Raw genomic sequence first — 125,164 nt, forward strand, 5'->3', positions numbered from 1 at the left:
GATTAAGTGTGCTAGATACCGAGCTCTCCACTTTGCCCACATTATCTGATTTAATCCTCATAACCCTACAAAAAGGTATCATTGTTCCCATTTTATAGTTGAGAAAATGTAGTCTGATTAGAAACTTTGTGTAATGCCAGCAAACAAGTGGTGAAGTAAGGGTTGAAACTCAGACCTGCCAGCCTCCTACAGGGCCTCAGAGGTGCCCTTCAGTTCTTAGGTGGTGTCAAAGGAATTGGTTGAAAGGCCTGCATTCAGCTCAGGTGTGAGACCCAGAGATTGGGAAAAGCTTTTGACCACCCACACTACTACCCATCTCCCCCTTTACATTCCGTCCCAGAAGTTTTCAGAGTAGAATTCCTGGTGTTACAGTCACTTAAGACCAATTAAAAAGTCTCAGGTGCTCAACCTCAAACATCGCCAGAGAAAGACTAATTAAAACAGACCGGGTGGGCAATGGTGGTGCAGTGGCAGAGTTCTCGCCTGCCATGCCAGAGACCCGGGTTTGATTCCCAGTGCCTGCCCATGCAAAAATAAATAAATAATTTTTTTTAAAATTTATTTTTAATGTTCTTCCACAAGGAAGAACATTTCACACCCATTGGAATAGCAGCAGTTATAAAGATTCGATGTCAGAGAGAATATAGAGCATCTAGAACCCTCATACTTTGCTGTTGGGAGTGTAAAAAGATGCAACCATTTTGGAAAATAGTTTGGATGTTTCTTTTATATGAAACAACCCCCTGCCCAATGAGCACACATTGCTATAACTACTTGCTACCCATAGTCCGATAAGTTCCAAATCTACCTGTCCAGCCCACTCCTCTCCCCTGGTCTTTGTAATCATTGACCCAGTTGCCTGCTGGACATCTGCCCCTGAAATGTCCCCCAAATCCCTCAGACTTGCCATACCGAGAAACAGATGCATCTCCATCCCTCCCCAAAGAGAGCTCTGCTGCCTGCCTGTGCTTGGGGCGGGGTGCTGGTGCTCAGACCCAGTCCTTGCCTTTCTTAAATCTTTTCTGTGTCACAGGAAGGTGACTCCAGATCCCTGCATTTCCCAGACTTCACTGAGTGCTGGCTCCAGCTGGGTTCGGCCACTGGGGGGCACTGGCAAGACAGGAGGACAGAGGAAAGGAGAAGAAGGACCCTTCTCTCCCTCTTTCTGTTTTGAATGGTGTCTCCGACAGTGGCTGCAACCTCCAGGCATGTCCCCTCCCTGGGCTCTGGTGACACAATCTCTTCCCTGCAGTCCCCCTGCCTGGAGATAGGGACAGCGTCCTGCTGCTTCTCTTCTCCCTGGTCGGCTTCTCAGAGAGTTTGTACCAATAGGGTATAGCCAATCCCTGCATCCACTTCCTATCTCACAAACTGTATGTGGGGTGGTTTCCATGTTCCTAACTGGGGCCCAGACTGAAACAGACAGAAACCCCGACATCCACCAGCCAGGCTAGACTTCCAGACTGCTCTCTCCCTCACCCCACGGAAGTCATCAATCAACAAATTTTGCCAATTTTATCTCTCACATATTTCCCGATGACCTCGTCCTCTCCATCCAATTGCTCAAGTAAGGCCGCTCACCACGCTTGCCTGCACTATGGGAATGCTCCGATCCATTGCTCAAACGGTCAAACAGAAGAGTACACTTTGTTAGACACCTGAGTGCAGTGCTCTCCTGTCTGAAACACTTACCTGGACCCGGACGCTGCTGCAGAGAGCCAGCCTCCTTAGTTTGGGGTCTAATGGCCCCCTTGTGCCATATGTTCAGCTACTCCCTGCCCTGGGCCTTTCAGCAGAGCCGAAAAAGAGAGCTCCTCCCCCACTTCCTGTGTAGGTTGTCTGCTCCAAGCTCAAGCTGGTTCTGTGACCTAGGATTCCATTCCTTCAATTCTTGGCTTGGGCACTACCTCCTCCTAGAAGCCCTCCGAGATTCTCAGCGTCCCTGCCATTAGGTTAGACTAGGTGCCGCCGCCGGTAGACTTGCACATTCCACTTACATGTTGGAAGCTTAGGTGGCCTTTTCCTCCCTGCCTCACTATGACTCCTTTTTTTCACATGAGCAGGCACCAGGAATCTGAACCTGGGTCTCTGGCATGGCAGGCGAGAACTCTGCTTTCTGAGTGACTGTGGCCCACCCCTCACTATGACTCTTAATTCATTCTCAAGTCTTACTCATCTGCGTATCTCTGGGTTGGGCATGTTGCAGCAAAGATAAAAATTTGAGGGACCAAACCAAATGGAAAAGCAAATGCTCAAGAAGAGACAAGTGGATGCTCTCTAAATCTTGAAAGAGAAAACTAGAGAAATACCAAAGATGAAAGATTAAAATATTCTTGATAAAAAAAACAAAACAAAGCAAATCATAACCAAAATTGAATGCATTGTTGTGCTAACTCCAAGAAAAAGCTCATTCACAGAATAATAGCCTCGTTTTCCAGAAGCGACCCGGGGACTTCCTGCCTTGGATGTCAAGGTAAAGTGGACTTCAGCTTTCACTTTTACTTTTCCTGCCTGGTGTGTCCATAGACCTCCTCAAGAGCTGTGCTCATCTTTGGAGAAACCTGTGTCACATTTCAGTTGTAAATTGAATGTCCTGCTGGATAATTGTGATGCCTGTCCCCCTTCTTGACAAATGCACGCTCACTCCTCAAAACTCACCCTCCATGGCCTCTTGCTTTATGCATTTGGCATGGCTGGTACTGCGGGGTTTGGTGGGTTTCTTTGGGCACAGGCCCCTCGGTTTACCCCTGTGGATACAGTGTTACTCTGCAGGGTTGTTCCTCTGGAAGCATTTCATCTTTCTGTGTTTGGCCTCCAGGATGAGAGTCTGCATTTTCAATTCTTTTAAGTCTCATGCCACCTTGCTTTTGGACCCCTGTTTTCCCCATCTCTGCCCTGGGTGGTGTACATAGTTGGCCCAATCATCTTCTCCTTGCCGTGCCTGAGGCTACCTGGGAAAGGAGGAGGTAGAAGGGGACCATGGCAGGAGGCTCCCTACAGTGGGTTTGACTGAGCTCCCTAAAAGGATAAGTCCAGGTCTTAAGCCTCCATATCAGCAATTGTGACCTTATATGGGATTAGGGTCTCAGTAGATGTCATCAAGTTAAAGGTCATACTGAATTAGAGTGTCCTTAGAAGTTGAAGTGAAGAGACTCAGAGAGACACAGGGAGAAGGCTATGTGAAGATGGAGGCAGATATTGGAGGGATGTGGCCACAGGCCAAGGAATACCAGCCACAGGCAGAAACTAAGGCCTCTGCACCCCTGCCCAGGGATCAAAATGCTAGAAAGCCTGCTCATATTCACTTGTTCCACAAATATTCCAGAAACACCGACTGTGGGTTCTCAGTGCCAGAAAAAAGAGTGTTCCTGGGCATGGCCTCTGGCCCAGAGGATGGTTGCATTCTTTGGATGCTGTTGGAATTGCAAGCCCCCACCACCCCACCCTACCCCCAGCAGACACACCACCTCTGAATTGCAAAAGCAACTCTGTGGCCTAACTGGACAAGTGAGTAGAGTCATAGGTTTGGCCCAGGGCACATTTCAGTTGAAACACCTAGAGATACCTAAATACCTCCTTCTCCAAAGCCCCTGACTCTGGTCAGGCTGGACTGATAGAGGTGCTGCTGACACAGGCTAGAGTAGGTCACCCTGGACTACGGGCATTGGTCAGTCCAGATGCAGAGTATGACCGCTTAAAACTGTCATGTACCCCAGAAAAACCATGTTCTTTAATCCTGATTCAATATTGTAAGGTGGAATCTTTTTGATTAAGTTGTTTCCATGGAGATGTGACCCATTCAACTGCAGGTGGGATCTTTTGATTAGGGGGTTTCCATTGAGGTATTTCTCCACCCATTCGAGGTGGATCTTAATCTGCTTCCTGGGGTCCTGTATTCATACACACAGAATTAAGAAAATGTCCCCAGGCAGCCAAAGGACCAGCAGACCCCAGCCACATGCCTTTGTAGCTGACAGACATGTTCCGGATGCCATCGGCCATTCTTTTTTTTTTTTTTTTTTTATTAATTAAAAAAAGAATTAACAAAACAATTAGAAATCATTCCAATCTACATGTACAATCAGTAATTCTTAATAACATCACATAGTTGCATATTCATCATTTCTTAGTACCTTTGCATCGATTTAGAAAAAGAAATAAAAAGACAACAGAATAAGAATTAAAACAATAATAGAAAGAAAAAAAAACAAAAAAAACAAAAACAAAAAACCTATACCTCACATGCAGCTTCATTCAGTGTTTTAACATAATTGCATTACAATTGGGTAGTATTGTGCTGTCCATTTCTGAGTTTTTGTATCCAGTCCCGTTGTACAGTCTGTATCCCTTCATCTCCAATTATCCCTTCTCTTTTTTTTTTTTTTTTTAATTAACGGAAAAAAAGAAATTAACCCAACATTTAGAGATCATACCATTCTACACATGCAATCATTAATTCTTAACATCATCACATAGATGCATGATCATCATTTCTTAGTACATTTGCATTGGTTTAGAAGAACTAGCAACATAACCGAAAAAGATATAGAATGTTAATATAGAGAAAAAAATAAAAGTAATAATAGTAAAATCAAAACAAAACAAAACAAAACAAAACAAAAACCTATAGCTCAGATGCAGCTTCATTCAGTGTTTTAACATGATTACTTTACACCATCGGCCATTCTTAAGTCAAGGTATCTTCCTTTGGACACCTTAGTCTGGGCATTTTTATGGCCTTAGAACTGTAAACCAGACCACTTGTCTCCTGAGTCACAGGTTTTTCCCCCTGGGAACCCCTAGGGGTGAGAACTGTTAATCCCTCAGCTGATGGACACATGGGACACAGGACCTCAGTGAGTGAGTATCCCTATGTCCCTTTTCTTCCCAAATGTGGGCAGTGCATCCAACATCCTGGTTGACAGCCCTCTGGATGCCTCTTAAAGAATTGGAATGACCTACTGACCCTGACTTAAAAGGAAAAAGCTAATTTTTTGTTGCAGTGTTGCTTGGCCTTAGTAGAGATTAGAGTGCAGAGAGCAATAGCTTCAAAATGGCGCTCTCAACTCTAACACCGTTCTCCCACCAGATTTCTTTTGCCTGAGGTGAGGGAAGTGGTCTGAAATTCCATATGTCCAGGTTTTCATGGCTCTATATCAGGCCAAGGCCCCGCAGGGAACCTGTAAGGTTTGTTATCTGAGAGAGGAATTAAAAGATAAGTCTTTCTGGAGTAAGGACAGGAGAGAAGTGGACATATTAGATGATCCACTGCTAACTAGTTCCCCAAGGAGAGAGCCACCTCTGGACCCAGACCCTGAATCGACAGGCCAGAAGCTCCCTTCAACACTCCTCCTTTGAAAATATATGGGGAACCCCCTGTGCCCACCGTGCCACTCGCTTATTCAGGCCCAGCAGGGCTTACTCAGTGACGCGCCACAGCACCCTCCAGAGAAGGAGGGAAGCTCAGGGGGCATCAGAATATGTCCTCTCTGGGAAGCGGCTAATGGGGACATTGGAACGCTAAGGGTTCATGTCCCATTTTCTATGACAGAACTGGTACAGTGTAAGAGGCAATTAGAGAAGTTCTCTGAGGATCCCTCCAAATGTATGGAAGAATTAAAATATCTGGTCCTAAACCTATGAGCTTACCTGGGGAAATATATAAGTCCTTCTCTCCTGCTGCGCTCCTGAGGAGACGCGGAGGACCTGGGCTTCCACCCCGGGACATACAGACAGCCTTCAAGGGTAACAGCTAGCACAGTGTAGGGAGGGGGCTGAAGCCATCCCTAGCACAGACCCCGATTGGAACTACAGAAGGGATGAGATTTTGAGGCAAGGAGCCATATGATTGCTTGTCTAATTGAAGGAATGAGAAAGTGCATTGTCATGCCTGTAAATTACAATGTGCTGCAAAGCATAACACAGGAAGACAAGGAAAATCCAGCTCTGTTCCAGGGGAGACTGGTGGAGGCTCTGAAAAAAATATACCAATATAGACCCAGTCTCTGAAAAAGGACAAATTATATTAAAAACCTACTTTATAAAACAGTAAGCCCCAGACATAAGGAGGAAGTTATAGAAAATGTCCTTAGGACCTCAGATACCCACGAATGAACTCATGAATACTGCTTTTAATAATCGGGACTGGATACAAGAGAAGGAAAGAGTAAGGAGAGTTGGGAACAAAGCAAGGTTTGTTGCTCTAGCTGTGAATTGTAAGCAGCCATCTGAGGTTCGCCCTAGGCAGAAGCCACCTGGAACCTACTATCGATGTGGAAGTTCAGGACATTGGAGGCACGAGTGTCCCTGAGGACAGAGGGAGCTCTCCCCGCCCCCTGCAGTGCCTGAAGTGCGGGAAGGCTGGACACTGGATCCAAGAATGTATCAAGTCCCAGAGGGAAGTGTGGCCTCTCCGAGAGCCATGGTGTCCACCCCCAACCTGAGCTTATGGGATCCAGGGTCAGTGTCTCCCTGGACCTCACTGAAGAACATCAGCCTCACGAATCCCAGATGACCTTTGATGTGGCTGGTAAGACTGTTAATTTTTTGATTGAGCCAGGAGCCCTGTCTTCTGTCTTAACCTCTCACTTTGGCTCTCTATCCCCTGAAACCCATTCCAGAGTAATGGTAGATGGGAAACCTCATGCTCAGGGCTTCACCCCACCTCTCCTCCGCCAAATTCTCAGTATTTTTCTCATCCATCAATTTCTCATCCACCAGTGTCCCACCCCATTTCCGGGAAGAGATTTACTCAAAACACTGGGAGCTCAAATCCAACTAATAAGTTGTATGTTAAGATAGGATCCTGGGAAGTCTGATGACAATATTATGGCATTAAGTCTGGTTTTAACTGGGACTGAAAACATGCTGGTGTCCCTCCCTCAGAGTTGAAAAGTCAAATAGACCCCAAAGTGTGGGAAACAGAACTGCCTGGGGAGACAATTCACGTCCTTTCTATGATAATCCAGCACAGAAGGGACCTACCATTCCCCAGGAAAAGACAACATCCCCTCAGGCAGGAGAACATTGAGGGTGTCCAACCTCTCATCCTGGAATTCTTAAGAGCAGAGCTTCTTCTTCTTTTTTCTTTTTAAATATTTTTATTGTAAAACCACAAACATACATTCTTGATATATAAACATTCTTGACATGGTTACCATCAGTGACTCACAGTCTCATCACATAGTTATGTATTCATCACCATGATCATTTTTTTCAACATTTGCATCTCCCCACAAAAGAAATAAAAATGAAAAAAAGAAAAAAACTCATACATGTTATACCCCTTGCCCCTTCCTCTCATTGACCACTAGTATTTCAGTCTACTCAATTTATTTTTAACCTTTGTTCCCCCTATTATTTGCTTATTTCTTATCCACATTTTTTACTCATCTGTCCATACCATAGCTAAAAGGAAGAGCAAAGCTCCTCATTCTCTACCGGTCCCCTTATAATAACACCCGTTTTGGCCATCAAAATGTCAAATGGAACCTACTAGCTGGTGCAAGATCTCAGGGCAGTAAAGCAATTTGTCATTCCCCTCCACCCTATGGTACCTAACCCTCAATACTCCTCAATAAAATCCTGAGCTCCACCATACTCAGTTCTTAATTTCAAGGATGCTTTCTTCTGCATACCCATACACCCGGACTCTCAGCTTCTATTTGCCATTGAGTGGCAGGAGCCAGGAGATACCACTCCAATCCAGATCACCTGGACAGTTCTACCCCAAGGGTTCAGGTACAGCCCTCATCTTTTTGGAAATGCACTATCCCTTCTGCGTTTAGAATCCAGTTCTCTTCTTAAGCATGTTGATGATTTGTTCATTTGTAGCCCTATGAGGGAAGCCTCATGGACACATTGCCAAACTTACTTTGTGAGCCAACTGTGCTGGTTTGAAAGGCTGCATATACCCTAGAAAAGCCGTGTTTTAATTAAAATCCCATTTCATAAAGGTAGAATAATCCCTATTCAATACTGTATGTTTGAAACTGTAATCAGATCATCTCCCTGGAGATCTGATGTAATCAAGAGTGGTTGTTAAACTGGATTAGGTGACGACAAGTCTTCACCCATTTGGGTGGGTCTTGATAAGTTTCTGGAGTCCTATGAAAGAGAAAACATTCTGGAGAATGATAGAGGTTCAGAGAGAGCAGAGCAGAACGACGTAGCCATGAGAAGCAGAGTCCACGAGCCAGTGACCTTTGGAGATGAAGAAGGAAAATGCCTCCAGGGGAGCTTCATGAAACAAGAAGCCAGGAGAAGAAGCTAGCAGATGATGCCGTGTTCACCATGTGCCCTTCCAGATGAGAGAAGAACCCTGACTGTGTTCACCATGTGCCTTTCCAGATGAGAGAGAAACTCTGACTGTGTTCACCATGTGCTCTTCTACTTGAGGGAGAAACCCTGAACTTCATCAGCATTCTTGACCCAAGGTATCTTTCCCTGGATGCCTTAGATTGGACATTTCTATAGACTTGTTTTGATTGGGACATTTTCTTGGCCTTAGAACTGCAAACTAGCAACTTATTAAATTCCTTTTTAAAAGCCATTCTGTTTCTGGTATATTGCATTCCGGCAGCCAGCAAACTGGAACACCAACTGAGGTACTGACTTTCAGCTTCTGAGGCTCAAATTGCCTTCCCAAAAGTTGGGTTTTGTCTTCACCCCAGGGAAGTGCTTTTTGTTGCTCAAAAGAGTCCGGGTCATACCCTTGGTGCCTCTCCCTAAGACCAAGAGGCAATCAAGGGCCTTCCTGGGATGGCAGGTGTGCCAGTCTGGAACTGTTGCATACCCCAGAAAACCCATGTTCTTTAATCCCTACTCAGTATTGTTCGGTGGGATCTTTTTTTTTTTTCATTTTTAAGCAGTTTATTCTTACGTTATACAGCCCAGCCTAATTGTATAGACATGCGTGAAGATATTTCCTTTTCTTCCACCCAGAATCCATACCCCTTTCTCAATCCTCCCACCTGCTGAAATTTAGTTTTGACATAATGCCATTGTAATATTCAGAGTAAGAATATTACAATGTTACTGTTGACTATAGACCCTGAATTACATTGATTGTACTTTTTCCCCTATCAATGGGATCTTTTTGATTAAGTTGTTTCCATTGAGATGAGGCTCACCCAGTTGTAAATGGGACCTTTTGATTAGGTGGTTTCCACCAAGACACATCTGAATGTGGGTCACTTACTAGAGTCCTTTAAGAGGGAACCATTTTGGAAAAAGCTTCAGAGCCCACACAGCCAGAGACCTTTGGAGAGGCAGAAGGAAAACACCTCTGGGGAAGTTGTTTTGAAAGGAGACACCAGGGGAGAAAGCTAGCAGACATTGCCATGTGCCTTCCCAGCTGACAGAGAAACCCCAAATGTGTTGGCCCTTTCTTGAGTTGAGGTATCTTTTTCTGGATGCCTTAGTTTGGACATTTTTATGGCCTTACTGCTGTAAACTTGCAACTAAATTGATTCCCTTTATAAAAGCCTACCCATTTCTGGTATATTGCATTCCAGTAGCATTAACAAACCAAAACAGCAGGGTATTGCAGAATCTGGACACCCTGATTTGGAGAGACTGCCCAGCCTCTGTATGAAGCCGTTGAGTGACTAGATAGTGTCTTTGGAATGGGGTCAGAGAAGGCTACTGCTCTCACTGTCCTCTGGGACGCTTTTACCAGCCTGCCTGCCCTGGGCCTGCCAAACTTAGCTCTTTTACCTGTATGTGACAGAGGAAAAAGGAATAGCATTAGGAGGCTTAGTATAAAACTTAGAAACATTCCCCAACCTGTGGCACATTTTCCAAAACCATTAGACCCACAGCCCAGGGACGGCTGCCCTCCCTACAGCTAAAGGGCCACTGCCTTACTTACAGCCACCAAGCTGACGTGAGGACGACTCTAACAGTGTATAACTGCCCCCCCCCCCCCCAAGTCACAGACATCTTGGAGGCAAGAGGACATCAGTGGCTTTCAAACAAATATCAGGCCAAGCTCTTAGACACACGGGATGTTCAAATTCAAGTCTGTACCACCCTGAACCCAGCTACCCTGTTGACTATACACCCAGGCCAGGAAAGTGCAACCCTCAGGCATTCAGGTATTGAAACACTAGCTCAGAATTATTCTAAGAGGCCAGACTTACAGGATCAGTCCCTAGATAACCCAGAATTGGAATGGGAGCAGCTTTGTAGAAGAAGGAGTTTAAAAAGCGGGATATGCTATTGTCTCCTTGCAAGAAATTATAGAAGCAAAGCCTCCACACCCTGGAATATCAGCCCCAAGACCTGATAGCCTTCACTCAGGGTTTAACATTAGCAGCTGGGAAGGAAGTGAATCTCTATATTGAATGCCTTTCTTGTGTTGCATGCTCAGTGATGATAAATGCTCTGTCAAACACAGATAGGAGCCTCTCAGCCTGCTAGAAGCTGGGCTGTTCCCACGGGAGGTGGCAGTAATCTGTTGCCAAGGGTACCAGAAGTCTGACTGATGGCCAAAGAACTGAGAGGCGGGCCAAGCTGCGAAGGTGGCCACCCATGCCGCCAATCTCTGTGCTAGCTTTAGCTGACCACTATCTCCTACCTACTACTCTTATTTATGCTTGAGAAGAGGAAAAACTAGCAAAGGAATCAGGATACACGCATAAAGCAAATGGATGGTTTACTGAAGAAGGGAACATTTTCCTGCCCAGGGAGCTTCGGGGCAGGTCCTACAGGCCTCCACCAAGCTACCCATCTAGGCAGAGATGCTCTCACTGTCTAAGCACGAGGAGTCCTTAAAGGGAAAAACTCGGCCAAAACCATTGAGAAAATCACTTGAAACTGTCCTTGGGCACCATTAATAACCCTAATTCCAGAACCTTGTCCAGCCCTAACACCCCCAATTCAGTGGCAAGGGGCACACACCCAGGCAGAGACTGGCAGGTGGGCTTCGCCCATACGTCACCTTGCCAAGGATTCAAATTCCTGCTAGTCTTTGTAGACACTTTTAACCAGGTGGATAGAAGTCTCTCCTACTCAGACAGAAGCAGCTCATACAATCTCTAAACTTCTTCTTAAGGAAATTATCCCGAGATTTGGGTTGCATGTTTCTATCCAAAGTGACAATGGGCGCCCTTTGTTAGCCACACAACTCAAGAGATAGCAATGGCATAAAATATCACCTCCATGGTGCCTGGAGATCACAGTCCTCTGGGAAAGTAACAAGAGCCAATGGAACCTCCAACAAACATCTGCAAAACTATGTTAAGAGACCCACAGGCCGTGGGTGCCACATCTTCTCTTGGCATGCCTCAGCACATGCTTAGCACCAAAGGAGGCTCTTTGAAAACATGCATGGGAGACCTTTTTTAACCCAGGATTTGGTGTTAGACCCAGAACTCCATAACCTAACCAAGTACATCACGTCCCTAGGAGTCACACAAAAAATACAGGACGTAGGGACCCAATTTCTTCCTGTTCCAGGGCCAGATTTACCCCTTCCCAAAGTGAAACCTGGGAACTCAGTCTTAATCAAAACCCGGCAAGAAAGAAGGACTGGATCCCAGCTGGAGCTGAAATGGAAGGGACCTTACTCTGTAATTCTTGTCACTCCTACAGCAGTCAAGGTCAGCAGGGTTTCCAGCTGGAGTCACTTGTCCAGAGTCAAGCTCCAGGAATCAGCTGAGCCTTCTGTCTTGAGTGCTGGTCAAGAACTAGACCTACAAATGCCAGCCTCTGGAAGGACTAAAACCCTCGTTTAAAAACAAAGCCAAATAAGCCACCAATTCCCCCCCTTGCAGACCTCCTAATGTTGTTACTGCCCCCAGCCCCAGCCAAATACCCCTTAAAAGAATTTCTCAGCTACACTGCTCATCTACTTAACCACCCACCTTAATCTAACCTAGTTCCAGCACTGAACTGGATGTCCCCTTGTACAGTTTCCTCACATTCTGCCCTCTCTACTTTAACTCAGCTGAAGGGATCTCCTGCCCCGCCCCGCTGGCCACCCCCCACCCCCACCCCAAGTTTCTCTCTTCTCCCTTGTCACCTGAGCTCTAAATGCACACTTTTTCATTTGCATTGAAAGCACAAAAGGAACCTTAGAAATGGGGTAACTTCCCCCTTGATATGCAACAGAATTTATGATTTCTTTGAAAACCCAGACGGAACCATTAAACTTAAGGAGCCTATTCTCAAAAGCCAAACTTCCTTGGCCATAGAGTTTCCAAGTGAGAGAAAATACTAAATATCCTGGGAACAGCGGGAACTGAAGTAGGCCCTTGCATTGTGAAAATTACTATCTAGAAGCCAAATAATCTTGAACATCTATCGCACTATCTCCTAGCTCACTTAGTCACTGTTGGGATGACACATAATTCTATGATAAGAATCCTGATTGTCCTTGGCTCCTACTATTTCCAGCTTTAAGTAATCAATATTGCAAATTAAATAGGACCCTCACCCACCCCTTAGATATTTTATGGTGTCCAAATGGGCTTGTGTTTTGCTAGAACCCCAAGTACTAGCCCCTTGCGACTCTATACTCTCAGGAGCCCAGCTCACCCAATCCCTACTACCCCTAATAGCAGTTGCACCCCCTGAATTGTTACTAGTCTCTATAGGCCCCAGTTGGTTCCTTCCTCATTCTACGCCCATAGAATCATGGAAAAATGGGCCCCTGAGCCACCCAGCCTTTCGTGTCAGCCTGACCTCTGAAGATGGCATTTTCTTTCTCTGTGGGAATAAAACTTACCTATCTCTGTCCCACTTCTGGAAGGGACAGTGTTCCTTAGCCTATGCTGGCCCTGAATTGTTTTCCTTGCCTGACTCTAGGTCTATTACCATCCCTTCATTCACTGTATTCTCTTGATTGAAACGAGCTCTTCCCCTCCTGTTGACCCTCCTCCTGAGACCCATGCTCACAGCCACTGGGCTGGGCCTTGGGGAATAGTGGCCTCCCATCAATTCCAGCACAATCTCCCCTTGGAATTTCCCTGAAGTGTTGAATCCACTGCTCAGAACTTAGGCCTACTCAGAACTGAAATTGAGTCTCCAGTGGCAGTATTAGTTCTCCAAAATAGATGGGGCCTCGTGTGTTCACTGCAGCGCAGGGAGGAGTGTGCCTATTTCTGCAGGCGCAATGCTGTTTTTATGGAAACCACTCAGGAGAAATCCAAGAAAATATACAGGAGTTGGGGGAGCAGGCCGAGAGAGTGAAAAATAATGCAGGAAGAAGTTTTTTCCCAATCTTACCTCGTGGATCTTTCCCTTTTATTATCTTTTTTTTTTTAGTTGCATGGTCCAGGAATTGAACCTGGGTCTCCCACATGGAAGGTGAGCATTCTACCACTGAACCACCCGTGCACCCAGGATCTTTTACCCATTTTAAGTCCCTTTGTCCCCCTTATTCTTGTCTTCACTATTTGTTGTTGTATTTTTAACCTTCTTGTCCAATTTGTCTCCAATAAGCTGCAAGCATTTTAAGCTAAACTCATGCTGATTCGCAAATATATTGCTCTCCTCGACCAAGACCAACCCTTTTCTGCCTTGACTAGAACAGAGAGTTTTACACCCTGGCAGGCAGGGACTACTGCACATAAACAGCAGGAAGAAGTTCTAGAAGTCTGACCTTTCCCCCTCAGCTTCCATTTACAATTAAGGGTGTACAACTCTTTCAGGGGGGAGTTGAGGCAGGCTACGGTAGGTCACCTCAGGCCAGGGGTGTTGGTCAGTGCAGATGCAAGTAAAAGGGTGAAGTCAATGGTGAAGCTGCAGCAGAACCCAGGGCAAAATAGGAAACGGCTTTACTGCAAAGCCAAAACATCAGGTGTTGGGGACTTTAGCCCTACTTCTCAGAAATTGATGAAACAAACAAAAAGAAGATGAAAGGAGGTGTTGAGCAGAAAGGGGGATTTGGGGACCTTCCACACTTACCTTTAACCTAAAGCACAGCAACAAGCTAACGTGTAAAAACTTGAGCATAGCTTAATGGGTGGCATGCCCACAGTAATTTCTTTAGCGTGTACTATCTCCTCAATAAACTTCATCATTTGCTTCCACTTGCTTTTCTTGTCCTTGAATTCTTTCTCACCGTGAGACTCTGAGCCTGGAGTGGAGCTTGGCTTTGGTGTCAGCAGAGCTTTGATAACACTGCCAGTGGCCTCATATGTAAGCCTTCCTCTCTGGTGTCTGCAGGGCCTATGGACACCCAGTGTCCAAAGTCAAGGAGGGACACCATCTTAGGAGGAACGGTGCATACCATCCTACCCATTCCTGCTAAACATGCACGTGCAGGCAGGATTCAAAGGAAGAGCCACCCAGTAGCATTGTTCCAAAAGTCTGCCTGAAAGGAGAAAGCATCCACCCCCACCCCCACCCCCAAAGGCACCTGGGGGAAGGTAGAGGCCATTGTGCCACGGTCAGATTATTGGTACCAAGAAGGAAGTCTCTCTTGTGGTTATTCAGCAGCACTCTTGCACCCTTCTATTTTGTTTTTACTCAAAGGAAATGGAGCAAGTCACCTTTACTAAATTCCACCGCAGGGCTGCAGCCCAGAGCCCAGGAAAGACTGTGGTCAGCAGGTCATCAGAGTGTCCACCCAGCAAGAGCAGGGACTGCCCAGATGCTTCACTGTAAGAAAAGGTGCTTTCCTTTATTTTGTGCACTTTGTTTTATTAATATTAGTTTAAGGCCTTTCCTCCCCAAGGGTGGGAAAGTCCAACCCCAATCATTTTGGGGGTTCCTTCCTTCTCTCTGGAATGGGACAATAACCCCCAAGGCTCAGCCAGTCCTCCAAAGAGGCCATCCAAACTATTCAGAGTGTGCCCTGGCTCACAGCTGTGGTTGCTGCCACTGCACTCTGCAGCTACCATAGACCCCTGGGGCTCTGTAGGTCCCCTACTTCAGCCCTTGGTCCTGTTTTCCATTCCTTGGAGGTGTCTCATCTGGCCCATGGCCCAGGCTGGCCAGGATCCTTCCAGAGAATGAGGCTCAGCAGGACCCACACTGATCTCAGCCCCAGGGATCCCACTTACCCCCCGCCCCAGGCTTTGGCCTCCGCTCTAAGTGGCCAGCCCTCCCTGCCATTCCCACACTGCCCTTCCATGTCCAAGCCCCACAGAGCCTCCCGCAACCCTGTCCCTTCTAGTGTCCAGCTACCTTTGTGCTCTTTTGCTTTCATTCTCAAAAGTGTTCTAGTTTCATATGACCCAGCAATTCTACTCCTAGATATGTACCTAAAAGAATTGAAAGCAGGGACACAGACCGCTATTTGTTGCAGTATTGTTCATTGCAATGTTATTCAATGTCCAAAAGGTGGAAGAAGCCACGTGTCCATCAACTGATGAATGGGTAAATAGAATGTCCTCTAGCCATACAATGGAGTATTACTCAGCCATAAAAAGAAGGGATGGGCCAGTATATGCTACGACACGGGTAAACCTTGAAGACACCCTGTTGAGTGAAATAAGCTAGACCCAAAAGGACAATTATTGTGCGATCTCCCTTATACGAAATGCTTAGAATAAGCAAATTCATAGTGACAGAAAGCAGAATAGTGGTTACTGGGGTTGGGAAGGGGGAGGGTGGAATGGTGAGTTAGTGCTAAATGTTTTGGTTTGGGATGATGCAAATAGTCTGGAAATAGAGGTGAAAGCTACAGTGTTGTATCAATGTACTTGATGTCAAAGAATTGTCCACTTAAAATGGTTAAAATGAGTTTTATGTTATGTATATTTTAACACCATTAAAAATAAATTAAACACAAAACAAAGCAAAACAAGTGTCCCGGTCTGGAAGATAAATGCTACATAGATGAGTTTTCCAGATGCTTGAATTTACCTTCTTTTCCGAAAAGGATTAACCTGGTAGGCCTGAGCTGCCCTGGGCTGAGAACTTGGAATTTGGGAAGGTTCTCACCATTCCCTGATAAGAATGGCCCACTGTGCCTAAATTGTTTGTGCAAACAAGACGGTTTATGCTGAGCATGTGCTTTCCTTCTGGAGTCTGGAATTTGATTACCCGCCAGACGGAGGGTACCCATGTGACCTGTTCCCAATAAAACACTGGACACTGGGCCTCTAATGAGTTTCCCTGGTAGACGGATTTTCACATGTGTTGTGCCAACTCACTGATGGAGGAATTAAGCAGTCTTGTGCGACTGCACTGGGAAAGGACTCTGGGAGCTTGCTCCTGGTTTCCCCTGTACTTTTCCCTTTGCCGAATTTTCCCTGTATCTTTTCACTGTTACAAATCCCAGCCTTGTGTTTGACCATCTGCTGAGTCCTGAGAGCCTTCCTAGTGAATCATCAAATTAGGGGGGTGGTTTGGACACCTCAGACACAACTGCCTGGACCATTAGCATCCCTCCAAATAACATTCTGGCATTCAAGCTGGGGTTGCCGAGAGCCGGGAGGATGGGGTTCTCATGCCAGGCCCTGGCATCCTGGTGGCTCCTGAGGGCTCTGCTCAGAGCCATACTCCGAGGTGGAGGGTCACCGGCTTCTCCTGGAAGGAGCAGCTCAGCTGGAAGGGAGGCCGGGAAATGGACCTTAGACCTGGGAGTAGAGGTCCACCCACCCATCCTCCAGTTGGCCCAGCTCCTGCTGGGCAGGGTTGTGGGGTGATGGTGACAAACAGAAGGTGGCATGGCTCAGGGGCAGCAGTGAGGCTGGGCCTCAGCAGTGGGGGCTGGTTATTTTCTGGGCCAGAGGGTGAGCAACTATTCCGACACACTACTAAAATTCCTCATACGGCCCTCTGAATAAAAGGAGATATTTGGTTAAAACTTAAATTATGATGAACTCATCTTTTTCAGCATCAGAGAGAGACAAATTCTGTTGGAAACAAAAGGCATAAGACTCATTCAAACTGCTTGGAGTGAATGGCCCTTATCTGAATCCCGATTCAAACAACAAACCAGTAAAAGCATGTATGAGATAATCAAAGACATATGAATACTGACTGGATATCTGATGACATGAATGAATTCTAATTCAAGTTTGAAGGTTTACAGCATGGTAACGATCTTTTAAAAATGTTTCAAAATAGCTCTTCATAGACATGTGTATGGAAATATCTGCAGATGAAATACTGTTTCTGAATATTCCTGGGCAGGGGGTGGGGGAATGGTGGTGCAGGATATAGGAGATGGCTAGCCGTGGGTTGGCCACTGTTGAAGGTTTGCAAAGGGTGCCTGGTTGTGTGGATATGTACGAAACACTCCAAAATACAGAGTTAGATGCCTTTTGCTGAACGAAGGGGCCCCCTTGGAACTCCTGTCTCTTCTTCCACTTAAGAAAACCACGCCCGTTTTTGTCTGCCTTGCTCCCTACTGCATCCATGTTAGTGAGCCTCAAAGCCCACAGACCTCTGCTTCTCTCAGGGACAAAGCAAGGCCACCCACCCCAGTCCCCAAGAGTGGCTCCTTTGCAGCCAGAAAGCCGGGAATCTCACGCACAGCCATACCGCTAGAGCCAACATTCTCTTTGATAATATTGTTTATTGTCCAATGACTGAACGATCACTCAAGAATGATACAAAGCTTCGGAGACATGCGCAGTCTGCTGTCGTTTTTCAACAACTTTCATGTGTTCCCAGCACAAGAAGGCCTCAGACTTCATATTCCAGCAAAAACACATTGCCAAAAAAAAAAAAAAAAAAAAAAAAATCCGAACAAAAACAAACAGAATCAAGGAAGCTTTAAATTATGGCAGCAAGTCCGATATTCCTTAATACTTATGAAGCAAAGATTTGAAAATAACTATAATGTAAACTTTATTTTAAATATTTTGAGTCGCTTGCATGAAGAAAAGAACAAAGTGAGGAAAGAGCAGTGCTTAGGATATAACATATAAATTAAACGATGCCAAATGGAGGTCCTCCATCAACTATATATATATTGCAATTATTTACCGTGAAGGTCCTGGCGTGGCATCCCCTCCCGACGGCCACCAGACACTTCCTTCCTCTTGGTTTTGGTGTTTGTATGTTTCTGCTCGCACCATCAGACGACCAGTGAACACGGGTCCTACATCAAGGTCGGCTTTTAGAACCAACACACTCGAAGTCTCTTTATTTTGTAATAATTTGAGCCAGAGACCAAAAGATGGGAGAAGGAAAAAGCAACGAGAATCAAAGAAGTCAAGGAAAGGTCTAGAGAAATCCACCCTCACCTGACCTGCTTCCCACTCCAAGTCAAACGCTTCCACAACGCAGAAACCTTTTCTTTAAAAAGTGCAAATCTAACAGCTACCACGGGGATAAAGAACACAGCACAGGAATGGTTACAGCTGATGTCGAAAACAAACCAAAACATTGAGAAAGAATCAGCAGAAACAGGAGTAAATGTTACATATGATATCACCATACGGTAAGTAAACAGGGGGCGGGTGTTATATTGGATTGATCAGAGGGTCTGGTTTTCTTGTATACGCTGAAATCACACGGGACTGGTCCGTTATGACATCGAACAAGCTTTCTATCAATGTACAGCATGAAAATGTCCTTGCAGCAGGGGTTGATTCCTGGACATTCTCCCCATCTGCCCTAGAAAGGGGAGTCAGCAAGCTCTGGGCTGACCAGGTCCCAAGTGGGCATGGCAGCCTCATACTACTTGGGGGTCAGGAGTCTTACAGGTATTTTGGGGTCACTGCAGAATAGAGCAGGCTTCAAAAGTGGTGGTGTTGAAAGCATTTTGCAGGAGGACACTCACGGGCTATTAGATTTGTTTCATATTGTGTGTGTGTGCGTGTGCGTGTGTGTGCGTGCATGTGTGCGTTTCTGCAGAAGGTACATGTATGGCCTCAGAATGGTTTATCCTTACAACACAAATAGGAAGGAAGGGGAGATTTTCATGGTCATTAGAGTTAGAGAAAGTTTTGCCTCTTTTAAGCCCCATTACGGGCACCAGAGGACCATTTTTAGGGAACAAATAGGGTCCCCTTGTTCTCTCTGGTGTTTCTTAACCGAGTTATCTTTGTCATAGAAGAAATATGAGCAGAGGATGGTATGTCTGCACCTTGGGTTCACATATCATGAGAATTAATCTTTAGAAAAATGAAATGTCTCTTAAAACAGGCCCCAGTGTCCTAGAGGCCCAGAAAGCAATGTGAATTCCCAGCGAAGCTACTGACCTCCCAAATCCCCTCCTTCCTCGGCAGGGGCACCTAATCCACGCAGCTAACGTCACCTGCCGAAATGCGCGTGCAGGTCAGCGATTGTCAGTCTCTGGGGCAGATAAAGACACGAAACCTGTGGTGTCTGCTCAGAAGGGGCTCTGAGGGGTGTCAGGGCCCCGGCAGGACCCCATGGTCCCCATCCTCAGGATGTGCAAATGGGGGGCATGGCCAGCCCCTGCCACTGGAGAGACCACAGAAGCTTGGGGAGAAACTACAAGGGCCAGCCAAGCAAACCCCAAATGCCCGCCCTCGGGGCAGAATCACACAGGCTACCACTAGGCTGTGTGTGTGCATGTGTGAGAATGTGTGTGTGTGTGTCTGGGTGGGAGAATGGGGCCAAAATGGCTTGGCTGAAGCCGAGAGTGTGGCCCAGGGTGCACCTCTCACTCCCACCCTCTCCAAGGCCCAGAGCGAGGCTCCTACTGGAATTCTGCAGGCTGCCAAGGCCGGGACTCTTTCAAGAACAAGCCAACTGGTTCCAGAGTCCCCTGTGGAACTGCGGGAGTCACAGGTGCCGGGAGGCTGTGGTGGGCAGGGGGAGAGGGGCAGGGGGTTGCCCCTCTTGGGACAGAGGTATGGAAGCTGCACGAAATGAGGGACATGTCCCCCTCAGGGTGAAAGGGACCTGGTAGGCCTGCTACACAGTCTTGCAAGGACCCTCAAACGTTTCTGCAAAAGGTGCGCTTCCAGGTTCTGCCCTAACTGGCCGGGGAGACCCCTAAGTGCTGCCCATTGGGTGTCTGATATGGCGCCAGGGCAGTGCCCCTGAGGCTGTCCGCATGTCCCAGCCCACCCTCAGGGATTGAAGCAGTGCCATGGCAGGTAGATGCACTGAAGACGAGAACCCCGACCCCACCTCTCCCTCCGGACACACACCAGTTTAGAAGGAAAATAGGGGCGATGGTGGGGGCACAAATCACAGTAATTTAGACCCACTTGGATGACGGTGGTTTTTTTTGATTTTTTTTTTTTCATGCTGTTTCCAGGAAGCGATGTCAGAGCTGGACCAGTCTAAACCCTTGGAGGCTGCTCAGTTGGCCACAGGGGCGTGCCGGCTGGCTTACGGGTCCTCGATGTCGAGGAACTCCTGCTTGGGCGGTGCCACCCCCCGGTACCAGGCACAGGAGCCGTCGCTCCTCTTGATGCAGGCGAAGAACTTGGCCTGATGCCCGTTGATGTTCTTCTCAGTGACCCAGTCCATCCAAAGGCACTCGTCCGGCGAGGAGATGTAGCATGGGATCACGGGGCAACGGGTGATCTAGGCAGGAGGGGAAACCGAGGCATACTTTAGGTACTGGCATGGGGCATCCCCAGAGCCTGGCAACGGGCCTGGTCAAGGCATTCAACAACAGCTTGCTGACAGAACGACTAAATAAAGAAGGCAGGAGGGAGGAGTGGGGACTGGAATCGGAGGCTGCTCTCGTAGCAGCCTCACCTGATTTCCAGACTGCGCAGGGAGCAGCCGGTGGCCTGCCTGGGGGAGGAGGCAGGCCCGGGGGCGGGCAGGAGTCTGCACATCCCACCTCTGGAGCTCCCCCCTCGCCTGTTGCACATATCCTCTGGCAGATGCTCCTCCACTTTGGGCCACCCTGTCTGCTTCTCTGAGTAGGACAAACTAGCTTCAGCTCACCCCTGTGCTCTTGCGGAAATAATCATAATGATGTGTCTTACATTTCCTGCAGCCATGTATGGGCCAAATAAGGCCTTAGCTCACACTCAAGCACAGGCTGCCGGTAAGTGGCTTTGAGGTGATGGGCAACCAGCAGTTTTGCAAAGGAATCTGCCTCCTCGGTTTAACCAAAAAGAACTTGCTTTTGGTTCATTTTGGGCACAGAGGAGTTTTACTTCACATACATGCACCTGGAGACCAGGAGGTCGGAATCCACATTTTGAATCTGACAACTCTCCAAATTAAAGCGGAAGGAAATGAGTTAAGGGGTAGCCGAGTAAAGGGAGAGGGAAGGCTGAGGCTGATCCCCCCAGCCCTGCCAAAGGGTAGCGTTGGGCCCAGCCATCTTGCAAGGTTCGGGGCTCACATTAATGCCTCGGTGTTGTGTGTGGTGGTAGGGGGGGTCGGGGGCGTGTGGAAGGATATAGGGCAGGGGGCAGGATCCCTGCCTGCGGCATTGGAGATGCACATTCCCCGATACAGTTCCCAGGTGCCTGGTACAGCCTTCCGGCTGCTCATGGGAAAGGCGCAGGCGTTGAAGCAGCCCTCGACACTGACTCGTTTTCAGGGACTCGTGTAGAAATGGCTCAATCACACGGCACAGAGGTGTCTGCCATTTGCACATCTGCAGCGAAATACCTGGGGAAAACCCTTACAGGCTCCTGGAGGCTAAAGGCCACGTGACTAGATTACGGTGCTCACTGCCAACTCCCTTATTTCCTGCAGACCCCTCGGGACTGATGCAACTCAGGGCTCTCCCGGACCTGGGGCAATGCCTGACCAGACAGCCTCAATTGTGGGTGGCTGCGCTTTCCCTAGAGCCCAGTCCTAGTTAGGATCTCAGGCCGGGGAAGCAGAGACCAAGCCCAGCACCTACGACTGGGGGGTGGGACCAGGCTGCCGGGGGCGGGGCCCGGGAGGGGCGGCCCTGGTTGGGGGCGGGGCCAGGCCGAGGGGACGGCTCACCTTGCACTCACAGCCCATCTGGTATCTGTGGCTCAGACTCTTCTTCTGGGTGGTGCTCAGGGTGTCCCAGGGCACAATGAAGTCACAGAGGGTGACGTGCATCTTGCCATTCCCTTCTGCCTTTCCTGGGGAGAGACGGAATCACCAAACTCAGGGCAAGTTACACCTCCCTCCCCACTTTCGCCCCACCTCCCGCATTGGGACGCAATTCAGGGGTGGTGAGTTCACACCTAACAATACCGTGGACTGAGCGTTCCAATATAAACATAACGCATGCTCACTGTAGAAAATTTGGAAAATGCAGGAAAGAATAAAGGAGCAGCTCCTCTGTTTTGTTTTGTTTTTTTTTTTACACGGGTAGGCACGGGAATCGAACCCGGGTCTCTGGCATGGTAGGCAAAGCTCCTCTGTTTTTATTACCTACAGTTCACATTTTGATGTATTTTGTCCCCATATTCTTTCCATCCTTTAAAAAAATTTATTGTGGTTCTATACATGAAAAAATTTCCATTCGAACCATTCTAAAGTACACATTTTTGTAGAATTAATTACATTCACAAGGTTATGGCACCATCCTCACCACCCATTATCAAAATATTTCCACCATCCCAAACAGAAACTCTGCACCCAGTAAGCAATGACTCCCCCTTCCCCTAGCCTCTGGTAACCTCTAATCTACATTTTCTATTAAGTGGCTTATTCTAGATAGTTCATATAAGTGGATTCATGCAATAGTTATCCATTTGTGCATGTCTTATTTCATGCAACATAACGTTTCACAGTTCATCCATGTTATAGCATGTATCACTGCTTCATCCTTTTTTTCTGGCTGAATCATATTCCATCATGTATGTACCGTATTTATCATTCATGTCAGGGGACACTTGGGTTGTTTCCACCTTTTGGTTGCTGTGAATGACGCTGCTCTAATACCATCTATATACAAGTACCTGTTTGAGTCCCTGCTTTCAGTTCTTTTGAGTACTTCCTAGGACTGGAATTGTGGGGTCATATGGTAAGTCCGTGTTTAACTCTCTGGGGAACCACCGTGGCAGCACGATTTTACATTCCCTCTGGAAAGGGAATTTCTCCACATCTCCACACAATGTAGGTTATGTTGTTTTTCTAATAATCGCCATACCAGTAGGCATGCCAATATTCTTTTATGCACACGTGGTTGTACTGTACATAGGTTAAACTGTATTCTGTTTTTTTTTTTTCACAAACTCTTTGTTCACAGGCATTTCTCCCATTTGGTGTTGAACTTGTAATTCTGGAATTTTCCAGTATGAGGAACAAAAATATGGAATTTTTTTTACAAACTGGACATCTGCACTAAATCCCCAGACTTGGCAAAGCTGAAGTGCTGTTCCTGTCTCGTAGCTCAGGCTCCCCTTGCCCCCCACCTTTGCTGGAGATGGGGAGTTTGTGGCCACGTTAGCATTGACCAAGCAGGAGAGAGAGAGCAAAATGAGTGAATTCTGGAGGATGACAGAACTTAACCAGGGCTAGTGAAGTCACTGGAAAACTCAATACCTTGTCAAGAAACTCGAATGCCCAGTGATGCACGCTTAGCCTGTTAGAGACTTTTAGTGGGTCCCTAAAAGGCAGGCAAGGAGCCTCCACAGCTCCTGAGCACCTGGGCTTAACAAAGTTTCAGGGCATCCAATGTCAACTATCTCAGGCACAGTGCCACCCATGCAGAATCCACTAAAAGGAACATAGCTCTGGAAAGTAATAAGTGCAGCCTGTTGCCTGCACTCCCATCATGAAAAAAAAAATGAAGCTGTGACTCAGCACCGTGGGAAATAGGATGGACTGGGCTGAGGCTGCAGGAAGTCCCAGGGGTACCTGTTGTGCTGGGCAGGTAGCTGGAAGAACCATCCAGGTACAGAAAAGGACCACTGATCAGGATTCCTATTATAGCATTTATTTTGAATAAGTGCTAAAAAAGATACATGTCAGGCAGCCTTAAATCCTTCAAAAATAGATATCTGACTTTTTCTCTTAGACCCAAGGCCATTTTCTGTGAGTACAGAGTAAATTAGGAAGGAGTGAAACTGACAGGTGGCATGTAACCCATTCCTACATCCTGGTTTCTTCTGGCATTTACTACCTGTACAGGTATACTGCAACTCCTCCCCTGCCCAGCTGATCATTCACCAAAACAGATAGGCTGATCCTCCATCCGGGTTCCACCCTCCCAACTTCTACAGTGGTTTTGATTGCACCAATTGAGTGACATAGTGTATCTGGGATATAGGAAAACAGGAATTAATTGACTTTGTAACTGAGGGTGGTATGTTACTTTTCCTTTATGCTGTTATCTGCTTTTTTAGACAGCTAGCCCCCTAAGCAGATCATAAACATGAAGCTGTGTCTTCACATTTGAATCAGTGCCTTGCATATAGTAATTGCTCAATAAAAGTTTACTGATGATGACATGGGTGTTTGTTCTAGCAATTTGCTTCATATTCTGTCTCTTTTGACTGCCTGCTCTTTTTAGCCTTTTCCCAATCCATTTAAGCTACTTCAGAGGGTAGGCAAAGGCAGGAAGTGGAGATGAAATGCAAATGATATCTTTTCAATGGCCCCTGCTGTTGGGCTGACCTGAATTTTGATCCCATGTATCAATGGTGCAACATCTGAAAATATTAAAAGGATACCCTTTTTCATAAAGAGAATTAAAACTTGGATGGGCATATGTGATGTGAGCATCTGCTGTAACATTCTCTACTTCTTTCTGCAAAGCATGAGACTTTGATACAGGAAAACAGAAATAAACTAAATTTGTAACTGAGGGCCATATGTTTATTTTTCCTTTCCAAGGAGAGGACCGTAGAAGAAAATCACAGGGCCAATTCTATAAGAATTCCTGAACACAAGCGTCTCACAGTGCCCAACTAGACATGTGAAGCTGAGTCATCAGCCCAAGAGGAGATGGGCTGCCTTGAGCCATGCAATCACTCACAAGGCTGCAGCCAGCCCTGGCTGAGTGGTTTACTGCGCCCAGTGATTTATGGTTAATCGGTGGCTACAAGGCCCATCCTGACTCTAGGAGAGCTGGATCTAACTTCTATGCCTCAGGAAGTAAACAACAGATTCACTCTGGAGTCATCTGACTGAGCCTGGGGAAGAAGTCTCGGATTAGGGGTTCTGCTGGCAATGAATGAGTCAGCCAGCCTTGCCACCATGCCCACATCGCTGCTCCCAAACCCAAGTATTGCATGAAGTAATGCACCCCTCTTGACAGAGGCCGTGGAGAGAGATGGTGGTGGATGGACAGAGTCATCAGCAGGAAAGGGTTCTCAAAGGCACAGACCGCAAGAAGAGAACAGAAGAGATCAAGAGCGACCGCCTCAAAGACGGTCACTTGCACCAAGTCTTTCAATGGCAGTTTTCTACAGATGATGTTTTGGCAAGTCACTACTGCAGCCAAATCTTTTACTGTTAACTTAGGCTTTCCTAGACCCTCGGGTACAATTCCATACACACTTAGTAGCTTCTCATTCGGTGCCATGCTACCCAAGACTGCATATGGAGGTCACCTCTAAGTAACAAAATCATTAGGTGCTTGCTCCTGAGTGGGCCTGATCCTGGTGTCCGGCTTGCAGCCCTGTGGCCTTCCACTGTCATCCTTCCTGACTCTGTTACAACAGTCCCCAGCTCACTGAAAAGGAACTGGAGCATATGCAGGTAGTATCACCTGCACAAGGACACAGGTTGTCAAGTGCCAGATCACAGCTTCACACTCAAGCAGGTCTGATTTTGAAGCCTCTACTCTTGGGTATCTCAAGATGTCGCCTTCCATTCTTTTATTACACTTAGTAGTGTCTTTAGGCAAGAATTGGTTACCATTCAGCACTAGTCATGGGATGAATTGCATCCCCTAAAAAGATATGTTGGAGTCCTAGCCCCCTGAACCTCATCGTATGAACTTATTTGGAAATGGGTCATTGCAGATGTGATTGTTCAGTTAAAATGAGGTTATACAGGAGTAGGATGGGTCCTAATCCAACGTGACTGGTGTCATTAGAAGATGGGGAGAAGAGACACAGAGAGAGACACCCACAGGGCAGAAGGCACTGTGAAGATGGTGGCAGAGAACGGCAAGGATGCCGGAAACACCAGGAACTGGAGGAGGCAGGAAGGAGCCCCCCGCTACAGGTTTCAGGGAGCACTGCCCTGCCCACACCTTGATTTCAGCTCCAGAGCCGTGAGCCCATTCATTGCTACTGTTTTGAGCCCACCCAGCTGGTGGTACTTTCTAACTACCCAGGAAACGAAGTTGGCCCCCTTTCATTTGTTATTATCATCAAAACCTCCCAAGGCCTCCTTGAGATGCTAAATAGTGTCTGACTTGCAAAGTCACCAGAAATGTTAACAATATGAAAAAACGAACAGGATGCAATTGGGAAGATGATCAATCTTTTTTGAAAATTCAAAAATGTGTATAATACATTTTACCTCATCTCCATGGCCAGTTAGGAAACTAAAATGTGCCACATATTATTTGTTTGCTTCCGATATTAAAGTAAAGTGGTAAAGATGATAGGTGCATGGTTACTAACTGATGACATTTGCATGTGTTTTTTTTTTTTGCTGTTGTTGTTTTGCATGGGCAGGCAGCAGGAAATGAACCCGGGTCTCTGGCATGGCAGGCGAGAACTCTGCCACTGAGCCACCTTTGCCCATCCTACAGATGTTTTTAATTCTTATTGTATGTGCAGCTACAGTTTGGATGGCACTCCAGAGAATCTTGCAACCTGGTTTCAGGTAGTAGCCAGCTGATAAAATATGTGTGGCAGGGATGTGGATAATTGTCTTCTGTCTCATATTGGAGTCTGGATTTTTGGCGGCGACAGTGTAATGCATCCTTGTAGGAATAGCACAGGGCACGTACATAACACTGTTAAATACCTTTGCTGGCAAATGTGAATGATGGAGCTTCTGTAGGAGAGAAAATATCAACACTCACATAGAGTAATTGAAATTATTAGGCTTTCTCAGATTATTGTCTCACAAAGTTTCATTTGGACACAGAATCTCTCTGCCTTAGGTTCCCAGCTGCTAAAACAACTACCATATGTTGGGTTGGCTTAAACAATGCAAAATAATTGGCTCATGGTTTTGAGGCTAGGAAAAGTCCGAAATCATGGGGTCAGCAAGGTCATGCCTTCCTCTAAAGATGGTGGCATTTTGGGGCTGGTCACCAGCGATCCTTGGTCCTTGGCTTTTCTGCCCCCTGGCAATGCACAGGGTGGTGTCTTCTCCTTTCTCTTCTGTGTTCCAGGTTTCACTGCCTCCCAGCTTTTGTTCTGCTGCATGGCTTCCTCTTCATAAATTCTTTGGTAATAAGATTAAGGCCCAATCTCATTCAGCTGGGCCACACCTTAACTAAAAATCACATCTTCTCCACGAGGGACATGACATCCAGGGGAAAAGGTCTGCCTGGTGGCGTGGGAGATGGCTCCTAGAGATAAGCCTGACCCCGAGATCAACAATTCCATCCTGACCAAAAGCGGGGGGGGGGTAGGGGGTTGGGGGGGAAGAAGTATAACAAATAAGGTACCAGTGGCTGAGAGAGTTCAAAGAGAATCAAGAGGCTACTCAGGAGGTCACTCTTACACAAGCTTCAGTTAGACATTGCTACCATCATAACTTGCCAACCCCCAACCAAAACCATTCCTGCTGATCCTAAAGAACACTAGGGCATTATATAAGGTTCATGCACTAGGGTAACTTTCCAGAAACCTACAACAGCCAGATGGGTCCCTGGACCAGATAAGTCCTAAAATGCAGATGGGCCAGCCTCTCCAGAACATCAGATAGTTCCATTTCCACTCCACATTATCGACAGCCCCTTCCAACATGAAAAAGTTAGAATGGGCATAGCCCAAATACCCCTAAAGAGTGGGAGAAAGATCAAAGGTGATGGTGGAGTTATACAGAGAAGGTCAGGTTTAACAAATGAGTATGAGTGCCGATTCATTATACTGAAATTTCTTTTAGTCTCCAGTATCTTAGAGACCCAAGAAGTAAAAACCCGAAATTGTGGAATTGTAACCTATATCAAACTCTGAAATCTGTTCTACAACTAATTGTTGTGCTGTGCTTTGAAATTTATTGTTTTGTATATATATTATTTTTCACAAAAAAGGAAAAAAGTCGATTGTGATGATAAACGCACAGCTACAGGATGATATTGTGGGAAAAAATAACATCTTCAAAAGGTCCTATTTACAATGGCTCACACCCACAGGAATGGATTACAATTAAAATCATGTCTTTTCTTTGGGGTATTTAATTCAACCGACCACACTTGCTCTTTCAAAAACGAGGCTAAGAAAAACAGAGTCTTCTACTACTTCTCCCCCAAATAAATAAAACAGGACAACTTTTGGTAAAACAATCACTAACAAAGCCTCCATTCACAACGTCTGTTCCTTGATACCTTTCCTGGACCTATGGCTTCCTAAGTGACCCTGAGGTCCCCTCGTTCTTCAGGTTAAGTGGAATGGGGACGGGGGGACAATGGGGCTCCTGCCTGCTGACCATGACCCACCACTGGGAACCGTCACACCCCAGGACCCACCCAGAGGGCCCTGCAGGCTAGACCTGTCACCTCATGGAATAAAGGGCAGTGCAAAGGGCATCAGGATCTCCAGACAAGATGCAGGTCCAGAGGAGAGACTGACCACACTGGTCCCCAAGGGACAAAAGTTATGTCCAGAGAGTCCCTTTGCAAGTGAGGGGACTGTCCTCGGCCACTGGAGCCCGGGCCTCCGGAGCGGGTGCTGACCGGCCCTTTGCCACTCGTGAAATGAAAGGTTCTGCTTCTGACCCAGAGCAGAACAGGTTCCAGTTAGATGCTGGCTCTCAACCCTGGCTGAACTGGGCTCCACCGGGAAGCTTTGAAAATGCTGAGGCCCAACCCCCAGAGATTCTGCCTGGATTGGTCTGGGATACAGCCTGGGCATCAGGAGTTTTCAAAGATCCCGGGGACATTCCGATATGCAGCCCAGATAGATAACCAGGGGGTAGGATGGTGGGGCGGTGAGAATTCTAAAACCCGGACTTAATGAATGAAGCAGACAATCCTGGTTAAGTGCAAGGAGCCAGGAGGAAGAAAGACACGGGTTTAACTATCGGTGCCCCACTTACTGGCAGTGGGGCATACACAGGGGTACAACCTCACATCTGGGAGAAGCCCCAGAGTGTAGCATTTGCCAATTTCCGTGGGCTAAACACTCCCACCTGTGTGAAATTTAAGCTGCCAATATGACCTCAAGCAGTTCACGAGATTCCTGAAAATGTAACCACTGGCTCTCAGGAGCCGGTGCATGGGGGTGCTAGCTCACGCCGCTGATCCTGGGGTGGGCCACTTCATCTCCTTAGCCTCAGTTTTCCCCATCTGCAAAATGGGGACCATAATAGCAGCTCCATCACAGCATGGTTGCCAGGAGGAGCTGAAATGAAATCAGCTTTTGGAAAACGCCTGCCTCAGGGCCAGCAGCCAGGGAGAGGGAGGCGGCGAAGGCTGCCCCAGAAGCCTTTACACTGAGAGAGCCTCTGAGCCCGGGAGGATCAGCTTGGGCGCTTCCTGGCCCGGGCTCCACCCTCTTTCGGATAATAAACCTCCTGCAGCCCTGCAGTTTGGCCAGAAGGCCCCTAGAGGGCACTGCGAGGAGACCAGGACCACACACGGCTCTCATTTTAAAGGGCTGGTCCTCACGAACTAGCACAAAAAGAGTATAAGGAAAACTGAAGAGGTTAACTTGTTCGGGTGCTAAAATTCCTGCACCATGGTGGGTTCTGTCCCGTTTTTCCTCTCTCCAGATTTTAATGTTCTGATTGCAAAAGGTATAGATGCTTGTCAATTAAGAAAATTAGAAAATATAGGAGAGCATACAAAAAGAAGACACGGCCGATGCCAAGTGGCTGGCAGATTTCCTTTCACGCTCTGCTGTGCCCATGCACTGGACCCCGTGTGCACATATACACGTGTATGCGCCACATGTATGCACGCATCCATACAGCCGCTCTGCTCCCTCCCCCCCTGCACAGTCTGTGTGTTGTTACAATGGTATCAGTGGGGGTGCGAGATCTCTGCGTCGTGGTGATTTGTCCCCACAACTACTACAGTCAATTCGATTTTATTTTTCTTATTGTAAAAATAATTGATGCTGGGCAGGTAATGTGGTGCAACCACTTTGGAAAACAGTTTGGTGGTTCCTCAAATGAGTAAACACAGACATACTAGAAGACCCACTAACTCCACTCTTAGGTATATATATATATAAATATATATATGCCCAAGAGAAATGAAAAGATACGTCTGCACAGAAACTTGTACACAAATGGTTACAGCAGCATTATTTACAATAGCCAAAAATGTGGAAACAATCCAAATGCCCATCAGTGGATAAACACGATATGGTTTGTCCGGATATAGTGGAATTGTATTTGGTCATTAAAGGGAATGAAGTACATGATACAACATGGATGATCTTTGAAAATATTATATCAAGTGAAAGAAGCCAGGTGCAAAAGGACAAATATTGTATTGTTTCATTCTATATAAAATGTCCCAAATCGGTAACTCCATTGAGACAGAAGGCAGACTGATGGTTGCCAGGGACTGTGGGCTGGAGGGAAGAATTGGGAGTGACTGCTAAAGGGTACAGGGTTTTTTGGGGGGTGATGAAGATGACTTAAAATAGAGCGAGGTGATGGCTGCAAATATTTGTGAATATACTAAGTACCATTGGGTTGAACACTTTAAATGGGTGAACTATACGATATGTGAATTCTATTTAAAGTTCTTAAAAATAAAAAATGAAAATTAAAAAAAAGGGGGGAACCTCTGTCACTCCCAAGGAGAGGAATTAGAAATCTTTTTAAAATTTCTTTTCATTTTTAATAATATTTTATTAATTAAAAAAATTACAAGAAAGAAATGCAAACATCCTTTATAAATGCTCATTCCGTTCTACATATATAATTAGGAATTCTACATATATACGTAGGAATTAGAAATCTTGATGCAGCAACAAAGAAACCCAGGGAAGCAGAGCTGAATGTGACCATGGAAAGAAAGAGAGGGAGGAGGACATCACCCCATGCATTCCCTGCTGCACATTCTTCCCTCCAGCAGCCTCTCTCCTTTGCCATGGCCAAGGTCAATGCCTAGGGCCAAGGTCAATGCTGGATCCTTGGCCTGCTGGGGCCCCTTCCTCTTTGCACCTCCTGATGCATCTCTCGCAGTTCACATTTCTCCAAAAACAAACCTCGTCTTATATTTTCTCTAATTTCCTTCCTGTCTCCCTGGGGGAGCATGTTGCGGGGGTGTGGAGGGGGGCTTCCTGACAGCAGAAGCCCCAGAGAGCTCGGAGTGCAGGGGAGGCCTGGCCCACTAGTTCCATGTTGGCTTTTTTTTTCCACACGTGTACACCAGTGTCCATAGCAGCACTGCTCAAAGAGCCAAAAGGTGGACACGACGCAACTGCCCATCGATGGCTGAACGGATACCAACAAGGCGTGCATATCCAACAGGCATGAAAAGGAAGACATTCCGGACATACCGCAACATGGACAGACCCTGAGAACACTATGCCAAGTGAAAGAAGCCAGACACAAAAGGACAAACATACGATTCCACTCAGATGAAACATCTAGAACAAGCTACTTTGCCTTGAACATCATGTTTTAAAATGCAGTTTTGTTTTCTGTTTAGGAAATATGGAAAATGCCTATTTATAATGTCATCGGAAGGATACTCCATTTTACAATGTGTGGTCTTGAAGATTCTTTTGGGCTACAGATATTGACAGGTTCTTCAGGCATTCCCTATGAATCAATGTTGACTGGCCAGGCTTCCGATTCTCAGTTTTCTGATAGCTCATCAAAGATTACTAGAGGAGCAAGAATTCTTGTCCCCTTAGTTTCCACAATGCAGCATTTAACACCACCACATCGAAAATGATGTGTACTTTATCCAAATTAAACATTCTATCTAATTCACTTGCTTGGCTGAAGGACTCACTCAGAACTTCCACAAAGTCATGGGTGGATTCATAAATAGCCATCTCGTTCTCAGTCATTAACTCCAACCACAAAGAAGACAGCTGCATGCTGACGAGAAATCAGCCTAAAACCCTTCTAGTCAATGACAGGGCCCTGATCACTGGATCGAGATGACAGCTCTTTATGACCTCTGTTTCCAAAAGTGCCCGCTTACTAATCTCCATGTGTACTTAGAAAGTCGGGGCTGTCCTTGGTTATTCACCGTGACAAAACTTTTTTTCATTTTCCCCTCCTAGCTGGTATTTTTCAAATATAGCTAAAAATTTACGGCAAGGGTGGTAGAAGCTATGCAGCTCCCCAGGCCATGGTTCTGGACCCCTTCATGGGGTCCCTCAACCCCTTTTGTGCAGTGTGGACTTCCTTCTGTGTTGACTTTCGCATGTTCTAAATCAGGGGCAAGAGGTACTGAGAAGTTAAAGCAGAGGAAAACCCCCAAGTCATGGCTAGTTGGATTCGGAATTTATTTTTATAATTAAATTTGAAATTTGGAATAAAAAATACCCCTCCAGCAGAGTTGTCCTGACTCTCCTTTTATCTTCAGTTTTGGATCTGATTACCACTTTCCCCAGGAAGAGGGGAATAATTACCCTTAACTGACTTAGCACCCTCCATCTGGCCAGCAGCCACCTGCGGCTCTTTTACCTTTAAATTTAAATTAATCGAAACAAAATGGTAAACATTCCATGCCTCAGCTGCACTGGCTGCCTCTCAAGTGCTCGCTGGCCAGGGGTGGCCAGAGGCTGGCAGGCTGGATGGCGCAGACCCAAACCATTCCACTGTCACCAGAACTTCTCTGGGCAGGGCTGCTCTACCAGGGTAATTCTGCTCCTAGGGGACATCCAGCAGTGTCTGGAGACAGTTCTGGTTGTTACTAAGGGACAGGGGTGTGACTGGCATCAGGTGGGATAGAGGTCAGGGATGCTACTAAAATCCTACAATGCATACTGCAGCCCCCGCCACAAAGGACGATCCGGCCCCAAATGGGTCGAATTTGAGTGGTCCTGAGTTTGAGAAACCCTGCTCTAGACCTCTGGGGTTCAGTCTAGGTGGGAGGGCAGAGGAGGTGGGAGAAAGGAGTAGAGGGAAATCCTTTTAAGTAGGAATAAAAGTTACACAAAGAAAGAAATACGGTTAGCAAACGAGCCTAGGAAGGCACGTATATTCTAGTCTAAAATGGGGGGACTCTCCTAGTGGAGTTAAAGAATGGAATGTTCTGGTCCAGAGTTGTGAGCCTTGCCGGTATCTTGAGCATGGCCCCCTGAGGCTCCCTTGTATCTTCTAGGAACAGACGCCACTTGCAATCATATATTTCCTAAGAATGCTAGCTGTCTTTGCTTCTTCCTGTCAACTTGCATTGGTTCCACTGATCCTACAGGAAGGCCAGAAGGTTCCCGGAGCAGGTGGAAATCCACCAGAAATTCCCTAGCAGGGAAGGGGCTGAGAAGGTTCTGTTTGGAGCCAGGAGCTGCAGACCCAGATGTCCTCCCAGGATGTTCCCTGCCCGGCCCGCCCGGGCGTCCCGGCCCCAGCTCTGTCATGCACACACCTGCTATGAGGTACTCCTTCTTCCCTCCAACGTCCAGTGAGACCCCGCACACCGCCGAGGAGGGCGCCGTGTAGATGAGCTCTATATCCTTGTCGGGACCTTTGAACATCTGGGAAGACAGCAGGTGGGAAATGAGAGCAGTGACCGAGGATTCCCTTCCCACCCGGCACCCCACGGGCAGCGGCGTCCACTGAGGGTGGACACTGTCAAGGAGGACGGAAGCATACGAGTAGGATGCACCACAGGTGGCCATTCCTGCCCCCCAAAAGGCTGTCTGGGGTCACTTCGGCGCTAAGCGCGGTAGTTCTGTTTGGGGGGGGTGGTTAAAAGCATCACCTCTGACTGCCCCTCTGCAACCCCCACTGCCAAGGACGAGCCCCGGGGAGGGGGCTTGTTCATCTCAGGTGATTCTGCCCAGCCCGGGGAGCCATGACCTTTGTTTATTTCCAGGAATCTGAACAGGCCACGGGCTACCTGTCAGGAGTCGGGCAGAGACTACCTGGGGGCAAGGGGACTTGATTTCCCAACATGCGGCTTCAGGAACAGTCCTTCAGGACGCTTTCGCCAAGGCGGAGGGAGGCAGCACTGCCGGAGCAGTCACAGGTGGGGACCGTCACAGGGTGGCCTGAGAATGCCCCCCACCTCGGCTTTGTGGCGTGTAACCCAATGGAGAGACTGCGTGAGTGTGTACGTGTGTGAGTATGCACGTGTGCGTGGAGGAGGGGGAGGAGAGAGCTTCCAAACACTCCAGGACACACCAACAAAGGGGGCCAAACTCGGGGAACCCGCGTGGGAGCTCACAGCTTTACCATTTCACGTGAACCTCCTAAGAGCTAAGCCAAGGTCAAACCCAGGGGAACAGCTTTATTTGGGGGGTGGGGGGAGGGGAGTTGAGTTTCACTTAGCAACCCCAAATAGAAAAGGGACCTCCCGGATGTCGTGGCCAACAGGCTCTGCCATCACTGGACTATGACACATACAGGTCTCCAAGGGCTGAAGGACGCCCTGGGTGCAGACACCGGCTCTCTCACCACTCTTCACGGGGTCCTAAGGGCAGAGAGGCTCTTTCTCCTTCGTAAATAAAACAGCTCTGCCGCGGCGAGACTGGGCAGTCTCCTTAGAGTGACATGCACATAATTATCAAGCATTTCACTGACCTTCTGATGACCGCTTTGGCTTCTTTCCACACATTTATTTTCTACTACTTTTTATTCTTGTAGCAACATTAAATATTGACAGTTACGAACTACCACCGTGTAACAAAGCTGCAGCTGGAGCCCAGAAATTTCTTCTCTCCTCTGGACCCACGATCTTTACTGTCCGCGAGAATAATGTAGTCCCTTCCGCCCCCTTCAGCCCCAGCGCTGGCTCCTGTCCTGCCAACCCCCTCCCCCACCGTCTCCCTTTTCTCTATGTCCCGGTCTTTCTCTCTTGAACTCATGTTCCTCTTACATGCCCTGCATCACGGGCACCCCTCCCCTCCACCTGCAGCCCCTCCAGCTCTCGCCCAGCTCTCTCCTAGTTGGTGTGACTCCTCTTCCCTCGTAACTGGCCAGACCAACGTCTTCACTTACTCCCCAGCGTCCCTCTTGACTATACCAATCCCCAAGCATCCTCCTTTCTCCAAATTCCTTTTCTTGAAACTTAGAGCCAACAAGGCAACCCAGACCCCGCACTGCTGTTTTGGGGACTGAGGTCGTATTTTCTCGCATCAATTCTGGGCTCCCAGGGGCCATGGTCGAGTGCTCGTCACCCCGAACCCCCAACACAACAGCCACCGTGGATGCAATGACTGACAACCAAGGGTAGGCGGCTGACATCAAAATAAAGATCCGGCACCCCTGAATAACATGAGTCGCTGGGCACACACCATTTCCACCCGTGTGATGATTCAGCTAGGTGCTGATTCAGGAAAACCGCCTCTGCGTGTTGGGGGGGGGTCTCCTCCCAGCTCCACGGGGCGCCCAGCAGCGCCGAGGCGAGAAGGCGGATGTGTGCATCCAGGCCCCCGAAGGAGGGGTGCCTCCCTCCCCACCCTTCACCTGCCCTAGCTCCGCCCATCGGAGCACCTGGGGCCACCCTTACCTTTATCTGCTTGATCTCATACTGAATCCTTTTGATGGGATTGCCGTAGATGTCATTCCCAGAATCCACCTCCTTCTCACTGACCGCCTTGGCCCTGATCACTGCAAGACATAGAGACACCAGGGTGAGGGGCGTGCCCCCGCCATGGCCCCCGGCTCCGAGGGGTGGGCCGAGGCCTCCGGGCTGGAGAGGTAGGGGGAGGGGATGGGCCAGCAGCAGCGAGGTGGAGAGCAAGCCCCCCACTCATCTCTGGGCTGTAAAGTGAGGGGCAAGGTGACCCCGGCCCCCACATGGCACCTGCATGGCTCCATGAACAGCGAACAGCGCAGGTGGGGGAGCCACAAGGCCGAGTGCCGCGGCCCCTTCCAGCACCGTGATGCCTCAGCAAAAGCCCCTCCTTAGAGACAGGGCCAGAAGCAAAGGCCCGCTACCGGAACGTCACGTTTCTGTAAAAGCGGGCGCCACCGCTGAATGGCTGGCAGGTCATCTGCTGCAGCCATGCTTGCCTGCTTTTGGGATTCTTTTCATCCCCCCACCCAAAGAGGGGATCAACAGCTGAGAGAAGCAGATGACGAATGCCCCGGCCACAATACCGACCATTCAATTTAGGATGGACACCCCCACCCCCCCAGCCTACTAGCAAACAGGCTCTTCCAGGCTGAGGGCAGAGAAAGTAGTTGCCTACCTTGAAGGTTTGGGGTCTTCCATCTAAAAAAAGGTCTCTCCTGCTGTCCTGCTAATTTATCCCAAAAGTTTCCCCAGAAAATGTCCCAGGGATGATCCTATCATGAGAAGGTCACAATGTTCTTTGCAGTTCTTGTTTCGTTTTGTTTCATTTTTAAGGTCATTGAGTTTCTAACCCAAAGTGCATGGACTGAGGTTAGGAAGCGTCCACGGGCAGAGCCCGCCGCAGCCCGCCGACCTACAGGGCAGAGGCCGAGGAAGAAGGACAAACATAAAAGACAGACAATTTGTCTGGACCGTGACAAAACAAAGGAGAGGGCAAAGAGGTCCCCCTAGGAAGGTTCCAGAATGTCTGCTGGGGCCGGCGGCTGCTGACATGGTGCAGCACAGGGCTCTCTATGGCAATCAAAGGTCAGGACTCGGCTCTGCTCCCCATGCCCCGACACCGCGCAGTCAGCGGTTCATGTCACTCAGGCAAAGGCCTCCCGCTTTCATCTCAGGGCATATCAGCCTCGGAGCATGGCCTGCTTTAATGGCTTTAAAAGCTTCGCCGTTCCCAATTCAGCAGTGCAAGGTCACTCTGGGACAGTGTAATGCTAGTGAGGATGAGAGCAAAGAAGAGAAAGAAGGAGCAGAGAGTGCCAAGCTGCAAGGAGCTCCAAGACGCTCCTGGGTGGTCAGCTCCAATCTCTTGGAACCCCCTGACCAGCGAGTGGGTCCTCCATCCACGCCCATTCCCTGTGACCCCAGACTGGCCCACTGGTCCCTCCAGGCCAGGTCCCCATTCTTATCTGTTCTTCTGTTGAGGACGAGGGGGTTGAATTGTGACTTCACAAGACCACAGGCTAAGGCAAAAGGGCAAAACCAAGGGCAAAACCACTGCTGATAAACTTGGGTGGGAATCCCTGGATCCGGTGTCCTTGTCTCCAGAGCCTCCCTCCCCCACCCCACCTCACTTCCCCCTCCACCAGCTTGTGCCACCTTGGCCAATCGTTGTCAAGAGCTGAAGGCTTTGGCCTGAAATATATGACCCTCTGCAATCTGGTGTCAACAGCTGCCTTTTTGGTTCCCTCAGCTGGCAATGCTCGACAAGCCCACTCCTGCTCACGACCAGGTGCTCATGTTGAAAATGGGATGGACAACAGAACTGGACCGTAACACTACTCTGCCCTGAACATGGCAGGTGAGTCCACACCTCTGAACAGACAAATGCCTTCTGTTCTGAATGCCACTTCCCCTTCCTTGCCTGGAGAACTTCTATGCATCCTTCAAGACCCAGCTAAAATAACCCTCCCCTACTTTCCTCTGATAAATTCTGTCCTCCCCCAGCACTTGGCATATTGCACAGCTCTCATCCATTCTGCTGTAAACACCTGTACACCTGTCTGCTCAGGGTCCTGGGAGTGGACAGAAGCTACACTCTATCCTCAGAACAGTCGATGTTCACTAAATGCCCGCCAGAACCTGAGAAGCTTGAGACGGCAGCATGGGTGAGTTTTGTCTTAGGACCCTGTGTTTGCCTCATCTCTTCCTTTTTACAATGCTGTAGAAACATTTATGCAAATCAGATAATGAGCCAGATTAGCTTTGCACTAAGCTTGCTCGTCTTGCAACACAGTCATCAGCTTATATTAAAACAGCAAAACCCAAGGTGATATGGGTTGCAGAAGAAGCAATGCTGTTAGACTTTACCTGACTTTATAGTCCACCCGGACCTGCAGACTGGGCATCTCCAACTTTTGAGTGCCGCCCTCCTTTGCAGAATGCTTAATATATAGAGGCAAACACCCAACTGGAATCAAATAAGCAAACACTGCCCCAGGCAGGCAAAAGGATATGTTCCACTCCATGCTTTAAGATTTCTGCAGCTGGCTCTTTCGAAAGCCCTTAAGGCTCCCGAGGGGTCTATGAGCCCTTATTTGGAAAAGGCAGTGTGCAGGGGTTCAGTTCGGCTGTGGCCACATATCAGCTGTGTGACCTTGGGGAATGTCCTTGACTTCCCAGGTGCTCATGTCAGAAATGGGACGAAAAGCAGAACCTGCACCTCCAAGGGCTGCAGGTCGGCTCAGGAGAGGCAGGGTATGTGACACACAGCCCCTAGTTAGGAAGGAATGTCAAGTTCAGGAAAACAGCCCTGTAGAGAAGCACGGCGCCGATTCTCCAGCTGCTTGGGTGCACAGAGCGCCCAGCCCAGTCAGCCTGCCAGCTGGGACTCCAGCTTCCAGATTCCTCAGGTGCTTGCTTTGGGGCCGCAGATAACTATTTTCCTTTTTAAAAATGGTCAGAAAACAAGAGACTCTAGTTGAATCAAAGGGTCAGGGTAGACTTATGGGGATAGGCCCTGAGGCTGCCACGTGCCTGCCAGAAGTGAGGGGAGGGGAGGAGACTGAGCGCAAGCTCCATTTCCAGCTGGGCTGGCTCCTTCTGTTCACGCAAAACAAGAATTTGGATTCTTCAGGGTCTGACTTCTAGCTGGGAACCGCCTCGGTCACTTTGCAGAATGAGAGTTTATGCGAGGGAAGGAAAGTGAGGATTGAGAGGTAAAGAAGGGGCAGGAAGGTTGACACAGAACCTTCTCCAAAGCACCGAGGCCACCAGACGCGAAGTAGCGTCGCTACAGGTCACAGCTCTCGGGGGCACACTTGTCCTCAGAGATGAGGGAGCTGCGCCATCAACCTGCTCAGGGCTGGGGGGCCATCTGTGGTTGGCTCTTGGGGCTGTGGGAGGCATGTGCCTTAGAAAGGAAGTCATTCCAGCCAGTGAAGCAAAGGGGAAACGGGCGTATGGGCTGGAGAGGGAGGGTGGGGACACGCCGGGATGGACCCTAGCCAGCTCTGGCCGTGGACATGCTGACCTTCAGTCTTAGGCCCCGGGCATGAGGCCAGAGTGGGAGGGGCGGCTTCCACGCCCAACTCAGAGTTGGAGGTGAGGCTGCGTTTCCAGGGTGGACCCTGAAAACCCAATGGGAGGGGTGCAGAAAGGGGCTCGGGGTGGAAGGTCGCTGTGCTGGACCTTGCACAGAAAAAACTTCAGTAACAGAACGTGCCTTCAAGGGGTGTCTGCTCTGAGAGAGAAGACAGCTGAAGGACAGGCAAACAAGAAACCCGAGGGGCAGATCATTTTCAAGTGCCAATGACGGGCAGAAAACACATCTCCTGCCCCCGCATGGCGACGATCATTCAAACCAGCTCCACAATAGACCCCTGGGAGCGTAGAGGAAAGGGGCCCCCTGCAAATGAGGGGGTTCAGGCCCCCCCAAATAACCGGCCCAGGAAAACGCAGAAACAAAAGGAATCCAGAAAAAATCTTAAACATTTCAAAAATCAAGGTACCGACAAGTTTACTGAATGCCCATAATGTGCCAGGGCTGGTGGTGGGTGCTGGGACAGGGGCCAGTCCAAGGCCGAGCCCTCACCCCGGGAGTGGACTGCCCCACCTCGAGCCACCCTTCACCCCAGGTACCAGCCACCGCTGCAAGGAGGGAAAGCCTTAGAGAGATTCTTGGGCTAACAGCTTTGCTCCCCAAACCATGGCCTCTCCCAGAGCGGCTCGGATTTTGCTTTTTCTTCTTTCCTGTCTGCTGTTAACACACCATCTGTGTTTGAGATCAAGGGTGAGACGCTGGCTGATGAATTCACTGCCAGATGTTGGCTACTGGAATGCACAACCGTCAACTTAATTCAAAGCACACGCAACCGCAGGGCCCCGCCCCCACCCCGCCGGCCTGGCGAGCACATGATGTCACTTCCTCCCGCAAGGAGCCTGGACAAACAATTCCTGTGAACGCCACCAGAGCTGGGACGGAAAAGAACCAGGCGGGTGGAAAGTCAAAGTCATGGGAAGGTGATCCCGAGAGTAAGGGCTCGATGCAGGCAGTGAGCGACGACACCCGACTGGGGGAAACCAAACAGAGGTCCGGCTGTCCAGCTGTTGTCCTAGAGCGGGGAGCAGCCCCCAGGCCCCGGGCCTCCACGTTCCCTTCTCCTTGTCCTCCTCCCTGTGTCCCCTCCGCTAGCCACCAAAGCGGGGACCTGCTGTGTCCCCCACATCAGTCACTCCACCAGCATCTTTTCAATCTTAAGCCTTGACTCTGGACATTCAGCCCCAATCCTGATCTCCTGCCCCAGCCTGCCCCTGCTGAGACCAAGCCTCCAGCTGCAGGGGAGAGCCCAGGCATCAGGCTAAGGACGGTGCCTGGAGGAGGGGCGGGAAGCTTCAGGAATTGGAATAACATTTGTCCAAGTGCAAAGAAGTCACAGTCAGCCACCCTGTCACCTGAGGCTGGCTCAGAGAACGTCCTCGCTCGGTCAGGCCACCGTCCACGGCAGAGCCCGGCGGCTGCCCAGGGAAACAGGCATCGATCGGCAGGGACACTGCTGCTCCGTTTTCCTGCCTTGCTCCCGACCCTAGGGAGAATGCCAAGCGGACCCTCTGGTTAGGAGCCTGCTCCCAGCGCCTCTGACTCCGTGGGGGAGAGGGAGGCCTCTGACTTCAGGGCACTGGCCAAAGGCCCTGTTGGCCCAGGACCGAGTGGTGGGTGGTTTTTTTGCACTGGGGGTATTTGTGCAAGTCCAGCAGCAGCGGGGGGCCACAAGTGGGCGTGCTGCGGGGAAGGAATCCGCACCTCTTGGGTGCAGCTGGGGTCACTCCGGACCTGAGCTGGCAGCATCCCCTCCAGGCCATCCAGTCCATTTCCTGATCTCTGTCTCCGGATGGAGTGATGTGCCAACCACTTCAGAAGAATTCAAAAAGAAACTATGTTCTCTCCCAGACCAACCCCTCCCTCGGCTTGCTCAAGGCCGGGTGTGGACCCGACGCCTTGCCCAGGTGTGGTTTGCTTCGCTGGCTTATTTGGGGAGGACTCTAACGTTCTGTGCCTTTAGCCTCAACTTTCTGGAGAAGGGGGCACGCCAAGTTTTTGCATTTCACAATCTCAGGTCACGCAGAGCTGTTAGCAAAGTGCTTGCTGCAATTTATGCTGAGAACCTTACATCCCTTCTGGGTGGACAGAGGGACACCACGTGGCCAGATAACCTAACTGAGGCCACCTGAGATCTGATGAACTTGTCCAAAGCCCCAGAACTGGGATGATCCATCACAGTGACCAGCCAAGCCTCAAGGTTGGAGAAGAGCTCCAGAACCTCCCCACGCCACCAGGAAACAGCTGTCCAGCAGCAGAGTTGGGGCTTTCCCCACAGATGCTGCAGGCACGTGATGAAACCTTTCAGGGCCTTTCCGCCCAAAATGAAGCACTGAGGTTTGGGGATTGTCATGGAGTCCCTAACTGGTGCACGTTAACTAAGTGCTGTCCTTTAGGGCAGCTGTTTTCAATGGGGCATGACTTTACCTCCCAGGACACTGGACAAAGTTTGGAGATACTTTGGTCGTGACCACTCTAGCGGGGAAGAGGGTGCTACTGGCATCTAGTGAACAGAGGCCAGGGATGCTATAAACACCCTACCATGCACAGGCAGCCCCACTGAGGCTCCAGGCCCAAAGGTCAAAGTGCCAAGGCTGAGAACCCTCGTCCTAGGAGACACATGTAACCAGCCACGTGTGGGTGGAGGGATGCAAACACAGCACCCAGAAGCCCATCTTGGGAAGAGCCTGGTGGAAATAAGAGGCAACGTGGGTCCCCGTGCAGGGAAGAGGAAAGTAAATGTGAGGGGGAAGTGGGGAAGGGGCCGGCAGGCGGGGCAGGTGCGGGTGTGTTTGGAGCCTTTAATCCAATGCAAACAGATCAGCAAGGAGGCTAAGCCGGGCTCTCTCTTTTTTCATGATTCCCAACGCCTTTCTCGTGGAATTGTCGGAGGACAGCCCTTTAGGCTTTTTGGGGGGCACAGGAAAGGCCATTTCCAAGCCCTCCGAGGGGGATGCTGACGCGCCAGCTCTCATGGCCATGCTCCCCCAGCAATGGGGTGCAGCTCAGGCAGCGCATGAGGAACCCGTGGCGTCAGCACCTAGAACTCTGTGGCATGTCCAGCCGTCTGTCCCTCCGGCCTCCTGTCTGCCCGGTCATCACCTCCCACAGTGCCACCTTGGGGGAGACAGCGCAGGCCTGTCCCAAGCGCTCAGCCACCCCCGCCACCCCACCCCTCCACTGCTGTGCTCAGCGCCGGGTCCTTCTGGTCAGCAGTGGAGCCGACCTCCTCCAAGTTGACTCCTTTTAGGGAAATCTGAAAAAAAGGGTGTGTGTGTGCATAAGCTCGTAATTAAAAGCAGTCCTGTGGTGCTGGGGGTGGGGGGGGACCAAGGGCTTCTTTGCTCTGTGCAGCAGCTGTGAGGGCCCCAAGCCCAGTCTGAGTCTCCCCAACCCATATCCCCGAGGGTCTGTGGCTGGGACTTTTGGGGAGCAGGAGCCCCAACAGGTGGAGCCCCTTGGGAAGACCCATACAGGGGCTCCCGGCTCCTGGCAGAGCTGAGAGAGCCCATGCTGGGGTAGCTCTGTGTTAGCAATACCTGGAATGACAACTGCTCAGAGCAGCTGATCTGGGGAGGGGCAGGGCTTGGGGGAGGGGGTGAAGACAGGGATAATGGAGAACAGGAGAAGGTGGAAGCCTGGCACCTGGGGTTTGCGGGGGTCTGCCCGGGAGGCTCTGGCTCCCACAGACGAGATTCTGCCTGCATGGGAAGGAGCTATTGTCCACCGCATGCCCGTCTCCATGGAGACCAGCTCTCCAGCTCCAGCGCCTCCCCATTTGGTTGGCTCCCTTTGGGGAGCATATGGAAACAACATCTCTCTGAGCCTGCCGGCCATGCCGGCCCCAGACTGCAGAGAAAAGCCACAGCGCTCACTGCCTGGCTTCCAGGCCCTCCCCAACCCCAGCGGACCCAGCCCCTTCCCTCTGCAGCCCTGGTAGGACCCCTTCAGCCCCACCCATCCACCCAAGCCTGGCCTTTGAGGCCATCCCGCCCTCCTCCCTGGGGGCCCGGCAGAATCTCATGCCAGAGGCCTTGGCCACAGTCCCTGAAGCCTGGGGCTCCGGCCCTCCCCGCTCACGTGCTGCTGAATCATTTGAAAAAAATGCACGGCGGTCCTCGGAGGATTTGCTGAGAACAGTGCGGCTTTGTGGAGGGAACTGCTGCTCGGCACTTTCACCGCCAAGAGCCTGGCAGAGATGCCGAGCTCAGCCCCGAGCTCAGCCCCGCAAGCCTGAGGCCGGGATGGGGGCAGGAGCGGGACGGGGTAGAGGAGGAGGCATGGGGGCCAGGCAACCAGGCTCCTGCAATCCCCACCCCATCCCACGGGCTGAGGAAGGGGCATGGAGAGGACTGGGGGGCCACAGCTCAGAACTAGGAGGGAGCAGACCAGGGATCTTTCTGCATGCCGTCGCCAGGGGGCTGCATGACCCCAGGTGGGCCACTCTCCTCAGGTGGCCTGGCTCAAGTTCAGTGTCCCCACACCCTCACCCTTGCATATGGCCTGTGAGCTGAATTCAAAAGTGTGCTGCATTTGGCCAGGGAAGAGAAAAAGGACACAAAGGCTGGAATCCCAGGTCCTGGCTCCCAGCCTCCAACGTCTGCTTTAGTGGACGCTTTGGGTGGCTGGTGTACCTGCTTCTCTTTTTATTTCCTGGCCTTGCAAATAAGAAGCCAAGCTTACCAGCCTGCCTGCCTCCCAAGGCTGGCCATTTGTGAGACACACAGTCAGTATAATCCTGTTTCCAGCCTGGGTACGCAGCCTGGGCTGTTATAGGAACTGTCACCGAAGGCTGGCTGTACCTTAACCCCATACTTGCATTACAGAGGGCAGGGGAGGCCGTTTCACCCTGCATCTTTTCAGAGGGCAAAACATATCCTTGGTGGAAGAATTATTGCAGGGCAGAGATGGTCCCCCCAGCCCTTGCCTTCTTCAACTTTGAAAATTCTGTTTTTTTCCATCACATTCTATTTCTGAGGTCCTGGATTCTATCACAAACACCACGGCGGTATCCTTGGTTGGGTGGGAAGGGAAAGCGCCAGCTGGGAAGGCTGACCGCAGAGCAGGGCCACGTCCTAAATGACCGCCAGCAGGGGCCGGAGCAAACCAGGCAGCCCAGTCCTGCTTGCACTCGGCACTGCTGGCCTGTCCCTACTGATGGATGTTAGACTTTAGCAGTGACATCATCCCCCAGCAAACCTCTCAAGCAAACAGGTGACTGTGTCATCCTAAAGGTTTCTCATGCCCCTGGAGTTTGGGGAGGAGGGCCTGCCAGGAGTGACCGAATGACAAAAGGGTGTGCGAATGCAGGGCTGGGGTGAGAAGGGGGATGTTGGCCCCAAAAGTGGGAGTAGGGCATTAAAGGTCAAAGGAACAAAAGCACTGGAAAGCTCTAGGAACTACAAGTGTTCAGAGAGGGAAAGCCAAGGGTAGACGACGAAATAAACACACAGCTATGTGTAAGAAGTGCTCGGACATCACCTCACGGAATCTTCCAGAAGCCAGTGCCCATCCAGGTGGCATTGTCTCCCAGTCCACAGTGAAAACGGAGGCTGGAGGAGGTGAGGGAGCCCAAGAGAGGGAAGAGCCCAAGCCAGGCCCTGAGCCTGCCATCTTAGCACTGTGTCCTGCTTGTTCAGGGAGGATTTGGGGGCACCCGGAAGGCCTCGGGCAGGAGTCAGGACACGGAGGGGGCACAGAAGAGGGAACACTCACCCCCTGCAGGACTCTGTGACGTCGGTCTCCTGAGGCCTGACACCCAGGCCAGGCGAGGCTCTTAGCTGCCCCCTGAGCTCTGTGGACCACAGGCCAGCCTGGTCAAGGTGGCCCAAGAAGGGGAGCCAAGACAGGGTCCCCTGGGACAACCAGTCCTCCCTTTGGTTGCCCCATGGATGGAAAGTGGAAAGTGACTCCTGAAATTTCAATAATAAGTCACTGGAGGGACATTTGTTTTTTGGGGGGTGGGAGTCCAGGAGGGCCATTTTATTATACTCACCACTGGCTGGGGCAAAGAAATCCCCACTCTCCCTTAGCCTTCTGCGGGGTGGGAAGCAGGGTGGGGCATCACCTCCTGCAGGGAGCAGGCAGCCGGGGCACGGATGAATCACCCTTCCCTGCGTCTCGCTGCCCGTCCCCCACACCTACCTTTAGCTCACGTGCAGCCAAGAAGGGGCGACTGCTCAACTGAGCAGATGGACCACAAACACTGCCACTGAAAGTGGGAGCGAAAATAGCCCACTCGAAGGAAGGCTTGTCCAGTCATGAGGCCGCGGCTTTCAGGAGAAATCAGGGAGATCTCAGGTGCCCAACGTTTCAAACCCAACATGGCCACAGCTTTAAACCCAGTGACCCCACGGTGCCCTCACCACCACGTCAGACTGAGGCGAGGCTGCCGTGGCAGAGAGGGGGTCAGGGAATGTCCTGGTGACCAGCAGTGGTCAGCCTCGAAGGCACGCAAGGTGCAGGCCAGGGCCAAGTCTCACAACAGTGCTCCCCCCCCCCCCCCCCCAGGTAAGCTTGTTAGGAGTAACAAGAGCCTCCCTGACCCCAAGCTCTCCTTCTTAATCATGGAGAGCTTAGCTGAAATTGTTGCCTGGCTCTGTAACTTAAGACACTCCAGAAGGAGATGATGAAAAGAAACCAGGTTGGGACAAAACATTTTCTGATGACTTGACCTGAAGTGGGAAAGCCCTATACATACCATATAGAGACCTGGAGGACGAAAATGTGAGATGGCAGAGGGATCTTCACCTAAGCTTTGGATGATGACACTAAAATAATAAAAGTCCTGCAGGATGCTACTACAACCCAAGCAAATGAGCGAGTTTGGTGGCTGCTGTGAACCTGATGCTCACCAGGCAAGTCCAGCTCAGGTGTCGCAGACACACCCATCGAGTGGGTTTTCATCAACAGTATACATTTTACTTACTTAAAACCCATATCCTCCACTAAAATGTAAGTCCCACGAGGCTTACTTTTTGTTTCCTAACCTTTCAATCCAAATACATTAGGGATATATTTTTCTTTTCAGGAACAGGAAATGAAGCTCAGACAGTCCCAAGGTGATACTATGCTGCAGCGAAAATGAATACGGACAAGTTTGTTTGGCAGGGATGCCAGGAACTACATTGATCCCCCCCAAAAAGGGGAGGTTCCAAAGATAACATACAATTTAATACCTTCTTATAAAGTTCAAAACCAAGCACAGCTGAACGATACAATGTTCCACACACGTGTAAAAGGAGCAGTCAACCCCCAGTTCAGCAGGGGTGTCTCTGAGCAGAAGGCAGGAATGGAGAAAAGGGAAGAAGGGAGTGACCGGCCAAGGCTGAGATGACACGCGCAGGCATTCATGAGACCATCTACAAAACCTACCTAAGGCCATTTGTGGACCAGCGACGCAAACGTATCCTGCCCAGATCGTCAGCCATCCTTGGAGGGAAGAAAGGAGGCAGGAGGAGGAAGAGAGGGAGGGAAGGAGGCAAGAAGGCTCAGAACTATCTCCTTGGTATCCTCTTTCAGGGGTCAGCCCACTTCCAGCCCAGCACCTGATTTTGTAAATTAAGCTTTATTGGAACCCAGCCACCCCCATTCATGGACAGGATGTCTATGGCTGGCGGAGTGGAATGGCTGCCCCTAAAATATTTACTATCTGGCTCTTTACAGGTGAAGTGGGTCAACCCCCGGCCTGGTCCCTAAGCGTGCAACTGGCAGACCCAAACCCACTCCATGTGGGGTCTCTGTGACTGCCATGGGTGCTGGGTCAGAGGTGAGCTGGGGTAAGGAACAACCAAACCCCCTGGGCCCCCCGCTATTCCCAACCCCAGCCAGAGGCACCCAGCAGGCTAGAGTTGCTAGGAACTGCTTTCCCTTCCTTTTCTTTTGTTTTTCTTTGCTTCTCTCCAACCTTTCTAATATTAAAGTAACAGGAATGGATAAAGTGATGTAATATTAAGGGTGCTGTTTTGCTGCTTTGGAAGTCTAGGAGAGGTTTTAGTTCAATCTCTGTCAACATCTCAGCCAGTGGCTGAGCAGCAAATGATGTATCTTTTGAAATTGTGCCTGTCTGACCTTGGGTACCCTTGAAAGTCCAGTGTTTTTGGCTACAACATCTGAAGTGCTTAATTTACCTGGCATTTCCATCTGTCTGTGCACAAGGAAACAGCCTCAAGCCTGGGGCTTACACTGCAGAGTCCCACTTACTAGGGCACTCCAGTTGGGTTCGACTCTAGGTACTAAGGAGCCTTCCAAAACAGCACTCGGTCCCCAAGGCAAGATTAGGGAGTGAGTACATTCCCGCACTGGAATATTAGACGGTAGATCACCGATTTTATAGCGGCTCATCAGACTCCGGGCAGACGATGGATGCACAGCTCTTATAGACTCGAGTGCCCGTTTCAGCGTGACCCCCAGTTATCAGTGATTCTGGCTTTCAACATATTTTCTGAAACTCTTGCAAAGCATTTCCTGGCTTCTTCGAGAAACTGCTTGTGCAACTTGTTTTGCTCTAAAATGTGCTGCTGAAGGTCACAGATCATCTGACTGTTCCTTTCGTCGTCAAGGATGCTCTGCCAGATGCTGGGCTCGTTGTCCTCCTCCCCGTCCTGGTCTCTGCAGAACGATGACTTCAGAAGATCCAAACACTCTCCCCTTGGTTCTCTCTCCTTATTTTCCAGTTAGTCTTGTAGGTTTCCAAGCTCAGCTTTGGATATCCACATTGTTCCAGCAATTCCAGCTGCTTTGGTCTTCTCTGCTCTGTTTTCACTCTCTGCCTTTGCTTCGATGCTAGCGCAGCCTCATATCTGTCAGCCTGCTCCTGGCGGGGGGTGGTGTCCCAGGGAGGCGTCCCCCGATGTCACCGGTTAGGGTGTCTCCAGTTCAGAGTCTGTGCTGCCTGAGAGTCGGTTTCCTGTGTTGATAAACATTCCTGTCTCAGGGGATGAGGCTTTACTTTCACTCCTAAAAGTGGCTTTGAATGCTCTGTTTCTCTCTTTAAGCACAGGCTTGGTCATCCTTATATACTTGTAGTACTCAGTCTTGTCTAGTAATTTTCTCAAGTTGGCTTTGGAAGGTGGAGCCTTCACCTTCCCTGGACTCCAGGGGTCCCAAGGAGGAGTCGCTGCTGCTGGGTCTCGGCTTTTCTCTCTCTGGGTCTCACTTCTATGTTCTTGCACCTCTGAGAAGCCCCATTCTGCACTGCAGTTCTGATCCATCCTGGACCTCGGGTCCACGTGCAAACTCAGGTGTCTCTTCAGCTTTCTGTTCATGTCGAACAGCTCTTCACAGGCACCCTCAAACTCTCTCTGCCACCTGTGCACACCCCTGTGCTTGGACAAAGGCCCTGGGGCCGCGGCCTCTCTCCTGCAGGTCAAACCAACTGACCACAGCTCTTACGGGGTTTTCATTTTGTCCTCCAGACTCTGGCCCAGAAAGTCGTTTCTTGGGTCTTGAATCAAGCATGCCGTCGTCCTTTTCCCCAGCAGCTGCTTCCCCTCCTGGACTGTCTTCCTCCCTCTTTCCTCCAGACGCCTGTTGTCCCGGGCAGGAGCCCAAAGTGGATTGAGCTTTTCTGCATCCAAACCTCTGCCGCCCCAAGGGTGAGGATGCCGGTGGCCACCACAGGTGGTGTGCACTGAAGGCACTCGCCTTCCTTTACCCTTCTCAGGGGGGCTGCAGGGAGAGTGAGCCAGACCGGCAGCTGTTGGAGCTGTCTGGTTCTCGGAACACAGTGCTTTCTTCTGGGACTTTGCGAGCCACGTCTATCGCTTGGGCAGCTCGTGTTTGTGACTCTTCTCTCCTCCAGGGGCTGCCTTGTGCTTCTCCTTTGTTGTCTTGCTGCTGCTTGCTGGACGGGCACCAGGGAGGTAGTTTCATTGTTCTTTGCAAGCCCCCCACCCACCCCTAACAGATGTGTCAAATACAGCCTCTTCAGGTCTCGGATCTGCTGACTTGAGGCCTCTTCCCACGCTGTCCTCAACTCCTCCACCAAGCACCAGAGCTGTTGGCTCTTCCATGGCTTGGCATCTTGTCTTCTGTGCTCAGGCAACGTCTCCTTTTGCTCTGACTTGTAGCAACCTTTGCTTCTGCCCCAACAGCAAGGCTTCATCATTGGGAGAGGGGCTCAGATGACTGGTTTTCTCCAAAGTTCTTTTCATTTCTGATATCTCTGCAGACATGGCTTTGGAGGGAAGGTTATTTGGGCCAAGAGCGGAGGTTCAATAGGCCCTGAGAGCCACTGGTGTCAGAAATGGTCCTCGCCAAACTACACATACAGGAGGACACACACCGCTTTCTGGAGCCTTCTGAGGAGAATATGCAAGTCCCTGGAGACAAGTGTACATGGGATTCTCAACGAAGGGACGATTCTAAAACATATCCCTCCAGATCTTGGCCCCATCCCCAACACCCCATAAACAGAGGCCTCTTCCCCAACCAACTTCTTGCACACCTTTAACAAGATCCTACGGGGCAACTGTTTTCAATGGGGCATGATTTTACTCCCCAGGGCACTGGACAATGTCTGGAGACATTTTTGGTCGTTACAGCTGGAGTGGGGAGTGGGGGGTTGCTATTGGCATCTAGTGAACAGAGGCCAGGGGTGCTATAAACACCCTACCATGCACAGGCAGCCCCACTGAGGCTCCAGACCCAAAGGTCAACAGTGCCAAGGCCAAGAACCCTCGTCCTAGGAGACACATGTAACCAGCCACGTGTGGGCGCAGGGATGCAAACACAGCACCCAGAAACCTATCTTGGGAAGAGCCTGGTGGAAATAAGTAGGGACATGGATCCCCGTGCAGGGAAGAGGAAAGTAAATGTGAGGGGGAAGCCAGGGAGGGGCCAACCAGGTGGGGCAGGTGCAGGTGTGTTTGGAGACTTTAATCCAATGCAAACAGATCAGCAAGGAGGCTAAGCTGGGCTCTCTCTTTTTTCATGATTCCCAACACCTTTCTCGTGGAATTGTCAGAGGACAGCCCTTTCCAGGTCTCCTGGACCTGAGGAAGGGACACGTGTTTTGCCTTCCTGGGGAGGGAAGTGGGTTTACTCAAAAAGGGTTTGGAATCACTACTGTCACTTACAGCTTTAAGGGCTCAAAATAAGCTGTTTTCTGGATAGCTGGGGTCAACCTGTACTGCATTTCAACTGCCCCTTCCCTTCTTTCATTTTATTTTTTATTTATTTTTTTTGCATGGGTAGGTACCAAGAATCAAACCCGGGTCTCTGACATGGCAGGCAGGAACTCTGCCACTGAGCCACCATGGCCCGCCCCCCTTCTTTCATTTTAGTCTCTTGGAAACCAGGCTATGGAATTCAAGCCAACGGCAGTCGTGGCAGTCAGGAGATAATGCCGCGCCTACATCACAGCAGACATCACTGTGGGCTCAGCACCGAGCACCTCACGTGTGTTTGTTCATCTTTACGGTAACCTCCCAGTTAAGGTGCTATTATGAGCCTTGCTTCACAGGTGGGGAAACTGAGGCATGCGGAGATTAAGAAACCTCATCCAGACACGGCTGGCAAGCGGCAGTCAGGGCATGTGCCGCCCACGTACCCAGAGCCCCTGCCAACCTCTGCCGGCGGCACTGCACCAGCTTTGCCTTAGTCTTGGGGTGGGATTGTGCAGCCACACAGTCACAATAATGGTTTAACAGGATGTTCCGGCAGGAGGCCAACCCCACCATGAGCAAGAGGAGAGAGAGAGAAAGGTGGGGCACAAAAAGCACTGATTAGAGTCGCTCAACAAGGTGCTGCAGCAATTCAGTGGGGAAAAGAAGAGTCTTCTCAACACATGCTGCCAGGATAGCTGGCTATCCACACGCAGAGAAGATGAATTTAGATCCTGACCTCATGACATACGGAAAAAGGAACTGAAAATGGATCGCCGGCCATAATAAGGGCTAAAGCCATGAACGCTTAAAGGATACAGAAGTGGACAGCTTTGTGGCCTTGGGGCAGGCCAAGATTTCTCACAGTTAGCACTAAAAGCACGAGCAATAAAAAGAAAATGATAAACCGGAATTCATCAGCATTGAAAATGCTTGTGCTTCAAGACACCATTTAGAAAGTCAAAAGAAAAGCCCCAGACAGGAAGAAAATATCTGCTGATCACACACCCAACAAAGGACCTGAATCCAGAACACAGAAACAGCTCTTACAGCTCCATGATAAGACAGTTCAATTTAAAAAATGGGCAAAAGATTTAAACAGACATTCCACCAAAGAAGATACACGTATGGTAATAAAGCACAAAACAAGATACTCAACTTCAACAGTTGTCAGGGAAATGCAAATTAACCCCCTCACCTCCGCCAGAATAGTAACAAAAACAGACAGACAGCAGGGGTGGGGGTGGGGGTGGGGAGACCGGAGCCCTCCCTTCCTTGCTGGTGGGAATGTTCAAATGCTGCAACCACTGTGGGGAACCGTGTAGCAGTTTCTCAACAAGCCAAATACAGAATGACCGGGTGATCACACAACGCCACATTCCCCAGAGAAATGAAAACAGGCATCCATACAGAGCCTCGAGCACAAATGCTGACAGCTGTCTTATTTCTAAGAGCCAAAAGGTAGAAACAACCCAAATGCCCATCAAATGATAAATGAACAAACCAAATGTAGTCTCCCACGCAATGGAATATTATTCAGCTATAAAGAGACAGGAAGCACTGACTGATAACATACTACAACGTGACCCTCAAAGACGTGGTATAAGGGAAAGATGCCGGACACAAAGGTCCACGTACTGAATGATCCTATTACATGAAATGCCCAGAACAGGCAGATCTAAAGGGACAGAGAGCGGACGGGTGGATGCCAGGGGCCGCGGGGCGGGGGCAATGGAGAGCGACTGCTGATGGGGACACGGTTTCTTTTGGGAGGTGACGAAATATTCTCAATTCGATCACAGCGGTGGTCACCCAACCCTGAAAATTTACCCAAAATCATTGAATGACCCTTAAAAGGAGGAAATGTTATGGTACGTAAACTATTCCTCAATAAAGCTGTTATAAAAAAGCAATTATTAAGAAGCTTGTGGATCCATTAGGGAAATCCATGGCAACCCTGTTTCAGCTCAATGCTGAAAACACACCACTCCGACCTGGATGTCTTCCTTGCACCACCCCTGGGTGCAAGAGGGTGGGACCCCCTTTTACCCGGAGAACCCCTGGGAAGTCCACTGCTCTGTCTCCCAGAGCGGCCCGCCACCCACTCGCCCCACCCCAGTGCATCTTCCCACTTCATTGCTACTCTCTTCCCTCCAGAGGGCAGAGGGCTCCTTGCCCAAATGGTGGAGGCCTCTGTAGCTCATCCAGGAAATACCCAGCCTAGGACCCCCGGCTTTCCCTTCTCTCAGCTCTCCTTCCCTTCCCCTAAGCCTCCACACAAACTCCAGGTGTGGGTGCCACAGTGCACGGCTGAGCCCGAGAAGGCCACGCACGGCTCACCTGGGAAGGCTGCACACTCTCCCCTGGCCCCTCCCCCTCCCCCCCTCCCATCTCCCAATCCCTACAGCTTCCTGTGCCCCGAGAACCGGGGTCTGTGCCCAGGAGGAACCAGCCCTGGCTCTGGCTGGCTCAGGACAGACCCCAGCACAAGGGACATCTTTGGCCCGGCCGAGTAGGAGCTCGCAGCCAGCATTTGTCCCTCCTGATGACCGCAGGGCTGGACAGGTGCCCATCCTACTCTTGAACGAGCACCTCCACCTCTTGCCTCAGGGTGGGAAATGGCAGCCCCTGGCACCTAGGACACTACTCCAGGGGGCAAGGCACCCCAGGTCCCCGAATCTGCTCCCCAAGGCAGCTCATTCTGGAGCTCCCACGCTCTGGAACTCTCACTCCCAGACCAAGGCTGGGACGCCATCCACACTCGGTACTTCCTGTGAGCCACGTGCCCTGGGGGTCAAGAGGTGGGGTCAGGCTGGCACTTTCAGGGAGCTGGTCACAGTAACCACAACAGCCACTGGGGGTCTGCGTCAGCTCTGTGCACGGCATGTGTACACCTGGCACCTGGGGCTGCGTCCCGGCTAAGCCTCTTGCCTGGGGCCTTCTACCTGCTTTGCAGGGTGAGGAAAGCATGCTCAGAGAGGCTGGCTAACCCCTAGCTCGTGGGGAGCAGGTAGGCTTGAATCTGGGTCTCAGACCCAAAGACTGAGCTTTGCCCACCTCTGGAAAGGGCCAAGGGGGTGTCCAATCCGGCAGGGAGAGGTCTGGGGAGCTGCAGATGCCCCTTCCCCCATCTCGGAAGACAGGTGGAGAGGAGGGGAACGACCACATCCCGAGATCCAAAGTCTACTTTGTACAAGGAGCCACTGGTTCTCGCCCTGCATGACGGGGGGGGGGGGGGGGGGGGGGGGGTTGAGTAAAGTGCCGGCGGGCCTCTCTGCTCCTCTCTCCTTCCCACCCGGGAGGTGTCCCTGCCCATTCACTGACCCTCTTCGGCCACACGCCACACCCAGAGGGGGCCTGGCCCCCAAGTGCTGCTGAGCTGCAGGCCTGGGAGCGGGTGAAATGCTCGCGACATTCTCATAGATCTCTCTGGGATAAAGTCCAAAAAATTCTAGCCCATCCCATACATGATCCAAGACGGATAGCCCTAAACACAGTCCCACGTGCCCTGCCCTCCGGCCCACCCCCCAGCATCTCCAGCTCCCATTTCTGAGCCCTGAGTCCAGAGAACAGGGTCTGGAGGCCCCGGCGGGGAAGGAAGCCGTGGCCCTGGCTGAGCCTGGGCTGACCAGGAGGCAGGCTATCCACGGACGTCTGCCGGGACACACTCAGCTGCGAGCAGGGCTGGGGCCGGGCAGGACATGGGGAAGGTCCCGGGCAGGGGGCCGCTTCCTGCTCCAGGCCCAGCCCCGCTGGGACCCCCCAAGCGGTCCACCTGTGGTGTCCACCCACAGGGCCCAGGATGCCTCCAGCCCTGCGGAACAGACCCTGGCATGCCGGGCAGGGCACTCACCAGGAAGAGCCCCAGGATTTTTTGGTTAGTTCGTCCCAGCGCATGCTCCAGAAACAACAGCCCTCTGTGTTTGCTGGGCAGAACATTCCAGAACAGGTGGGGTCCCGGTGCACCTCGCTCGCGCACCCCTCCTGGGGCTCCCGCTCAGGCCCTCCTTCCCCCGACCCCCTCCGGCCCCGCCGCCAGCGTCGCTCCTCTTGCCGAGCACTGGGCAATGGTCCCCTCCCCACAGAGGCCACCTCTCAGCAGGAGACGGGAGGGCGTGGTGGGCACCTGTCCAAGCAAGCAGACCCCCCCCACACCGGCCATCAGAGGGACCCTCGTCATGGAGAAATAGCAGGGGCGGTGGGCAGCGGCTCCTGCCTTTGGGAGTCTTCCCAAGGGAGACTGCACGGCCCTCCACGCTTCCGAGGACCCAGGCAGGCGGGGCCCACTGCACCCTCCAGTCAGGTCCCCATAATCGGGGGCAAGTGAGGCCACCAAGGTGAGGGCCCCCCACTCGGTCAGGCCTGGCTTCCCAGCACAGGACACCGGCACACCAGCGACCTTGACCTCCGCCCCTCACTGCAGAGCAGGCCCAAGGCCGCCGCGGGGTGGAGCCTGCAGTTGGGGTGGCCGTCACGGTCCCCTTGTGGCCGACAACTGACAACCACGGTACACCCGCAGTGGCCATGACAAGAGACACTGGGCCTGTGGCTCTTGCAGCTGGTCTGGCCTTCCTACAAGCACCAGGGCCACCGCTGGCCCCCTGGGCGCTGTGGAGGCCACGGCCCGAGACCCACCCACTCCACCTCGACAGCATGACCCGGAACCCGGTACAGAGGGATCCCAGACAATCAACGCCCAGCACCCCACTTCCCGGGGGAGAGGGATCCCAGACAATCAACCCCCAGCACCCCACTTCCCGGGGGAGCACGGCGCTCAGGGTGGGGTGGATGGTGGGGGGCCCGGGGCCCTGAGAGAACCCCAGACTGTCTCTCCCTTCATCACCAACGGCCCCCACGACGTCGGCTCTTACCTTTCTCGGGTCTCCAACAGCTTTGCTCGCTCTGCACCCTGGGCTGAAATTTCCCCCAGGGGCCCCCGAGGCCAGAGCTTCTGGACATTCAGCCCAGGAGGGGGTCCCCGTGGAGAGAGCCGGCGCCATGGAGCGCACCATGCGGCCTCGGCCTCCGTGACCGTGCGGCCGCCTCAAGAGCAGAGCGAACCCGCCGCGTGGCTCTGCACGGCACTGGGAGGGGGGTCTCTCCAGGTCCCCATTTCCCGATGGGGAAACAGGCTCACCGAGGTGGAGCAGCGTGCCTGAGTCCTCCCATGGCACCCCAAGGATTCAGCTCCTGGCAGACCGCCCCAGACCCCGTGGCGGACAGAGGCCAGAGCTGGCTCTCCTAGCAAATCCGTCCTCTGGATTAATCTGCCCTGCTTAAAGGCCTCCTTCCTGTGGATCCCGCCATCTAGAGGACCATTGCCAGCCCTGAATGTCGGGCTCCATACTACTGTTGGCCAGGCTGACCCCTATTCCCAGCTTCTGCGGGGAGGACCAGGCATCTGCCCAGCTAATCAGCTCCCCAGAGAACACCTCCTACACCAAAGACGGGCAGTGCCTGGCCTACAGGCTCGAGGACATTCCAGCATCGTCTGACCCAGCTCCCCTTTTCCAACCAGGCTGGGGGCATCTGTGTGCCCGGCAGGGGCAGGCAGTCCCATGGGCACCCATGCTCAGGTCCAGCCGGGAGCTGTGCACGTGAGGTTCTTCTTCCTGAAACAGTGTCCCCTCCCCCGATCCCACCCACACTTCTCCAGCCCAGTTCCAGTCCCCCTGTCTAAGGACCGTCCCCGACCAATGCAACAAGGAGTGCATGCTTTCCGTTTCCCAGAGCCCACAGGCTTAACACTGCACGAGGCAGATCAGCATTCTGCTGAAACATAAAAATTGAGTCAGGCTTCTGTCACCCGGCAATGGCCAGTGAGACAGCACATCTGTATCGTTGACTCTCACTCTCCCATAGATCAAGGTAAGCATTTCTCTGTCTCCCGAGAGGACATGGGACACGTGTCATTGGATCTGCTTTTCTGAAGACTCCGGACTATCTTTAGGTCTATAATATAAGGATTCCTTCAAGGGTAAAAATCTCCAGGACAGAGTTCCTTTAAACCCCTGACCCCTAATGTAACATGGGCTTTCAGAATCCACTTTCCGTAGTTTCCCGTGTCCCCCCCTAGTTGCAGCTCACCTTCTGTGCGTCTGGCAGCAGTGTGTCCCCCTTTTCTCACCCACAGCTTCTAAACTGCCGCAGACAGGCCCCACTCGGATAAGGTTACTTGTCTGAAGTAAGAATAAATAGGTCTTAGAGGATGGACAGCTCTTCCCTGAGTCAAGGGAAGACCCAAGGTCACCGATTCCAAGATGGGGACATCCTGCCTACTCACAGGGGACAGGAAAATGGGCTGTGGTGGGAAGGAGGTACGAGTCCAGCTCCTGAAGACTTTCAACAGGCTTGGACAGCCGGCCAACTCCGACCAGACGAAACTCAACGGGGTGCAGCTACAACCCACGCGTACGTGCAGCCCTACCACGCGAGCGCACAGTGGGAGAGCGGCACTCGGCAGGGCGATGCAGGGAACGGGAAGGGGGGAGCTGGTCCCGAGCTCCTGGAGCGCGGGCAGAGCCATGTGGTTCCCATATGAGCCAACCTATCTCCAACGGCGCCCACATAAATGCCCACAACAAGTGGGGTCACAGTCCGGCCCAGCCTTGCGCTGGCTGGACGCCACCCAGATCTTCTGGGTCCCCGGCGTGAAGGAGGCACCCCCCCAACCGGAGAGCATGTGGATGAGGCTGTTGGAGGTGTCGGGGAGGCTTGGCCACGCCCCCACCCACGGGACACTGCACGGAGCAGACGAGGGGGCCCGCGGAAGCACTTGGCTCGTGCTGGCTCTCGGGAGGTCTCAGTTAAGGCTCCCAACACGGCGGACACAGACACCGATAGTCACTACCACGTGCCAGGTTCCAGCGTGTGCTGGAATAATTTTACTAAGATACTAGGTGTCTAGACTCTAGCAATGGCCAGTGAGATGATGTAATGGGAAAAACAGATTATTTTCAAAGTCGCAATAGAATTATTAAAATGCACTGGCATAAACCTACCAAGAAATGTACAAGGTCTCCACGAGGACTGCAACCTTACAGAAGAATGAGGAGAAAATCTGAATAAGGAGGGGAGAAGACATTGCAACTCAGAGTTCAAAAGGAGAATGAAAAACACAGCTCATAAGGAGAAGAGACACGAGGACCCAAGAATACTTGGTGGGGGCAAGTGGGGGGCCTTGCAGGGGCTGACAAAAGCTAGAACAGCAGAGTGGTGGTTAGAAGTACTAACCGTGTGAACTGCAATTTCTGTGCCTCAGTTTCCTCATCTGTAAGATGGGGATAATAATAGTATCCATCTAACTTGCTGATGGAGGCCCAGAGGCCAGATGAGCTCTGCACAGGAGGGACTGGACTTACTGTGTGTGTCCACATGACTGAATTAGACCATCAAGAATGCATTTCAGGGAGGCAGACACTGGCTAGGTGGGAGGAAGTGCTCTACAGGGCTGCCTTAAAATCATTGAGTTGACTTGGTAGGAAGTGAGACACCCATCACGGGAAGCATTCAAGCAAACGCCAGATTAATCAAATATCAGATGCACTCCTCACTCACTGCTCTGAGTTTTAGCCTCTAAAGATGGACTCCGTGACACACAGTTTGCTGCCCAGAGCCTTGGCTGGCTTTTGCCCACTTCCCAGCTCACAGTCAAGTTCAGAGTGGTGGTTCCCAAATATGCTGGGCCAGAATCGCCTGCGGAGCCGTGGTTAAATAAATGGGTCCCCACCAGGCTCCACGACAGGTTTTTTCCTCCTGAATCCGGGGTGGGCTGGTGAGTCCGCATGTTTAACTATCTCCCCGGGGCACAGCAGGATTGGGACCCGACTTCTAAAAGGTGGCGACGGCTAGACAGCCAGCCAGCCTCTGGGTGAAGGAGCTGAGGCTCAACGTGTCTATTCCATGTGGACAATGATCTCCTAGACCAGCTCCACAAAAGACAGATGCTGAGGCCCGGCCCATGGGAGGTCAGGCTTAGAATCTGCACAATTTAGGGATGAGGCCACAGGCCAGCCAGGTAGCCTGAACCGGTGGACCCAACAGGCAGCCTCCCAAATGTTCCCTGAAAATGTGACTCCTCCACCCAGCCCAGGGGCCCCGATACCCACAGCTGTTCTTGCCCCACAACAACCTCTTTTCCCTCCTCAGCTCCCCCAAGCAACCACACTCATCCTCAGCCCAGTCCCAGTGGCTTCCACTGCCCTTTCTTTGAGATTGAACCATCCACGGAGAGCCCCATCGTGCAGGGGCTTTGAAATCAGGCTTCTGGGGATGGGAGCCAGAGACCCCGATCAGCCCATTTCCCAAAGGCACCACCAGCCCCAGGCCCTTCTGAGAGCCTCATCAAACAGCTGGGTAGAAAGGAACCCCCGCTCACCCACCCCCCAATGGGTAGCTCTGCAGCGGTTGGCATGGGGTCTCGGGGCCCACTGACCAGAGCTGGCTGGAACAGCAGCTCCCTGCCTCCAGCAGCAGCCCAGTGTCTGCTGCGCCAGGTCACCTGGCAGGCTGTTGCCATGGAAACAGCTACGCGCATGTGCTATGACATTAGAACAGGGGTGAAGCGAGGGGAGGCCAGAGGGAGAGGTTGGGGGTGTGGATGCTTGTGGTGTGGGACACTCACAGGGATTTGGGTCAGCCAGCCGGGCCAGGCGATGGCACAGCGTCTCGAAGCCACCCACGGCATCGAAGGCGCCATCTCTCCAGGCCTGGCAATGTCGCGACTTCTCCTGGAGCTGCCGGGCAGCCGAAGGGGCGCGCGCGCATCAAGGTCAACGGTCATTGACAACGTGGCCACCCCTTCTCCCGCTGGGAGAGCTTGTGCTCGACCCAGGCAGAGCGGCAATCGGCTCCTGCTTCCAAAACCCCCGCGATGATGCTGCTGCCGGGTGGGGCGGAGCAGGAGGTAGGGGAAGGAGGAACCCTGGCCCCCACCCCCTCCCCCAAATAAGAAATCGGACACCCTTGGCTTTGCTTCTAGGGTGGGACCCCTCCACAATCTGACAATTAGGAAATCTAGTTTGGAGAACATTCTTTTAGGCCCAAGAAGTCAAAGCCACGGCTTCTCAGGGTTTTGTTTCTTGAGAGAAGAAAGCAAACAGCAGTGATTCAGCAAGGTCTGGGAAATCTAAGGGAGGGTTGTGTTTGGGGAGCTGCTCTTGGGACAAAGGTCTTTGCCAGGCTGGAAGGGCCCCTGGTCCCTGATCAAGGGCAGGTCAGGAAGACGTCTCCACGTGGGGATATCCTGGGGCTGGAGGGGGCTCCAACCACAGTCCGCCCCCCCACCCTCCACTTCCTTTGTATCTTTGGATACAATGCCTCACATCCATTTCTCCTTTACTGGAAAATATCCCCAAGTCCTTTGGCCTCTCGGCATGGTCCTTAAGCAAGGGAGAAGTTCTGGCAAGGAGGAGGACAACACGATAGCCAAAACAAGCAGCATGAGGGGCCTCTGCGGCCCTTTCAGAAGCCACAGCCCTGACGTCACTACCACCTTGAAAAGACCTAAGCCTTTTCCAGAGGTAGGACCTTTGTCCCAAGCCCCGGCTCTCTTAGCAAGTCCGTCCTCTGGATTAATCTGCCCTGCTAAACGGGGCCTCCTTGCTCTGGTTCACCTGTCTAGAGGACCATCCCCAGTCCTGAATGCTGGACTCCATACTACTGTTGGCTGGAATTAGAACCAGATTCTATCAAACCGTGGCTTCAAAAATGACCGGTGTACTTCAAGCACATTATAGAAAAATTAGAAAGTATGTGCTTACAGAATGAAGTCTGATTTCCCCTAATTTATCCAGACATTTTACATATCAGTTTAAAAAGTCCTACAGAGCGTCCAACAGCATGATCTGTTACCCGAGACCCACTGCTGGGCATGCAGAGCATCTACCATTTCCCGAAGATAAGCAGGACTGGGATGATTTTTCTTGGGACTAAACCCTTGCATGCATCCTTAATTATTTTCCTAGGAAAAATTCCTAGATATAGAATTGCTAGATCAAAGGGATACTTATTTTTAAAGCCCTTGACAGGTGCTGCCAAATTGCCCTTCTGTCTCTAATCTGCTAACATGAAGACAAAATATCAAAATATACCTATCATCAAGCGTTTCCAAAGACAACAGCCCTCCTGGCCAAATGGAGCTGGGCAATGGAAAGTCCTAAGCTGGGAAGTCTAATTATGTTTCCTGAGACGCGAGCCAGGACTGGTCTCCTTGGAATCCTGGCACCGCTTCTCGGCTGCATGACCTTGGACAAGTCATTGGACACCCCCATCCCCCCGGAGAGGGGAGAATACCTGCCTTGTGGATAAGAAGAGGGGAGAGAATCCTTCTGCACTGAAGTCTTAGACTATTGATCTCCTTGTCTACAAGACACGAGGGTTGTGACTATTCTGTTGGGTGTTTTGTCTGCTTGCCCAGAATTGGTATACAAACAGCAAAGGACACCCTGGATTTGTTCTTTCATTCCCTCTCTTGGGAGCCAGTTGGGTCAAGGGAAGAGTGCGTCATGCCACGAGTCGGGGATCTGCGGTGCTCGTCATAGCTCCACTCTGCTCCTGTCCCTCTCACACACTCGCTTTCAGCCTTGGTAGGGACACTCTGGTCCTTTGCTCCCGGGAACATCTGAGGACTGAAGATTAAATGCTAGGAGGGCCGGACAGAAAGGCCCCTGGACAAGAAGACACTTCTCAGGGAGCCCAGGAGATATGGGTGTGTATTTCCATTTCTGCCTTTGTTCAAAAAAAGCACAGATGCCCTGCCTCTGGAAATGGACACTCTGCTCCAGACACAGCCCACTGAGGGCCTGAAGACTGCGAGTGACCCTTCGTCCTTTCTCCCGATGACAAATCAAGAGTGGGGCCACCAACACTGGGGTGGGGCACCAAGCCATGGAACCCCAGGCAAACGAGTCACATAAGCTTGCTTGGTGTCTGCAGGACCCTGGCAATGATGAGTGTCCCAGCATCTCCCAGGAATACTGTGAGGCTCAGATTTCATCAGGTTTGTGCAAACGCTTGGGACATGCCAGGTAATATCATCATGCCAGGTTTTTGTGTCTAATGTTTCAAGTGCATTCTTGGCTCGCATTCCAATCCTCGCCTCATTTTCCACCCTCCTCCACGTCACGGAACCCAGAGGACACAGTGGCCCAGGGAGTGTCCGCCACTCAGTACTGTGTGTTCCCAGTTCACTAACAGGACGTGGGGTTATGGAAACAGCAGAGTGGCAGACCATCAGAAGTCAAATCTCTCTTACGTGTTGGGATGCGGTGTGACCTTCTGGGAAGCCTACTTGCCCTCCTCCTTTATGTAAGGCTGCTGTGACACCCCATCCTTGTCCCCTGAACTCTGTGCATAGATCAAGGGCAGAAGGGATGCAGAAGCCAGCTTGGCAGGTGAGACAAGCCTGACCAGGCCAGAACACGTCACGAGAGCTGGCATGAAAAGGGGATGCTTGTTTTCCAGTTCCATAGAAGTAACTTTCCTCTTAAAGGCTTCCAGGGAACAGCCCACAAGCTTTCTCAGAAGATCTGCGTGGTGTCTCAGAATTCTCAATAAGGGTGGGTGGGAGCAGGGGCTGACGTTCTTGACCCCTTTCAGCCTTTGGAAGAGGAAACTGAGGCTTAGAGAGGGAGTAGAATTGGACTCAGAACTGGTCCCGCCTGGTTCCAAACACCAGGCCTTTCCTCCCAATTCCTCTTATTTTATCTTTTTCTCTAAAATGTTGGTCTACTTCCTCAATCTGTTCATGGTTAAGGCAAGAGTCAGCTGTTAAAGTGGGCCCTAGGCATGGCTCCCACGTCCAGCTGAAGGGGCCATACCTGCTCCGAGTCAAGCTCTGTTGAGTCCATAGAAGGTGACCCCAAACCTGAAAGCGTTGCAAGGAAAGGCCAAGCAACCCTCCGAGACTGCAGAGCAGAAAAGGCCAAGCAAAGCTGCCACCCAGCCACATCCCGTCCCCAGGTACACGTTTACGAGTTTTCAGGAGCTCTTCACAGGCGGAACATTCTATTCTCAAATGGTTCAACACAAAAAATAACTAATAACAGCAGTAGAACGGCTCCGGCCAAATGTGACTCGGCAAATCTAGGCCAAAGGGTATATGTGTTCATTGTACAATTTTTGCTATTTCTCTGTAGGTTAGAAATATTTCAAAATAAGAAAACAAGGACAAAAACCCAACACAGTCCTGTGCCTGGGACCAGCTGAGGCCTGACCTCCCTGTGCTCGGCTTGCAGTCTGTCCTGACAGGGCCTCAGGACAGCAGGACCCTCTTGCCACCAGGACTGGCCGATGGGAGGAGGAAGCAGTGCCCCGGCAGTTCTCGGGGCCTCTCGGTCAACTTCCTTTTGTCGAGGCCAGGCCGTTTCCTGCCTTCTACCCAACCCTTACCACCACCACCAGGAGTTCTTGCTCAGAAGTCTATTTTTTAAGTGCCTTTTGATCAGCTTCTAACCACAAGCTAGCAAGCTATTTAGGACAGATAACACCATCCAACAAAAAGTTGCTGTCTGCAGTGGTCTGCGGAGGCTGCCCTTGAGGGCGACCCAGTTTCCTTCCCAGCCAGCCCCACTGCTTCCCACCCTCTGTCTTCCCTCTTTCTTCAAGGGTGATGACTGGGGAAATGTCAGAAGCACTGGTAACCTGCATCTAAAAGATAACCTAAAAAGGAAATTAGACATCCCCACCAAGATTCATAGATTTAAGCTCACAGCAGGAGTAAATTCCTGTCAAAAAATGGAAGCAAGGGGCAGTGCGATGGTGGCTCAGTAGCAGAATTCTCGTCTGCCAGGCCAGAGACCCAGGTTAAAGTGGAAGCAACCCAAATGTCCGCCCATGACCCAAGTGTCCTTCCATGACCCAAATGTCCATCCATAATCCAAATGTTCACCCTGACCCAAATGTCCACCCATGAGTCAAATATCCACTCTGACCCAAGTGCCCACCGATGACCCAAATGTCCACCTGTGATCCAAATGTCCACCCATGAGTCAAATGTCCACTCTGACCCAAGTCCCCACTTTTGATCCAAATGTCCATCCATGACCCAAACGTCCATCTCTAAGTCAAATGTCCACCATTGATCCAAATGTCCACCCATGATCCAAATATCCATCTGTAAGTCAAATGTCCATCCATGACCCGAATGTCCATCCATGATCCAAATGTCCACCCTGACTCAAATGTCCATCCATGAGTCAAATGTCCACTCTGACCTAAGTGCCTACCCATGATCCAAATGTCCACCCATGACCCAAATATCCATCCATAAGTCAAATGTCCACCCATGACCCAAATGTCCATCTATGATCCAAATGTCCATCCATGACCCAAATGTCCATCCATGAGTCAAATGTCCACCCATGACCCAAATGTCCACCCATGACCCAAATATCCATCCATGACCCAAATGTCCATCCATGAGTCAAATGTCCACCCATGACCCAAATGGCTTCCCTGACACACGTTTCCACCCATAACCCAAATGTCTGTCCATGAAAGCAGAAGCAAAAAGCAATCCATTCGTGCAACAGACTATTATTCAGCATAAAAAGGAATGAAATTCTCATACCTGTTACAACATGGACGAACCTGGAAAACATTATGCCAAGTGAAAGGAGCCAGTCACAATGGACCACACGTTAGATGAGACAATTTATATGAAATGTCCAGGACAGGCAAATCTATAGAGGCAGAAGGTAGATGGGTGTTTGCCAGGAGCTGGGTGAGGGGAGAAATGAGGTGACTGCTAATGGGTACAGGGTTTCTTTCTGGAGGAATGAAAATGTTCTAAAATTGAGTGAGGTGATGGTTGCACAACTCTGTGAATGCATTAAAAACCACTGAATTGTACAGTTTAAATGAGTGAGCTGTATGGTATGTGAATGATCTCTCAAGCTGTTAGAAAAATAGCTGAAGTGTTTCAGGCCGATGAATGAGAACCAGGTTTTCAAGCAGCAATAAACCCTTTTGTGTATAATCTGAATCTCCATGGACCCCAGGGCCCCATTAAGCAGGCTCTGGGCGGGTGAGGCCCCCACCCCAAACAGCACCTCTCCCTCTCACCAGCACTTTCCTTTCTATGCCTCCCCACCCCACAGAAGCCCTCCCACCTCTGCCTTCATTAGGATCCCACATGCTTCTTAACTTAAAAAACGTGACACAACTAATCCATAGTAACCACAGAAAATTTAGAAAAAACAGATAAGCAAAAGAAATTTAAAAATCACCCATGATCTCATCTCCCACCTACAATTCTGAGGGATATCCTTCTTGTCTTTTTTTTTAATGCATGCATTTAAATGTGTGCACACTACTAAAAAAAAATGGGGTAGAGCTATGTAGTAAAATCATATAAAGAAAAGCCAGGGAATTGTTACCATAAAAACTAGGATAGCTATTGCCTTTAAGAGAAGGAGGGAGTTTGAACCAGGAGGTTTAAACAGAATTTTTTTAGGTGCTGGCAATGCTGTTTATTGGCTTGGGTGGTGATTTGATAACTATTTGTTAAAATGTACGTGTGAGTGCTATGCATTTTGGGGAACATGTTATATTTCACAATGCTTCAACTGTGAACACACACTGACCAAAACTGGGCTTTTAAAAGGAACACACCCTGAATATTTTTTGAGGTCATAAACCTCCATCTATCATGTCATTTAAAATAACTGCTGATTATTTTGCTGTAAGGACAGAGCTGAATTTCTCTCCAGCCAACTGGCAAGACTCACAAAGGTGGGTGGTCAGCCCGAGGAGCTTCTTTCCCTTCTTACTTACTCCATCCTTTATCCATCAGGATGGACGGCCACCCTCCATATCCCATCAGGACAGATGGCCGCCCTCCACATACCATCAGGACAGACAGCCACCCTCCACATTCCATCAGGACAGACGGTCACCCTCCACGTCCCATTAGGACAGATGGCCACCTTCCACATCCCATAAGGGCAGACGGCCACCCTCCACGTCCCATCAGGACAGATGGCCACCCTCCATGTCCTATCAAGATGGATGGCCATCTTCCACATCCCACCAGGACAGACGGCCACCCTCCACATCCCATTAGGACAGATGGCCACCCTCCACGTCCCATAAGGACAGACGGCCACCCTCCATGTCCTATCAGGATGGATGGCCATCTTCCACATCCCACCAGGACAGACGGCCACCCTCTATGTCCCATCAGGACAGATAACCAGCTGTGCTCCATGTCCCATAAGGACAGATGGCCACCCTCCATGTCCCATCAAGATGGACAGCCATCCTCCACATCCCACCAGGATGGATGGACGGCCACCCTCTGTGTACCATCAGGACAGACGGCCACCCTCTGTGTTCCATCAGGACAGATAACCAGCTGTGCTCCATGTCCCATAAGGACAGACAGCCATCCTCCACATCCCACCAGGATGGATGGACAGCCACCCTCTGTGTCCCATCAGGACAGATAACCAGCTGTGCTCCATGTCCCATAAGGACAGATGGCCACCCTCCATGTCCCATCAAGATGGACAGCCATCCTCCACATCCCACCAGGATGGATGGATGGCCACCATCTGTGTACCATCAGGACAGACGGCCACCCTCTGTGTTCCATCAGGACAGATAACCAGCTGTGCTCCACGTCCCATAAGGACAGACAGCCATCCTCCACATCCCACCAGGATGGATGGACGGCCACCCTCTGTGTCCCATCAGGACAGATAACCAGCTATGCTCCATGTCCCATAAGGACAGATGGACAGATGGCCACCCTCCATGTCCCATCAAGATGGACAGCCATCCTCCACATCCCACCAGGATGGAAGGACGGCCACCCTCTGTGTCCCATCAGGACAGATAACCAGCTGTGCTCCATGTCCCATAAGGACAGACAGCCATCCTCCACATCCCACCAGGACGGATGGACGGCCACCCTCTGTGTCCCATCAGGACAGACGGTCACCTTCTGTGTCCCATCAGGACAGATGGCGACCCTCTGTGTCCCATCAGGAGAGATGGCCACAATCCACATCCCATCAGGATGGACGGCTACCTCCGCTTCTTCAAGTTCAGCACTGTTAACACACCTCTTGTTTTTACCCTGCCATTTCCTAGCTGAGCAAGTTACTTAATCGGCCTGTGCCTCAGTTTGGGCATCTTTAAAATAAGGATAATAAAGAAATTAATGAGTTAAAACCAGGAAAGGGCTTAATATAGTTCCAGGTCCTTTGCACTGAATGATGGCAGCTTTTACTGTCACCCCTCCCCCCCCCACAGAATCACCCTGACTCCCAGCTCTCTGTCTACACCGGGGCCTCCCCCTGGGGTTGGAATAGGATTAAGGAGGAGAGCTCGGGGTCCAGCACAGAAGGACCTGAGGGCTCCCGAGGGCACAGCCCCTCCTAAGCGTCTGACCTCTGGCCTTTCATTTGAACTTTGTCCACAGTCCTATGAAGTAAATTACCATCACCTTTGCAGAGATGGGGAAACTGAGGCAGGCAGCATGTGCCCTAGATCACACTTTCAGATGAAGTGGAGGGGATGCATTCCACCCCAGCCAGAGGGCCAGCTGAACCACCCCTCTCTTATGCTCCAACAGCAACTTCCCCTTATCCTCACTGACCCTTCCTGCCCCGTGCTGCAGGCCCCAAGCTCTGCTGCCCCATCCAGCACTCAAGGCGTCCACGCTGGTTCCAGAAACCCCTTCCAGCCCACCTTCCTCACTCCAGCCACACCTGTCCCTCGTTCCCTAGCCAGTCAGCCTTTGCTTATGCTACTTCCCAAGGCCCACAGGACCTACCCCACCTTGGTGAGACCCTCAAGGACCCCAGACCCCACATCCTACACTTTCTCCCTCAGTGTCCCTGCTGCACTGATTATAACACAAGACCAAGGGGCAAGAGCACACAGGCTTTGGTGCCCCTTCCCTGCTGTCCCTGAAGCCCTCCTCATTTCCTTTTAATGCCTTGAAGCACTTATGACACCACTTTGCATAAAGGAGGCACTCCAAACACAACCATTCAATTAAAGGAAAAAAGCTCCACGAATAAATTCTGCAAAGAGCAGGTCTCTGAGACACACAGAGGCTGCACCCAGACCCCTCCTTGCTAAGCTTTAGTTCTCACGACCCTGGGGCACTATCCAGCCCTGGCCATATTTTTGGATGGCAGGACCCCTGTGGGGACCTCAGCTCCCTCCACAGGGGCCCACCCAGCCCACCAGATCTCTGGGCTTCGTCACCCAAGAGCGTGGCCGGAGTACACAGGTGCCTGGGGACGTCCTCTCCGGGAGCCAATACTCCGTGCCTACGTGGCTCTGGCCCTCCCAGGGTGGTGGTGCCTCTGAGCAGACCAGGTGCAGACCAGGGTGATAAAGGAGGACTCTCAGGAAGGGAAAGCCCGTGGGCCCAGCCCTGCTGCAGCTGTGAGGTCAGGCACAGGTTCCCACAGAACCCGAAACCTCTAGGAGTGCTTTGTAAAAGGCAATGAGTCACACACCTCTGAGAATCTGGTGGAAGCTGTGGCCTTTGCCCCCAGGAAAAAGTGTGCGTCAACACAGCCAGGCACACAGAGCCCTGCTCATCGTTTCAGGGTTCAGGACCCTCCAAGCCTATCTCTGGATGGGCGTCCATAAACCCTAGGCGATGTCCCCATTTTATAAAGACCATGCCTCAACTGGCTTTTTAGGGCAAACATGTCCCCCCACACCCCGACCCACCCCCCCCCACACACACATAACCTGCCCTCCTGGTGGATTCCAGAGGCTTCCCTAGGATTCTAGCCTGACATAGCCCACCCGGGGGGCAGCTCAGTCTCTAGCTGTAAAATAGGATGTATCTCGGTCACGATGAACTTTCCCAGGGGTGCCCCACATTCCTGCAATGCAGAGGAGCCAGAGACAAGGGGACCAGGACTTAGCTCCGGGTGGGTCCAGTCAGCAAGGTCTCAGTGGGCCAGGTGAGCCAGGCGCCGCCTACATCCTGCCCCCTACACCCTGGAGCATCCCTTGTGTGGCAAGGTTTCCTCCCACTCTCAGTCCCCTGGCTGCCTCTCCCCCTGGCAGTCTCACCGTTCTCCACTAGATGCGTCTTCCTACCCCATTCACTCCTTCTCACCCTGCCCCTAGGATGCTCAAAACAGCAGCAGTTCCAACACTTTCAGTTCAGACACTCTGGCGACCAAGGGGAAGGCACTCCCAGCGTCTGCATATTCATTTAAAATTATAGTATAAACGCAGCAGCTGTCGAGCCTTGTACTAATATTTCTACCATCTCATCTCCTGGCACCAAAATTGCCTTGGGTATCTCGCTTTGGAGACGACTTCTCGGTGCCAATATCGGTGGGCACCACAATCATCCGGGGAGTCTTAAAAACACAATGTCTGTGCCCCGGGTCCTGGGTTCCAAGACGGGAGGGCTGGGGGTGCCCAGGGTCGGCCTTTTAAACTCCCTGGATGTTTCTGGCTTTCCTCAGTGTTCAGATCCTCGATGGATCGTCCTTGCTTGGGATGGAATTCAGATTCCACACGACAGACCAAGGGGCCAGCCTGCGCTCCGATCCCCTCCTCGGGTCCACCTGTCGCAGAGCTCACACTGCAGCCTGCTCTGCGTGCCTCCGCTCAAACAGCCCAGGCGTGCCCCCAGCCTGCCACCACGGACACACCTAACGACAGCCGGGTAAATGTCCTCCCCAGCTTTGTCTTCCGATTCAGGGTGCTGCACACCCCCCAACCCCTCGAGAACGGCGATTGATCCCTTGTTGGAAGCGAGCACGTGTGCTGGGGGACGCAGTATCCATCCTCTTCACCTCCTTCTCTGCATCCTGGCCCACCTGCCTTTTCTTCCTTCCTTTTATCTCCTCCCAGGCTTTTTCCTTCTTCCTGCTGTTCCCCCCTCCCTCTCCTCCAGGGTCCGGGGAGCACATCTCTCAGCTGTCTGGGAGTTCACATATTCTTTTGGCAACCCCACCCCTTGGGCACGGAGTGGCATGAGGCTAAGGGTGGCTGTGAGTGTCTCCCGTGGGCCTGGGGGGGATGCGCCTATGTCCCATGTGTCACGTCCAGGAAGGAGCTGTGGGGATGCGCCTGGAGCCCAGCTGGGGCCCATGGAGAGGAGAGGCAGCAGCAGGGAGGGCCCAATGCCCACATGCAGCACACAGACCACTGGGCAGCCTGGGCGGCAGGCTCTCACCATGAGGACATGTGGATGGCCGAGGTCAGAGCAGGTCCCAAGCTGGCACCATGTCCTGCGGTCCCAGGCAGACAGGAACGGGTGGCAGTGGGAGTGCCCCTCCAGCTGCCTGCCACACTGCTCTGCCATCTTCCCATCTCCCAACCCCTGGGAACTGCCAGCAACTCAGGTCCTAGTCTGTCCCCCGAGAAAAAGTGTCCTTCCAGGGACACTGTTCAAAGCCAAGCCAAAGAGCTTCAGGCACCCCCATGGCCCCTTTCCCCCATTCTGCCACTGGAACCCTCTATCTCCAGACCCTGCAAATGCGCTTGACCTTGTCATACTGCTACTTCTGAATTTGGGTTACCTAGAAAGTCTACTCACAGTCAGCTAGTTGCCTAAATCAGTCAAGTCGGCCCTACTTGATCCAGGCCCTGGCAGTCAGGGAAGGTCTGCAGGGCTTCCCCTCGCTCTGGTCCACCCTGCCTGGTTTTGCATGCTTAGTTTCTCCCTCCTGAGGGCAGTCCCACTTCTCACATAACCCCCTGCAGCAGAGCTAGCCCCTCCACAACTGCCTGCAGAAACACAGACAGACCCAAAAGGAAAACTGTGCTGTGCGGAATGATCAACCATGCCCTTTGTGGTGGCGCGGCCAACAGTGTCTCTAACGAGGACTCCTGTCCCGCTCTCCCCATCCCCCCTGCCAGGTACTGAGGACCTGATTCAGCACGTAGGGGCCCAATCTTGAGCACTCATGTCTGGGGAGGAGGGAACTGCTTTTGAGGATGTCCCTGCTGGTCTGGTCCCCAGAGGGGCATGCACAGGGCCCACTGCGTCCCACTGAAAATCAGGCCACCTTTGGCCCAGCCCCCCTGGAAGCTAGCACGTGGTTCTTTTGGTGCCCTGGCTGTGGGCCCCTTTACCTTGTGCTGGAGACCGCCTGTGAGTTTGGAGAAAGCAGTTCCTGGAAGAGGGAACATGCTGAGAAAGATGGCATCACAGGAGCTCTTCTGGGATAATGTGGCTCTGGGTACCACCACCGAAGGCCAAAGGGGAGATTCATTCTCTAGGTCCAGTGAGCTCCCAGGTTTACCCTGGGCTCTGGGAGCTGGCCAGGCAGCCCAAGCGTGCCAGGTAGCTCAGCTGGCTAAGTGCCTCCAGGCTCCACGTGCTGTGGTACCGTAAGCCCATCGCTGGTTTCGAGCCAGCTTTCTGGAGCTAAGCAGGCTTGCAGGAGATGGCGAAGGACTCCATTAGATGAAAGGAGTCAGGCTGCACCCTCATTGAGATGGGTGGTGCTTCCTGTGGGGCCTGACTGTGCTGGAGGAGAAAAGAAATCTTACCACTCCACACACCCTAAATGTTACAACCTCACAATGCATCTCTTTGTTGATCACGGTTCCAATCCCACTGCTTGCAGGATATAGGAAGAGCCCTCCCAGAAATCTGTTCATGGACAGACTTGTTTAATTAAGGAGATGTGATTGTTTCTGAAGCCAATTGTCTCTTGTAGACACCAGGACATTTTAATAAGTCTGCACCCAACCCACAATTAGAGGAGCAGGCATGCCACGTGAAAGAGTCAGGCTCCCACTCGCATGCCTTGGGCCAGCAACCTTCCTGTTGGGACCCCTGGGAAACAGCTCTGGCTGTACTGAGCCACCCAAGGAGCTCCGAAAACCACCAAAGCCTGTCCCCTCGCAATTCTGCTCCCAGACTGAGTGGGGAAGCTCTGCTGAGAAGATCTCAAGCCTGTACCTCTAAAGGGAGGAGAGAAAATTCAGAAGGTCCTGGCTTTCACTGTCACCTTTATTCCAGGGCTTCCAGGGGCCCAGCTTGCATGGGCCTCAGCTGGGAGGCCCTTGGTTCTGTACCCCCAGCCGGCCAGACTGAGAAGGGATGATGGTGGAGTAAGAGGGCAGCCTGCCTCTGAAGTGCAACTCTGGGCCTGAAGGGGACTCTGGGCTGGGGTGGGGGAAAGCACTGGCTAGAGGATGATTTTGATGCAATGATTTAGACACAAGTGTTGGGAAATCTAGGCAGAGCCCAGGAATGCAGAAAGTGAGAAGGAGCCTCAGGGCAGACTGAAGCTCCAGAATCCAAACCCAAAGCAGAAACATACTCTCCAACTGGGCAAGCAGCACGGAAGAGGCAGGGGAATAGGTTAGAGAGGCTGGCTGGAAATTCTCCCCGTGGCAGCTGAGGGGGCTGGGTGGTCCAGGGTCTAGCTCCTCCAGCTCAGCTTCTGCAGATCAAACCTGAGTCTCATGGCCCTGAATTTCTCTCCAGGGTCTTGAACTGGTTCTGCCCCGTGCCATGACTGCCCCATGACTGCAAAAGTGCAGCTTTCTCTCTCTCTCTTTGCAAAAAGGGACTGCAAGAGTCTGTCGCCCGTGGACACCCCATGGGAAGGCCAACCCGGGCGTCCCCGTCAGGAGGAGCCTCTGATTCTCCCCCAGATCTTTCTGTGCACCAAAGCCAAATCGGAAAACATACCTCACTTCAGCCAAATCAGGTTTTGTGGAAATGACTTCGCCACGCCCCAAGGCGGCCCAGCCACACACCAGTTCCCACATGTCAGGGCCACTGGAGACCGTCCAGCCTCACCGGCAGAGGCCCGAAGGCCGACTGGGATAAGGCAAGGAGTCTGGGTGCGGGGAGGGTATGACAACAGGGGAAAGAGAGAGGTTCCGGCTTTGCATCTGGGGAACACCCTGCCTCCCACATCTGGTGTGGTGGGGGGCTGCTTGGCCGGCTAAGTGAAAAATAAACCCAAAGGCAGAGGGGGCTGCAGAAGCTGACCTGTGGTCATCCCTCATTTTGGTGGAAATAAACTCGTCTGGGGAAAATCCCGACTTCCTGGTGGCTCATGATTGCCAGGCCTGCAGGGCTCCCCACTTCTGCCCCTCCATGGATCTCAACAAATAACTGTCTCCTCCCACCTTTTGGGGGCAAGGAGTCCTGGGGGGAATATATGTTTGCTGGGGAATTAAAGCAGTCACACGAGCCCCGCCCTGTCCCCTCCAGTCACAAGTCTCCAGTTTTTGCAGATGTCCAGGAAAGGAAAAAAAAAGCCATCACTGGGAGCATACTATGGAAGGGCCCTCCTCCCTCCCTGTTCAGTCCTGTTTGCAGGGTCTCCCGGGCAGGGAAGGCAGTCAGCCAGCAACCGGGCCCCTGGGGCTTTAACCTGCTTTTCCCATAGCCAGGGACAGGGAGGCCTCCCCCCTCAATCAGGCAACCCCCCAAATGGGGCTGTTGGGAGAAGCCCTTCCTCACCCAGCCACAAGCCCAGGGGAGCTCAACTCCTGTGTCCCCTGCGAAAGTTTCTACCGAGGGTCTTCACTCTTCTAGACTACAGAGACGGAACTGCTCCTGCCCACACCCACCCACCCACTGTGTCCCCCACTCTGCCCACCCAGGGTGCGACGCCTGCCAAATCCCAATCCGCAATGGGCTCCCTGGCTCCCTTCTCGGGGGCTGGGCTGCAGTGAAATTTCGGTGGAATTTTGAGGTTCAGAAGCATCTCGGCAGAGAGGGGAAAAGAAGGGAGGGAAGGAAGGGGAAAGAGAAAGTACGATTTGGCGTCAACTTGCAGGATTCTCCAAGGAGGCCGAGCGACCCAGAGGCCGGCGCTGGGTCCCTGCGAGAAGCGGGCGGCTCGCGGCAGCAGCGGGGTGGTCGCGGTGCCCGCGGGGTTGGGGGGGAGGTGGGGATGCAGGCGGGGGGCAGGGGGCGCCGCTCCTTACCTACATCTGCATTGCAAAACGCCTGTTGCGGGTGCACCGGGGAGCAGCTGCAGGCGTCGGCCTGGCGAAGCAGCGTCCCCAGCAGCAGGAGGCCGAGCGCCAGCCGCAGGCTGCGGGCCGCGGTGCCCATGGCGGGCCGGGGGCGCGGCGCGGGCCGGGCAGGGCGCTGCTCTCCGCTCCTCGGGCTCCTGGCTCGACCGCCGCCGCTTCCTCTCCGGGCCGCGCGGCTCCTCTCCGGCGGGCTGGTGGGGGGCACAGGAGGGGCGGGGGTGGGGGGGGTTGGGGGGACGCTCAGGCTGCGCGCTCCGCTTCGGGGCGCGGCCCGGGGCTGGGGGGTCGAGGCGGGGTACCCCCTCCCGCGCCCCGGCACATCCCTCCGCACCTGGCCGTACTCACCCGCCGAAACTTTCTCTCCTCTTTGTCTCGGGGGCGGCGCGGGCCTGGCGGGGAGCAGGGTCGGGGGACACTGGGGTGGGCTGGGGGGCAGCCGTTTACCGGGCGGAGACGACAGCGGAGCGGGGGGCGGCGAGGCGAGAGCGTGCGCCGCAGCCTGGTCCCCGGCGCCGCCGACTGCCTTCTATGGATGTGTTTGCGGCGGGCGCGGGCCGAGCCGGGCGTTTTACTGCGCTCGAAGGATTTGGCGCCCCTCCTCCCGGTGGCGGGCGGCCAGTGCAGGCTCCGGGCGCTCCCAGCAGCCCCCTCCTCCCGCGCCTCCCGCGCCTCCCCGGCCCTCCCCAAAACCCGGGCTTTTGTTGTGCCCAGCCTGGCACGGCGGGCGGGGGAGGGGAGGCGGGCGGGGGTTGCTTTCCGCGCCCCCGGGCCTGAACCACGCTGCTGGCCGCCGGCGCGCACTGCGCCCAGCCCCGGCCTCCTACCCCCCGGGGCAGCCCCCCAAATCGCCTGAGGTCGGGAGGAGGGGTGCACAGGAGCGGGCAGCGCCCATTGGGCTCTGACTCAGCATTGGGGACAGCGCAGCCATGGCTCAAGGGCACCAAGCGGTGGTCGGTCACCCCTCGCCTCTTAGCTGGGCGCTGGAGGAGGGCACTGTGGGATTCCCTCCTAACCCCTGGGGTCCCTTTCCTTCCAGCAAAAGGGATGTGCCCTTCGGAGCAGAGGTCATTCCCTGCCACCCCTTCCCCTGTGTCCGTTTGGGCAGATGACCTGTGTGAAACTGACCCTGGGCTCCTTTTCCAGATGGAGGCCTTAGAATTTTAAGTGCACTTGGCCAGTTTAGTTGGGGGTGGGGGGTGGGGGAGGAGAGGGGAGTGGTTACTGAACAAAACAGGATTTTACATAAACTGGCCATATTTTTGACCAGCCAACAAGGGGAAGGGGGTGGGCCTGTGAGCCCCTAAGCCAGTAGGATTGTAAGAAAGGCACTGTCTGGCCCCCCCCTCAGCTCCCTCCCCTGGCTCACATTTTTTGGAGCAGGAGAAGGATTTTTCCCAGAACAGTTCTGAGTTCCAGGAAAGGCCGAGGGACTCAAAGGCCAGGGCAGCAAGAGGAGTATGGGGAGTGGGTGTCCATAGGGACCCCATCTACCTGTCACTGACCCTGCCTGGACCCCGCACCCCTCCGAGTCTCACAGGGTGTCTCTAATCTAGGTAGGGAGATGCAAAAGGAGGGAGATGACATGATTAAGAAACAATTGTCAGCTGCATTGTGTGGTGCTGACTTGAGATATGAAACTTTGGAGAAAATTGGAACAATTGGAAAAACGTTTTTCTGTTTGTGCGTGCCTCGAACCACACAAGTTGGAGAAAAGTTCATCTTCAGAGCAGTGGTTTCGAGTACCGCAGCAAACCCAAAGCCACTTTTTTCCAGCTTTTGTTAGTGTAAAATGTGGTTGTGTTGTTCAGGAAATGATGTTTGATGTTAACTGTTTAAAGTACAGTTCATTCAGAAAATCATTGCACACTGAATGGCTGTAACCTTTCCATTTCTCTTTCTTTTTTTCCATTATGAGTGGAACAAAAGGCTACCAAGATATCCAGAACCTTGAACCAATATGTTAGTTTTTAGGAAAGAAACACATAATTTAGGGACTCGGTCTTTTAGGTAAGATATCCATGTAAGTAAGTGTACATTAGTGGGATAAATACCTTCCAGGTGAGTTTGATGGCTTCACTGTAGGTATCAAGAGGAAGTAAAGGGTCTGACCTGAACCTCTCATGGGGCAGACACACCTCACCTGCCTTAGAATTCCCTCCCACTGAAGCATTCCCACCAGCACATCAACAGGCTGGAGTTTCTCCCCGCAGCAGGTGAGCAAACCTGTACTCGGGACCACACTTCTGCCACCGCAGTGCCGGTTGCTCTGCTCCCTTAGAGTGAATCTCTTACAAGCAGCCACCTGGACGAGAAGTTTCCAGTTCTCCTCCTCCCTTCTCCTTTGCTCATGCTCCAACCTGGCCCCATCGGTCACTCTGTCAAGGTCACGCAGATCTAACTCCCACAGGCTGAGTCGTGTCTTACTGGACACACTGGGCACACCCTCCTCCCGAGCTCCCCCCCTTGGCTGGCGGGGTGCCATCTCCATCTCTCCTGGCCCTCTGGCCTGCATGCCTGTCATCCGGTGCCCTCTGCAGGCCCCTCTCATCTCCCACCTGTGTCTTGCATGGCCAAACACAAAGCTGCCACAGTTCCCCTTCTCGATAATGGCATCTCCATCCTCCCACGGTGGGGTCCAGCCCACCCCATTCTCCCCATCCCCTCTCCTGGCCCAATTTTTCCATCACCACTTAAAATAGTAAACTTAATTTAGTTATAATCTATCCTTTCCCCCACTGAGTAGAAGCTCCAGGGGAAAGAAATTGTTGTTTTGTTTGTTTCTGTGTCCCCAGGCCTAGTACGTGTTAAGAGTTCATTACATACTTGCTGAATGAATGAGGGAGGAGAGAGAGAAGAAGGGAGGGGATGATTTTCAAAGGATAAGCTGGGACTTTCATGGCAGATGGGATGGGCCTGCAGGGGAGTTGACAATGATTCCCTAAGGCAGGAGCCCAGGAGCGCAGTGAGCAGAGAGGAAGGAACACAGGGGTGGGGGGGGAGGCCAGGGAGGGCTCAGGAGGGAGGGGAACTATCCCCTCTCCCCACACCCCACAAATCAGAGCATCTGATACAGAAAACTAGATTCCCTCCACTCCTTGCTTTGCAGATTCCTCCCTCCCTCTTTTTCTCCCTTCCTCCCTCTCTCCTTACCTTCCTTCCATCAACAAATATTTCTTTGAGCGTCTACTGTGGACTAGCCACCGATCTGAGAGCAGAGGATTCAGAAGTCACCAGAGTGGACAGAAGGCCCTGGGAGCGGCAGGTGGAAAGATCCTGAGGCCCAGAGGCTGGGGCAGGAGGTTGGGGTAGGAGATCAGGGCGGCCAGAGGAGAAGGAGGTAGGAGTCTGGTCAAGAGGCTGGGCAGGGAGCAGGAAGAAGGTTGGAGCAGAGGTGGGAGAGGGTCCAGTTCATGTTCTACCAGGACAAAGTGATGTGGTGGGTAGGGCAAGAGTGGGGGCAGGGAGCAGGATGGCAAGGAGATGGGAGAGAGAGGCAGGTTAACTCAGAGCCACCCGGCAACCGGCCCCCCCTGGCAGCCAGACGACCTTGGCTGACCTTGCCAGCCCTCTACCTTTCCATCCTCAAAAATGGTGATGGAAAGCTTTCTGCATACGATGGCTGCGGTGGGGGAAGTCGGGCTAAGTCCTGTGCAGGCATCTCACCTGAGGGGTAAAGGGACTCCCCCTCGGACATAGCAGGGGAGGGCCAAAGGCTGATCCCTGGAACCCAGGTCTGCCCCTCCCAGCCCGCAGCCCCCGTCTTGTCCCTGCAGGGTCCTTGGCTCCCACAGCCCACCTGAGTCTGCCGGCCCCTCCTTAAGGCCCCCTCACACTTGCCCTCCACCTTCTCTCCCCATCCCTAAGCCAAGGAAGCAGAGAAGGAATCTACTAAAGGTGCCTGCCACCCTCCCCAAATCGCTCTTTCAGTGGCTCTCTGCCCTATGTCCCATGGCTCATGAAAGCAGGGTGGTTTCTGGGCAGGAGGGAGGGCAGGGTCGGGGATGAGGAAGGAGGCCCCGGGGCTGTAGCTGGCAACCTCTTTCTCACTGTTCAACCAGCCTCCTCTGCCGCTCACCTTGACATTGCTGGGTGGGACAGGTGGGAGCTCTAGGAGAGCCCCTGTCTTGGAATCTGTATGTACTTTGACCCATGGCTCCAAGTGGGGGCTGGGGGAGGAGGGCAGATAGGAGGCAGCGTGGCACCTGCTGGCATGGGGGAGCTAGGTGTGCAGGGAGGGGCTTCCAGGGTCCCTCGGACCTTGCTGCCGATCAGGAAGACTGGCCCTGCCCCCCCAGAGATCTCACAGGCCTGAGTTGGCCAGCACCCTCAGCTTACCCCACCTCTGTCCACACACACCCAGAAACACAGCCTGGGCTTGGCCGAGTAAATACCATCCAGGGGCCAGGAGGAAATGCCAACAGGCTTGACGAGCTCTTCTCCTCCGCTCCTCTCTGGTTCCCATGTCCACCGGCCTTTGGCCCCACTCAGCCGCACTCCACGCCCATCCGGCCGTGAGACAGGCAGCGGAAGCGCCTGTTCTCGGTAGATCCACTCTCCCAGTTTGGATGAGGTCCATTTCCTCTTGAACATATAGCATTCCCTCCCTAGAGACAGCTTGAGCGGAACAGAAGCCCCCACACTCTTTCTGGCAGGTTCTGGAGAGCTGGGCACACTGCTCAGCGTATGGGCATAGCAGTTGGCCCCGTGCATTCAGGAAGAAGGACCTGAAGTCATGGGGCCGCAGTTCCCAAAGGAGGGCAGTGTCATGGACAGGTCTGGGGACAGCAGAGAATGGGTGGCTATAGGGGGAGGGAACCTGTCCGTGGGTCTGGCTGGCTGGGAAGAGGACCGCGGTACTGTGATGTGTGGCCCCCTCGATTGATGGGGTGCACCAGGGTTACGATGGACCTTCCCATCCACTCTGAGTGCCAGACACTTGGCCCAGCCCAGGTACCTGTACACAGCGTCCCCAGAACACCACGAGGATGGCAGGAGAGTGAGTCAGAAGTGACGGCATGCGGGCGGGGACCTGTCAGTCTGCTCGGCATTGTGGCATTCGGCACTGGGTGTTGATTCCCATCTCTCCTTCACTCCAGCCGGCGCGTCTGAGCTCAGCCTCGGCAGGGCTGACATCTGGGCTGCATCTTTCCTCGTGGCAGGGGTTCTCCTCGCCACCGTGAACTTTCAGGCAGCACCCCCAGCTTCCGGCCTCTACATTCCAGTAGCAAATCCCACCCCATGTGGCGGCAACCCAAACCACCTCTTGACCTTGTCAAACATCCCTGCTAGAAATCGCCCTGCTAGAGACCCACTAACTTAGGGAGACTGATCATGGTCTTTGAACCCGAGAAAAGCATGATACAGAAAGCATGATACAGAGACAGATAAGGAACGAGGCTGCGTTTTTGTCAAGGAGACAGTAAGGCAAAGGGGGCGTGGCTGTGTGGACACTTGAGCATGGTTAAGCTTCAGTTGGACATTACTACCTATCGTAGCTTGTCAAACCCCAACCAAAACCATTCCAGCCAATCCTAAAGAACACCTAGGGCATATATAAGACTCTACAAAGGTTCCATGCTCTAGGGTAACTTTCCAGAAACCTTCAACCTCCAGATGGGACCCTGGACCAGATAAGTCCTGAAACCTAAAGGGCCCAGCCTCTCCAGAACATCAGATAGTTCCATCCCCCATCCCATATTATTATCAGCCCCTTCCACATGAAAAAGTTAGACTGGGCATAGCCCATATACCCCCAAAGACTGGGAGAAAGATCAAAGGAGAAGGAGGAGTTATAACAGAGAAGATAGGATTTAACAAATGAGTATGAGTGCTCAATCATTGAATTGATATTTCTTTTAGTCTGCAGTATCTTAGAGCAGCTAGAAGTAAAAACCTAAAACTGTGGAATTATAACCCATACCAAACTCTGAAATCTGTTCTACAACTAATTGTCGTGATGTGGTTTGAAATTTAGTGCTTTTTTGTGTATATGTTATTTTTCACAAAAAAAGGGGAAAAAGTCGATTGAGATGATACAAATAAAGATGAGCAGGAGGAAATAAAAAAAAGAAGAAATATACAAATTAATAATAAAAAATATATATGAAGGGCGCCCCTGGGTGGCAGAAGCCTAGGGGACAGAATGCAGGTCTTACACCCTGTCCCTTGTGCAGGGAACGCAGTTTTCAGACGTGGGTTCAGCCCTAAAGTGAACACCTCTTTGGGCAGAAATACGGATTTTCCTCTATTTTCTATGTGGCGCTATCCGTCTTTCCTGGCTGCAGCTTTTCGTTTCCCTTTGCGTGCTTCCACCCATCCTCTCTGCTTGTTCCTTTGGGCCCTTTGGCTGTGTCCCTGGCGGCTCTTCTGTCGTGCCGCCCGGCACCTTTAAGAAGGCGAGGAGGACTGGAGACTGGGCCCCCCACCTTCTGCCAGCTGGCCCTTCCCCTCTGCGGCACATTGCCCTGGGCAGGGCGCAGCCTCCTCCACCACCGGCGGGGACCCAGCGCCTCCGTGCTGTTGGGTGCAAACGCCGGGTGCCCCACCTCCAGAAGAGAAGGAGCCGAGAAGGGGAGGCTGTGCTGGTGCAGGGCAGAGACCCGTGAAACTGTCGGCCTTAGGAGAGTGCCACCCCTGGGGACCTGGGGACAAGCATCCTGGATGGAATCATGCAGCTCCTGCCTGCTGGCCACGGCCTCACGCCAGGGGGCTCAGGGTCCACGCCGCCCCCCCCCCCCCCCAGAGAAGCAGGAGGTCCCCTGGATCCTCGCACAGACTTAGTTCCTGTAGAAACAAACACTACGGGAGCATCACCCCCAAACCCGTGGATTTCAGGCCTGTGCCTTCCATTGCCACTGGGCTACCCATGCCCGAGCTCCCTCCTAGCCCAGACGGCATCATGGTTCCCTTCCTGGACGGGTTAGGGACCCGGGGGCCCGGCGCCCCTCCGTCCCCAGCTCTCTGGGGGAAGCAGCTCAGGCTGGCTTTCTGGAGACCAGGGCAGGCCGCCGCAGGGATGGCCTGCTGCCTCACTCCTCCTGGTGTCAGGTTCCCTCGGTCTGGAAGCCGGGGCCGGAATCTCGGGGCTCCACCAGCCCCAATCCTCCTCCGTCTTTGGCCTGGGACAGGGACAGGCCATGGCCACGGGGTCGCCATCGGAGGCTGGCTTGGTGGCGCAGGCCCCGTGCTGAGTGCGGCAGTAAATTTCATTTCAAGGTTATGATTAAGACTGCACCCAAGAATTTCCTCCCTCTCTCCTCCCCTCCCTAGTTCTGTTTTTCTTTCTATGTTGTGCTTTCCTGACTTGTCTTCTTTTCCTCGCTCCTCTTCTCCCCTCTGGCTCTTCCTTCTCTGGGGCTGCCTCAGCTGTCAGCCCAGGGCCGCTGGCACCACCTGCCTGCTCCTCTCGGCCCCTAGCCCAACCCCAGCCCACTTCCGATTCACCCATTCATCCCAGCCTGGCTCCTCCTATAACCCTCTGCGGAGTACAGGGCCCCAGCTCTCAGCCCCTGCCTAGCCCAGTTGTCGGGGTCCGCCCAGCTGTGGCCCGGGAATAAGGTTCATCACCTCTCAGGGTCCCCCGCATTTCCCAGCTTCGGCTCTGCCTCTGCTCGCAGGTGTCATGAAACCACAGGTACAGAGGGACGGCACTGAGGTCTCGGCAGTACATTCTGCAAAAGTGGGGGGACGCACCACGTGCCCCCAGGTGCCCTCTGTTATGTAGGAACTGGCCTTCTGACTCCCTTGTGGGATGAGTAGCCCATGGGGTCTTCCTCTGCTCCCCTGCACTCGGCAGATGCCACCTGCTCTCAGCTCTCCACTGTGTCCCCAGCTGAGCCTGGAGGTGGCTAACCACCACTTCCCCACCCCCACCCAGCAGCCAGAGATCGGCAGGGTTGAGTTCAGTCCCAGGGTGCCGTCCAGTTGGGGTTGTGTGGAGCCCAAGCTGCCCAACAGCAGGTAGAGATGGGACCTGCATATCCATGACCTACTGCCAGGGCTGCTTTGGAGAATCTTCCTTTGTACCTTATCTCATGGGTTGGTTGTTTTCCTGTCTGTCTTCCCCACGAGACAGCACACTTAAGGCTATAGTTCATTCATTCATTCCTTTGTCCAACAAGTTTTGACAGAGCCCCAGCCACATGCCAGAGCTGCTTTAGGTGCTGCAGGCGCGGGGGCAACGAGCCAGAAGCGCCCCCCTCCCCCACCTCATACTCTTCAGTGGGAAAAAGAGACAAAGGGGCAGCTGCAAAGAGCGTGACCGTGGGAGGTGGGGTGGTCCCTGGAGGCTGTCTGGCATGAGGCTGTCTCAGACGTAGCCCAGAGTTGAGTCGAGTTCTTCGGAGAAGAAGGGGAGCTGGGATTAGATGGAAGGGCCTGCAGGCGTGGAGGGTGGAGCTCCAGGAAGCTGAGGTTGGGGTGCAGGGCGGGGGGGGGGGTGGGTGTCCGGGCCTGCACGCCTACACGGCAGCTCTGAAGGTGAGTGGCAGGCAACAGGGACAGGTAGCAGCTGTGCACAGTGACTCACTGCTGGCAGCACGTGTTCCCGCTGAGATATACGTTCACCACTCATCGTCAGGGTTCTTGGACAACTCCGGAGTCCACAAGGGAGAGGGCAGGAGCGGGCAAGAGGCTCCAGGGTCCCTGGCCGGTCCCGATAGGGGCGTGCTGTCTCTGCACCTTCCTGTCCGGAGCAGGGATGGACCACTCCTCAACCCTGGCCCCGCTCCAGCTTTTTACAAACATTCGCATCATGCAAATTTCCAACGTATTCAGAAGGAGCCAGCACAGGGTAATGAGCGCCCACACACCAATTGCCCAGCTTTGAAAATGATCAACTCATCCAATTTTGTTTCATCAACACCCGCCCCAGTGGATTATTTTGAAGTCAATCCCAGACGTGGTAATTCATATGTAAATACTAGAGGAACATTTTTCATGAAGGTTTATCTGTTGCTGGTGGGTTTCCTCCCGGGGAAAGAAGCATGCTACCTTTATTCTTTCGAGAGTTCACCTCTGCACTGGACTTTTCTTGCTTCGTAGAGCAAATCCAGCTTCCCGGCACTCGCCTCTCTGAATCTTCACCCCCTGTGAAAATACACACAGCCCCTCACCCACGTGGGAAACATACCCTGTGGGTGCCTCGAGGCCTAAAAAAAAGAAATACATGCAATAAACTTGGCAGAACGGCTAGATCACGGGTTTTATTTCCCCTTCCCCATTCCTTTTCTGGATTCACCCAGGACTCTTCCCAGGGCATCTGCCGCAGTTAGAGGCCCTGCAATCTCTCAGAAGTCCAGATGTTTCCTGTGAGTGGGGGTAGGGGGAGCTATTTGGAATATTATTATTAGCTACATTGGCAGAGCACTTGCTACAAGCTGCTTTCCATCCATGATCTAGTCTAATTCTCCCTGCATCCTGCAGTGGAAGGGGGACAGTTTAACATGGCAGTGAAGTTAAGGATCGGAATTGGGTAAAGTAGGTTTTATCTCCTGTCACAGGCTGTGTGGTCTGTACATGATTGTTTATCCTCCTTCAGACTCTGCGTCCTCATTAGAAAAATGGGATCCCACTATTACCTGCCTAAAGGAGCTCCAGGCAAAGTGCCCGGCACATGCGAAGTTCTCAATGATACTGGCTACCAGTCAAGAAAGGAAAGCAGTGCATGCAGTTAGGAGGTCACTGGAACCAGGATGCAAACTCAAATCGAACAGGGTCTGTTACTTTTTTCCACTGGCGGCATGCCCAATCTGCATCCCATTTTTGGGGGTCCCCAGACCACTGCTGCCCATTGGCTTGGGACATTATCTGAAAGGTCCCCCTGTCCCGAATCCATCTCCTTAGAAACCACGGTTGGGAGTGCCATCCACTCCCAGGGAAGCACACTTGTCCAGAACCCGAGGCTCTTGGGAGTTGGCAGCAAAGGGGCCTCCCCTCTGAGGGATAGGAAAGGAATGAAAAGAGGGAGTCTTCCCTCACCTTAATGTGGGTAAGGAGTGAACCTTCCACCTGGGGCCAGGTATCTGTCGTGTTAGTCCAGATCTCTGGCTGATGAGGAATAAACACCCAAATGAGCTTAGTTAGACGGAAATGGGCTTTGTATGAAGACACAAGGGAACTCAGGTAACTTACCTGTGAGAAGTCCAGCTGGGCACCTGGGGACCTGGAGAGTCCCCGGCAGCTTTCTCCTTCTAGCTTGTTTCACTCCTACTGAATCTCGACTGGTGGCTGCTTTCTGGCTTTCTCTAGGGTTCCATGGCCCAGAGTGCCCGTCCACATCCCAACTCTACCTGCCCTTTCCGTGTCACATATGCCCCTTTAGCTCGCTGGGTCTTGAGGTCACGTTCTTGTGAGGGAGGATGTGATTGGACCTGACGCGTCAGGTGACCAGGCCACGCCCACACTGCTCCCTGGGACCTGCTCAGCAAGGGGGTGGGAACGGACCCCCTCTGGAGGGAGGCAGCACCCTCAACCCTCGCGTCACAGAGGCCAGGGGCCCTGAATTGGCTGCCTTGAGACCCCCTGTCACCTTTGAACACGTCTGAGATGGGAGAAAGCAGTCAGGGTCTGGGCCCCGGAAGCTACCTACACCCCAGGCCTACAGCCCCACCTGCCTGCGGGGGAGGTTTTTCCCACCAGATGGCTCTGGCTGGGACACGCCCCCACCCAGGCCTTGATGAGGGAGGGGAAGGCCCCTATTCGAGCCGGGTGAGGTGGGAATCCTGGTGGCCCCCTTCTCCCTGGCACCATCCACGTTTGTCATGATTCGGTCTCCTGGGGCAGATGCAGAGGGCAGAGTCTGCTGTAGGCTGGGCGCTGCCTGGAAGGCATGCCTGGGGCTGCCTCTCTCCTTTAAGCTACCAAAGAAAACATTTTGTGTGGGTTCCCTGTAAGCCGAGAATGAAGATGCAGCACCCGGCAAGAGGAAGAGGGGCAGGGGGTCCTCATTTTCTCCAGAGTCCAGAAAATGCCCGGGATGGCAAAAGGCAGGACACGGCGGGGACTGCAGTCTGCCTAATCCCAAGGGGTCCTGGGAGCAGAGGGACCAATGGGGTTGGGTGGGTGTGGGGGTGGTAGAAAGTGGAGTTGCTGGGAAGTGTGTCTTCACGCTTCCGGAGAGGAAAACACTAGAAATGACTTCTTGAGGGAGAATGCAGGAGCTGTAGCTTAAAATAAACAATGACAACAACAAAATGTTCCAAAAAGTACAGAATTCAGGCTGAGTTCATAAAGTTCAGATAAACAAAAAGGAAGGAAAAAACAACCTGACACTCAAACTGTCAGAGAGAACCACTGTTAACATTCTGGCATATGGGGACATTCTCAACACTGTATGAGCACATTTAGAACAAGCAAGGTTGAATGCACTGCCTGGTAGCTTGCTTTTTTAAAAAACTCATGCTTTTATACCATGAACATCTTTCCATGTCATTAAATACGTCCCTAGAATTCCACTTTTAGCCTTTGCCTGGCAGTCGTGGGCCTTCTCCAGGAGGCCGGCCAGGCAAGGAGACCATTGGCTGCTCCTGGCTTAGTGGCCTTGAACATCCCCAGACCCAAAGAGCAAGAGGGGGGTCCTCTCCTGTTGCTATGGAAGATAGCCAAGGGAAGCTCTGATTGGCCAGGCTTGGATCCCATGCCCGTTCTTGAGTCATTCATCAGCCAATGAGATTGAGGGCTTCAATTGGCCGGCCAATAGAAAACAGGATTAGGCTGGGCTGGCAGTGGTTTCCCAAGGAAGGGAAGCTGAGTCTGCCCAGACTGCAAACCAATAGGAGCACCATAAAAGCCAAGCCATCCCGTGGGTGAAAAATAAGGACATAACGGATGGTTCTTATCCAGAAGATACTTATAACCTAATTGGAGAGACCCAGAAATACCAAAAAATCCAATGCCCCAACTAACTAAAGAACGGTAAATAACCAAAGTGGAAATAAGCCCACTAGGAGGGATTCATAGCAGGAAAGACCTGGGTCTGAGTCCCATTTCCACCATGACCTTGCCAAGCCCATTATTTCTATGAATTCCAGTTTCTTCATCCTTGAAGTGGAGATAGGAATACCCATTGCTCTCAGTTTAGGGAGAATTAAATCTGCTGGCAGAAGCGAGAGCCGCATTTGGAGTTTGGCCCAGAGTCGGAGCATGGGGAGGGGATGGTTATTAGTATTACCGTTTGTGCAGAGAAGGGCAGCGTCGGCAGAGCGCTGGGTGCTTGGAAAAGGCTGAACCGTGATAGGTGGGTTCACAATACCCAAAAGGTGCAACGACCCAAATGCTCATCAATGATGAATGGATACAAACAAAAGTCCATATCATGGAATGTTATTGGACCACAGAAAGGTACGAAGTGTCCTGCGTTGATAAACCTTGAAAACATGATGCTGAGTAGGAGAAACTAGACACAAAAGGCCACTTATGGTATGATTCCATTTATATTAAATAACTGGAATAGGTGAACGGTGGTGATAAGCAGTGGGTCAGAGGTTGCTTAGGGTTGCACAAATTGGGTGACAGTAAAGAGTGGGGGGTTTCTTTTTGGGGTGATGAAAATATTCTGAACTTGACAGTGGTGATGGCTGCACAACTCTGAATAGACCAAAAGCCACTGAGTGGTACACTTTCAACGGATGAAGTGTGTGGTATGTGAATTATGCCTCAAGCTGTTAAAAAAAGAAAACGTCAACGGGGGAATTTGGGTGTTGAAGTTAGGCTGAGTTTAGAAGTCAGGGGAAGAAGCTTTCCAGGGAGCGGAATTGGTTCGAGAGAGGCAGCAAGGACATCTGAGCGTGACTTGCCAACAAGAACTCAGGGCTGGAGGATGGAGAGTGCCCCAGAGGATTTCTACTCCATGCCCAGTGAAGTCCGGGGCCCGGTTTCTGCTTTTGCTTCAGAAGGAAACAGCTCCGTGGGCTTTCCAGGAGGATACCTGGATGGGACCCGTCGGACAAAGGGGCAGATGCTCCAAGCCAGCGCTTCCCAGGAAAGCGCGCTTCATGGGCACACCTGCCTGGGAGAGGCCCGCACTCTCTCATTTCCACACGCCCAGGCTCTGTCCTCGCAGGACACTGGCCTTCTCAGTTGCCCCTGGAGGGCCCAGTTATCACGCCTTCTCGTATCTGAGCCAGACCCAGACCCACCTGCCGTGATTTAATTCCTGCAGAAGCAGTGGAATCTCATCACCGTCAGCGCCTGCTTCGCTTTGTCATCACCTGGGTATTTACTGGCCCGAAGGTCCTCCGTACCCCATTCCCAGGTCTGTGGCATCCACTGGGCTGGTCTGGGCTCTGCGGACTTGTCCTGGACGAGGGTGCTTTGGTTCACTAAAGATGCCGAATGCAATATACCAGAGATGGATTGGCTTCTTTCAAAGGGGATTTATTAAGTTACAGATTTACAGTCCTAACACGGTGAGCATGTCTGAATTGAGGCATCCAGAGAAAGAGACCTTGACTGTGAAGAAAGGCCGATGGAATCCGAGGCTCCTCTGGCACATGGAAAGGCACATGGCAACGTCTGCTGTCCTCTCCTGGTTTCAGATGGCTCTCAGATCGTGGTTCCGGTGGCTTTCATGCGAAGCATCTGTGTGGGTCCTCACCTAGCACCGCCAGGGAAGACTCTGGGTTTCTTCTCTCAGCTCAGCATCTCCAACCTTCTGTCTTGGTGTCAGACAGCACGTCTGCCCCTCGCAAGACTGGATTAAGAGAACATGGCCTTGCTGGGGGACATGACATGATGGTTTGAAGCAGAGGGGGAGTTGTGGGTGAGAGTGAGAGCAGAATGGAAGGGAGTGGGAAAAGACAGAGCTTTGCTGCTAAAAGAACAAACAAAATCAAGCAAAACCAAGAGCAGAGCATCTCACCTGGGACTGAGTGACTGCTCAGGGGTACACTGGTTGGGGGTAAGGGGAGCAGGGCATCTCCTCCATGTGTGATGGAAAGATTTGGGGAGAGAGGACTTGAGGAAGTTTCCTGACTATTTTAAATGCAGTACCTCATTAAAAGCCTTCATTAAATACTTTAAAATGATAATTAATTTTTCTTTTACATTAATAAACCTTATTTCTGAAACAGTTTCAGGTTGACAGAAGATCGAGCTGGTAGTGCCCAGAGCTTCCCTCTCCCCCGCCCGTCCCCGGGCATGCGGCTCCCGCTGTGAACACCTTGCATGAGTGTGATGCATTCTTTACAACACCTGAGACGGTTTTAATACATCATTATTAACTAACGTCCACGTTTATGTCAGGGCTCTCTCTTTGTGGCTTTTGACAAATGCGTCGTGCCGCGTATCCACCATTCCAGCATCACACAGAAGCGTTTTCCTGCCCTAAAAGTTCCAGGAACGTGAGCAGGGCTCCATCTGTTCACCCCCCCCCACCACGTGTTTGATGTTTCCTTGAAGGCGACATGGGTCCACCTCTCAACCCCTCTATCATCTCGTCCTGGTGTGGCAGCACCACCCCTCTGTCACTGTCACCTGGGGTCTCGACAGGCTGGGGTACTCCCCGACTGAGGGGGAGGGCATCTTTGTTTTAGGGTCACGGAGGTGAGGCACGCTGTAGGAAAGGAGGCTGGGTCTGGGCCCGCCTGCCAGCTCTGCTAGAACCCTTCAGGCATCAGTATCTGGCCCTGGAGCAGCAGAGGAGAAGGTCACTGGGTAAAAGCAGAGAGGGCTCCCTGGAGGCAGAGGCACCACGCCACCGCTCAGGCCCCCATGCCTGGTGGCCTGAATCTGCCCACAGGTTATGGAACAATGTAGTTGCTTCGCTCTCGAAAGTGTTTGACACGGCATGGGCCACGGTGGCTCAGTGGCAGAGTTCTCGCCTACCCTGCCAGAGACCAGGGTTCACTTCCTGGTGCTTGCCCATGCAAAAAAAGAAAGTATTTGACGAGGAGACTTAGGGCTCGGGGAGGGACAGTATTGGCATCTGGAAGGTGACTTGGTCCCATCAAAGTATCCACCAGAGGTTGACATGATGGTGGAGGAGCCCAAGCAGGGTGACAGCCTCTAAAATGCCGGCCTGGGTCTTTTCAGCAGGTCAGGGGGGTTCCAGGGCCAGGAGGCGCCTACCGCCACCCACCACTACCCGTAATTGGCCAGGCTTGGATCCCTGCCCCGGCACAGGACAGGGCACCCAGTGCAGCTCTTCTGAGATGTGTGGTTGGACCACTGGTGTCCCTAATGCTGCCCTGACACCCCCGGCCGGGGCTGGGCACCCTGACCCCCTCCTCCTCATGCTCGTAGACCTGCACCTGAGAAATACCCCACCCCTAACCGGAGGGTGGCTTGCAGCTCAATCTGGGGTCTTGAGTCTCAAACCTCCGTCGATGTCCTCCTGCTGGGAGACTTCCTCCAAATGAGCCTCAAGCAGCCCTGGCCTGAGCAATACGGAAACCACTTTAATTCAATCACAACCCATGCAGAGGAGGGCACCAACCTCCAGGCTTCAGCTTGAGGGTCCCTGCAGCGAGCACACTGGGTGACTGCCACCCTGGCAAGAAAGAGGACGTTGCCAGCCCCCTGAAGTCCTCTGCTTGTGCCCCCCACACAGCTCCCCTCCCCCCAGGTTACTGCCCCACCGAGAGGGGACCATTCACCGGAGGTCCACTTTACCAGGCTCCTATTTTGAGGTCAGACTCCATCAAATGTACATCCCAAGGTTGCCAAAAATCTATGCAGTCACTCTCGCAAAAACAATTTTATTTACATAGAAAATGCAGTCACTGCTTAGTTTGGTTAAACTTCCAACTCCTTGCCAGCAGATTGTCTGTATTTGTCTGTTTGCAGGTGTCTGTCTTAGGCAATAATTTACGAAGTGGGGAATCGTTTAGAATCTTAAGCAACATCCAGAATTTAATCTGACCATCCCCCTTATACCCCAAGAAACTAACCCAAAATACAACTAAAGTATGGAGGAGATATGCGTGTTTTCCCTGAAGCCCCGGCTCCAATAGCGAGACAATGTCAAACAGTGTGAATGCCTAGCACTGGGCATCGGGTAAGGAAACCTCGGTTTCTCCAGGTGATGAGCTGAGCGAGCCATGCCAAGCCTGTGAGTCAGCAAAGCCTGAGCTTCCGGGACCTTCTCGGGCTTCCTGTTGGGTGAGACCTTAAAAAAATTTCTTCTCTCTTCAGCGTGCTGAGTTGGGGTTTTCTTTCATTTGAAGTAGGAAGCAAAACAAACAGAGGCACAGAACCGAACAAGAGACAGCGCTGTTGATTGAAGAAATTAGTTTTTCTCATTGCTCACAGGCAGGTGCTCCAATCACCTGGGTCTGAAGGAAAGGCTACTGACCCTGGGGGAAAACCCTGAGGACCCCTAAATTGTGGTGGGGGATGCTCGCTGCTTAGAGTGAAGCAGGGGAGAGGTAAGGCTTGACACCCAACTGATGGCCACACCTTTCTCTGAAATGTTTTCAGAATATTCTTCTCTCTCTCCTTTTAAAAATCTTGCTCAGCAAAGCTTTATATGCCAAAGCACTTTGACAGGGCAGATGATTGGGCCTATAAAAAGTTAACCTTAAGCAATAACAACGAAAGAGAAAGGCTGGGTGCTTTGTGCTGCAGGCTTCCAATGTACCAGCTATGAAATGTGCTGAGAAGTGAGCTCCTGCCCTCCCTGCTTCTACGAACTTCCACACAATCTCGCTTTTACCCATTTCTGCCAATGGGCTCGAGGGCAGCAGCGGCCAGCCAGGGACAAGAGAATCCCTTCTTCCGGCTTTAGGAGTCCTGAACGGGCTTTGCAAGCCAAGCTGGGGCTGCTCCTCCGGCTGCCAGTGCTGGGAAAGAGGCACTTGCCCTTTTCTCGTCCTTCTTCTATCAGAGTCACATCTTAGGGGACTCCACGGCGACCTAGGCTCTGGGGTGAGGCTTTGGAAACATTTGGCAGTGGATGAACATGACATGGGCAGATGCAGTGAAGGCAGGGGGTTACAATATGCACACACAAATTCTAGCTATACCTGTGTGCTGGCCGGGTCTGCTGCCCGATGAGCAGAACAGCCAAATTATGACAGTGGGGATCCAAAGAGAGAAAGAGCTGTTACTGCAGAACACAATGCAAGGAGAACAGAGGGCGTGCGGACCTCAGCTCTGTCTCCCAAGCTGGAGACCTCCCGAGATTTTTAGAGCACCTTGGCGAAGGTGGGCTTATGATACAGTGGTCTGAGATGACAAGGTGAGAGATGGTGTAATTATGGAGCGTGTGCAGACAGCTTACATACTCGGTCATAGGACCATACATAGGTATGCAAGGAAAATAGCAGCTTAATATGACTATAGGCATGATTTTTAGTATTACAGTGAGATGTACTATATATTACTATAGGTAAAGTTTCGTGCGACTGTGCATGTCAGGGGGCCGACTCTGGCTAAAACTGGCCCTATCTAGCCTGATAAGGTAGGACTTGGGGTGGGTTGGCTCAGGTTTCTTCATTAGTAAACATCAAGGGAGGTGTTAACCGACTCACAAGACTTTTAAGTTACAAGACAAGGTAAACCCAGGGTCACTAGATTATCATGAGTCTATTCAGTTACAGTCACAAAGCATCAGGGCATCTGAGCTATATATAGTTCAGTAAGTTGGAACAATTGCACTTATTTGCCTATTGGCTGCATTACAATATATCAGAAGGTGAATAAACATCAAAGTCAAGTTCAGTGAGCTATCACTATATTTGTTAATTCTCGGTTGCGATCACCCCTTTTGTTTGGCCGTGCCTCGATTTTGAGGGATCTGGGCCACGGCCGCCATAGTGCCTTCGTGCTGGAGGGGAGCTGACCTTAGGAATTAGGGAGGAATGAATTTCCTTAGACTGTAATTGTATCTACTCTTTAACATCGTGTCTTGGTTGAAGTATCGCTGCTCTCTCTGGCAGTCTCTGACATGACTGGGACAGGAGACCAAGGCAAGATTTTACAATAAGAATACTTAGAATGTTTATAAGGAGTATATAGGAGATTATAAGGAGTGTTGCTAAAGTTAATTTGCAACATGGAAGGAAATTAGGATTTTATCCCTTCTGAATGTCCCAGGACCCTCAGAGCACTTTTGTGTGACACTTTGTACACTGTGGCAGTTTGTGACACCCTTACAGGAGTAATCTTTAGAATGACCTCCCAACTCCATTTGAAAGCTCTTAGCCATAGAAGCTCTATTTTATTTAATATCTCCCCCCTTTTGTTTATGATCTCCCTTTGAAAGCATCGCTGATTAGCATTTGGTATTGACCCCAGGGAAGTTCATGCTGGGAGCCGTGTCCCAAGTAGCCAGGAAAGTGTTGAGTTTATATAAAGAGTTTGGCTTAGAGAGAGGCTACACCTGTACCAGAAATAAAAATATTTGACAATTAACTTATATTGAGGTTATTAACCATAGATCATAGCAGAAGTTTTTTCCTGTTTCACCTCTATACTTTCGCTATGATTATGTTCATTAACAGATAGAACATAATTTATAGAGTCCCCTTGCTTCCTTTTTAAAGTCCTTTTCTGTTGCAAATGAAGCCCTGACTGGTAGCTGATTGCAAGCACTTTCAGAGTAAAACAGTGTTACTGACAAGGCAATGTGGTTGTTTCTGTGACTTATACCATCTTTAAAGTTATCTAATATCATGCTGATTGGTTTCAGGACACAACATGGACAGTTAGAACACTACTAGATCTCTAAGAATTTTATCTAATCTTTAGCTGTTTATATGAACACTATTTCACCAATACAAATCCCACTACCAGAAGGTTAGAAAATCCTTTTGAATTTGACAACATTTCCTATACAATTCATAACATATTTAATGGATTTAACTATTTTTAGAACCTTTTTTTACAAGGGGAATGAAAAAATACTTTGTGATTCTTTAGGGACCCCTGGAAATCTCAAGGCAGCTTAAAAAAATATTCTTTAGGGTTTTGCTTTAAGTTGAACATTACGTTAATCAAGAAAAGGATTACGTTCTTTATTTAACTGAAGTCAAGAAAAGATTTAGTTATTTTAAAAGTGAGAAGACTTCTTTTTTCAAGACAATATGTATGATAAAGTTAAGATAAACACCAATGGAGATATTATTTTGATAAGACACAGAGTCCATGTTATTTATTTTTTTCTTTAACAATGAAGGACATCGTAAAGTTAACATGTACAAGAACAAGAAGTTATCCTAATAAAATGTTGACTTTTTGCCTTTTAAACAGATTACTCAGAAAAAACTTTTATAATCTTCCACTAAAATGTTGGACCAATAACCCAAGAAAACTTTGTCACTTTAATAAAGAGAAAATCCAATTTTGGTTTGCATTAGTTTATTATGTGATACAAAAGCTTTTAAAAACTATATAGATAGACTCATCAAATCTTACCCAACTTTGACCATAAGAAATAAAGGAAATAAATTTCCTTTTCTGTAAACCTTCTGCAACTTTCTTATCTATTCAGGTCTTGTCTTACATTTTCTTCTTTCTCATTCTGTAACAAGCAGTCATTTTATTTTAGGACAAAATTACTCTCTTCCTCCTTAATAAAAAAACACATCCTGTATACCTTACACACTTTAGTTACCAAAATGATTTTGGAAATTGTCTTCAAGCAAACATCTTACAACATACAATTACGGTCAAAATCAAATTAGTCAGAATAATGATTCAATTTGGCTAAATGTAAACATAATTTTTCTTCATTTAAAAAACTTTTGTAGATGCAATACTAGCTCATTTGATTAGTAAATCTGTTTAAATTTAGGGAGAACAGATTTACGTAAAACAAACTTGTATGCTTGTATTGTACTTAGCCCATTGGGAATAGTTTTCAGAAATACTGCTTTCTTCCATTTACTATTTTATCAGCATTTTAAGAAGATATATTATGAAACATTCACCAGGAAACATTTCTGAAATACTTTCCTGGAGATAAGTAGAGAGGCTTTTCTATTAGGGCCAAGCCATGATTTAATTACAGGTTTACAAAAGCAGCAGTATTTTCTTATTCTAGATTTGTCTCCTTTAAAAGTTACTAAGTTTCAGTAATACCAATTCTATTAATGTGGCTATCCAGATACAATGAGAATTAACACAGAAGCAGAACAAAAAACATTAATGTCATCCCTGGCTTGAAGCTTTTTTTCTCCTAATATTCCTTCTTTTTTTCTAAATAATATAGTGAAACTTATGCAAAAGAAACTATGAAAACATGTTTAATACAAACAGATTTATCCAAACACATAAAACACCTTAGTCAATGCCCTTTTGGAACGGTAATACACGATCTTTTCACAAGGATTAATGGCACATACATGCAATACACTGTCCCTACCGCCCCCAAAAAAAAATGATGCATTATATACAAAGGAATTTTGAAATCTATGAATGTATTTTGTCTTTACAGTTTTGTTAAATCCTTAATTAGGTATGCATAGACATTTAATTCATACAAAGCTTGGAAAGAAGTTTTTTTTTTTTCTTAAATGAATTACCTTTATTTATGAGGGCATAAGGACAAATTATTCAAAATATTTATTCACAGGATCCTCAGAATGCGTTGTATCCACTTAGAGGCCAGAACGCATTGGGCAGGGTGGGGGTAGGGACTGCTACTTTCAGGAAGATTAGGGAATTTTTTCCCCATGAACAGGTTGTTTCTAGCAATCACGAATACTGAACCCTGGAGCACAGCGGGTTTATTGGGGCTTATTTAACCAGAGTTGTAGCTTGAGAAGGTCTATTTTTTTCTCAGTTTTTTTTCCTTTCCAAATAGTTTTGTCTATCTAGATATCCAGAAATCCTGTAAATTAATTGGCAAAGGTCTGAGTATCTGGGCTCATAAGTCTGAATGGAAAGACTGAATTCTTTGCAAGACCCATTGAGTTTTCCCTAGGATTTGGCAAATCTTACTGTAGAAGAGGAGACAGGCAGATGGTCTATCTGTCTGTCTATCTATCCATCTTTAAGCAATTTGAATAGAGCTCTCCTAAGAATTTCCACCTGCTAATTTGGTACTCAGCAGAGCCTATATATCTACCTAATTAGGAGTGTATGTTGCAAATAATGAGGAGATTAAACTTTCCATCCTTCTTGGGTCTTCTCTATGAAGTGTGCGTTATACTTCCAGTTGGGAAGGCCTGTAGTGGAGGATGGGGAGAGCACACAGACAATTCCCTTGGTCCCCCTTGTTCATCTATTCCTGCAGGTGTGGTCACCAGACTGTTGCCCAGCTGCGTGTGCTGTCTGATGCACACGACAACCAACCTATGACAATGGGGATCCAAAGAGAGAAAGAGCTGTGATTGCAGAGCATGGTGCAAGGAGAACAGGGGGTGTGCAGACCTCAGCTCTGTCTCCTAAACTGGAGAGCTCCCAAGAGTTTTAGAGCACCTTGGCAAAGGTGGGCTTAGGATACAGAGCACAGTGGTCTGAGATGACAAGGTGAGAGATGATGTAATTATGGAGCGTGTGCAGACAGCTTACATACTCGGTCATAGGATGTATGCAAGGAAAATAATGGCTTAATATGACTATGGGCATGATTTTTAGTATTACAGTGAGATGTACTATATATTACTATAGGTTAAAGTTCTGTGCACCTGTGCATGTCAGGGGTCCGACTCTGGTTAAAACTGGCCCTATCTAGCGTGTAAGGTAGAACTTGGGGTGGGTTGGTTCAGGGTTCTTCATTAATAAATATTAAGGGAGCTGTTAACAGACTAACAAGAACTTTTAAGTTATAGAACAAGGAGAGTCCAGTGTCAAGAGATTATGATGAGGCTATTCAGGTACAGTCCCGAAACATCAAGTTCTCTAGGCTACAGTTCAGTGAGTTAGAACAGTTACAAGCATTTGCCTGTTGGCTGGATTACAGTATACCATGAGATGAATAAACAGCTAAGTAAAGTTCAGTGTGCTATAATTATATTTGTTAATTCTGTTACACCTGCTCTCATTTATTTTCTCTCTAAGTAGGATTTGTTTGTTTTTTAAGTGGAGCGTCTCTCACGGCACCAGGCTCTGGGGATAGAAAAATGCAGGAGGCCTGATCTCTGATCTCAAGCAATTTGTTTGTTTTGTCAAGTGGAGAGACATACAGACAATCCCAATGATGGAATAGGAAAAATGCTGTAATAGGTTTCTGTATCTGTTGAGATACTCACAGGTATCAGTCACTATGCACTAAATTCATACAGTCCTTACACAATAAAAGCGGATTTAGTGGCTCACCTAATTGACGAGTTCCCAGGGAGAACAGACATTGCCACATCTGATCAAGGCTCTCTCCTCCTCCGTGCATCTGCTTTACGTATTGGGTCCTCTCATGGTCACAAAATGGCTGCCAGTGCACCTAAACTACATCCTTCCACATGCAAGTGAAAAGACTATGCTTTCGTCAGCCATGGATGTATCTTTGTTAGAGAGTGATTAAGAGTACAGACTCAGAGTCATATAATCCAGACCTTTAACTCTGCCCTTCATTGTTTTCTGGCCTTGTGACCTCGGGCAAGTTACAAACCGGACTCTTTGGGCTGTATGGAGAAGTAAAAGAAGGAATGGCACAGCCTCTGGCAGGCACACACAGCTCGATGGGTGCTGGCTGGAGCTGGTGCTGTCAAGGCATCCTGAGCTTCTCTCTCCCTGAACCCTTTCCCTGGGAACCCTGCCATATTTCCCCCATGCAGCCCAGACGCTTTGGGGTTTGCTAGGAAGGTGTGACAGATTGTTTTCTTCAACATGGTTCTACTAATGTCTCCCATCCTACATTTTCTTCTATCAGTGTAATCTTGACCATGTGATGGGAAGGGTCTCCTGTCACATGGTGGGATTGTGGCCCCTCTCTTTGAATCTGGGCAGGCCTTCCTGACTGCCTCGACTAGAGGAGTTGATGAAAGTAATGCTTCCAAGACAAGGCCATAAATGAGCCAGGCCCTTCTGCCTTCATCTCTCAGCTGTGGGGAAGCCCAAGCAGCCCTTGGCCAATAGGAAGAGAAACTGAGGCCCCCTAATCCATCCAGCAGCCTGCACTGATTTGCCGGTAATGTGAGGGCATCACCTGGGAATGGTTCCACAGCTGGCGTTCCACATGGAAAAGAGGCGTATCGTCTTTCCTGAGCCCTGTCCCAATCACAGATTTATGAGTAAAATGAAAGCACCTTTAAGCACCTTTAAGCACCTATGCTTTGGGATGATTTCTTTTACAGCAGTAGATACCAGAATAGTTCTGGAAAAGAGACTCACTCCCGTTTGTTACATGTTGTGGAACCCAGCTGTGAGTTCTGGAGCCACTGGAGCCATTTTGCCACCATGAGGGAAAACAGAGTGATGACAAACTTGATGCTGGAAGGCAAAAAAACAAAAAAACAAACAAAAAAGGAGAGGTGAGCCTGAACCTGGTCCTTTGGACGTGGCTGAACTATTTTCTGAACTGGTCAGGAAGTCCAGTCAGCTTTTGGACTTCTTTTGTTTATGTTAAAACAAAAGCATCCCCTCCAAAGTTTAAGCCTTTCTGAACAAAACTACCAAAGATATATTAGGAAGCTGATACATCTACTGTCACTAGCAGGGAATCATCAGCTGTTTCAAGCAGAGGGAAGTGTCCCAATCAGGTACTTTAGAGCCATAACTGTGGTGGCTCTAAGGGGCTGGCCTGGAGAGAGACAGAAGGAATACAGACCACCTAGGAGGCTGCAGCAAAAGCTCCAGGCAAGAGAAGGTAAGGGTTAAGGTGATGGGTCTCGAGAAGGACAATGCTGGGTGATCCATCTAGGTGCTGTGCGTGGTGCTACGTCTGCTGCAAGGAGGCATGACACACCACCTCTACCCACATGGGGCTTAGAGTTGAGAATCAAGTATCTCTAAGCTAAGGCAGAGTCGGATGAAGTTCAGAGGAGGGGGCGCACAGAGCCTGTTCTGCAGCGGGCAGAGCCTGTGTGGTGGGGAGGGAAGCTGGGGCTGCTGGGTTAGACTTCAGAGCAGATCTGGGGATAAATCTTGGCTGAGTAGGGGTGGGCTTCTGAGCAGGCCCTCAGAGGTAGGGGAGCAGCACAAGGCAGGCAGAGAAAAATGCGTATTAAAAATGGAGCCACCCTGGCCATTAGAGAAATGCAAATCAAAACCACAATGAGATATCATCTCACACCCACCAGAATGGCCATTATCAACAAAACAGAAAATGACAAGTGCTGGAGAGGATGCGGAGAAAGAGGCACACTTATCCACTGTTGGTGGGAATGTCAAAGGGTGCAACCACTGTGGAAGGCAGTTTGGCGGTTCCTCAAAAAGCTGAATATAGAATTGCCATACGACCCAGCAATACCATTGCTAGGTATCTACTCAAAGGACTTAAGGGCAAAGACACAAACGGACATTTGCACACCAATGTTTATAGCAGCATTATTTACAATTGCAAAGAGATGGAAACAGCCAAAATCTCCATCAACAGAAGAGTGGCTAAACAAACTGTGGTATATACATACGATGGAATATTATGCAGCTTTAAGACAAGATAAACTTATGAACCATGTAATAACATGGATGGACCTAGAGAATATTATGCTGAGTGAATCCAGCCAAAAACTAAAGGACAAATACTGTATGGTCCCACTGATGTGAACGGACATTCGAGAATAAACTTGAAATATGTCATTGGTAACAGAGTTCAGCAGGAGTTAGAAACAGGGTAAGACAATGGGTAATTGAAGCTGAAGGGATACAGACTGTGCAACAGGACTAGATACAAAAACTCAAAAATGGACAGCACAATAATACCTAATCGTAAAGTAATCATGTTAAAACACTGAATGAAGCTGCATCTGAGCTATAGGTTTTTGTTTTGTTTTGTTTTGTTTTGTTTTGATTTTACTATTATTACTTTTATTTTTTTCTCTATATTAACATTCTATATCTTTTTCGGTTATGTTGCTAGTTCTTCTAAACCAATGCAAATGTACTAAGAAATGATGATCATGCATCTATGTGATGATGTTAAGAATTAATGATTGCATGTGTAGAATGGTATGATCTCTAAATGTTGGGTTAATTTCTTTTTTTCCGTTAATAAAAAAAAAAAAAGAGAAGGGATAATTGGAGATGAAGGGATACAGACTGTACAACGGGACTGGATATAAAAACTCAGAAATGGACAGCACAATACTACCCAATTGTAATGCAATTATGTTAAAACACTGAATGAAGCTGCATGTGAGGTATAGGTTTTTTGTTTTTGTTTTTGTTTTTGTTTTTTTTCTTTCTATTGTTTTAATTCTTATTCTGTTGTCTTTTTATTTCTTTTTCTAAATTGATGCAAATGTACTAAGAAATGATGAATATGCAACTATGTGATGTTATTAAGAATTACTGATTGTACATGTAGATTGGAATGATTTCTAATTGTTTTGTTAATTCTTTTTTTAATTAATAAAAAAAAAAAAAATGGAGCCAAGGAGGCCCAGGCAGTGGTATGGAGGCTTTTTGGACCAAGAGTGTTGGGGAATAGATTGAAAGATAGAATAGGGCGGACCAGGCATGGTTTAGCTTTCTTTGAAAAATCTCCCCAAATTTCTGAGATTAGCAAGGCTGACTGCTCCTTCCTTTTCGGAGTACTCACTTCGCTCGGCCTCCAGGACCCCGTGGCCTCCACTCTTCCTCCTGCAGAGCCCAGACACTTACACCTGCACTTCCTCCACAGTGGTCTTGTCCATGGGCTGCAAATGCCGTCCAAATGCCTCTGTGGCCAGGATGCCTCCCCCCCGCCCCCGGCCCGGACCCCCAACCCAGAGCTCCAGATCTCCATCTCCAACAGCGCACTTCTCACATCGAGGAGGTGCCGCAGCCTTTGCAGGCTCAAATCCCCTCCCAGGCTGTCCCCTGCCCGTTCTTCCCTAGTCTGTAAAATACATCTTCATCCACCAAGCTAAATCCGGACATGACCCCAGAACCTCACTGCTCCTCACAGCCCAAAGCTAACCCATCCGCAGGGCCCAGGATTCTACCTCTGAAACGCATCTTCTCACCCCTGTAGCCGCCCCATCAGGCCAGCCCCACCAGCCCCCTGCCTGGACCACTGTAATCACCTTCCAACTCATTTCCTTGCTTCTATTTTTCTACCTTGTGGCCAGAGTGGGCTTTGAAATCCCAAAATCATATCAAGTCTTCCGATGGATTGCCGACACACTTAGGGTAAAACCTGAACTTCTTTCTGGAGCCTCAAGCTGTGCATCATGCAATCCCTCCTGGCTCCCATCTGCTCTCTCCCATGGGCCGCTGTCGGTTGCTGGTTGTTCCTCAAACTCCCAAGCTGATCCGCGCCTCAGGAGCTTTGCATGAGCAGCTCCCTCTTTCGGAACATCCTGTTGAGAATTTTGCATGGCTTGTTCACCCCCCCATTCCCTGCTCCAATGGTCCCTCTTCCCAGGCACCGTTCCCAGTCTCCTTCTACAGGTTAGGGCAGGTACCACCCTCCACCCACTGCCAGTCTGTGTTCACCCCGGCCCTGGGACCATTAGGGTGCTTCTTGCCACGCATCAGTATTTGAAGTTTTGAGAATATGGAATATTCAAGTTTCATATGAAAATTCAAATATATAATAAAACTTAATAATTATCTGTCTGCCCTTCTGGGTTATCACCTCCATGCAGGCAGGAAGCTCGTCATTCTTGTTGACCACCCAGTGCCCAGGGCTGGGTGCACGGGAGACAGCCACCCTATGAAATGTGCTGAGTGAAGAAATGGGTGAGTGTCTGGGGAACGACACGAAGAAATCTGTGCCAGCTTCCCACCCCACCACCCCCTCCGCCTTCTCTCCCCTCCCCGCCCACAAGACAGAAGGCGCTTTCTCCTTTCTTTCTCACTGTCTGGTTGGAAGGAGGAGCCAGGGTCTGCCAGAGGGGGTTGGAAAAAGTGGCCGGGTAGCTCAGTGTGCTGTGCAGCATGTCCACTGTTCCTGATTCAGCCTGTTGTCCTGCCCTCCATTTGTTCTTGGTCCAGCCCCACCCAGCCTGACCTCAGCCCATCCCCCTCTCCCCCCAACCCCCAGCATCCCCTTGCACAGCTGGTAATTGTTACTGAAGCCCTCAGATGTTTACAAAGGGCTCTGTTCAGCATTTTCTCTCCTCTGGCAACTGGGTTCTTAAAGGGACCGGGTTGGTTTCCATCCTCGGTGTGCGCTCCCAGGATGCCCGGAGGGGGCACCAGAATTTGGACAGGAGGCTGGGTTTCTCCCTTAGTCCCAGAGTGGCCCACCCAACTGGCCTCCTTTGTCCTCAAGCCATCGGCTCCTTTGTCTCCTTGGCTGGGAGGGGTCACACCCACCCGGAGGGAGCTCAGGGCAAGTCCCTGAGACCCACTTCTCAGGAGACCTCATGCCAGTGTCCTCCTGATTGGACCTCCCCAACTGAGAGGGTCTGAGCAGCCCACAGTCCAAAACTTCCCGCTGTGCAAAAAAGGAAGAAAATCCTTCTTAAAAGAACTGAACCTTTTAAGCATTTTAAAAACCATCTGGGGACTGTGGGAAGATAGCCGAGTAGGAAGCCCCGGGAATCGGTCCCTCCACAAAAAACAACTATTGGACTGGCAAGGACTGTCTGAATCAAGTATTTTGAAACTCTGGAGTCTGGTGGAGAACTGTGCAGCATCCAAGGAAGAGCTGGAGGAAGAGGCTGTAAATTGCAGTAAATATCAGTGAATTCTACCCTCCCTGCTGCGGCCACCAGCGCCCCCACCCCCCAGCCACGTGGCAGGCAGCAGAAGGGTCTGCAGCTCTGCAGCCCGGGCCCCTGGTACAGCTCGCTCAGGCAGGGTGGACTATAAGGACCTTGTTCTCCAAAATCCAGGGAGGTGGGGTCTGGTCACCCATTACTGCTTTGGGGTGGGGGTGGGGGGCGACAGCCCTGGGGGCAGCTATTGTTCCAACCCCTCAGATGAAGGCAGAGGAGTCTTAAAGAGGCAGAACCTGCCCACCCCCCCCCACCTTTTTTTCTTTCCATTCCCCAGCTGGGAGCAAAAGTAGCTTTAAAAGTCACACTTTTACAGCTCCAGCCATCAAAACAACAGTGAAATAACTAACAATCCAGAGGAATGACAAAACTAGATTCCCAGTTATAACAACATAATACTCAGAATGTTCAGTTCTCAAGAAAAAATTGCAAGTCACTCAAGAAAACAGGAAGTATGGCCCATTCACGGGGAAAAAAAAATGCCAGGAATGATTTTTTTCTGAGCACACTCATACAGCAGAACTATTAGACAAATATTTTAAATAAACCTTATTAAATATGGTCACTGAACTAAAAGAATCCCCATAGAAAGAACTAAAGGAAATTAGGAAATCACTGTCTGAACAAAATACAGAGATGAAAATTCTAAAAAAGGAACCAGAAAAAAATTTTAGAGCTGCTCAGGGCAATAATTGAAATTAAAAATCTGCTGCTGAATGTTGGATTCAACAGCAGATTTGAACAGGCAGAAGAAAGGATCAGCGAACTTGAAGATGAGACAATTGAAATTATCCAGTGTGAGAAGCATAAGAAAAAATAATGAAGAAAAATGAACAGAGACTGAGGGACTCATGGGACATCAATTGCACCAATTTTACACACCTTTGAGTTCCAGAAGGGCGAAGGAGAAAGGGGTAGAAAAAGTGTTTGAAGAAATAATGGCCCAAAGCTTCTTAACTCTGATGAGAGTCATGGATAGGCCCATCCAGGAAGCTCAGTGAACTCCAAGCAGGATGCATTCTAAGAGGGTTACACAAAGATACATGATAGCAAAATAGCAAAAAGACCAATGACAAAGAAGATTTAAAAAGCAGGAAGAGAGAAGTGACTTGTCACATGCAAGGGATCCCCAGTAAGATTAAAAGTGGATGTTTCATCAGCAACCACGGAGGCTGACCGGGAAAGCACAGGCTGCAGGTAAACACTGGAATGGAGGGTGATTGGTGTGACCTTATGCCTATGGGACAGCCTTGTAATCAGGTTCCCACAACAGGTCTAAAGTGGAATCTCATAAGTCATGTGCTCAGTTTGGGGATAGAGCTCAGTACCTCTTTTTTTTTAAAAAAATGTATTTATTGAGAAATGTCCACATGTAGTCCATACAGGGTGTACAATCAATGGCTCACATTATCAACACATAGTTGTGTATTTATCACCATGATCATTTTTAGAACATTTTCATCACTCCCAGGAAAAGAAATAAAAAGAAAAAACTCATATGTATCATCCCCTTTACCCCTCCCTCTCAATGACCACTAGTATTTCAATCTACTCAATTTATTTCACGCCTTATACCCCCATTATTTATTTTACCCATATATATATGTGTGTGTGTTTTATTTATCTGTCCATACCCTGGATAAAAGGAGCGTCAGACACAAGGTTCTCACGATCACACAGTCACATTGTAAAAGCTATAGAGTTATACAGTCTTCTTCAAGAATCAAGGCTACTGAAACACAGCTCAATGTTTCAGGTACTTCCCTCTAGCCACTTCAATACACCATAAACTAAAAAGGGATATCTATATAATGCATAGGAATAACCTCCAGGATAACCTCTCCACTCTGTTTGAAACGTCTCAGCCGTTGACACTTTATTTTTCCTCATTTCTCTCTTCCCACCTTTGGTCAAGAAGACTTTCTCAATCCCATGATGCTGGGTCCCAGCTCATCCCAGGAGTTCTGTCACATGTTGCCAGGTAGCTTTACACCCCTGGGTGTCAGGTCCCACGTAGGGAGAGGGGCAGTGAGTTCACCTGCTGAGTTGGCTTAGAGAAAGGGACTGCTCAGTACTCCTAGTAGCTAAAATAGATCTGGAGCAGAGACTGTGGAAACTGATCAGCCACTCCTCTGGACCACGGCCATCAAAGACTGACCTACTGCACAGCCTCCACAGGTGCCTCTACTAACCTCATCGCTAATGTGCAATAAGAACAGTCCGCCTGGGTTTACTGGAATCTACACTTGCCCAGGAAGTAGCTGGTTCACAGCATCCAAGCAAAATTGTAAATGACAGATCTGAATTTTGCAGTGAGAGGCTAAATCATTATTTTTTAAAACTTTTTTATTGTATAGTATAAAATATATACAAAGCAAAGAAATAAAAAAGTAATAGCTTTCAAAGCACCCTTCAAAAAGTGGTTACAGAACAGATCCCAGAGTTTGTCATGGGCTCATGGGCTACCATACGATCCTCTCAGATTTTCCATTTTAGCTGCTCCAGAATATAAGAGGCTAGTGGGTTTAAATACTTTTTTATCGTCACAATTGACTTTTTTTGTGAACAATAACATATACAAAAAACTATAAATTTCCAAGTACAGCACCACAATTAGTTGTAGAACATATTTCAGACTTTGATATGGGCTATAATTTCACAATTTTAGGTTTTTACTTCTAGCTGCTCCAAAATACTAGAGACTAAAAGAGATGTCAATTAATGATTCAGCATTCATATTCATTTGTTAAGTTGTATCTTCTATGTATAACTCCACCATTACCTTTGACCTTTCCATACCTCTCTTTGGGGTTGTTTGGGCTATGGCAGTTCTAAATTTTTTATATTGGGAGGGTCTGTCACTAACATGGGGTAGGGAGATGGAATTATCTGATGTTCTTGAGAGGCTGATGTTTCTGGAAAGTCACTCTAGTGCCTGGAACCCTTGTGGAATCTTATATATTGTCCTAGGTATTCTTTAGGATTGGCTGGAATGGCCCTCGTTGGGTGCTGGCAGGTTACGACAGGTTATGACAGGTAGCAAGGTCTAACTGAAGCTTGTGTAAAAGCAACCTCCAGAGTAGCCTCTCGACTCTATTTGAACTTTCTCTGTCACTGATACTTTATTAATTACATTTCTTTTCCCCCTTTTGGTCAGGATGTAATTGTTGATCCCACGGTGCCAGGTCTGGATTCAGCCCTGGGAGTCATCTTCCATGTCGCCAGGGAGACTTTCACCCCTGGATGTCATGACCCACATAGGGGAGAGGGCAATGATTTCACTTGCAGAGTTGGGCTTAGAGACACTGAGGCCACATCTGGGCAACAACAGAGGTCCTTCAGAAGTAACTCTTAGGCATGCCTATAGGTAGTCGAAGCTTCTCCGCTACCTACATAAGCCTCACAAGAGTAAACCTCATGATTGAGGGCATGGCCTATTGATTTGGGTGTCCCTAAGGTTTGACACAGTATCAGGGGATTCCCTGATGGTAAAGTTTAATAGTTCCATAGTCTTTCTCCCCTTCTTCAGGGAACTTTGCTGATACTTTTTGATTATCTGCTTAATATACTCTAGGATATATATATGTTTCCAGGCATTACAATAATCTAAACAGGATTAAAGTACCTCTTTCTTATTCTGTGCTTCCTGTGTTTCAGTTGTTCAAATGAGCTATACAGATAGGTTGAATTAGATTATGCACTGCAGAAAATTTCAGTTCCAGATCAAATAAACCTTTCTATCATTGGTCTCAAAGAATACGTGTGGTTCTAAAATATAGACACTGTCTTCCTTACCCCTATGTTCTGAATTACTTTAACCCCAACCTGTTCAGCTTTGTTCTTATCTCTAAATACCAGGTTATATATATAAAACAGCTTCTTAAAATCCAGACATAATAATCACCACTCTTGACTTAATGTGTCTGCTCTAAAAGCTTAGAATCTAGGCCCCTGTTTTCTTATAAGCATTTTCTAAAGGTGACCATAACATTGTTGTTTTTTTGTCCTGACTTATTTTGTCTCACCAAATGTCCCACAGGTTCATTCGCATCACTGCATGCCTCACAACACTGTTCCTTTTTGTAGCAGCACAACCTGTGTTCATTAAGTATACACCTTTGTTCGCCAACAACTTTTCCGTCAGTGCATCCTTCAGCCACCTGCATCCATCAGGCATCATGTAAAAGGCCCAAAGTCCACAGTCCATCAACGTTCTCAATTTTAGATACTTCCATTGTTCCCAAGAGACAGACAACCAATAAACACACCCTCACCAAATAGGAAATCTAAACCTCCTCTTAACTATTTTTTTAAATTAATTTTTAAGTTTTTTAAAAAAATATGACAAGGAAGAAACAAACATTCTTAACATATGATCATTCTGTTCTACATATATAATCAGTAATTCATAATATCACATAGTTGCATATTCATCATCATGATTATTTCTTAGAACATTTGGATCAATTCAGAAAAAGAAATAAAAAGACAACAGGAAAAGAAGTCATACATACCATACCCCTACTCCTCCCTTTCATTGATCACTAGCATTTCAATCTAAGTTTTTTTTAACATCTGTTTCCCCTATTATTTATTTTTTATTCCATATGTTTTACTCGTCTGTTGACAAGGTAGATAAAAGGAGCATCAGACACAAGGTTTTCACAATCACACAGTCACATTGTGAAAGCTTTATCATTATACAATCATCATCAAGAAACATGGCTACTGGAACACAGCTCTACGTTTTCAGGCAGTTCCATCCAGCCTTTCCATTACATCTTAAAACTAACAAGGTGATATCCACTTAATGCGTAAGAATAACCTCCAGGATAACCTCTCAACTCTGTTTGGAATCTCTCAGCCATTTGCACTTTGTCTCATTTCACTCTTCCCCCTTTTGGTCAAGAGAAGGTTTTCTCAAGCCCTTGATGCTGAGTCTCAGCTCATTCTAGGGTTTTTCTCAACCCCTTCATGCTGTTCAAATCACTCTGGGATTTATCAGGGCATCACTGTGGACAAACCAACAAAATCTCATGTCCTACCCAAGGTTCCATGTACTTATGGTGTTCAGTTAAGCTGTCTACATAAGTTATATTAGGAAATGCACTAGTCAAAATATAAATTTTGTACCAAATAAACATTTTTTGCTTTAGTTTTACACATAAGTTAAAATTTTAAAATATTAATTACTATCAATTTTCAACACCCTGCAGTAATGACTCCTCTTAACTCTTGTCCCTCTGCCCATTATTTACCTCTGCTGTTGCTGTGGCAGTGTTGATGGTTTCCTTTTGAACACAGCTCATAGCATGCAATAGCAGTTTTCCCCTTGTACCCTGGACTTAAACACTCTTTATACAAGAATCATATGTTTGAAGTAATTCTTATGAGAACTCATTCATATTTCTACTATAAGTCAGTGGGACACGTAGGTCTATACAACCCCTTTCAATCTTGTTCATCTTCAATACGGTAATATTAGGTCTAGACCCACTAGAGAATCACCTTCACTCCTCTCTATCCCTTTACATTGGAGTTCAACCTCATTAGTTAACAGTTCACCCATCTCTAGCTTCTATGTATCTCTAAGTCCCCTATATTCTGTATTATAAGCTTTTGATTATACCTTTATGCTCATCATAAAAGTGGTATTATACAGTATCTATCCTTTTGTGTCTGGCTAATTTCACTCAGCATTGTGTCCTCAAGGCTCATCTATCCTGTCATGTGCTTCAGGACATCATTTTGTCTCATTGCTGCATAATATTCCATCATATGTATAGACCACATTTTGTTGATCCACTCGTATGTTGATGGGCATTTGGTTTGTTTCCATGTTTTGGCAATTGTGAATAATGCTGCTATGAACATTGGTGTGCAAATGTCTGTTTGTGTCATTGCTTTCAGTTCTTCTGGGCATATACCAAGTACTGCTACTGCTGGGTCATAGGGCAGCTCGATATTTAGCTTCCCAAGGAACTGCCAAATAGTCTTCCATAGTGGCTGCACCATTATACATTCCCACCAGCAGTGCATAAGTGTCCCAGTTTCTCCACATCCTCTCCAACATTTATAGTTTCCTGTTTGTTTAATAACAGCCATTCTTATACATGTGAGGTGGTATCTCATTGTAGTCTTGATCTGCATTTCCCTTATAGCCAGTGAAAATGAGCATCATTTCATGTGCTTTTGAACCATCTGTATTTGCTCCTCAGAAAAATGCCTATTCATATCTTTAGTCCATTTTATAATTGGATTGTTTGTTCTTTTGTTGTTGAGTTGTATAAGTTCCTTGTATATACAGGAAGTCAAACCTTTGTCTGATAGGTGATTTCCAAATATTTTCTCCCATTGATTTGGCTGCCTCTTCACCTTTTTGACAAAGTTTTTTGAGATGCAGAAGCATTTGGTTTTGAGGAGTTCCCATTTATCTATTTTTAATCTTGTTGCTTGTGCTTTGGGTATAAAGTTTAAGAAGCTACCTCCTATTACTAGGCCTTGAAGATGTTTTCCTACATTTTCTTCTAGAAGCTTTATGGTGCTAGTTCTTATATTTAGGTGTTTGATCCACTTTGAGTTAATTATTGTCTAGGGTGTAAGATAGGGGTTCTCTTTCATTCTCTTGGCTATTCATATCCAGTTCTTCCATGCCCAGTTATTGAAAAGACTATTTTGTCTCAGTTCAGAGGATTTGGGGGCCTTGTAAAAAATCAGTTGACCATAGATTTGGTGGTCTATTTCTCCACTCTCAATTCGATTCCATTGGTCAATGCTTCTGTCTTTGTGCCAGTACCATGCTGTTTTGACCACTGTGGCTCTATAATAGGTTTTAAAGTCAGGGAGTGTTAATCCTCCTACTTCATTCTTCTATTTTAGGATGCGTTTAGCTATTCAGGGTCTCTTTCCCTTCCAAATGAATTTGGTAGTTAGCTTTCCCAAATCTACAAAGTAGGTTGTTGGAATTTTGATTGGTACTGTGTTGAATCTGTAGATCAATTTGGGGAGAATTGACATCTTAACCATATTTAGCCTTCCTATCCATGAGCAGAGAATATCTTTCCATCTATTTAGGTCTCCTTTAATTTTTTTTAGCAATGTTATGTAGTTTTCTGTGTACAAGTCCTTTATGTCCCTAGTTAAGTTCATTCCTAAGTATTTGATTCTTTTAGTTGCTATTTTGAATGGAATTTTTTCCTTAACTGACTCCTCAGCTAGGTCATTACTTGTGTATAGAAATGTTACTGATTTTTGCACATTAATTTTATATCCCGCCACCTTGCTGAATTTGTTTATTAGTGCAAGTAACTTTGTAGGTTTCTCAGGTTCTTCCAAGTATAGAATCATATCTTCTGCAAATAATGAGAGTTTTACTTTTTCCTTTCCAATTCGGATGGCTTTTATTTCTTTGTCCTGTCTGATTGCTCTAGCTAGAACTTCTAGCACAATGTTGAATAACAGTGGTGACAGTGGGCATCCTTGTCTTGTTCCTGATCTTAGGGGGAAGGCTTTCCATCTCTCTCCATTGAGTGCAATGCTGGCTATTGGTTTTTCATATATTCCCTTCATCATAGTGAGGTAGTTAACTTTGATTCTTATCTTTTGAAGTGTTTTTATCAGAGAAGGATGCTGAATTTTGTTGAGTCCTTTTTCAGTTTCTATCAAGATGATCATGTGATTTTTCCCTTTTGATTTGTTAATGTGCTGCATTACATTAATTGATTTTCTTGTGTTGAACCATCCTTGCATTCCTAGTATAAACCCCACTGGGTCATGGTGCATAATTCTTTCAATGTGCTGTTGGATTTGATTTGCTAATATTTTATTGAGCATTTTTGCATCTATGTTCATTTGGGAGATTGGCCTGTAGTTTTCCTTTCTTATAGCATCTTTACCCTGTTTTGGTATTAAGATGATATTAGCTTCATAAAATGAGTTAGGTAAAGTTCTTTTTCCTCAATTTTTGGAAGAGTTTGAGCAGGATTGGTGTTAGTTCTTTATGGAATGTTTGATAAAATTTCCCTGTGAAGCCATCTGGTCCTGGGCTTTTCTTTGTAGGAAGATTTTTGATGACTGATTGACTCTTTTTACTTGTGATTGGTTTGTTAAGATCTTCAATTTCTTCCTGAGTCAGCATAGCTTGTTTGTGTGTCTCCAGGAGTTTGTCCATTTCATCTAAGTTGTCTAGTTTGATGGTGTATAGTTGTTTGTTCATAGTATCCTCTTATGATTTCTTTTATTTCTTCAGGGTCTGCGGTTTTCTGATTTTGTTTATTTGCATCCCCTCTCTTTTTTTCTTTGTCAGTCTTGCTAGTGGCCCATCAATTTTATTGATTTTCCCCAAAGAACCAACTTTTGGTTTTATTGATTCTTTCTATTCTTTTGTTCTCCCATTAATTTATCTCTGCTTTAATTTTTGTTATTTCTCTTCTCCTAATTGCTTTGGGGTTAGTTTGGTATTCTTTCCTCCAGGTTTGCTGTTAAGTCCTCTGTTTTTGCTCCTTCTTGTTTTTTAATATAGGCATTTAAGGCCTATATTAAAAATAGGGATAAATTTCCCTCTCAGCACAGCCTTTGCTGTGTCCTATAAGTTCTGATAAGGTGCATTCTCATTTTCATTCATCTCCAGATAGCTACTGATTTCTCTAGCAATTTCTTCTTTGACCCACTGGTTGTTTAAGAATGCATTATTTAATCTCCATATATTTGTGAATGTTCTCTTTCTTTGGTGATTATTGAGATCCATCTTCATCCCATTGTGACCAGAGAAGGTGCTTTAAATAATTTCTATTTATTTAATTTATAAAAACCTGTTCTGTGCCCCAGCATATGATCTATCCTGAAGAATGTTCCATGAGCACAAGAGAAGAAGTTTTAACCTTGTGCTTTGGGATACAATGACCTACATATGTCTGCTAGGTATAATTCATTTATCAAGTTATTTAACTTCTCTATTTCCTTGGTGATCTTCTGTCTGGTTGTTCTATCTATAGAGGAGAGTGGTGTATTGAAGTCTCCTACTATTATTGTAGAAACATCTATCACTCCCTTCAGTTTTGCCAATGTCTGTCTCATGTACTTTGGAGCTCCTTGATTGGGAGCATAAACATTTATGATTGTTACACATTCTTGGTGAATTGACCCTTTTAGTAGTATATAGTGTCCATCTTTGTCTCTTATGATGTCTTTATATTTAAAGTCTATTTTGTCCAATATTAGTATAGCTACTCCTGCTTTCTTTTGGTTACAACTTGCGTGGTAAATCTTTTTCCATCTTTTCACTTTCAATCTACCTGTATCCTTGTGTCTTAGATGAGTCGCTTGTAAGCAACATATAGCTGGGTTGTGTTTCTTAATCCATTCTGCCAATCTGTATCTTTTAATTGGTAAGTTTAGTCCATTAACATTCAAAGTTATTACTGAAAAGGCATATCTTGATTTTACCATCTTGTCTTTTTAATTTTATTTGTCAGATCTATATATTCTTTCCCCTCTTTCTCTTTGTATTATTTAAGTTACCCTTAGTGATTCTTCAATTCTGTGCCCTCCTCCAGGCCTCCCTCACCTGTCTTTTTTCAGCAGGCAGAACTCTTTTTGGTATTTCTGGTAGGGCCAGTCTCTTGTTGACAAATTCTTTCAGCACTTCTTTTACTGTGAAAACTTTAATCTCTCCCTCAATTTTGAAGGACAATTTGACTGGGTACAGAATTCTTGGCTGGAAGTCTGTTTTTTGGGGGGGGGATCTTGAATATATATCATACCACTGCCCACTTGCCTCAAAACTGAGTAGTCTGAACTCAGTTTTATTTGATTTCTCTTGTATGTAGTAGATTGTTTTTCTCTTGCCACTTTCAGGATTTTCTGCTTCTTTTCAACATTTGACAGACTGGATTAGTATGTACCTTGGGGAAGGCCTATTTGGATTTACTCTGTTCGGAGTTCTTTGGTCTTCTTTGACTTGTATATTTATGTCCTTTATGAGGGGTGAGAAGTTTTCACCCATTAAATCCTCAACTACTCCTCCCAGCCCTTTACTCCTCTCTTCTCCTTCTGGGGCACCAATGATTCTTATATTTGCTTGCTTTCTTTTGTCTATTATTTCCCTGAGTTCCCACTAAATTTTTTTGCCATTTGCTGTTTTGAGTCTTTGAAGTCAATTACCGTGTTCTCTATATCATTTATTCTTTCTTCTGTCTCTTCAAATCTGGTGTGGTGTACCTCTAGTATGTTTTTTATTTGGTCAACAGTCTAATCTCTGTGATTTCCACTATTTTTCTATTTATTCTTTCAAATCTTTCTTTGTGCTCTTCTACTGTCTTCTTGATCTCCTTTATGTCATTTGCTATCCCACTTATTTTATTAAGTAAACTTGTATGAATATCTTTGATTAGTTGTTCCAATGTCTGTGTCTCTTCAGGTGTTTTAATTTGGCCACTAAGCAGGGCTATATCTGTCTGCATTGTGATATGCTTATTTATATTCCTCTGTCTTCGTTGCATGTAGATACCTTGATTGATTTACTTGGGAGTTTATTTCTTTCAGTAGTCTAAGGCCTTGTGTTTGCAGGATGGTTGTACAGCAGGGAGCAGGGCACGGGGTGGAGCACTCAGTACTGTGATTTGTTTCAGGGCAGGTATGGACACAGGTTGGGGATGTTACTCTGATGCTTGTAAACGTGGGTGCCCAGCGACCAGGGAGAATGTAGCTGTGTGGGTGCACCTGTCTGGGGAGTGTAACCCTGGTGTGCACTGGTTTGGGCACAAGGCCCTCTGTGCACATGGGTAGAGCTGTGGCAGCAGGTCGGCTTTACACCTGTGTGGATTGGGGGCAAATGTGACCCGGTTGCACAGGTTGACACTTTCTCAGAGCTGGGAAGTGAGGCCGAGGGCTGTGTGCATGCACCCTAGGTTCTAGGAATGCTGTAAAGTGTGGTTCCCAGAGTTGAATGACATGATAGGGGACCATGCGTAGGTGTGGGCCTGGGAGTGTTGTAAAAGGATGCGCTGAGCTCAGAGAGGGCGGGGTGAGGCTGTGCGGCACTATGGGCGGGGGTCGGGGGTAGCCTAGGTATGGAGGTTAGTGCCCGCAGCCTTTATGTTCTGGCAACAGCCTGCAGGGAACAGGGAGGGGGAGGTAGTGCTCGGAAGGGGTGCAGGAGAGGCGGGTTGGGCTATACTTGGGGTGGGGGTGGGGAGCAGGTACATGCACTGGGGCTGGTGGGATGGGAGTGCCTGAAACATGGAGAATGGGAGCAGGTGATGGGGTTCAGGTGTGTGGGTTGTTGAGTGAGTCATCAGTCACGGGGCTGTGCTGGTGAGGGGAGCGTGCCCAAGGAATGTGGCCTGACTTACTTCCAAGCCCTGTGTTCCTGCCTGTGCACTCCCGCAGGCTCCACGCCTCCATGCCAGGCTCCGCGCCTCCATGCCAGGCTCCAGCTTTCTGCCTCTCAGTTCCTCGGGCTCTGCAACCAGGGCTGCCCCATGTGGTGCAGAAGGCTCTCCCAGGTCAGCACACTCCCGAATCACTGCCTCAGTCATCCTCCTGTTCCTTCTCTAACTTTTCCGTAGAGCAGGGCTGATCTCAAGCCGCACTAGTGGGCCATCTTCCCAGAAGTCCCTAAATCATTATTTTTTAGGAAAGAAAATAAGCTCTATTGTTTTCAGCTGGAAACTAACGTGAATCATTCCATTATAAAATTCTGTTCTGATTATTTTTTATTGTGTTATTAATCATTCCTTTTATCCTAGAAAATTGTTTTTGATTTTGAAGCTGATAAAAGTTCTTGGAGTCCAGTGCATTCCTCGCCCCTGCTGTTCTTAAACATTTTTAACAACAAGGGCTACATCTGAATGTCTTTGTTGTTGTAAAATCAAAGTATTACGTTATGAAATGAGTTATTTTACACAAATATGGGCATCAATATAATCACAATTGTAAAACAATTTTTATAACAACGATGGTCTGATTTTCAGATTCCCAAATCAGAGTGAACTGTCCATTTACACAGAATTGTCTTTGCATGAAGCCCAAAAAGGAACAGCATAAAAATGAGCATTTCTGTAGCCCCTTTATTTTTGCTGATCAACGGTTTGTTAGAAAAGCAGCTGCAGGTTTGTTACCTAAGGTCTGAGACAGCAGAAGCGTCAAAGGTGCCATGAATTCACCTGTAAACAACTCTATGCCTGGACGTCAGCCAGCACGGGAGGCTGTGGAGCCTTAGGATGGTCCCTGTTAAATAGCTGCTTGAAGGTCTTAGGGTCTGGCGTTTGCGTCCTACAGACAGGGCAGGTATATATTAACGCAGCTTTGGCAGCAGCCTTTTGGTCATGTTCTTGTGTCTTCTTTTGTCCACCTTGCTTTCTGGCATTTTTCTGCTGAGTCTGAATCTTCTGCTGTCCATGAGCCTTATCCGGGCCAGGAGAGTGTTGGGTCGGAGAGACTGTGCAGTGCTGGAGGGCCGGGGGAAGTCGTGGGAGGGGAGGGCGGGAGAAGTGTGCTCTGAATGTCTTTTAATATTATATTTCACCACAGAATTTATATCCTTTTACAAGGAAAAAAAATTCCAGATTGAGATTTTAAAAAACTATGATATTTCATTCTGGCCTATTACTGTATCTGATATTATCTTTTAAAAAATAAATCAAGTCAACGAGAAAGAAAAAGAGAACGGAAGGGAGGGAGAAAAAAAGTGTTAGGTCGAGGGAACGCGGAAAGGCACTGGAGTTGCGGAGGGTGTGTCGCCCCTCCCAACATGGCTTCTGGAACCGCCCCTTCCGGACACCTGACTTCCGGAGAACTGCCCCTTCCGGACATCACCTGACCCCCTTGCTTAAAAACTGCCCACACCATCACTCAGGCGCTAAGTCACCTCCCTCCATCTTGGATTTGGTGAGCTCAGCCTGGGAGTGCAAAAATAAACCTGCCCGCTTTAAATTTCCCGGTCTTCCTTCCTTCTTTCTCACCCTTTCGCCTCCTAAACCTTTCAGAAACAAAGAGAGAAAGAAAAGAAATCTTGGGAGTCAGAAGACAGTGGGGTGACATAGTGACATACAGTCCTTAAAGGAAAAAATTGCCAACCAAAAATTCTATATCCAGTAAAATTTTATTTAAAAAATAAAGGTAAAATTAAGACACTTAAAAGACAAACAGAAGATGAAAGAGTTCATTACCAAAAAAAGCCATGAAAGAAATGCTAAAGGGAGTCTTCAGGCTGAAATAAAAGGACTAATGTCCAATAAATTGAAACCATAAGAAGAAATGATGGATGCCAGTAAAGGTAACTACATCAGTATATATAAAATTCTGGATTATTGTGCTTTTGATTATAGCTACTTTTCCCCAACTATGTGATTTAACAGGCAAATGTATAAAATAACATTTTAAGTTACGTTAATGGGCAAGCAATGTATATAGATGTAATACGAGACAACAAAAATATAAAGGGGGAGGAGATATATAAGGGTAGAGAGCCTGTATACTATTGAAAATAGGTTTGCACTAGTGGAACTAGGTTAATTAGTTTGAGCTGTTAATTATATTACAAAGGTAACTGCTAAGAAAATAACTAAGAATTATAGAGAAAGGAAAAGACGAAGGGAATAAAAAAAACCATGCAAGACCTACAGCAAACAAATAATTCCATGGCAGAAGTAAACCCTTACATGCCAATGTATTAATCTCCCCTATTAAAAGGCAGGCATTGGCAACTCACCGCCCTCCCCCTGTCTACATGGAACATGACTCCCAGGGGTGTGGACCTTCCTGGCAACGTGGGACAGAAATCCTAGAATGAGCTGGGACTCAGCACCAAGGGATTGAGAAAACCTTCTAGACCAAAAGGGGGAAGAGTGAAATGAGACAAAGTGTCAATGGCTGAGAGATTCCAAACAGAGTCGAGAGGTTATCCTGGAGGTCATTCTTATGCATTGAGTAGATATCACCTTGTTATTCAAGATGTAATGGAGAGGCTGGAGGAAACTGACTGAAAATGTAGAGCTGAGTTCCAGTAGCCATGTTTCTTGATGATGATTGAATAATGATATAGCTTTCACAGTGTGACTATGTGATTGTGAAAACCTTATGTCTGATGCTCCTTTTATCTACCTTGTCAACAGACGAGTAGAACATATGGAATAAAAATAAATAATTGGGGAACAGCACAAAAAAGGCAGACACTGGCCGATGGGATGGAAAGCATGACCCATCTTTCTGGTACAGGTACGAAGGCACAAAGAAGTGGAAAGTAAACAGGTAGGAAAAGATATTCCATGCAAACAATCATTCAGAAAAGAGCCAGAGAGGCTATAATATTGTCAGAAAAAAAATGGACTTTAAATAAAAAAAAAATGCTAAGAGACAAAGAAGGATATTACGTTTTGACCATGTGACCTGGCAATTCCATTCCTACGTATATGCCCCAAAGAACTGAAAGCTGGGCCTCGGCGCCTGCTGTACCCCAGTGTTCACAGCAACACTATTCACAGCAGCCGAAAGGTGAAGCAACCCAAGTGTCCATCAACAGATGAATAGATAAATAAAATGTCCATCTGGAATATTATTCAGCCATAAAAAGAAGAGAGGTGCTGGCACGTGTGGCAATGTGGATGACGCTTGAACATATCATGCTGAGTGAAATAAGCCAGACGCAACAGAGCAAATGTTGTACGACTTCTCTTATGTGAAATACTTAGAATAAGCAAATTCACAGAGACACAGTGGCTACCAGGCATGGGGGTAGAGGGGAAGGGGGCGTTCTTGCTAAATGAGTCTGAGTTTTGGTTTGGGAGGATGCAAATAGCCTGGAAATAAGTAGTGATGAAAGTTCCACAGTATTGATGATGTATTTAATGTTAAAGAATTGTCCACTGAAATTGGTTAAAATGATTTTTATGCTATGTATGTCAGCCCCATTGAAAATAAGTTAATTATTTATAAGAAAGGAAATAAATCATCTGAACTAGTTCAGAGGCTAGGCTGGCTGCCTGTGGATGTTTCCGACAGACCCCGCCAAGGTCAAAGGGAGCTGGTGGTCCAGTGGGGCGGGCTTGGCCGCCGCATAGTCCGTGGCCAGTATTTCCCACTCTCCAGGCTGCCCCGGTGGGAGAGGTGAGCTGGGTGGGGTCCACCTCCTCCTCCTCTCTCCCCCTCCCTGAACCCCAGGCAAGGCCAAACCTGATGTGCAAAGCTGCCTAAAACAGGAATGGGATGGGAGGAGAGTGGATGGCACTGAAATTTCCCACCTGGGTCTCCAAGAGAGGAAAGATTGCTGGAGAGCTTTGCACAGCTCTGGTCCCCAAGACATGTGATGATGATGGTAAATGATGATGGACAACCTCGCCATCCTAAGAGGGACTGTCCCTCCACGTCAAAGACTTCAGAAGCCAGCTCATTCAGTGCGAAGACAACCCTTGGAGGGATGTGGTCTGCTGGTAGCCCATTTCCCAGAAGTCGAAGCTAAGTCTCAGAGGGAGTGCCTGCAGCCCCAGGGCACACAGCCAAGAGGCAGGAGTCAAGTCTGGAGGTGCAGCTCTGAGGAGTCCCCACTGGGACTTGGAAGTCCCCACCCTTGCCTGTCGGAGGGCAGGTCCGTGGCAAGCAGGGGCTCAGCTTTGGTGCAGGGGCTTTAAAATGGGCACAGGTTTCCTCTAAGCCTCCTGGTTGGGGTGACTGCCCCCCCCAAGATGAGAGGAGGGAAAGGAGTGAATCACAGGAGGTTTCCCTCGAGGCCCAGGTGTCCTCACAGGCTTGAGAATGGCCGCAGGGACAGAGCCAGGAAGTGAGAAAGTTCACAGCTGCCAGGAGGCAGCCAAGGTCAAAACCAGCTCTGGTTGCCGTGGCCACCCTGTAAGTCTTGGGGTTGCCAAGGCAACGCCACTCCTGTGCTACTGGAAGCCAAGAAGCTCTTACACACCGCCCCTTGGAGAGGGTTTGAGGCTGGCCTGATGGGGAACAGCTGCTCAGCAAATCCCAAACACAAGGATTAATAAGGGGTGGCAGTGCTTACTGCTCCCCTCAGGCCCTCTCTTCTTGCAGGCAGGGTTCTGCTGGGGTGGGGAGAGTGGGGGTGGGGTGGGGGGTGGACAAGGGAGGGAGGGGAGAGGCCAGCGCTCCCTCACCGCCCCCACCTCTAGTGGCTGCCCCCCCTTTGTTGAACAGTCCTGACCTCAGACACCTGGTGGCCTCCCCCTCCCAGCCGCCTGCCCCTCCCCTCCAGCGCAATGGTGGGGGAGCCAGGGCCGGCCGAGCGGAGCCGCTGCCAAGGGGCGGGGTTCGCAGGTTAGCTTCCCCTGGGCTGCAGTAGAGGACCCCTGCCCAGAGACGCCTGGGCCTCTCACACTGGAACCCCCAGAGTTTCTGGTTTGGTAGGTCTGGGGCAGTCCGGAGGAGCAGTCTTGCTGCCAAGGTCCCAGGTGCCGCTGCTGCTGGGGACCCTGCTTTGAGAACTGACAGGAAGCTCCGCCCACCTAAGCAGTTCCTGCGCTTCACTGCTTTTTCACTTCTTATGAGTCTGAACGAAAACTCATGCTCTATGTTGTTTGCCCCACGGTATAGATGTGGCTGCAAGGTGTGGGGAGGAGGGGGGCAGGGTTTGCATCAACTTTTGTTTGTTCCAGGCATTGGTTCATCCGAGAAAGATTTAAGTGCCCCCTGCCCTCCGCCCTGCGCTGAGGATTCCCAGGGCACCAGGGTGGAGATGACTTCATGGTGTGGTGGCCACAGAGGTGGACGAGCAGGGGATGGATATCCCTTGGGGAGTCGGGGTGCTGTGGGCACAGGGCGGGGCGTGGCAGGTAGGGGGAGCCCAGAGGTTGGGGTGTCGAGCCCTGTTCGCACGCAAGTCCCCAGAACCCTGACCAGGACCCTGACCAGGACCAGGTAAAAAAGGCAGAGGCTGGGCCCCATTTCAGCAAGAGCTGAAATGTCAGTATGTATGACGTGTAAGAATTAGCCTGGTCAGGAGGAGGGAGAAAGAGGGTTCCAGAGAAAGGACGCTGGTGTGTGCATTCCAGGAAGAAAAAGAAGTTCCGTGGGGCAGACCCAGGATTTCGGGACCAGAGAGAAAGTTTTGTTCCCACGTCTCTTGAGTCTTCTTTTGTGAAGGGGTCACTGCTGGGGTCCCTCCTGGCCACTTCCCGAGACTGCCCCTTAACTGGGGTGACCAATGTCCTGATTTGCCTGGAGACTTTACCGCCAGGAGAGTCTTGGAAAAGCCACAGAGAAGCTCAGCCCACCCTGAACTCTGCTCCCGGGCAAACTGGGGTGGTTCTGCTGAAGTTCCAAGATCAAATTTGCATTTTAGGAGGACAGCGGTGGCCCCCCTTGAAGCCTGGACTGGAGACCCAGTGGCCAAGGGTCAGCAGCTCAGACAGGGGCTTTTCAGGACTTGATGCTGAGTGGTGTCATCTGGAATGTTCTGGAAATGAGAGGCAGGAAAAGGCCATGTGCTCTTGGCCTCCTACCATAAGAGAGGCAGGTTCCTTTGGGTTAAGGATGGAGGACGTGAGAGAAAAAAGGGAACCTAGAAATCATCAGAGACCCCCACTTTTCAGAAGAGAACCTGGGTGAGTGCGGGGTTCTGGGCCCCTCAGCAGTGTATCCAGGGCCAGAACTCAGGTCTGCAACTCCCAGCCTCTTCCTAACTAAACCTCTTACTGAAGGGTTAGGTGGGTTTCCCTGTAGGTCCTTCTTACATGCCTCTGTGGATGGGGAACTCATTACCTCATTGACTGGCCATGCCTTGGCTATCCTACTTCAGCTGTCAGAAAGACCCTCCTCTCTTTAAGCCAAAACCCCATCTCTCCAGTGGCTTCTCTGAGTTGGCCGCTTGATCTTTTTAAGATGTTGTGGTCAATGATTCATTCAAATCCTCTCTAACCAACCCTGCCAAGCACCACGAATGACCAAGTTCACCATCAGCTTCCAGCCATCAGAACTGACCCCAGGCGGCTGTGGCCAAGTAGCCCCCCTAACCTGAGGGTTTGCTGAAGTTGGGGTGGAGGAGCCCAGATCTCAGAGCCAGCCACCTCCCAGGAAACAGAAAGAGATGCTGGGGAGCAGAGCATCCTCCTAGCACCAGCAGGAGTGGGGTTTAAGAGGTAAAATAGTGGGAATGTGGGAAGGGTCCCCGCAGCAGGAGGCTTCTGCCCCCAAGGCACCGACCTCCACCCCGGCTGCAGGGCTCCGGCCGGCGAGCACATATCATTGCAGAGCAGCCAGTGCTGCCGGGCCTCTGAGCAGCTCCTGAGATGGACACCAGCCCCGAATTCCTGTCCCTGCCCACGAGTCTGGCCTGGGCATCTTTGCAGCCCCCTCATTGGAAGTGGGCAGGAATGGCTGGAGACGTGGCTTTTGGGGTGGGTTGTGGAGGTCAGGGGGGCCAGGAAGCTGGGGCCAGGGCACGCACCACAGATTCGTCCTGGGTGCAGCTGCGTGAGCAGGGTCTGACTGGGAGCCAGAGCAGGGCAGCCGGAACCCTGAGCCCTGGTTCTCTCTGTCCCGAGGCCGGGCGACCTCACAACTGCCCCTCTGGGCCAGCTGAACCGACATCTCAGTCCCAGCTCTCTGCTTCCTGACTTGCTCAAACCATCCCACAGTCCCAGGTAAAGGGGACAAGCAGGGGAGGCTGCTGCCGAGGAGCATCCTGTGAGGTCAGGGATACAGAAAGGTGTTCAACAGAAAAGAGACACCTGTGAAAAGGTAGAGTGGTAGAAATGTGGGGAGGGTCCCCGCAGCAGGAGGCTTCTGCCCCCCAGGCACCGACCTCCACCCCGGCTGCAGGGCTCCGGCCGGCGAGCGCATGTCATTGCAGAGCAGCCCCTGCTGCCCCCTCCCGCATAGAAGAAAGCAACTCACTTATTTAGGTGCATTTTCTAGTCTTTTTTGTTAAAAAAAAAAAAAAAGATTTCCATTAACCCCCAAATTTCCCAATTTAACCCATTATTAAGTATACAATTCAAAAGTGGTAATGACATTCACAGAGTTGTGCTCCCATCACCCAAAGTTTCCCATCAACCCAAAAAGAGACCCTGCACCCATGATGCAGTAATTTCCCATCCTCTTCCCAGCCCCGGGAACCCCCAATGTCCTTTCGAAGTCTATGAGTTTGCCTGCATTAGGTATTTCACAGAAGTCCTTTTGTGTCTGGCTGAGTTCACCCAGCATGATGTTTGCCAGGCTCATCCGTGTTGTAGCATGTATCAGAGCTTCGTGCCTTTTCGCGGCCGAGTAACATTCCAGCACGCATGTGAGCCACGTTTCGCTTCTCCATTCATCGGCTGATGGACCTTTGCATGGCCTCCAGCTTTCGGCCACGGTGAATAAGGTGACTAAGGACGCTTGTGCAACAGTCTAGCCTTTTCTCTTCTCCACACATCTGCAAATGTCTGAATGCATCATCATGAGGCTCTTCTATATACAATTGGAATAATGATGTTTCCTTCAGCTGGGAAGGCACTGGTTGTCAATAGCGCACTGTCCCACCCAGCCACCGCGGACGTGCCGGGCACGCTGTAGCTGTGGGCTGGGGACGTGCAGCTCGGGGCCCGCCACGAGGCTGGGGGATCCAGCAAATCAGTGGTGTTGAGAATTGGCGACCTCCCGGTCTCTGCTTGAGGGCTGCGGCGTTGGCATCACCCTAACGCCAGCTGCCCTAAAGGTCCGGCATGGGGGCGGGAGGCCGCGCGCTGCCCTGTCCATCTGTCCACGCGCAGCGTGAGAATACCAGCTCGCCACTCGCCGCAGCGTTGAGCAAAACTCCTCCGTCGAGTCTTCCTGGGGTCACGTTCCTGCCCCCACCCCGCAAGCAGGTCCACCCAAAGCAGCGACTGTGACAGAAAGTAGGGGTTCCACTGGGTCCTCCCCAGGACCCCCAGCGCTGCTGCCCTGTCGGGGAGGGGTCCTTCCCAATGGACGCTCGAGGAACAGATGGTGAAGATTTGGTACGGAACTGTGCACATCTGGATTTTCTTTTCCTTGGTACTGTATCCTCAAGGGCCACATTGTCCTTGGGAGAAACCATAGTGTCTCCCATTCCTTGGACTTTATCGGAATCTCCTTTCCATGTGTGGATCACCTGACCAGACACTTGATCTCGGGCAGCTTGGAGCCTGGAGCCTGGAGCACGTGGCACAAAGAGACGGGTGGCTAAGGGGGCTTGTTGGGGGTGGCAAATGCAGCATCCAGAACCCAGTGTCCTGTGGGGCAGCGAAGGCCTCAGTGGAGGGACATCGGCTATGTCCACGCCAGTCTGATGATTCTGGGGGCAAGATCCAGCCGTCCTCAGTTTCCTGGCTGGGGCTGACTGCAAAGGGCTACAGATTCTTTGCAGCAACTCTCAGCGGGACGCGGAGTCTACTTCCCCAAGCCCTGAGCCTAGGCCAGCCTCTTGAGGTTTGTGAGTTCAGGAGTCCTGGCACCACACCTCACAGAGCTGCCACCCACCGTGGAGCTGCCACCCCTGGCCACGCCGGGGTTAGTGGTTTTGATGATGCAAAACCCCATGGAGAAAGGGGCCCAGCCAACCCTGTGGAGCACAGATGAGCCTTCCCAGCTGAGCCCAGCCCAAATGACAGTGCATAGAATCGGGGGCAAATAAATGGTGGCTGTTTTCAGCCACTAACTTTTGGGGTAGTTTGTTACACAGCACAAAGTTAACTGGAACACTGGCCTTGCTTAGTTCCTGCCCAATTCCTAAGCCCAGTTCTCAAGCCTTCCCACCAGTTCTGTGAGCAACTGGATTCCTTCCGTAAATCTCTTTTCAGTTTAAGTTAGCCAGAGCTGGTTTCTTTTGTTTGCAAGAAGAGCTTGGATTGGTGTAAAAATTGGTCCTAAAAAGGAATTGCAAGTAACAGACTCTCAGAGAAATGGTAGACTGAGAACAGAGAAAATTCCATTTGTACACACCTGCCGGAATGGCTAAAGTTGAAAAGATTAACCGTGGGAAGTGTTGGCAAGGATGTGGGGGTACCTGGAATGTGTCAATGCAATCACTTTGGAAAAACATTGGGTAATATCTACTAAAGCTCAACATGCAACCAGTCATTCCACTCCTGACATTCATCCAAGATAAATGGGTCCATATGCCCACCCAAAGATGTACACAAAAATATTCAGAGAAGTTTCGTTTAAAATAGTGAGAGAAAAAAAAAAAACAAAACCCAAAACAAACCTGGAAACAACCCAAGGGCCTGTCAGGTATAGAATAGGTAGATAAATTGTGTTCAGTCAGACAATGGAATTCTAGCCAGGTATTTGGCCATCATGTTGAACAATAAAAGGGCTGACACTAAAGAGTACGTGCTGTACAAATTTATTCCCGTGAAGCTCAAGGACAGGAAAGACCAATCTGTGTGGACAGAAGTTTAATAGTTACCTTGGGTAAGTAGGGCCTGGGAGGAGGCATGAGGAAGCCTTTCGGGGTGACAAAATGCTCAGTCCCAAGATCTGAGTGGTGCTTACGTAGGTGAATAAATGTAATGCAAAAAATAACTGAGTCTACCTTTTGTACTTGTGTACTGTGTTATATCCTATACCAATCAAGTGATTTTTTAAAATCCCACTGGCATAGAGTGGTGAAGCGGCCAGCTGTTACTGCCGTGGTCACCTGGAATAAAGTGCCCCTTGGAGGCAGTGTGTGGGGAACTGAGTTCCTGCACCTGGAAGAGAATGAAGAATGAAAGGTATTCAAGGACTCAGCGGTGTCAAGGGAGTGGCTAGAAAGATTAAAGAAAGTCAGCGACAAGTTCAAGTCCCTCAATTCTCAGTTTAAGTCTTGGATAGAAACATAAGGAATTTCAACAAAAGAATCTCTTTTCTCTCACACCTGCAGTGCTGAGGATGTTGCAAACTAAATGCATAGTTTGTTTCACTGTAGCATCAGGACTAAGGTAAGGTGAGGGAGGGGCCTTAGATGCAACATTTCAGGAGGTGCTCACTCTCAGGGGATAGACATCTGGGGGAAAGCCCTTTGTCCTTTTCTGCTACCTCCTTCCTGGTGTCTGAAAGGCAGTAGTGATGGCTGGAATTCCAGCAGCCATTATGGACCATGAGGTAATCTTGAGGCTGGACAGTCACACACTAAAGCCGTGGGGTTGAAACAGAAGGAGCTTGGGTCTCAGATAATGGGGATCCCCCAAATCAGTCCCACATGGCCTTCCTCCAGGTCCCCCATACCAGTCCCGCTGTGCTCTCTCTTCTATGTGAGAGAGGAAAGAGTCTGGAGCATATTGGTCCAGCCCTGCACTAGCCCTCAGAATGCGGCTGCCACTGTGAGTCATTCTGTGTGTGTGTGTGTGTCTCTCTCTGACATGGCTTGTTTTGATGTTCATGAAAGCCATTGCTATTTTGGATTTTTCATTATATGAAGCTGAGGCTAAAAATATCTGGTACAGGTGCACCCATCAGAGACTCTGGGTTCGGGGGGCTAGCTTGAGCAGCTGGGAGCATGCTCATTACCTCCTCAATAGTTGTCTGAAAGCCAGACTTATTCCTTGGGATGATGTAGAGAAAGGACTCCATGGAATCCAGGAGCCAGGATCCCTGGATTTACCTGTGTTTACTATGTGCAGTTCCTTCTTCTGGCCCTCACTGGGCACCTGGGCAGACCCCAAAGGCTCTCTGCTCCCAGGGTGGGGAGACAAAGGGCTGGGAAAGGGAGCACTGGCCTCTCGGATCACAGTTTTCTGGCTCATCCCTGCAGGTAGGGCAGGTCCCCAGAAGACGCTGAAGTCCCAAAGGACTTCCTGACTGCTCTGGCCAGGGGACAGAGTTACGAACTGATCACGAGGTTCTCAGGACCAAACAGATGGGCAGCTTGTGAGATGCTCCTTCAATTTGTCTCATGGAGAAAACTTAAGATCTGGAGAACAGAGGACTCAAGCCATCCTATGCAGTCAATGCCCCTCACCCAATTCCTGGGGTGTCCAGAGTCCTTTGACGGAAAAGTGGTCAAATGTCTAGGGGAAAGGCCCCTGTAATAAACTTGCAAGTCTGAACAGTCCTGAGTTCTTCCCCCGGCCTTCCCCAAGGGGGCTGGTGGCCTGTAGCTGGGCCGCCACCATGCAGGTGGGGGAAAGGGCATGATTAGGAGGGCAGCCTCAACTTCACAGTGGGGAGGCTCTGGCTGGGACCGCAGCTGTCCAGATGGGACCCCAGTGGAGCAAAAGGTCCAGCCCTGCCCGAGCCCTCGGAAGGCAGCCGCTGCTGTGAGCCATTCTCCAAGTGAGTCTAGGACACGGTTTGCCCACGGTCACTTGGGGGCTGCCTCAGGACCATATGGCTTCCTGGTTCTGCGCCTGCCTCCTGGCCATCTGGTCAATTCACTGTCACCTCACTGGACAAAGTGAAGGTCCCCAGCCATTGAGAGAGGGATGCAACCTTAGCTAAGCCTCTTTGGACTTTTGAGGTGATACGTGGCATATTTGGGGTGCTGCTCCAGCCCATTTACAGGCTACCCAGAGGCCAAGAGGTGGCTCTTCTGGTGCAGGTGGCAGTGCGTGGGGCCCTGACCTGCTGACCCAGGAGCTCAGAGGCCCACTGCGAGGCTTGTGGGGCCCGTGGCAGGCCGAGGGAAGAGTCACCTGGGGACTTCCCAGGGCTTGGAGCCGAGTCACACTCTCTTCAGCAGGAAACGCTTCTCCTTCAAAGCCCCAGCCAGCTTTTGGCCCAAATATCTGTGCAGAGGTCCTGAGCAGCTGGTGTGGGTTGAACGGTCACCCCAAAAGGAGGTGTTCAAGTCTTATCCCTCCACCCCCCGCAGTACCCCAGAATGGGCCTTTAATTGGAACTAAGGTCTTTCCAGATGTGGCCAGTTCAGTTGAGATGAGGTCATTCTGAAGTGGGGCCTAACCCGAGATCCTGGTGCCCTTGGAAGAGGACAGGGGCATGGTGACTCAGTGGTGAGGGCTCGTCCGCACGCGGGGGCCCGGCTTCCATTCCCAGCCCATGCACTCCCCCTCCCAACCCCCCCAAAATAAAGAAGAAGAAGAGGCAGGTGCACAGGGGAGAAGGCTGTGTGGCCACAGGGCAGGGACACCAGGGATTTCCCGTCACCACAGGATGCTGTGAAGAGCCACCCGAGGTTTCTCCCCCAAAGCCATCAGAGGGAGCGTGGTCTCCTGGCCTCTGCAGCGGGGGAGAATAGACTGCTGCTGTTTGAACCATCCCGTTGGCATGCTGTGTCACGGCAGCCCCAGGAGATGCGGGCACCTGAGGTCCAGGGATGTGCGTGATCCCAGCGTCCAGCCCGGTGGTAACGTGGAGCCCCAGGATGGCCCGTTGAGTCCCCAAGGCCCAGGAAATTGGCATGTGGACCGTGCCA

At 49.9% G+C, this 125,164-nt stretch overlaps 2 protein-coding genes, 1 long non-coding RNA gene and 1 pseudogene across 3 annotated transcripts; 1 reads left to right on the forward strand and 3 right to left on the reverse strand.

Annotated features, from left to right (window-relative positions):
- Positions 1 to 17,456: 17,456 nt before the first annotated feature.
- Positions 17,457 to 73,709, reverse strand: TIMP2 (TIMP metallopeptidase inhibitor 2). Its single transcript, XM_077166139.1, has 6 exons — positions 73,508 to 73,709; positions 73,112 to 73,353; positions 35,507 to 35,607; positions 33,422 to 33,530; positions 21,790 to 21,914; positions 17,457 to 20,412 (listed from the first exon to the last, which is right to left on the reverse strand). The coding sequence occupies exons 2-6, from the start codon at positions 73,239 to 73,241 to the stop codon at positions 20,215 to 20,217; spliced, it is 663 nt and encodes a 220-aa protein (XP_077022254.1). The 5' UTR covers positions 73,242 to 73,353; positions 73,508 to 73,709; the 3' UTR covers positions 17,457 to 20,214.
- On the reverse strand, positions 26,575 to 33,411 carry LOC143688317 (AP-4 complex subunit sigma-1 pseudogene; annotated as a pseudogene).
- Positions 37,038 to 38,963, forward strand: LOC143688318 (uncharacterized). Its single transcript, XR_013177946.1, has 3 exons — positions 37,038 to 37,373; positions 37,520 to 37,680; positions 38,195 to 38,963. It is a non-coding gene; the product is annotated as an uncharacterized LOC143688318 (long non-coding RNA).
- On the reverse strand, positions 45,608 to 53,434 carry CEP295NL (CEP295 N-terminal like). Its single transcript, XM_077162970.1, is given in 6 exon segments — positions 45,608 to 47,568; positions 47,570 to 47,787; positions 47,790 to 47,958; positions 47,990 to 48,496; positions 48,568 to 49,149; positions 49,151 to 53,434. Coding segments are annotated over 6 exon segments (1,638 nt in total). The 5' UTR covers positions 49,286 to 53,434; the 3' UTR covers positions 45,608 to 47,541.
- Positions 73,710 to 125,164: the final 51,455 nt, after the last annotated feature.

Source organism: Tamandua tetradactyla, chromosome 6 (assembly GCF_023851605.1).
Source record: "Tamandua tetradactyla isolate mTamTet1 chromosome 6, mTamTet1.pri, whole genome shotgun sequence".
In the NCBI taxonomy this organism is placed as follows: domain Eukaryota; kingdom Metazoa; phylum Chordata; class Mammalia; order Pilosa; family Myrmecophagidae; genus Tamandua; species Tamandua tetradactyla.

What these genes read in the sequence shown, in the direction of transcription:
- TIMP2 (XM_077166139.1), bottom strand. Translation starts at nt 73,241, where the DNA reads ATGGGCACCGCGGCCCGCAGCCTGCGGCTGGCGCTCGGCCTCCTGCTG. An exon ending in GTTTTGCAATGCAGATGTAG is followed by an intron (nt 35,608 to 73,111) that starts GTAAGGAGCGGC and finishes TATGTCTTGCAG; the next exon opens with TGATCAGGGCCAAGGCGGTC. An exon ending in AGATGGGCTGTGAGTGCAAG is followed by an intron (nt 20,413 to 21,789) that starts GTGAGCCGTCCC and finishes CCTCCTGCCTAG; the next exon opens with ATCACCCGTTGCCCCGTGAT.